This window comes from Phaseolus vulgaris, chromosome 4 (assembly GCF_000499845.2).
Source record: "Phaseolus vulgaris cultivar G19833 chromosome 4, P. vulgaris v2.0, whole genome shotgun sequence".
NCBI classification, from domain to species: Eukaryota; Viridiplantae; Streptophyta; class Magnoliopsida; order Fabales; family Fabaceae; genus Phaseolus; species Phaseolus vulgaris.
The window spans coordinates 6,374,776-6,496,671 of NC_023756.2; the positions used below are offsets into that span (position 1 = coordinate 6,374,776).

The 121,896-nt window shown below is 39.5% G+C and overlaps 6 protein-coding genes across 7 annotated transcripts; 3 read left to right on the forward strand and 3 right to left on the reverse strand.

The window, feature by feature from the left end:
• Positions 1-65,738: 65,738 nt before the first annotated feature.
• On the forward strand, positions 65,739-66,977 carry LOC137838220 (uncharacterized). Its single transcript, XM_068647475.1, has 2 exons — positions 65,739-65,859; positions 66,265-66,977. The coding sequence occupies exons 1-2, from the start codon at positions 65,739-65,741 to the stop codon at positions 66,975-66,977; spliced, it is 834 nt and encodes a 277-aa protein (XP_068503576.1).
• An 896-nt stretch (positions 66,978-67,873) lies between these two features.
• Positions 67,874-68,281, forward strand: LOC137838221 (uncharacterized). Its single transcript, XM_068647476.1, has one exon. The coding sequence runs from the start codon at positions 67,874-67,876 to the stop codon at positions 68,279-68,281; it is 408 nt and encodes a 135-aa protein (XP_068503577.1).
• An 11,234-nt stretch (positions 68,282-79,515) lies between these two features.
• Positions 79,516-81,834, reverse strand: LOC137836400 (uncharacterized). The gene is made up of 4 exons (XM_068645125.1): positions 81,701-81,834; positions 81,485-81,620; positions 81,205-81,404; positions 79,516-81,139 (listed from the first exon to the last, which is right to left on the reverse strand). Exons 1-4 carry the CDS (start codon positions 81,821-81,823, stop codon positions 79,811-79,813), a joined length of 1,788 nt encoding a protein of 595 aa, XP_068501226.1. The 5' UTR covers positions 81,824-81,834; the 3' UTR covers positions 79,516-79,810.
• A 12,920-nt stretch (positions 81,835-94,754) lies between these two features.
• LOC137836401 (uncharacterized) lies at positions 94,755-99,488 on the reverse strand. The gene is made up of 9 exons (XM_068645126.1): positions 99,254-99,488; positions 98,909-99,113; positions 96,747-96,837; positions 96,499-96,644; positions 96,062-96,305; positions 95,880-95,984; positions 95,622-95,804; positions 95,339-95,543; positions 94,755-95,262 (listed from the first exon to the last, which is right to left on the reverse strand). The coding sequence occupies exons 1-9, from the start codon at positions 99,471-99,473 to the stop codon at positions 94,775-94,777; spliced, it is 1,887 nt and encodes a 628-aa protein (XP_068501227.1). The 5' UTR covers positions 99,474-99,488; the 3' UTR covers positions 94,755-94,774.
• A 6,025-nt stretch (positions 99,489-105,513) lies between these two features.
• On the forward strand, positions 105,514-107,118 carry LOC137838222 (uncharacterized). Its single transcript, XM_068647477.1, has one exon. It carries the CDS (start codon positions 105,514-105,516, stop codon positions 107,116-107,118), a length of 1,605 nt encoding a protein of 534 aa, XP_068503578.1.
• A 4,235-nt stretch (positions 107,119-111,353) lies between these two features.
• Positions 111,354-118,688, reverse strand: LOC137837093 (uncharacterized). Of its 2 annotated transcripts, none has more exons than XM_068645948.1 (4): positions 118,478-118,688; positions 118,162-118,402; positions 113,244-113,293; positions 111,354-111,657 (listed from the first exon to the last, which is right to left on the reverse strand). In XM_068645948.1, the coding sequence occupies exons 1-4, from the start codon at positions 118,532-118,534 to the stop codon at positions 111,493-111,495; spliced, it is 513 nt and encodes a 170-aa protein (XP_068502049.1). In that variant the 5' UTR covers positions 118,535-118,688; the 3' UTR covers positions 111,354-111,492. The 2 variants fall into 2 exon arrangements, with proteins under 2 accessions (XP_068502049.1, XP_068502050.1); XM_068645949.1 differs by having other exon boundaries at positions 118,162-118,399; positions 118,478-118,677.
• Positions 118,689-121,896: the final 3,208 nt, after the last annotated feature.

Sequence of the window (121,896 nt, forward strand, 5' to 3'; positions counted from 1 at the left end):
CCATCCATTTGCAAATGAAAACAGCAAACACAAAAAACAGCAAACAAGTTAAGAAAAAAAGTTAGCAAAAATGAATTTGGAAACCAAATTGCCGAAGTGAAACTGGCCTGAAAATCACTCTCAAAGAAATAATGTCCCTGCACCAAGCTGATCTTGAGGCCTTAGGAATCCTCAAATGAAAGATGTCAAAGCAAGGCACACCAATCTCAAAGCCAACCACAACAAAACCAATGAAGCAATAAAGACAAACAAGAAAAGGTATAAGCAATAAAAGGCTATAACAAAAGGAATACTAGATGTATGACAAACTCAAAGAGTAATGAATAAAAGACAAGCAAGAAAATAAGGAACTCAATGAAAAAGTAGGCACACAAAAGAATACTTAAAGAAAAGCACTAGCGTGGATGAAGAAAACAAAAACAGAACTACTGGAAAATATTTTTATGCAAACTGTGCTTGATGTTCACTGATTTAACTGGAATGATATAAAGCGAACTGGATTATGAAATTTTAACCACAGAAACTTCAAGATCTTAGCTCAAAAATGGCACTGGAATCACGCAAAAACAGTTAGCCAATTAATTGAGATAAATTTTTCAAAATCGCTGCCAGATTACCGTATTTTTTTCGGCAGAATTGTACACTTTTTGTATTTTATTTATCATTTTTTTGTGTACTTTGAATTTTTGAGTACTTTTTTTTTTTACTCTTTTCTAACACTTTGAAGAACACAAATCCAGAATTTCAGAATTTTCCAGTGAGTAAATCAATTGCAATAAGGAAAAATAGTAAGCACGTTTTCAGAAACAGAGGAATCCTAACAGGAATGAAAAACAGAATTAAGAACTAGCAAAGACATAATGGAAAATGATGTATAGGAACTTGTATAGGTCTAAAATACAAGTATGAACTCAATCTAAAACAGAAAATGCATAAAGTATCAAATATCAAACTCAGAAAAATTATATAACACCAAAGCAAGAAACAAAAAAATTCAATAAAAGTACTACAAGAAGTGATGACAACTATGGAAAAACATGACTATGACAAAACTTGTATGGATTTAAAAAGGGAAATACACAAACATATGATAGGCACAATTAAGAAAACAGCAAGAAAACTCAAAAGTAAGCCTAAAACAGAAATGTAAACGGTAAGAATTAAAGAGCTCTTGAAATAAAGTGCAACACAACTCAAAAATTAAACAAGAACACACCTAAACTCTAGATACCACATGATATGATTCCAATAGCACAATATGAATGATTCTTGACATTCTTAGGAATCATCTTGAGTTGGATATGAGATAGGCACTTTATGATAGAATTGGATCAAGGTTCTATGATCAAGAACTCACCAAGACTAGTATCAAAACCCAAACTCATATGGAAGTTCCATGTATTGTCAAATTGAACCGAACAAATTGAATGAAAAGGAAAAAGCACCGAACAAAATGCATAAGAACAGAATTGCACCGAACAATTAAGCTAGAAAAGAAGAAGAAACAATGAGGAACAACAAATAGAAAAAGGAACCGAAGCAAAACAGCAAGAACACTAGAAAACCGAACTGAAAAAGCAAAGAACCAAGCTAAGACATGAACTAAAAAGAGAAGGAAGGAAGGAGAAGAGAGAGCTCATGAAGATGGAGGAATGGTTGGATGATCACGCCACTTAGAGGATGGAGACTCCAAGATGAGTGTGCAATGCCGCCACTTGAGGTAACCAAAGAACTCTCAAGATAAGACTAAGTGAGGAAGGCACAAAGCTCTCCAATTCTCTCTCAAATTGAGTAGAGTTTCTCTAATTCAAAATTCAAATCTGAAAAATACAAAGTCAACACCTTAATTTATAGCCTAGAGGTGCTGAAATGCAAAGCTAATTAAATTCAAAATTCCCCCCAATTACATTAAAGTGGCGCCAAGCATGAGGAAGGTGTGACTTCCTCTCTCACTTTGGCACCTCCCTATTACTTCTACACCTCTCTACTAAACGCACACCCCCCTAAGACTCCTAAACTACAGACCTAAAGATGCTTTGACAAAAGAGGTTTCTTATGTTTCCCTCTAAGCACCTTCAAACAAAGAAATTACAAAAAGAGAAAACAAACGTCCTTTAGCTCCTAAAGCCTTGAACATGCTCCTTGTAAGCCTTTGAGGTGGGCTTTGAACTCCATGAGCGTCCTCCATTTGAGCCTCAACCTCTTCTTCCTCTTAATGATTGGCCTCCATGTCCACTTGAGTTTGATCTCCATCACTTGCGATGGTAATCGAGCAAGTGTGGTTGGCGGCCAGCCATTACTTGCGATGGTAATCGAGCAAGTGTGGTTGGCGGCCGACCATTACTTGCGATGGTAATCGAGCAAGTGTGGGTGGTCGGTCTCGGCAGGATATGTCGAGCCGAGAAGTTGTAGAAGAATAGTGCTAACATTTTGATGAGAACGCCTTGTTAAAACCTCCCTGGTTGGGTGAGGAAAAAGTGCGTAATTTTATTGACTTTAGCTGTAATAGAGCTTGAGGTGCGTGGCATTCCACATCCTCGGTACAATTTTTCCTGAAAGCCATTCTAAATGGTAAGCTCCGCCTTGTGCGACTTCTCAGACTCGGAAAGGCCCCTCCCAATTCGACGAGAATTTCCCTTCATTCTTTCTCGCATCGCTGCGCATTCTCCAGACGAGGTCGCCCTTCTGGAAACTCCTCGGCCGGACTTTTGTGTTGTACCATCTGGACGCTCAGACTTTGCAGACGGCCTCCCAGATTCTGCTTTTGTCACGAAACTCACTTACCAAGTCGAGGTTGACCGCTAGGCTCTCCTCGTTTAGGTTGAGGTTGAACATCTGTCGTCATATGGTGGGCTCGGCCATCTCCACCGGGATCATGGCCTCAGTCCCGTATGTCAGGTTGTAGGGTGTCTCCTGCGTGGTAGTCTGGGGGGTGCATCTGTATGCCCAGAGTACCTCAATCAGCTCCTCGGTCCATTGGCCTTTTGCCTTACCCAACCGCTTTTTCAGCTCGTTGAGTATGACCTTGTTGGCGGCCTCGGCCTGTCCATTGGTTTGAGGGTGTTCTACCGAGGTCGTAATGGACTTGATGCCCAGGTCGTCGTAGAAGGACTGTAGGCCTCGGTCAATGAACTGTCGGCCGTTGTCTGTTATTATCGTGTGTGGGACGCCGAATCGGCAGACAATGCTCCTCCATACGAAGTTTTGCACGTTTTTTGTCGAGATGGAGGCAAGGGGTTCGGCCTCGATCCACTTGGTGAAGTAGTCAACTCCCACCAAGAGGAACTTGGTCTGCCCTTTCCCTGGGGAGAAGGGGCCAATGATGTCCATCCCCCAAATGGCTAACAGCCATGGGGAGATGATGTTGTGCAGCTCTTCCGGCCTTGTGTGGTGGAGGGGGTCGAACTCTTGGCACTTGGCGCATTTCTTCACGTATTCGGAACAGTCGCCTTGTATGGTCGGCCAGTAGTAGCCAGCCCTCAAGACCTTGGCGGCCATCGTCCTCGCCCCGGCGTGATTTTCGCAGATCCCCTCATGGATGTCGGCCAGAATGTACTTGGCCCGTTTGTTGGTGATGCATTTTAGCAGGGGGTCGAGTAACCTCTCCGGTACAAATCTTTGTTGATCATGGTGTACCGGGTGCATTGTTGCTTCATCGCCTTTTCTTGGTCGGCCTTGCACGTGCCGGCCGTTAGGTACTGGATGACGGGTGTCATCCAGTTGTCAGCCTCGACCTCGGCCTCTTCTATAGCCAGACACTCGGCCTCGACCTCAGTCACACTGGGGTGTCTCAACCATATTTGTATGACTGACCTCTGGTGGTTGTTCTTCTTGGTGACCGACAGCTTGGATAGGATGTTGGCCCTTTTGTTGTCCTCCCTCGGTATGTGTTCCAAGGGTGCTTTGCTGAAGCGGGCGATGCTGTTTTTGGCCGAGTGGTAGTACCGCTGCAGCAAAGGTTCTTTAACCTCAAACTCTCCATTGACCTGGCCGACCATCACCTGGGAGTCGCTTTTGCATGTGACCTCGCGCGCTCCCATGTCGTAGGCTAGGTTCAGCCCGGCGAGCAAGGCCTCGTACTCGGCCTGATTGTTGGTCGCCCGAAATCCGAATTGGCGGACTTGTTCTAGGAAGAGGTCACCCGACCCCTCTAGGACGACTCCCGCTCCACATGCTGTTTTATTTGAGGAGCCATCCACATAGAGAGTCCACCCGCCCGAGAGGGTCGGCAGTGGTGTCAGCTCGGCCGAGAAGTCGTCCAGGCATTGAGACTTGATGGCGCCCCTCGGTTCATAGCGTATGTCAAACTCGGAGAGTTCGACTGACCATCCTATCATCCTCTCTGCAAGGTCCGGCTTAGACAAAAATTTTAAAAATAGGGTAGTCGGTTCTTACAGCTATGAAGTGATTTTGGAAGTAGGGGCGCATGCGTCTTGCCGTGAGGACTAGGGCGAGGGCCACCTTCTCTATCATCTGGTACCTAGTCTCGACCGAGTGGAGGGTTCGGCTGACGAAGTACACCGGTCGCTCCTCGCCCTCGGTTTCTTGTATCAGGGCAACGCTGACTGCTTCCTCTGAGACTGCCAGATATAAAAGGATTGGGTGGTCAGGTCTCGGCTTTTGGATGATAGTGGGGGATGTGAGGTACTCCTTGAACTGTTTGAAGATTTCCTCGCATTGGTCGTCCCAGGCGAATTTTTTTCCCTTTCGGAGCAGTTGGACCATCGACCTCGTCCTCTCGGCCAAATGGGGGATGAATCGGGAGAGGGCGGTCAGCCGCCCTAGGAGCTGTTGTACCTCCTTCACACTGTTTGGACTTGTCATGTTGAGTATGGCCTGGCATTTGTCGGGGTTGAGCTTGAAGCCTGGGAACTTCCCTCCCTCAACCCCGAAGGTATATTTTTCGGGGTTGAGCTTCATGTTGACTCCCCTTAAGGCCCTGAAGACCCCAGGCATGTCGGCCGGCGTCCATGCGAACATGTCAATATTCTTTTTCAGCGCGGCGTGCATGATCTCGGCCTCGGCCGCCGCCAAGGCTGTTCCTACAACCGTGTTGTGCTCTTCGTCGAGGAAGGGGACTCTCCTCAGCTCCTCTCTCGCCTCTAGCCTGTCCTCGGTCGCCCGGGGATCGAGGTCTACCAACGCCACGGTTGGCTCGATCTTCCTCGGTCGGTCCTTCCTCAGGAGGACTTTCTCACCCTGAGGGGAGAGGTGTCAGCCCTTAAAGGCTCCACCCGTAGGCTCTCGGTGTAGCACTCTCGTGCTTCTTTCTGATCTACGTGGACCGTGAGAATGTCCCCTGTCCTCGAAGGGAATTTCATTGCAAGGTGGGGGGTTGATACTATGGCCATCAGCTAGTTGATGGATGGTCGGCCAAAGAGGATGTTGTAGGAGGTGTTGGCGTCGATGACCAGGTATCATATTTTGATGGTCCTAGTGTTCTTCCCCTCTCCGAAGGTGGTTTACAACTCGATGTAACCCTTGGTACCACGTGGTGGTCGTATGACATTATCTCGGCCTCGACTATCCTCATAGCCTTGAAAGTTTTCCAGTAGAGGATGTCTACCGAACTTCCTTGGTCCACAAGGGTCTTCCGTATGGTGAACCGGTCTATGTCGACCGCTATCACCATGGGTCGTCCTGCTGGCGGTAGTCTACACCCTTAAAGTCCTCGTCCATGAACGTGATGGGTGGCATCCTCGGTCGGAATGACACGGCGTTTACCTGGTGTACCGCTCGGAGGTGCTTCTTCCGGGCGTTGTTCGTGCTTCCTCCTCCGGCGAAGCCGCCGGCTATAGTATGGATAACCTCTCGGTTACCTCTCCTATCGGCCTCCCTGGGGGGGTTGTCCTTTGCGGGTTGTCGGTCGCCCCTGTTGTCTTGATTATTTCGACCGCGTTGGGGTGACCTCGTCCGCCTGGGTGGATCCGCCCGGCGGGGTGGGTCTCGACCATTCCTGATGAAACGGCGGAGATGCCCAGCCTGGATAAGTTCCTCGATCTTATCCTTTAGGGCCTGACACTCCTCGATCGAGTGTCAGGCGTTTTGGTGGTATCGACACTGCTTCTTTCGGTCGGCATTGTTTGGGCTTACCACCTTTTTTGGAGGAGGATCAACTCGGCGCTCAGAGCCTCGTCCAGAATCCTCCCTCTATCGGTCGTCAGGGGTGTGTATCTTGAGAACCGGATCGGTCGGTCTTGGTTGTCCCGGCGTTGGTCATTTCTTTGACTCGAGCGTTTCTTCCTTATTTTTCTCCCCACCGGCCTCGACACGGGCCTGGTTGCAGAATTCGCTTAGCTCTTCCAACTGCATGTACTTAGCATCTCTCTTTCTCAGTTGGTAAAGGGGTGTCGGCGGTTCGGGTCGGCCGTCAAGGTCGTCTGGGTGGATCTGATTAGGCACGACTCGTCGCCCATCTCGGTTTCTCAGGGAGGGGTCGACCTCTCGTCTCCTCGGCTACATCTGGGTCGGGGGGAGAGGTGTATGACTTGCCGACGACATTCGTCGGTATGACAGAGGGTCCTCCCTTCCCCAACTTCTTTTTCATCTCTTCGTTCTCCCTACGGAGAACTTGCAGCTCTTGCTCGTTTTTCTGAGCAGCCTCCTCGGTCCTTCTTCTCATCTCGGCCATCTCCCTCTGGAGAGACAGCAGCAGAATTGTTTTGTCGGCTTCAATACTTCTTTCCATGCTTCTTGTTGAGACCATCTACTTTTTTCCTTCAGCTAGTTTCCCTCGGCCCCACGGTGGGCGCCAATTGTTCCTGCTAGGGAGATGGGACCTAGAGAACTATTGCAGTCTTCTTCTCCTTTCTTCGGTCGGGCAGGTGAATGGGTGATGAGTTGGGATTCTTCTTGTCCTCCTGCTTCTCCTTCGGCACTCAGTCTCGGGTGGACACCGGATGGTGGGGGTACCTACGAAGGCACTCCGACGCTCAAGTCAGTAAAGCAGGTGGTCAGCTCTCAGGTAGGTGAACAGTAATAAATGACATACCTTACTCATTGGGATGCGTGCTATTTATATTATTCTAATGGGCCTACCTTATTGGACTCGTTTATCGAGGTGGATATCGCTTAGGGTCGCATTACCTAATTCTTAATGATGGATTAGCTTTACTGATCTTGGTTTGAGCGTTGATGGTGGCAGGGGTCGCCCATCGGCCAAGTTAACATGGTGTATGTTGGCCCTCGACCAAGTTCTTCATGGTCATGGCCGACTTCGGCTAGGCCTTCTAAGGTCTCGGCCAGGTAGGCAGTCGGCCTCGTCATCTCGGCCAAGTCTCTCAGGTCTCGGTCGGTTTTCCTTTGGTTTCGGTCGGGTTGACCTGGTCTCGACAGGAAGACCAGGGGTCAGCCACGCCCATACCGCTACAGAAGATACACATATCTAGAGTAGATGTTTGGTTTAAGCCTTAAAGACTTTGATCGATGACATTTCCATACTCTAATAGATTCTTTATGATAAATGTCTAGTGATTAAATCCTACCCATACTCGGAACAAGTTGAAGTAGTGTAGGAAAAATATTTAACCATAAAACAACCATTCATGATCTGGCAAGTCCGTTAGCTTACTAATATTAAGGAGTTAGTTGTAGACTTTTGTTTGTACAAAGACAATAATTCTTTAGTAGGTTTTCATAATAGATGGGAAGTAGACATAATAACAATGCAAAGGAAAGGAAGAGATAATTAATCACTAAAAAAACAAAAAAAAAATGGTTCAAACTATTTAAGTAAACTAACAAACCTGTATACATATACAGTATGTCCATACTGGAACTCTCCTCCATAGATAGATGTTTTAAGGCCAGTAATCTTATAAGTTATAGTCCTTTGGATAAACTTCTCAACAAACGTTTACAAGAAAATAAAATGAAATAAACTTATCCTCAAAAGTTAAAATTAACTTCTCCACAAACCTAACTTCTTAAAACTCTTTCATTTTAACATTTCCTATAACTAATATCCTCTTCTAAAATTCTTACAAAAATTTTTATCCAAGTAATTAAAAAATAATTAATTCCATAATCATTCAACAACTAAGAATTGTCTAGTGATAAGCAGTATCCGTGAAGTTCTTGAATTCAAACTGAAAAGTCAACCAAGTTTAACAACCAAAATTGAGGAACAAACGAAGTCATGCATAACATGTAAAAAGAAAAGCATAAAAAAAGAAAAGGGCAATTTTCCCACGTGACCATGCAAAATTCCCTGAGACATGACATACTCACAGACTCAAAAATTCCCTTAAAAAATGTTCAGTCTTATTACCAAAATATCTCACCAAACATTATGGTGAAAATCTAGTCTTAATACCCATTACTATAATAAAACACAATCTCTCCATATTAGTTGGAAATAATATATTTGATTAAATGTATTATATATCACATTATAATTTTATTTTTCATTAGAGTAAATTTAATAATGTGATCTATCTAAAGTTACTGATAAATACAAAGATCACATGTTGTGTGTATTTTTCTAAAGGCCTTAATGAGATTTTCTGAATTATATGAAGCAAGTAAAAAAAAAACATCTAATCCATGGATATTTGAACCCGAGTATCCGGAAAAAACAAAATATTTGATGGAAGAATAGATAATTCTTTTAAACAGCCTGCTATAATGAGAAAGATTTATATTTTGAAATTAAATCACCAAGTTGATGATAAAATCCATGGACGTTCCTGCTGGAAGCAATGCTCGTTCGCATATATTTGGAACAGTGTTCATGAGCCACCACAAAATAAATAAATAAATAAAAAGAATCTCTTCTCTTTGTTTTTTTCTCTGTTTTTGAAAAGAGGGCGAATATAACATGTTTAAATATATTAATAAAACATAACATGTTTAGATATATTAATAAAATTATTTCAAACACATTAGATATAATATTTTCTAACACACTCTAAAATAAATAAATAAAACTTTAGCTTTTTTAAAAATCCTAGCTTATAAATTGAGATTATTGAATTTTATTGTTATGCACAAATATTGATAATGAATTATTACTTTTTTTTTTTATCCTTGGATGGTTATGCTAATGCTTTTGACTATTGGATGATTTTACAATTTTGACATATTTATATTTCTTAAAATAGTATTTTGATATAATATTGGAATGTGATATTTTTTTTGTTTATTTTATTAGATAAGAGACTTAGATGCTCACCTTAAACAAGTTTGGCCAAGTTTGGGAGCACGAGTGGAAGCCTCATGGAACGTCTAACTCTATAGACTTTATTTAATAATATATAATATAATATAACTAATTAATGAATAATTCAAATATTAAATACACATATCTACAATTATATGTTATAGCTTGTTTTCTGTTGGGACTTGGTATGCTACCCTCCCTATGTTATGTTATCTTCTACGTCACTCATAAATAAAGACTTCACTTCTATTCTGTTGCATGTAATATATCTTTCTCTTCTTTAATTTATCTTTATTACTTCATACTCTATTTGAACTTTCTTCATACATTAACATTAACTATGATTCGTATAAGTATCATAACTATGATTACTTCCGACATTAACATTTCAAATTTGAGAATGCGGTTTCTGCAAATTGGTTCACTGAGTCCTCCCATTTGCAACTTCAAGTTGGTTCTAAATGACAAACAACAATTAATTTAAATGTGAAAGATACTTAATACTCACTGTATCTTACAAAGTTGATTTCATATGCAGAGATTTTTAATATTATCAAGAAGACAACTGACTTTTTTTCATTATAAAAATAGTTATGATGTCAATCAACATAAAATAAAGCATCCTTAGTTTGTTCCCGTTTCCATATTTCCAAGCCTGAATTTTATTTTAATACTAAATTCATTATATTTACTCAATAATATGAGAAAATATTATAATCTGTAAATGATTTTGTGAAATAAAATTTATATGGGAACCCTTTAAACTTTGTGTAAATTTTAGTTAAAGAAGCTATGTATAACTTACTGGTGGAACAGTTCAAGGGTTTTGAGAGACCTGAAACAACCTCTCTCGGACTTGCAAATCTCTCTATGATTCCCCTGCTTGTTTTGATCGAAAGGCATGTATATTTAAACATGTAAATTATTAAGCTAATAACTTGCGTTTGCATAATAAGAATACATATCTTGGAAATGATCTTCATAAAACCATTACTATTTCTCCTTCTTCGTAACTTAGGGCTTCGTTAACGTTCACAACGAACCTACGTTCGTTCGTTTTTCACCCTTCCTTCATGATCGAGTCAGCTTCTGCGAACCCTGATCATTCTTCCTTTTCTTCTTCCTTTGCAGCTTCAACAATGACTCGCTCAAAGATCACCCCAAATCCTCCTCCTTCATCACGAAACCCTTCCTCACAAGCACACGACCCACCGCGAGCACGCGGCGCTTCATCTTCTCAGGCTGAGAGGCCTGCACCTTCCCGCCCCAACCCGGCCCAGGCTACTCCACCTGTCACCGAAGGAGCCTCCATCCCCCACCAGACTTCAAAAAACTGTATCCCTGGGCCAACTCGACCCTGTTGAGGGAAACATCTTCTGTGAACACTGCTGGGGCAGTTCTGCGATTGACGAAGGGGGATGAGCCTCACCAAACATTCCACAAGGAGCACGACGAGAAGATGACAGTGCTACCTTGCCCCCCCGACCTGCCAGTTTGCGCCGACGACAAGGCGAACAACGATGGGCCCTTCTGCTTTGTTTACACAACTTTATTCAAGAAGCTGAAACTCAGGTTTCCCTTCACTCGCTTTGAGAGGGAGCTTCTCACCGAGCTCAACATCGCCGCCGCCCAGCTCCATCCCAACAGCTGGGCGTTTGTGCGGGCGTTCCAAGTCATGTGCGACCACTTGGGGCTGCCAGCGTCGGTGGATGTTTTCTTGTTTCTTTTTGAAGCCAAGCACCCAGGAGACCGCCTGTGGGTAAGCTTGAATGGGATTGCTGGGAGGTCGATCCTCTCCATCTTCCAACAATCCTATAAAGACTGGAAGGGCAAGTTCGTCCAGATACGCCCCAACGACAAGGACGCTTCCTTGCTCGACGGTTTCCCCTTGTACTGGGTAAACAAGGGGAACAAAGAGTCCAAGAGCAGCTTCAGGAGACCCAGAAGTCCTGATAGCATGGGCGCTTTGGACAAAGATCTCTGCTTCTTTTGGAAGAGTGTGGCGGATGCCAACATCACCTTCCTCACCACCACACTCATATGCTTCGAGTTCTTCGAGGACCAACTCGAAATTCGAATAGGTTAGAACATTTAAGTTCTTATTCTAATACTACTTCTGTTAACTGTTTCTGGGCGTCTTGTGCGTTGTGCGCAAGACTTTGGTTTTACTCTTCTGCACTATTTGTCTGCTTGGTTGCATACTGTCTTATGCATTTATTTCCTTCCTGAGCTAACCCATGCATTTTCGCTCTCTGCAGATAACATGTTGGGGCGGGGCAAGCTTGTTGAATTGAGGGCGCTCGCCCGAACACACGGGTTGGCAACGGGTTCCCAAACCGTGCCAAACTCTGTGGTGGAGATCGCCGCTGCTCAAGGTAGATCGCCACCCAGGGGCCCAGCTCCTTCCGATGTCCAACCCGCCGCCCAACGCAAGAAGCTTGTCCTCAGGAAACCCAAGAGGAAAGCCCCCCAGGTAGTCCATGAGGAGGAGGAGGAAGACGACGAGGCAACTGAAGATGGCCTTGTCACGAAGAGGAAGAGGGTGGCACCTCCTTCACCATCTGCACCACCCCCTCTTCTAACATCAACGCCGCCATCTACGCTAGCTCCTCCTCCATCATCGCCACCCCAACCAGCTCCTGCCTCACCAGTCCAAGCCATTCCACTGGCAACTGCGCCACCTGCGGTTGAGGCCCCCGAGCCAAACTTCATGGAGGACCCCCCAAGCGCCTCCACGCCTTTTGTATCAGCTGGAGGGGATCCTCCTTCAAATGCCTCAACTGCCAACGTGGCTCCAATCGGGGATGAGGTCGCCCACAACTCTCCGATTCTAATTACCGAATCCCCGACGTCGCCACCACGCCCAGAAGCGCCTGCTGAACAACCAACTAAAGAGGGTGGCGGCGAAAACCAACAGCAAACCCTCCCGGTGCCTCCAACAGCAAACCTCTCTCTTGAGGTCACAAGGATGTGGGAGCCTTTCTCTGCCAAGTTGAAGATGATGGCAGAAGACTTCCCCACCATTATCTCTAGAGCTGTGGAGAGCTCCACCAGGAAGCTCCAGGACGACCTCTACGCCCTTCGAACTGAAAACAGCACTATAAGAATCGAGGCGGAAAAGTTGTCCTGCAATCTGACACTCGCGGAGATTGAACACTCCCGAGTAGAAGACGCGATGAGCACCGAGCTCCGGGTGGCGCGCAAGGAAGCTACCGATCTCCGCCATAAGGTACAACTCTTGGCTCAAGAGAAAATCGAGCTGGAGAGCAAGATTGTGCCTTATCGCGTCAAGGTGGCTGACCTGGAGGCCCTCATAAAAACTGACGCCGCCAAGGTGAAGAAACTGGAGCAAAGGTCAGCCGACCGGGAGGTCTTCCTTGGGAAGGTGGAGAAAGCGAGGGATGACGCCATGGCTGAGCTTGCCGAAGCCAACAAGGAAAAAGGGGAGATTGCTGCTGAACTGGGCAAGGTGCAAGCAGAATCCAAGAAGGTTGCTGAAGACCTTCTCCAAGCTCAAGAAATCAACCAAAAACTCAAGAAGCAAGTCGAAGAGCTGGAGCAGCAGAACAAGGGGCTGAAGGAACAAACTGAAGAACTCAAGAAGCAGATCGAAGAACTTAATCTGAGTTCTGCCCAAATTCTGGCTGCTGGATTCGAGGCTGCACGGGAACAGTTCGCCTGCTTGTTCCTCGATCTGGACCTTAGCATGGTGTCCCTTGACAACGAGGTAGTGGATGGGAAAGTGGTTCCCGCTGAAGACTGATCAATTCCCTCCATCCGCTGCCTTTGTGCTTTTCTCTTTGTATATAATTTGTAATAAGCTTCATATTTTCTTGTACACGAGTTCTGAATTGACATTTACTTTAATGACAAAGTCTTGGTATTTCTTCTGATAACCTCTTTGGCTGCTTTAACCTTTCTTGCACAAACTTCTTCAAGAAATAACTTAGCGATTTCGTAAGCGCAGAAATTAACTTAGCGATTTCGTAAGCGCGATCATATACTTAACTGCTTCGAACCACTTCGATTTCGAATAACAATCACTTTAACAACTTGTAAACTTAAGGCAACGAACCTTAGCGTAAAATCACTCTTCAAACAACGAACTTTAACTCATCTAATGGCTTAAGACATAGCTCACCCGATCTGCTTCATAAAAACGGGTCTTTGACTTTCTCGCCATTGTTTGAGTTTCTCCTGGTCGCCAAAAACTCTTAGCGATATCGGCTTCTTCCTGCCTTCATAGCTTGGCCGTTGTTCCTTTATCTGGGGGTAGAGGCGCCTTTCGGATCCTTCTCTACCTCCTTGAGCTTCAGAACAAGAGACCGGGTGGCTAGGCGTTCTCTTCGAACCTACCTTAGCCACCTTCCAAACTTCTTCCACCCTTTACACCATACCTGAACTCGTTCGAGACGAGAAGGATTTTATCTTGCCTGAACTCGCTCATAGGCGAGAAGGTCTTTAACTCGCCTGAACTCGCTCATAGGCGAGAAGGTCTTTAACTCGCCTGAACTCGCTCATAGGCGAGAAGGTCTTTATCTCGTGCCTCTACATTGCCCCAGGGGTTACATCTTCTCGCCCCCAGAAACACTGAGGACTTTTGCTGGTGCTTCTACATTGCCCCAGGGGTTACATCTTCTCGCCCCCAGAAACACTGAGGACTTTTCACTGGTGCCTCTACATTGCCCCAGGGGTTACATCTTCTCGCCCCCAGAAACACTGAGGACTTTTCACTGGTGCCTCTACATTGCCCCAGGGGTTACATCTTCTCGCCCCCAGAAACACTGAGGACTTTTCACTGGTGCCTCTACATTGCCCCAGGGGTTACATCTTCTCGCCCCCAGAAACACTGAGGACTTTTGCTGGTGCCTCTACATTGCCCCAGGGATTACATCTTCTCGCCCCCAGAAACACTGAGGACTTTTCGCTCTTTCTCGCCTGCACTCGCTCGACGGCGAGGAGGTCTTTATCTCGCCTCAGAACGCGCGAGGGCGTTGAGGTCTTTTAACTGATGCCTCCGATCGCCGAAAGACGATGAGGACTTAAACTTTAACTGGTGCCTCCAATCGCCGAAAGACGATGAGGACTTAAAAACTTTTTAGAAAGCATGCAATATATCTTTACTTGCCTTAAATCACATATAAGTGACAAGGTCTTTCTTCAAAACTTTCTGAAAACAACAAGCACGCAATCTAAAACAACTTTGAACTTCGAAAACTCTTCTTTTATTGGGTGGCCTCATTAAAAACCCTCCTTAGGGAAAAAAGAGTGCCCCCTTCAAACTGTTTTAACAGAGACATCGTAACATAACTTTGTGTTTGTCTTTACTTACAAAGCTTCTTAACTGTAATACAACTTCAGGTGCGTGGCGTTCCAAGTGCGAGGAATCGCCCCTCCTTCCAATGTCTCTAAGCGGTAGGCGCCGTTCCCGAGCGCCTCGGTTATCCTGAACGGCCCCGTCCACTTGGGCGACAGTTTATTCTCCATCTCGTACTGGTGGGCTTTCCTCATCACCAGGTCGCCTTCTTTGAACTGTCTCAGCATCACCTTCGAGTTATATCTCCGTTCGATCCTTCTCTTCACCGCCTCAGCTTTCAATCTCGTCTCTTCCCTGACCTCATCCAGCAGATCCAGGTTCAACCTTCTTTCTTCATTCGAGTCTTCCTCCACAAAGTTCTGGAATCTCGGCGAGCTCTCCTGGATCTCTACTGGAATCATTGCGTCACACCCATAGACCAAACTGAACAGGGTCTCATGGGTTCCGGACTGCTCGGTGGTGTGGTACGCCCAGACTATACGGGGTACCTCCTCAGCCCAACTTCCTTTGGCTTTTTCTAACCTTCTCTTCAAACCTCTCAGCAACACCCGATTAGCTGACTCTACTTGACCATTTGTCTGAGGGTGCTCGACGGATGCAAACACTTGTTGAATTCCCACCCCTTCGCACAGCTTCTTCAACAGGTGACTTGCAAACTGAGTCCCATTGTCCGACACCAGGCGCTTGGGCACCCCAAACCGGCACACAATGTTCTTCCACACGAAACCTTCGATCTTGTGTGCGGTAATCTGGGCCACTGGTTCTGCTTCGATCCACTTGGTGAAATACTCAATCGCCACCACCAAGTACTTCATCTGCCTGATCGCCAGCGGGAATGGTCCCAGGATGTCGATTCCCCAAGTATGGAACGGCCAAGGGCTGTAAATCGACTTCAACTCCTCAGGAGGCGCCTTGTGCCAATCGGCGTGCTGATGGCATTGTTTGCAACACTGCGCATACTTCTTGCAATCTTCTCTCATCGTTGGCCAGTAGTATCCTGCACGGAGGGTCCTTGCGGCCAGAGCTCGACCCCCGATGTGGCTTCCGCATATACCTTCATGGAGCTCTGCCATAATCCTCGTGCATTTCTCACCATACACACATTCCAGGAGTGGGTGAGTGAACCCAAACCTGTACAACTCGCCATCGATCATTGTGTACTTGCTAGAATTTTTCTTTACCTTCCTAGCCTCTGTCGGATCCAGTGGGAGAAGGCCATCTGCCAGGCACCGCTTGTACTGTGTTATCCAGGTTTCTGGCTCATGCGTAGCGCAGACCTGCGTCATGTTCACCCTTTCTCCCCGACACGCTCTTATTCTTGGCGACCTCAAAGTCTCTTGAGTCAGGGATTTGTGACTTCTCGCTGCTTTCTCCGTCGACTTGCTTATCTAAAGAACCAGGTGATCTGCTACAAATGCTCTTGGCGTCTTCAGAGTTTCTTGAATCACCGTCCTCTGCCTACCCCCCTTGCCTGAACTGGCGAGCTTAGCTAACAAGTCAGCTCGGGCATTCTGCTCTCTGGGCACATGCACTACTTCAAAGGAGGCAAAGGAACTCTTCAATTCCTACACATACTCCAGGTAAGCTGCCATTTGTGGATCTTTAGCCTGGAACTCGCCTGTTACTTGCCCTGTGACTAGCAGCGAGTCACTCTTAGCCATCAACACCCTGGCTCCCATCTCTTTGGCCAGCAAAATCCCGGCGATCAGCGCCTCATATTCTGCTTGATTGTTACTGGCTTTGAAGGCAAACCTCAAAGATTGTTCGATCAGCACGCCGTTGGGTCCTTCCAAAATGACTCTAGCACCGCTACCCTGCTGGTTCGACGATCCATCCACCGAGAGTACCCAACGGAAGTCGTCCCCTTCCACTCGTGTCGCCTCAGATGAGAGCTCGACCACGAAATCTGCGAAGATTTGCCCCTTGATCGGGCCTCGGGGCTCATACTTGATATCAAACTCTGACAATTCTACTGCCCACTTCACCATCCTTCCCGCAACGTCAGGCTTCTTCAAGACCTTCTGGATGGGCAGGTCAGTCATCACCAATATGGTGAAGCTATGGAAATAGTGGCGCAACCTCCTCGCCGAAAATACCACAGCCAGCGCAGCCTTCTCCAGGGCCTGATATCTTGTTTCTGGGCCCTGCAGCACCTTACTAACAAAATAAATAGGCTTTTGAACCTGATCTTGGTCCTGGGCGAGCACCGCACTCACCGCCCTCTCAGTTACAACAAAATACAACCTGAGAGGGGTTCCCACCAGTGGTTTACACAAAACCGGCGGGCTCGCCAGATACTCCTTCAGCTTGACGAAGGCTTCCTCGCACTCCTTCGTCCAAGCAAACTTGTTATTGCGCCTTAAGCACTGGAAATAGGGATGGCCCTTCTCTCCGCTAGCTGACACGAAGCGGGACAGGGCTGTCATCCGACCTGTTAGCTGTTGAACTTCCTTCACCGTAGCTGGGCTTCTCATCGCCAAGATGGCGGCACACTTATCCGGGTTGGCTTCTATTCCTCATTCGGTCAGGAGGAAACCCAAAAACTTTCCAGCCTCCACGCCAAAGATGCATTTCTCTGGATTCAGCTTCAACTTGAACTTGGCGATCGTCGTGAATAATTCCTCCAAGTCTGCAACATGCTTGCTTTTTTCTAGCGAGGTCACGACCATGTCATCGACGTACGCTTGCACATTCCTTCCCAGCATCGATGCAAGTACTCGAACCATCAACCTCTGGTACGTGGCCCCCGCGTTCTTCAGCCCAAACGGCATCACCTTGTAGCAGTAGCACGATCTCTCCGTCATGAAGGCAGTCTTCTCTTCATCCATGGGATGCATCTTGATCTGGTTATACCCCGAGAAGGCATCCCGGAAGCTCAACAACTTACACCCTGCAGCACTATCCACTAGGACGTCTATGCTTGGTAAAGGATATGAATCCTTCGGGCAAGCCTTGTTCAGATCAGTGAAATCGACGCACATGCGCCATTTCCCATTACTCTTCTTCACCAGCACAACATTTGCCAGCCATTCAGGGTACTGGACTTCCCTGATGTGGCCTGCAGCGAGGAGTTTCTGTGTTTCGTCCCTGATCGCCTGCCTCCTCTCCTCGTTGAACTTTCTTCTTCTTTGTCGCACTGGTCTCACCAAGTTGTCCATCGCCAGATGATGGCACAAGAAGTCGGGATCGATCCTGGGCATGTCCGAAGCAGACCATGCAAAGGCATCCAGATGTTGTTCTATCACCTCAGCAATCCGGTCCTGGAGCTCGACCTCCAGAGATCTTCCCAGCTTGAAGATCTTTCCCCCGATTTCTCTCTCGAGCCACTGCTCGACGGGTTTTGGTCTGGTCTCTCTGGCGATCACCGCCCTGGCGATTCCCAGCTCTCTCGCTTCCTCAGGGCGATTCCTTGCCTCCTCCTCCTCCAGACCAGCGTTCCCCTCCCCCAGCTCAGCATCCACCATCTCCACGTCCCTTCCGGCGGTCTCTTCCGCTACCGTCGATCTAGGCTTCACACCAGGAGGCGGGGTGGTCGTTACGTAACTCACCGATCTCTTGTTTTTCAGGCTATTCTCATAGCACTTCTTCGCTTCTTTCTGATCGGATTTGATGGTGATCACCACCCCCTCCATAGACGGCAAATTCACCTTCATGTGCCGGGTCGACGGTATGGCACCTATCCTGTTGAGCGTGGGTCTTCCCAACAGGATGTTGTATGCTGAAGGAGCGTTCACAACAAGGTATTTGATTTTCTCCGTTCTTGAACCCGCCACATCTGTAAACGTTGTCCTCAATTCTATGTACCCCCTGACCTCCACCTGATCACCAGCGAAACCGTACAAACACCCTCCATAGGGCCTCAGCTGGTCAAGGGGTAGCTCCAACTGCGTGAAAGTCGGCCAAAACATCACATCTGCCGAGCTTCCTTGGTCCACCAGCACCCTGTGGACCTTTCTTCCTGCTGTGATCAGCGAAATCACTATGGGATCGTTGTCATGAGGCACAACATCCCGAAGATCTTGCTTGGTGAATGTAATATCCACTTCCGGCGAGTGGTCTTCAAACATATCCACCGTCATCACAGACCTCGCGTACCTCTTCCTCTGTGATGCGGTGCATCCACCTCCTGAGAAACCCCCTGCAATGGTGTAGATTTCCCCGTGCGTAGGCATCTCGTGCTGCTGAGCCTCAGCACCTGCTGGTTGGGAGCTCGACGCGCCCCCCGTCCTTCTATCCAGCAAATAGTCATTTAGGAACCCGCTCTTAACCAGATCGTCGAGCTGGTATCCTAAAGACAAACACGAATCCAAAGTGTGGCCAAAGCCCTGGTGAAACTCACACCAGGCGTCTGGCTTTGGTCCCAGCACCTTGTCGCCCACATTTTCTGGCGCCTTCAACCTAGCCAATCCCATGACAAACTTGTGCTTAGGCGGGCGATTGTACTCCCGGCGTGCTGGTTGCGGGCGTCCCTGGCCCCTGCCCTTGTTCTTCCTTGGATCATAAGGATGGCGAGTCCTCTGGTCCCTCCTGGCCGCCGCTGTCTCCAGCACCCTCTGTGGCTGGATCCTGGTCTGGGCGCGTGGCCTAGTGGGAGCCACGCTTCCTCTCTTCTCGACGACTTCACTCTCGTCGGCGATGTGGGCCACCGCAAGTCGCCTAACCTCAGCAAACGTGGCGGGGTGGGCCCTGATCAATGCCTCGCAGAATGGTCCCGGCAGCACGCCCTTCTTAAATGCGTAGACCAGCATTTCCTCATCCTTGGCCGGCGATCTGACCATCTGCGCTCCAAAACGATTCAGGTAGTCCCTGAGGGACTCTCTCTGATACTGCCTTATATCAAACAAATCGTAAGACACCCTGGGCGGTGCCTTATTCACGATGTACTGCTCGACGAAAATCTTTGAGAACAGTTGGAAGTTGGTAATGTGACCGTTAGGCAGGCTCACAAACCATTCCAACGTCATTTCCTGGAGTGTGCTCACGAACATCTTGCAGTATACGGCGTCTGACCCTCCTGACAGCATCATCTGCGTATGGAACGTGGTGAGATGAGCCTCAGGATCCTCCACACCGGTAAAAACAGCCTTAACAGGTACCACACTCGTAGGAATAGGCGTGTCAGTAATCGCCTGAACAAAAGGCATGGGAAAAACACGAGGCGGCGTTTACGGCGCGACCTCTTCAGCAATAGGACGCCCTTGCTGCTCCTGAAGAGCTTGGCGGAGCTCCTCAGTCACCTTGCTAAGCTCATCATTCCTGGCCCGAGAGGCGGCCAGGTCCTCATGCATTCTCGCCTGTTCTATGCGTGAGGCTTCCACAGTTGCCTGCAACGAGCGCATGATCTCTACCATCTGCGCCATGGTCATGGCGGCGGCGCCTTCAGCAGCAACGGGCGCAACTGGACTTGAACGGTTGCTTCTCATTTTTCTCATGAAAACTCAACAAATCACAGAGAGTAATGAATCAGTACTTCCTTCAGCGACGATCAACTCAGCGATCAATCGGTCAGACCTGCGCGAAACTCCTCAAGAAACTTCAAGAACACAGAAAACCTCCACAGAAACCTGCACCTCCACCAGAAACCACCGCTTCTTCCACGGAAACCCAAACGAGCCAAAGAACTCAAAGCTTCACCGAACAAAACTCGCGCAGTCCGCAGAGAACTTCACCTCACCGAACAAAACCTCAAACGAACGGTGGAAAACGTGAAAACACCGAACAAAACTAGATGAACCGCGAACTACGGTTGCACCAGCACTCAACCACACAGAAAATTACGAAAACCTCCAAGAACTCACGCTGCGGATGGGAACAAGTTTTACACGGCCCCACGGTGGGCGCCTGATGATCCTGCCTGTTGACCAGAACGTTGGAACTTGCCTCGTCAAACTTGGATCGACGTGTGCACCACTTCAACCTCCGTCCTTCTTCAAGATCCACCTCAAGAACCTGCAAAAGAACAGAGCGGCGCCGCTGCGGCCGATCGCACTCCAACGCCCAAGTCAGTGACCGAACCACCAAATACTAAGAGCAAAAACACTCAAGAACTCTCAAGGAGCCGTGCAATGTTCTCTCTCACAGTATGCTCAAGAACTCGCAAGCGTAGGGAATCTATCTGAACGTGCGTACCTTAAAAGTTCGTTGAGGAACCCTTAAATACCTGGTCACTTTCTCTCTCCTGGCAGTTACAGACCTGGACACGTGGCTCGCATCCAGTCGTACACGTGCCACCATCTGGAGGCTCCTGGACTTGGGCGCTGCTTCTGACTCTCCTTTGGCTAAGTTACTTATGCATGGTACTGCCCAGTGCATAGCTAACTTGGAGTGCGATCTCTACTGGAATTGGCGAGTTAGGATGCCTTCGTACACCTTCCCTGTGGTCTCGCCGGCCGCCTTCATAATCTGCACCACCTTCATCTCCGGCGATGTGCTTGCTTTGGCGATCTCTACTCACTTGGTCGCCTGAGTTTACATCTGGCGACTTCATCTTCAACTGGGTGACCGCCGGTTCTGGTATGCTGGAGATCGGAGCACGCCAACTCAACAACTGAGGAAGGCACAAAGCTCTCCAATTCTCTCTCAAATTGAGTAGAGTTTCTCTAATTCAAAATTCAAATCTGAAAAATACAAAGTCAACACCTTAATTTATAGCCTAGAGGTGCTGAAATGCAAAGCTAATTAAATTCAAAATTCCCCCCAATTACATTAAAGTGGCGCCAAGCATGAGGAAGGTGTGACTTCCTCTCTCACTTTGGCACCTCCCTATTACTTCTACACCTCTCTACTAAACGCACACCCCCCTAAGACTCCTAAACTACAGACCTAAAGATGCTTTGACAAAAGAGGTTTCTTATGTTTCCCTCTAAGCACCTTCAAACAAAGAAATTACAAAAAGAGAAAACAAACGTCCTTTAGCTCCTAAAGCCTTGAACATGCTCCTTGTAAGCCTTTGAGGTGGACTTTGAACTCCATGAGCGTCCTCCATTTGAGCCTCAACCTCTTCTTCCTCTTAATGATTGGCCTCCATGTCCACTTGAGTTTGATCTCCATCACTTACGATGGTAATCGAGCAAGTGTGGTTGGCGGCCAGCCATTACTTGCGATGGTAATCGAGCAAGTGTGGTTGGCGGCCGACCATTACTTGCGATGGTAATCGAGCAAGTGTGGGTGGTCGGTCTCGGCAGGATATGTCGAGCCGAGAAGTTGTAGAAGAATAGTGCTAACATTTTGATGAGAACGCCTTGTTAAAACCTCCCTGGTTGGGTGAGGAAAAAGTGCGTAATTTTATTGACTTTAGCTGTAATAGAGCTTGAGGTGCGTGGCATTCCACATCCTCGGTACAATTTTTCCTGAAAGCCATTCTAAATGGTAAGCTCCGCCTTGTGCGACTTCTCAGACTCGGAAAGGCCCCTCCCAATTCGACGAGAATTTCCCTTCATTCTTTCTCGCATCGCTGCGCATTCTCCAGACGAGGTCGCCCTTCTGGAAACTCCTCGGCCGGACTTTTGTGTTGTACCATCTGGACGCTCAGACTTTGCAGACGGCCTCCCGGATTCTGCTTTTGTCACGAAACTCACTTACCAAGTCGAGGTTGACCGCTAGGCTCTCCTCGTTTAGGTTGAGGTTGAACATCTGTCGTCATATGGTGGGCTCGGCCATCTCCACCGGGATCATGGCCTCAGTCCCGTATGTCAGGTTGTAGGGCGTCTCCTGCGTGGTAGTCTGGGGGTGCATCTGTATGCCCAGAGTACCTCAATCAGCTCCTCGGTCCATTGGCCTTTTGCCTTACCCAACCGCTTTTTCAGCTCGTTGAGTATGACCTTGTTGGCGGCCTCGGCCTGTCCATTGGTTTGAGGGTGTTCTACCGAGGTCGTAATGGACTTGATGCCCAGGTCGTCGTAGAAGGACTGTAGGCCTCGGTCAATGAACTGTCGGCCGTTGTCTGTTATTATCGTGTGTGGGACGCCGAATCGGCAGACAATGCTCCTCCATACGAAGTTTTGCACGTTTTTTGTCGAGATGGAGGCAAGGGGTTCGGCCTCGATCCACTTGGTGAAGTAGTCAACTCCCACCAAGAGGAACTTGGTCTGCCCTTTCCCTGGGGAGAAGGGGCCAATGATGTCCATCCCCCAAATGGCTAACAGCCATGGGGAGATGATGTTGTGCAGCTCTTCCGGCCTTGTGTGGTGGAGGGGGTCGAACTCTTGGCACTTGGCGCATTTCTTCACGTATTCGGAACAGTCGCCTTGTATGGTCGGCCAGTAGTAGCCAGCCCTCAAAACCTTGGCGGCCATCGTCCTCGCCCCGGCGTGATTTTCGCAGATCCCCTCATGGATGTCGGCCAGAATGTACTTGGCCCGTTTGTTGGTGATGCATTTTAGCAGGGGGTCGAGTAACCTCTCCGGTACAAATCTTCGTTGATCATGGTGTACCGGGTGCATTGTTGCTTCATCGCCTTTTCTTGGTCGGCCTTGCACGTGCCAGCCGTTAGGTACTGGATGACGGGTGTCATCCAGTTGTCAGCCTCGACCTCGGCCTCTTCTATAGCCAGACACTCGGCCTCGACCTCAGTCACACTGGGGTGTCTCAACCATATTTGTATGACTGACCTCTGGTGGTTGTTCTTCTTGGTGACCGACAGCTTGGATAGGATGTTGGCCCTTTTGTTGTCCTCCCTCGGTATGTGTTCCAAGGGTGCTTTGCTGAAGCGGGCGATGCTGTTTTTGGCCGAGTGGTAGTACCGCTGCAGCAAAGATTCTTTAACCTCAAACTCTCCATTGACCTGGCCGACCATCACCTGGGAGTCGCTTTTGCATGTGACCTCGCGCGCTCCCATGTCGTAGGCTAGGTTCAGCCCGGCGAGCAAGGCCTCGTACTCGGCCTGATTGTTGGTCGCCCGAAATCCGAATTGGCGGACTTGTTCTAGGAAGAGGTCGCCCGACCCCTCTAGGACGACTCCCGCTCCACAGGCTGTTTTATTTGAGGAGCCATCCACATAGAGAGTCCACCCGCCCGAGAGGGTCGGCAGTGGTGTCAGCTCGGCCGAGAAGTCGTCCAGGCATTGAGACTTGATGGCGCCCCTCGGTTCATAGCGTATGTCAAACTCGGAGAGTTCGACTGACCATCCTATCATCCTCTCTGCAAGGTCCGGCTTAGACAAAAATTTTAAAAATAGGGTAGTCGGTTCTTACAGCTATGAAGTGATTTTGGAAGTAGGGGCGCACGCGTCTTGCCGTGAGGACTAGGGCGAGGGCCACCTTCTCTATCATCTGGTACCTGGTCTCGGCCGAGTGGAGGGTTCGGCTGACGAAGTACACCGGTCGCTCCTCGCCCTCGGTTTCTTGTATTAGGGCAACGCTGACTGCTTCCTCTGAGACTGCCAGATATACAAGGATTGGGTGGTCAGGTCTCGGCTTTTGGATGATAGTGGGGGATGTGAGGTACTCCTTGAACTGTTTGAAGATTTCCTCGCATTGGTCGTCCCAGGCGAATTTTTTGCCCTTTCGGAGCAGTTGGACCATCGACCTCGTCCTCTCGGCCAAATGGGGGATGAATCGGGAGAGGGCGGTCAGCCGCCCTAGGAGCTGTTGTACCTCCTTCACACTGTTTGGACTTCTCATGTTGAGTATGGCCTGGCATTTGTCGGGGTTGAGCTTGAAGCCTGGGAACTTCCCTCCCTCAACCCCGAAGGTATATTTTTCGGGGTTGAGCTTCATGTTGACTCCCCTTAAGGCCCTGAAGACCCCAGGCATGTCGGCCGGCGTCCATGCGAACATGTCGATATTCTTTTTCAGCGCGGCGTGCATGATCTCGGCCTCGGCCGCCGCCAAGGCTATTCCTACAACCGTGTTGTGCTCTTCGTCGAGGAAGGGGACTCTCCTCAGCTCCTCTCTCGCCTCTAGCCTGTCCTCGGTCGCCCGGGGATCGAGGTCTACCAACGCCACGGTTGGCTCGATCTTCCTCGGTCGGTCCTTCCTCAGGAGGACTTTCTCACCCTGAGGGGAGAGGTGTCAGCCCTTAAAGGCTCCACCCGTAGGCTCTCGGTGTAGCACTCTCGTGCTTCTTTCTGGTCTACGTGGACCGTGAGAATGTCCCCTATCCTCGAAGGGAATTTCATTGCAAGGTGGGGGGTTGATACTATGGCCATCAGCTAGTTGATGGATGGTCGGCCAAGGAGCATGTTGTAGGAGGTGTTGGCGTCGATGACCAGGTATCATATTTTGATGGTCCTAGTGTTCTTCCCCTCTCCGAAGGTGGTTTACAACTCGATGTAACCCTTGGTACCACGTGGTCGTCGTATGGCATCATCTCGGCCTCGGCTATCCTCATAGCCTTGAAAGTTTTCCAGTAGAGGATGTCTACCGAACTTCCTTGGTCCACAAGGGTCTTCCGTATGGTGAACCGGTCTATGTCGACCGCTATCACCATGGGTCGTCCTGCTGGCGGTAGTCTACGCCCTTAAAGTCCTCGTCCATGAACGTGATGGGTGGCATCCTCGGTCGGAATGACACGGCGTTTACCTGGTGTACCGCTCGGAGGTGCTTCTTCCGGGCGTTGTTCGTGCTTCCTCCTCCGGCGAAGCCGCCGGCTATAGTATGGATAACCTCTCGGTTACCTCTCCTATCGGCCTCCCTGGGGGGGTTGTCCTTTGCGGGTTGTCGGTCGCCCCTGTTGTCTTGATTATTTCGACCGCGTTGGGGTGACCTCGTCCGCCTGGGTGGATCCGCCCGGCGGGGTGGGTCTCGACCATTCCTGATGAAACGGCGGAGATGCCCAGCCTGGATAAGTTCCTCGATCTTATCCTTTAGGGCCTGACACTCCTCGATCGAGTGTCAAGCGTTTTGGTGGTATCGACACTGCTTCTTTCGGTCGGCATTGTTTGGGCTTACCACCTTTTTTGGAGGAGGATCAACTCGGCGCTCAGAGCCTCGTCCAGAATCCTCCCTCTATCGGTCGTCAGGGGTGTGTATCTTGAGAACCGGATCGGTCGGTCTCGGTTGTCCCGGCGTTGGTCATTTCTTTGACTCGACCGTTTCTTCCTTATTTTTCTCCCCACCGGCCTCGACACGGGCCTGGTTGCAGAATTCGCTTAGCTCTTCCAACTGCATGTACTTAGCATCTCTCTTTCTCAGTTGGTAAAGGGGTGTCGGCGGTTCGGGTCGGCCGTCAAGGTCGTCCGGGTGGATCTGATTAGGCACGACTCGTCGCCCATCTCGGTTTCTCAGGGAGGGGGTCGGCCTCTCGTCTCCTCGGCTACATCTGGGTCGGGGGGAGAGGTGTATGACTTGCCGACGACATTCGTCGGTATGACAGAGGGTCCTCCCTTCCCCAACTTCTTTTTCATCTCTTCGTTCTCCCTACGGAGAACTTGCAGCTCTTGCTCGTTTTTCTGAGCAGCCTCCTCGGTCCTTCTTCTCATCTCGGCCATCTCCCTCTGGAGAAACAGCAGCAGCATTGTTTCGTCGGCTTCAATACTTCTTTCCATGCTTCTTGTTGAGACCATCTACTTTTTTCCTTCAACTAGTTTCCCTCGGCCCCACGGTGGGCGCCAATTGTTCCTGCTAGGGAGATGGGACCTAGAGAACTATTGCAGTCTTCTTCTCCTTTCTTCGGTCGGGCAGGTGAATGGGTGATGAGTTGGGATTCTTCTTGTCCTCCTGCTTCTCCTTCGGCACTCAGTCTCGGGTGGACACCGGATGGTGGGGGTACCTACGAAGGCACTCCGACGCTCAAGTCAGTAAAGCAGGTGGTCAGCTCTCAGGTAGGTGAACAGTAATAAATGACATACCTTACTCATTGGGATGCGTGCTATTTATATTATTCTAATGGGCCTACCTTATTGGACCCGTTTATCGAGGTGGATATCGCTTAGGGTCGCATTACCTAATTCTTAATGATGGATTAGCTTTACTGATCTTGGTTTGAGCGTTAATGGTGGCAGGGGTCGCCCATCGGCCAAGTTAACATGGTGTATGTTGGCCCTCGACCAAGTTCTTCATGGTCATGGCCGACTTCGGCTAGGCCTTCTAAGGTCTCGGCCAGGTAGGCAGTCGGCCTCGTCATCTCGGCCAAGTCTCTCAGGTCTCGGTCGGCTTTCCTTTGGTTTCGGTAGGGTTGACCTGGTCTCGACAGGAAGACCAGGGGTCAGCCACGCCCATACCGCTACAGAAGATACACATATCTAGAGTAGATGTTTGGTTTAAGCCTTAAAGACTTTGATCGATGACATTTCCATACTCTAATAGATTCTTTATGATAAATGTCTAGTGATCAAATCCTACCCATACTCGAAACAAGTTGAAGTAGTGTAGGAAAAATATTTAACCATAAAACAACCATTCATGATCTGGCAAGTCCGTTAGCTTACTAATATTAAGGAGTTAGTTGTAGACTTTTGTTTGTACAAAGACAATAATTCTTTAGTAGGTTTTCATAATAGATGGGAAGTAGACATAATAACAATGCAAAGGAAAGGAAGAGATAATTAATCACTAAAAAAACAAAAAAAAATGGTTCAAACTATTTAAGTAAACTAACAAACCTGTATACATATACAGTATGTCCATACTGGAACTCTCCTCCATAGATAGATGTTTTAAGGCCAGTAATCTTATAAGTTATAGTCCTTTGGATAAACTTCTCCACAAACGTTTACAAGAAAATAAAATGAAATAAACTTATCCTCAAAAGTTAAAATTAACTTCTCCACAAACCTAACTTCTTAAAACTCTCTCATTTTAACATTTCCTATAACTAATATCCTCTTCTAAACTTCTTACAAAAAAATTTATCCAAGTAATTAAAAAATAATTAATTCCATAATCATTCAACAACTAAGAATTGTCTAGTGATAAGCAGTATCCGTGAAGTTCTTGAATTCAAACTGAAAAGTCAACCAAGTTTAACAACCAAAATTGAGGAACAAACGAAGTCATGCATAACATGTAAAAAGAAAAGCATAAAAAAAGAAAAGGGCAATTTTCCCACGTGACCATGCAAAATTCCCTGAGACATGACATACTCACAGACTCAAAAATTCCCTTAAAAAATGTTCAGTCTTATTACCAAAATATCTCACCAAACATTATGGTGAAAATCTAGTCTTAATACCCATTACTATAATAAAACACAATCTCTCCATATTAGTTGGAAATAATATATTTGATTAAATGTATTATATATCACATTATAATTTTATTTTTCATTAGAGTAAATTTAATAATGTGATCTATCTAAAGTTACTGATAAATGCAAAGATCATATGTTGTGTGTATTTTTCTAAAGGCCTTAATGAGATTTTCTGAATTATATGAAGCAAGTAAAAAAAAAAACATCTAATCCATGGATATTTGAACCCGAGTATCTGGAAAAAACAAAATATTTGATGGAAGAATAGATAATTCTTTTAAAGAGCCTGCTATAATGAGAAAGATTTATATTTTGAAATTAAATCACCAAGTTGATGATAAAATCCATGGACGTTCCTGCTAGAAGCAATGCTCGTTCGCATATATTTGGAACAGTGTTCATGAGCCACCACAAAATAAATAAATAAATAAAAAGAATCTCTTCTCTTTGTTTTTTTCTCTGTTTTTGAAAAGAGGGCGAATATAACATGTTTAAATATATTAATAAAACATAACATGTTTAGATATATTAATAAAATTATTTCAAACACATTAGATATAATATTTTCTAACACACTCTAAAATAAATAAATAAAACTTTAGCTTTTTTAAAAATCATAGCTTATAAATTGAGATTATTGAATTTTATTGTTATGCACAAATATTGATAATGAATTATTAATTTTTTTTTTATCCTTGGATGGTTATGCTAATGCTTTTGACTATTGGATGATTTTACAATTTTGACATATTTATATTTCTTAAAATAGTATTTTGATATAATATTGGAATGTGATATTTTTTTTGTTTATTTTATTAAATAAGAGACTTAGATGCTCACCTTAAACAAGTTTGGCCAAGTTTGGGAGCACGAGTGGAAGCCTCATGGAACGTCTAACTCTATAGACTTTATTTAATAATATATAATATAATATAACTAATTAATGAATAATTCAAATATTAAATACACATATCTACAATTATATGTTATAGCTTGTTTTCTGTTGGGACTTGGTATGCTACCCTCCCTATGTTATGTTATCTTCTACGTCACTCATAAATAAAGACTTCACTTCTATTCTGTTGCATATATTATATCTTTCTCTTCTTTAATTTATCTTTATTACTTCATACTCTATTTGAACTTTCTTCATACATTAACATTAACTATGATTCGTATAAGTATCATAACTATGATTACTTCCGACATTAACATTTCAAATTTGAGAATGCGGTTTCTGCAAATTGGTTCACTGAGTCCTCCCATTTGCAACTTCAAGTTGGTTCTAAATGACAAACAACAATTAATTTAAATGTGAAAGATACTTAATACTCACTATATCTTACAAAATTGATTTCATATGCAGAGATTTTTAATATTATCAAGAAGACAACTGACTTTTTTTCATTATAAAAATAGTTATGATGTCAATCAACATAAAATAAAGCATCCTTAGTTTGTTCCCGTTTCCATATTCCCAAGCCTGAATTTTATTTTAATACTAAATTCATTATATTTACTCAATAATATGAGAAAATATTATAATCTGTAAATGATTTTGTGAAATAAAATTTATATGGGAACCCTTTAAACTTTGTGTAAATTTTAGTTAAAGAAGCTATGTATAACTTACTGGTGGAACAGTTCAAGGGTTTTGAGAGACCTGAAACAACCTCTCTCGGACTTGCAAATCTCTCTATGATTCCCCCTGCTTGTTTTGATCGAAAGGCATGTATATTTAAACATGTAAATTATTAAGCTAATAACTTGCGTTTGCATAATAAGAATACATATCTTGGAAATGATCTTCATAAAACCATTACTATTTCTCCTTCTTCGTAACTTAGGGCTTCGTTAACGTTCACAACGAACCTACGTTCGTTCGTTTTTCACCCTTCCTTCATGATCGAGTCAGCTTCTGCGAACCCTGATCATTCTTCCTTTTCTTCTTCCTTTGCAGCTTCAACAATGACTCGCTCAAAGATCACCCCAAATCCTCCTCCTTCATCACGAAACCCTTCCTCACAAGCACACGACCCACCGCGAGCACGCGGCGCTTCATCTTCTCAGGCTGAGAGGCCTGCACCTTCCCGCCCCAACCCGGCCCAGGCTACTCCACCTGTCACCGAAGGAGCCTCCATCCCCCACCAGACTTCAAAAAACTGTATCCCTGGGCCAACTCGACCCTGTTGAGGGAAACATCTTCTGTGAACACTGCTGGGGCAGTTCTGCGATTGACGAAGGGGGATGAGCCTCACCAAACATTCCACAAGGAGCACGACGAGAAGATGACAGTGCTACCTTGCCCCCCCGACCTGCCAGTTTGCGCCGACGACAAGGCGAACAACGATGGGCCCTTCTGCTTTGTTTACACAACTTTATTCAAGAAGGTGAAACTCAGGTTTCCCTTCACTCGCTTTGAGAGGGAGCTTCTCACCGAGCTCAACATCGCCGCCGCCCAGCTCCATCCCAACAGCTGGGCGTTTGTGCGGGCGTTCCAAGTCATGTGCGACCACTTGGGGCTGCCAGCGTCGGTGGATGTTTTCTTGTTTCTTTTTGAAGCCAAGCACCCAGGAGACCGCCTGTGGGTAAGCTTGAATGGGATTGCTGGGAGGTCGATCCTCTCCATCTTCCAACAATCCTATAAAGACTGGAAGGGCAAGTTCGTCCAGATACGCCCCAACGACAAGGACGCTTCCTTGCTCGACGGTTTCCCCTTGTACTGGGTAAACAAGGGGAACAAAGAGTCCAAGAGCAGCTTCAGGAGACCCAGAAGTCCTGATAGCATGGGCGCTTTGGACAAAGATCTCTACTTCTTTTGGAAGAGTGTGGCGGATGCCAACATCACCTTCCTCACCACCACACTCATATGCTTCGAGTTCTTCGAGGACCAACTCGAAATTCGAATAGGTTAGAACATTTAAGTTCTTATTCTAATACTACTTCTGTTAACTGTTTCTGGGCGTCTTGTGCGTTGTGCGCAAGACTTTGGTTTTACTCTTCTGCACTATTTGTCTGCTTGGTTGCATACTGTCTTATGCATTTATTTCCTTCCTGAGCTAACCCATGCATTTTCGCTCTCTGCAGATAACATGTTGGGGCGGGGCAAGCTTGTTGAATTGAGGGCGCTCGCCCGAACACACGGGTTGGCAACGGGTTCCCAAACCGTGCCAAACTCTGTGGTGGAGATCGCCGCTGCTCAAGGTAGATCGCCACCCAGGGGCCCAGCTCCTTCCGATGTCCAACCCGCCGCCCAACGCAAGAAGCTTGTCCTCAGGAAACCCAAGAGGAAAGCCCCCCAGGTAGTCCATGAGGAGGAGGAGGAAGACGACGAGGCAACTGAAGATGGCCTTGTCACGAAGAGGAAGAGGGTGGCACCTCCTTCACCATCTGCACCACCCCCTCTTCCAACATCAACGCCGCCATCTACGCTTGCTCCTCCTCCATCATCGCCACCCCAACCAGCTCCTGCCTCACCAGTCCAAGCCATTCCACTGGCAACTGCGCCACCTGCGGTTGAGGCCCCCGAGCCAAACTTCATGGAGGACCCCCCCAAGCGCCTCCACGCCTTTTGTATCAGCTGGAGGGGATCCTCCTTCAAATGCCTCAACTGCCAACGTGGCTCCAATCGGGGATGAGGTCGCCCACAACTCTCCGATTCTAATTACCGAATCCCCGACGTCGCCACCACGCCCAGAAGCGCCTGCTGAACAACCAACTAAAGAGGGTGGCGGCGAAAACCAACAGCAAACCCTCCCGGTGCCTCCAACAGCAAACCTCTCTCTTGAGGTCACAAGGATGTGGGAGCCTTTCTCTGCCAAGTTGAAGATGATGGCAGAAGACTTCCCCACCATTATCTCTAGAGCTGTGGAGAGCTCCACCAGGAAGCTCCAGGACGACCTCTACGCCCTTCGAACTGAAAACAGCACTATAAGAATCGAGGCGGAAAAGTTGTCCTGCAATCTGACACTCGCGGAGATTGAACACTCCCGAGTAGAAGACGCGATGAGCACCGAGCTCCGGGTGGCGCGCAAGGAAGCTACCGATCTCCGCCATAAGGTACAACTCTTGGCTCAAGAGAAAATCGAGCTGGAGAGCAAGATTGTGCCTTATCGCGTCAAGGTGGCTGACCTGGAGGCCCTCATAAAAACTGACGCCGCCAAGGTGAAGAAACTGGAGCAAAGGTCAGCCGACCGGGAGGTCTTCCTTGGGAAGGTGGAGAAAGCGAGGGATGACGCCATGGCTGAGCTTGCCGAAGCCAACAAGGAAAAAGGGGAGATTGCTGCTGAACTGGGCAAGGTGCAAGCAGAATCCAAGAAGGTTGCTGAAGACCTTCTCCAAGCTCAAGAAATCAACCAAAAACTCAAGAAGCAAGTCGAAGAGCTGGAGCAGCAGAACAAGGGGCTGAAGGAACAAACTGAAGAACTCAAGAAGCAGATCGAAGAACTTAATCTGAGTTCTGCCCAAATTCTGGCTGCTGGATTCGAGGCTGCACGGGAACAGTTCGCCTGCTTGTTCCTCGATCTGGACCTTAGCATGGTGTCCCTTGACAACGAGGTAGTGGATGGGAAAGTGGTTCCCGCTGAAGACTGATCAATTCCCTCCATCCGCTGCCTTTGTGCTTTTCTCTTTGTATATAATTTGTAATAAGCTTCATATTTTCTTGTACACGAGTTCTGAATTGACATTTACTTTAATGACAAAGTCTTGGTATTTCTTCTGATAACCTCTTTGGCTGCTTTAACCTTTCTTGCACAAACTTCTTCAAGAAATAACTTAGCGATTTCGTAAGCGCAGAAATTAACTTAGCGATTTCGTAAGCGCGATCATATACTTAACTGCTTCGAACCACTTCGATTTCGAATAACAATCACTTTAACAACTTGTAAACTTAAGGCAACGAACCTTAGCGTAAAATCACTCTTCAAACAACGAACTTTAACTCATCTAATGGCTTAAGACATAGCTCACCCGATCTGCTTCATAAAAACGGGTCTTTGACTTTCTCGCCATTGTTTGAGTTTCTCCTGGTCGCCAAAAACTCTTAGCGATATCGGCTTCTTCCTGCCTTCATAGCTTGGCCGTTGTTCCTTTATCTGGGGGTAGAGGCGCCTTTCGGATCCTTCTCTACCTCCTTGAGCTTCAGAACAAGAGAACAAATTTATAATTACTCTAGGCCAATGCAAAGTTGAGAATGCGGTTTCTGCAAATTGGTTCACTGAGTCCTCCCATTTGCAACATCAAGTTGGTTCTGAATGACAAACAACAATTAATTTAAATGTGAAAGATACTTAATACTCACTGTATCTTACAAAATTGATTTCATATGCAGAGATTTTTAATATTATCAAGAAGACAACTGACTTTTTTTCATTATAAAAATAGTTATGATGTCAATCAACATAAAATAAAGCATCCTTAGTTTGTTCCCGTTTCCATATTCCCAAGCCTGAATTTTATTTTAATACTAAATTCATTAAATTTACTCAATAATATGAGAAAATATTATAATCTGTAAATGATTTTGTGAAATAAAATTTATATGGGAACCCTTTAAACTTTGTGTAAATTTTAGTTAAAGAAGCTATGTATAACTTACTGGTGGAACAGTTCAAGGGTTTTGAGAGACCTGAAACAACCTCTCTCGGACTTGCAAATCTCTCTATGATTCCCCTGCTTGTTTTGATCGAAAGGCATGTATATTTAAACATGTAAATTATTAAGCTAATAACTTGCGTTTGCATAATAAGAATACATATCTTGGAAATGATCTTCATAAAACCATTACTATTGAAGTGAACAAATGGAATGACATTTCAAAGAGCAAATTAATGGTAATCACACCATAAGCTTTGGAGAAATTTGTGCCCTCAAGTTATCCCAGTCAATCCCTTGGACGAATTTGCAAAAGTGCCATGGAATTAATGAATGTGAATAAAAACTACGAAAATGTCCTAAGCCTTACAACCAATACAAAATCAATGGATAAAGGTTAGAGAAATGAAATACTTGCAAAATTCATCCCGTCAAAATCCATATAAGACAAAAACTCAATAAGAAAACAAAAAGCAAAGAACAAGAGAGATAAAAATATTATTCGCAATACCGTCTTAATGGCCAAATTCGCAATACCGTCGCGTTGCTGAAAGCAGATAGTAAATTTTTAGGGTTCAAAGAAAGAAATGAGAGGGTTTAGGGTTTCGAAAGAGAAGAAATAGACGGGGTTTCAAAGATATGCGAAATAGAATCTTTTGGGGATAATTTATTTTTCGGAAATGTTTCGGAGGGAATTGGGAAAATTATGTTTGGAGAAAAGAAAAATATTATGGAGGAACGAAAAATCAAAATAGTGATCTAGTTTATAAAATGGCGATTCTAAATGATATTTTTTGAAAAAGAAATCTAATGTATTATACAGATAATTATGATAATTTTTAATAATTGTCATATTAAAATGGTTAAGAAAGAAAAGAAAGACAAGAGAAAAAAAATGATTAGAAAGTGAAAAAATTGATTTCTTCAAATTGACATTAGATATCTGTGCAAGGAAGAATCTAAAAGAAATACTTAAAAATGCGGATATTACATGGTAACACATATGATAGAAGTATTATCACTCTCATTTTAGAGGTTTTGAGAGACTTTATCCTATAAATAAGAGTCTCTTGTACATGTTTTTCAACTTTGATTTGAGTAATTAAATGTTATCCAATTTGTGAAACACTTTTACTTGTTCAAAGTTCTCTCTAGAGTTGTCTTCTTGCTAGACAAATTTCTAGACTCTTGCTAGTGTTGGCCTAACCTCACTTATATTCACCGTCATAATTCTCATCTCTTTCAAAATTTCTACAATTCTTGATGTTTCCTCAATATTAATTCATCTTCCATAGAAGATATTAAAATCAAAACAACGAAGATGGAGATCTACAAATGAAGATGCAAGTTAGGACTACATCAAGTAGTTCAATGACATTTACAAAGTTGTCTTGTAGAGCTAGAACAATCACAAAGAGAGAACCTATTCCACATAAAGTATAAAGTTTTTTGAATTAAATTTGTTTCGTAATACTGATAGTGGCTTTTGATGTAACTATTGTAGCTACAAGTTAGTAAATGAATTGGCCTTGCAAGTTATTCCACATCCCCATCCCTACAAACTAGATTGAATTAGTCAAGAGGGTGGTGTGGTGATACTATCCAAGAAGACAAAAAGATGATCAAGGACTCAAGAGACCATTCACACTATGAGCAGTCATCTCAATAATCAAGTCAAGACTCCATCAAAGATCTAGCGAACCTCACCAAAAGAAGAAGTGGACATAGACCAGAACACCAAATGTTCTTTCTTCTGGTCTTCTTAAAAATAAAACATATTCTAAATAATTTGGGCTGACTTTAAGGGACCAAATAGCAAGATAGGCTAGAATAGGTGCCTTTAGCATAATATGAGGGGTGTAGTTATCATTTTAGCTTGTGCCTAGTCCTTTAGGAAGAAAAGTTGACCTAGCTTCTAGAAGAACAAGCATAGGGTACGGTTTTGACTTAGTCAAGCCCTAAAGGCAATCCCTCGCACATTTACCATCATACCGTTGCTCATCTTGTTTTCCAAGGCACCCATTCTTATAAATAGGGTGCCTTAGTCCATGTATTTTCATGTTGAATTTTGATATAGAAGGAAAACTCTACACAAATTGTGTGAGACTTGTGTTCTCTTAGCTTAGGTTTTATCTTGTGAGAGTTGAGAGCTCTTCAAGTGGTCGCCCTCCACACTTATCTTGGAGAATCCACACTCCAAGTGGCGTGTTCTTCTTTTGTCCATCACCATAAGCTTTCTTTCCTCCATCTCTTCTTCCATTTTCCATTACACCATTGTTCATTGTGTTTATGTTGTTGTTTTGTTCTTCCAATTTCCATTCGGTTTCCTTCGTCATATTTGTCTCTTTTAAGTCTTTCAATTTCGCAATATGCATTATCTTGACCATATAATGTGTTTTCCCCTTTGCCTTTGGAAGTGAACCTTCACACATACTTAACCACTTGGTTAAGTTCGTGTCCAGTGGGGATCTTCCCTAGGTCTCACCTTATATTTTCTAAAATCCAAATCATAAACAAAGTTTCACCCTTAAAATGGATAAATCTAAAATCAACCCACATCATGTGGTAGTTGAAACCAAGTGAGTGTACCTATAGCCATAGGAAAATATAAATAATTTTTTTTTTTGTGATATAGTTTCAATGAAAATAGGACGCATCATTCTTAGGAGACCCTAGCAATTTGATCATAATACTTTTCATGAAGGACATACTAATAAAACCACCTTTTCTTTTCAAGGTCATAAATTGGTTTTGTGTCCTCTTACACCTCAAAAGGTGAGAGAGGATGAAATAAAACTAAACACAACATTAGATGGTGAAAAAGAAAAAGAAAAAATTTAAAAAATTAAACAAAATGTTTCCATATCTTCAAAGCCTCTTTGCATACTCACATCACCATCCTTTGAGAAAGGTATTTCTTCTTCCATTTATATCACACAACCAATTATATTGGTTCACTCCTTACCAGAGCTACATCCAGTCCCCAGAAAACCATTGGGTATATTTCATTAAGCAATCAACAACAAATTACAATCACACAACACCACAAAGAGGTGATCTTGACCACACAAGAACACACACCCTCTTTTCCTTTACACACACACAGTCAGAACAATCCTCTGACTTTACAGGTTTACTGTTTTACAAGTATACAAAATGGAAAACAATAACAAGAATAGAAGGAACAAATTACACCTGGTGTACAGGAAATCACAGAGCTCCTAATTCACTTCTTAAACCAATTGCACAGTCTTAGGAAATCTTGCAAAGCTTGAATCAAATCTCTCTCAAAACAATTTCTTAATCTCTCTTTCTGTGTTTTCAAATATGAAGGGTAACCCAGTTTTATAGCTCTTCAAACTAGTCGTTTTAGGCAGTTAAACGCGAGCCAAAACAGTTTCCAATAAACTAAAAACAGATTTAACAGGTTTTTGAAAAGCTGTTAAGAAATTCAAAATTCAACACGTTAAAATGTCGTTTTAACTGGTTGAACTGGTTTTGAAAGTTAGTCAACCAAGTCAAAAATAGTTTGAAAGCCCTCTAAACAAGCTGGGTGTAAAACAACCGACTAAACCGAGAAATCAATCGATTGTTTTTCACTTAGCTTAGAAAAACACTTTTCATTTTCAACCTAAAACGAATTTTACAAATTCTAAACAACCTAGAACTAAACCCCAAAATCAGCAGCACAGGCATCAAGCTCTCTTAATAGATTTGGAGAAGTTAAAGCTTCATTTCCAACATTCTCCCCCTATTTGATGAAGACAAATCCCTGGGTTGCTTTAGGAAGTTCTGTTTAGAATTTGGCTCAACCTGCAATCACAAACAGATGCAGAAACATAGGATAATCTATTCCAAATATATCAAGCACCACAAACCCAGTTTCCACTAGGTGATTTCTAAAGAGGAACATCAACCAAATATGTGTGAAAACCTTAACAGAATTATGTTAAGTAGTTTTTCTGTTTTTAAATGATTCCATCAAGTTTTGGACTTTTCTTGTAACCGTTTTAACCATTTGATTGAAAGATAAAAAGATGGATTTACGCTCCTATGCATTAACTAAGTGAAAGAGATCAATCAAAAATAGTTTTCAAGTTTTCAAAGAGTTGTTTGGATCATCTCAAGTGTGGAATAAGATTGGGTCTCGTATTCTGATCTTTGATCTTGTGATTTACCCAAGTGTATTCTATTCTCTTCTTCCTTGATAATTGTATTTATGTACTAGTGTTTCAAAGAAGTGTTGTGTGTTCTTGAAGGGATCAAGATCAACATTCTTGGTGTGGTGTTTGCCAAGGAGTGGTGTGTGTTCTTGAGGGGTTCAAGATCGTCACTTTTGGTGTGTGTAGCTTGTAATCTAGGGTTGATTACATAGTGAATTCTCAATGGTTTCTGAGGACTGGATGTAGCTCAGGTGTTGAGTGAACCAGTATAAACATTCTATATGAATCTCTCTATCCTTACACTCTTTAAATTTCTTTAAATCTATTTTTGTAACCTGCTGATAAAAAAAAACTGACTGTTTCGTAAAAACAACCGGTTGATTTTCTGCTTCAAGCTTAAAAACAGTTTTGTATTTGGCTGGACAAATTTTCCATATATTAATTCTTCATAGCCTTTCACTCTACCTTCAATACTTGCAAAAATCTTTCAAATACAATTCACCCCCCTCTTGTTTTAGCCCTATAATTCTAATAGATTTGACTTAGTCCAATCCTAAGGCTCCCCATTTTTTCCCTTTTCCCATCCTACCCCTCTTGCTTGTTTTCCAAGGCTCCTTCCCCTATAAATAGGAGGCCTACCCATTTTATTTTACAAGTTGAATTTGAATGAAGTAAAGAAACTCTACACAAGTAAGGCTTATGTCCTCTTAGGTTTGATGTCTTATCTTGAGTGATTTGGGAAGCTCTCAAGTGGCGGCCAACACACTTATCTTGGAGCACGTCACACTCTAAGTGGCATGACATTTCTCACTCATCATCATAAGTTTTCTCATTCCATTTTCCTTCCATTTCTCTATTCCATTTCATGTTTTTGTCTCTTAGTTCTCTTATTTGTTGCTCTTGGTTTTCACTCATAATTATGAGTATGGTGCATCATTTGGGAGGCCATGACCACCATTGATGTTTACCTTGTGCCCATTTCAATTCCGCAATTGCATCTCATCCTCACTATATCTTGTTTTTCATCTTTGCCTCTGTGAAGTGAACCTTCACACTTACTTAACCACTTGGTTAAGTTCGTGTCCAGTGGAAATCTTCCTTAGGTACTCACCATTAATTGCTAAAATCTCAACCTTAAGTAAAAGTGTCACCATAAATGAAAACATCTAAAAATCAACTCACATCATGTGGTTATCAGAGCTTTGGTTCTCTGAGCTTATCTTGTTTATAGTTGATTTGGCAGTTTACTTTTCTTGCACCTTTAATTTCTTGTCTTTATATTCAAGCACATTTAATTTCATCTCTTTACTTTATTGCTTTTAAATTCGGCATTTACCTTATTTAATAGCATTGTTTCGTTTTTTGAATGTTCCTTTATGTCTTTTATTGTTCTTTCCTTTTTGCTTTAAGTCATATGTTCTTTAGTGTTCTAGGAGTCCTTATATTTTTGCCTCTACTTACTTGCTTTTAATTGTGAAAGTTTATAAGTAATTAGAAACTTGTTTTATTAGAAGTAGATTTGAGTTCCAAACAAAAGATTATAAGTGATCAATTATTTTGAATCCCAAACTTTTTGTAAAAATTGGAGTCATATGAAAATATGCATGGTAAAAAATATGGACATTTCATTCCCATAATTGAAGAACAAGTATAAAAGAGAGAGAGAGAGAGAGAGAGAGAGAGAGAGAGAGAGAAGAGAAAAGGAATTTGCGCAAAAAATAAATAAATTTGTGTTCCAATCTTTCAAAGAGCAATATTTTCAAAATTTTGGGTTCATCTTAATTGACAAATTGATTTCAACATTGTGGAATTTTTATCCTTTTGCTTTGACAAATTTCTAATGAAAGTTTCATTGTTAAAAGTTTAGTAGGTATCTTAGAGTCTTTTTGTGTGCCTTCTTTCTTGCTTGTCTTCCTTTACAAGTTTTGTCATAATCTTTTTTCCCAAAATTGGGTTAGCTTTCTTGTTTTGAGCTTTTCTTGATTGTCTTTTCAAATTTCTTAAGTTTTGTTGTGGTTCTTTGAGATCAAGTGTGTTTGGCTTTGTCCTCTTTCACTTGAGAAATTTTTCAACACCAAGAAAGACCTTTTTGAGAGGATAAAATTCTTTTTGAGTGCTTTGAGTGTTCTCATCTTGATTTCTTTTCACCAAAAGTGACGCAAACTTGAGAGAGTGTTTTCTAACTTCTATTTCACTAATTGTTTGTTCAAAATGCGGCAACTAGTGGAAAGAATGCAAAGGCTAGAGGAAGCTCAAGAAAGGAGACGGGAGTCGCCAAGATCAACTGGACATTCAATGCACTACGAGAGTCAAGAACATGATTGGCGAGTGCACAATTTTGACAAACGACACCATCAACACCAATAACAACCACAACATTCTTTTGATTTTGTAAAGTTATCTAGTTTTAGTGGGTCCAATGACCCTATTTTGTATTTAGAATGGGAAGCTAAAGTTGAACTTCTCTTTAATGTGTATAAGGTCACCGAGGACCAAAAGGTTATGTTAGCTTCCCTAGTTTTTTTAGACTATGCCATCCAATGGTGGCAACAAACTGATGGACATTAGGCTAAACAAGAGGTCAGTCGTGGTCTCTTGGTACGATTTGAAAGCATGTATGCACGAACGGTTTGTTCCTCCTCCTTATATGAAGGAACTCTTGTTGAATCTCCAACGACTTCATCAAGGACGTAGGACGGTAGAAGAATATTTTAAAGATCTAGAAACAACTTTGACTAAGATAAATATGCATGAAAGTGAAGAGTCGAAGATCACTTGGTTTGTGAGTGGTTTAAGAAGAGAAATTAAAGATATTGTGGAATTATGAGTACTCTTCTTTAAAGAAGTTGGTTCACCTAGCCATCAAAGTGGAATCACATATTTTGACGAAAACAACTTTCAAAACTACTCATCATGATGACTTCTACAAATCTTCAGGGAAAGATAAAAATAACATTTCTACAAAAACTTCTCCTTCCAATTTTTCAAAAGAAATCACTTCTTCCTATAAATATTTTAAAGACAAACCTTCTAACTCTACCCCTAGCTCATAATCTAATGTATTATAGCTTAGGGAGAAACTTATAGATATTGCTTTTTTTTTACACTTGGAGATAATCAATGTCTTTGGAAATACAAGTTTACCATTAAGTTATAAGTATCTTTGATTATCTAAAGAAACATTTGCTAGAGTCACCAATGCAAGTCATTATTAGGCTAATCGTCAAGGTGTAATTCTAATTCTCAGAGCAAAAAACTAAAACTACATGAAGAATTACACCTGATTTTATGTTTTGACAAACAATTGCCTTTTAATTCTTTCAGTAATGATTGTTGTCAAAGTGATGTCATATAATGTGCGTATTTCCTCACATGCATACAATTACTAGGGTTTATATTTGGAATTTAACTTACCAAACCTCCTTTGAGGCCTAGCAGGTCACTTTCTTTTGCCAATAATTATTATTTAACTATTTTGATTCAATTTGAATACATTTATTATCTTTCACAAGATATGTTTCACATACCAATATTTGATGATTAAAATGTTGTTGATGAAAGTTCTATATATGTGTTCTCTTCCAGTGATGGGAAAACAGTGATGGTAAGTTTTTCTCACTCCAGTAAATGATATTGATTTTCCTACTGTTTTTGCATCAAATAATTATGTTGTAACAATGATTACTCATAGGTTTGTAATCCTTGGGAGGGTACATAAGAAACCTAGGTAATTATGTATAAACTTATGTAAATGGTTTATTTGGATAACCTTATTTTTCAATCTAAATATTTCATATATTGAAAATATATTTCTATAACATGACATGATTTCTAGACTTAGGCATGATCTTTTAAAGAATTGTCTTTTAATGCTTGTTGAGAATTCAATTATTTTCTTTAATTGAAGTTCTTTGTTAATTTGCTTAATTCTAATTAATATTTTGTTCGCTTAGTTCAAGAGATATAAGACACACATATCTAAAGTAGATGTCTGGTTTAAGCCTTAAAGACTTTTATTGATGAAATTTTCATACTCAAAATCTTTTTTCGTTTTCACAATTTATATAGGTCTTAGTTTCTGATTTTTTTCAAAAAAAATTTTGCTTAGTTTTCTTTTCTTATTTTTGTTCAATAGTGCGAAAAGTCTAAGTGGGGAGTGTGATATCTCTCGATTTTGTCATATTTTTTCTATATTAATTGCATCTACTTGAGGTTTATTTGGTTCTTATTTTCAATTTTTTTGGTTAGAATTATATTTTCTACAAGAAATTAGAATTTTTACAAAAAAGTACTGAAAAATTGTCTTTTACAACTTAAATATTGCATAGACCGTTTAACAGTTAGTTGTGGTCTTTTGTAGGACATTTTTTAATGGTCTTTGACATGAGGAGCTTCAATGAAGACACTTATACTGTAGGGATTGGAAAAAGTTGAGTTTAAAGAGTTCAAATCTGCAAAATGAAACATTAAATGGTCAAAGGTCAACGAGATCGTCAACGAAAAATTCAAGAAGATGCTAGGACAATTAACGTTGCAAGTTTAGATTAGTTATGTGGCAATTTTAGTTGGAACTAATGCCCACCCAATTATAAAGCTTTGAAACTATATAAATAGAGTGTAAATGTAGAAGTTGAACATCGTTAATCATCTTAGTTTTTACATTTTAGTTTTTAGAATTGTTAGTTTTTTTTTTTTTTGTGGTTTTAGTTCATTATAGAGTTTGACTAATCAAGTTCTTTTTCTCATGTTCTTCAATTTAACTTTTTTTCATTTTACTTTCCAATCATTTAAGCTTCTTGCGAATTCAATTTCATCCATTTACTTTTCTACCAATTTACATTGTAGTTGTTTTGTTTTTATAATTTACTTCTAGACGTTCTCACTCAAATTTCTCTACTTTTGATTGGCTCAAATACTGTGTTGTGTCAAGGAAAACGTCTTTGGGAGCAGAAATCACCTCAATGGCGTTGGGAAACGCCAATTTCAAATCTTTATTGGGCACGAACACGGACATGAGGCTATCTGCATCAACCCACATTAGATACTCCACGATCCTAGAGTTTCTGGAGCCACTAGCTAAACAGGTGAAGTTTCTCAAAACAACATGGTCGTTGAGCAAAGACATGAAATTGGGCTCGACCCAAATAGATATTGGTGGAGTTGAAAGGGTGGAAGTGGAAGCGCACGATGTGGGTTCCTTTGTTGGTGATGGGGAAAAAGTACCTGACGGGGCTTGTGAAACCCTAGCGGTGTGGTAGATTAGGGGTAAATTGGGTAGGGGGTTGTCGTTTCGGAGAAAAACGGCGCAGGGGAAAGGGGAGCGGTGGTCGATAATATCGTCGGTGAAGGAGCAATAGTAGACGAGGGTGGAGGGGGGCGGAGGAACTGCAGTTGATGAGGTAGATGTCAAGGGGAGAGAAGAAGTGGGAGAGTGGAGAAAAGGGCAATATTGTCACTGAGAGTGGAAAAAATCTTAAGGGAGTGGAGAATGAGATTAAGAGTGTAAGGAAAACCCGCGCTAGCTCTTGCCTCATAGGAAACACTATTTATAACAACGGTTAGTATTGGAACCGTCTTTATTAGTGCAAAGATTGATATATAGTGACAGTTCTCGTGTGAACCGTCGTTAAAAATGGTCGTTAATTTCATATTTTGTATTTGTGAACAGAGCAAGCACATAAATGGAACTTAAGTGTGAGAACTATGATTCTAAAGTATAAAAGTAATCAAAGAGAAAACCAATGAAATATATAGAGCATAATGAAAAATGTACAAATGTGCTTCCTCAAAGGTCAAAGCATCATTACTAGCTAACTTCCAAAGAGGTTGAAAAATATTCTCATTAGTATTTAAGATATACATTTTAGACCACAAAAATTGCTTAATCCATGAACTTGATAATTAATTTAATATATCTAATAACAATGGGATGTATTTATGCTAACTTAATCCAATTCTATAAAGAAGAGCTCTACTAATGATTTTGTAGTTATGATGATAAATTAGAATAAATTATACATTCTCAATTATCCTTGTGTCATTATCATTGATATTGAACCATTGGGCATCTAATATAAAGTTTATCATTGGCATAATTTATATTGGGATCCAATATACTATTATGTCTAACAAATTCTTTATGATAAATGCCTAGTGGTTAAATCCTATCCTTACTCAAAACTGAAAGGTTGAACTCACTAGTACAAAATACTTCATTAACGACACCCTTTAAAGACGATTTGGAAACAACCATCGTAATAAGCGAGGCGGTGGCAGTTCTGTATTTTATTTTATTTTTGGCATTTTTAACGACAGTTCATGCCTGAACCATTGTTAAAGGTGGGAGCGTGAGGATACAACGACGGTTCGCACCAAATTCGTCATTAAAAATAAGGCTTCCACGACAATTCTCATAAAACCATAGTTAAAGGTGGTGTTTTTTATTTTTTCAGCACCAACACTTTGTCTTCCCTTCATTTTCACATAGATCCCTCTTCTTTCTCACAGATCCATCTTCATTCTCACAGATCCTACTTCTTTCACTTCTCACCCACACCGTTCACAGGCCACCCATTCGCCTTCGTTATCGCGCTGATTGCCTAGCGACCGCGCCCCTGCGACTAAGATCACACCCCTGCGCCACCGCGACCGCGCCCTGCAACCCGCGTCGCGCGCCTCGCGCCCCTGCGAAGTCGCACCCCGCACCAGTGTCGCCTCCTTGTTGCTCTATTCGTTAACAAAGTTCCCGCTCGTACATGCGAGTTTTTTTTCAGCTTCGTTTCACTTTTTTAGGTTAGTATACTTTTATTTATTATTTAATTATATATTAAATATTATTAACTATATTTTGAAAGTGTTTGTTTTGAGTTAGATATTGATTTTATATATTGAACGCACTAAGTCTAAGTCTGAGGGTGTCCGACCTTCGCAATCTGAATTTAGTTTCTATATATTGAACAAACTGATTTTGAATCCGGAGGTGTCCGACCTTCGGCAGTTTTGATTTAGTTATTAATTATTATATATTGTTTTGACATATTGAACGCATTGGTTCTGAGTTCGGAGGTGTCCGACCTTCGACAATTTTGATTTATTTTTTAATGATTACCTATTGAACGCATTGGTTCTAAGTCCGCACTGGATCTTAGTTTAGCAGTTCTATGGGCGAAGTGGATTAATACACCACGAATAACTAATGCTTACGAAAAATGGGTGGAATAATTCATACAGTTCGCACAACACAATGCCGTTAGTTGTAATAATGGAGTAAGAATAAGGTGTCCTTGTGTCAATTGTTTGAATGGAAGGATATTGAGTGTTTCCGAAATTAGAGAATATCTTTTATGTGATGGATTTTTGAAAAATTATACAACATGAACGTGGCATGGTGAATTGTTAGACTTTCCAAGTGTGCGCGAAGCTTTGGAGGAAGTTCATTTCTCAATGAATGATAAATTAGAAGACATGATTTGTGATGTGGGAGTAGAATATTTTGCTAATGCAGTTTTCGAAAATATGTCTAATGATGCAAAGACTTCTTTGTATCATGGTTAAACTAACTTTACATGATTATCAATAGTGTTAAGGTTGATGAATTTGAAGGAAATGAATGGATGGACCGACAAAAGCTTTACGGAATTGCTCGGATTGGTTAAGGACATGCTTCTATAAGGAAATACATTACCCAAATCAAAATTATGAGGCAAAAAAAATACTTTCTCCGATGGGTATGGAATATAAAAAAATACATTCATGTCCTAACGATTGTATTTTATACAGAAATGAGTACAAAGATTTAAGAAGATGTCCCAAGTGTGGCTTGTCACGTTATAAGGTTAAAGTTGGTCAAAATGATGAAATTGATGAATTCACAGAGGAAGGTCCTTCTGCTAAGGTTGTTTGGTATCTTCCAATAATTCGAAGGCTTAAGCGTTTGTTTGCAAATGCAGATGACGCTAAAAACCTTAGGTGGCATGCAGAAAATAGAAAATGTGATGGACTACTTCGTCATCCTGCTGATTCTTTACCGTGGAAGAAAATTGATAAATAATTTCCTGAATTTGGAAAAGAATCAAGAAACTTAAGATTTGGATTGACAACTGATGAAATGAATCCCTTTGGAAATTTAAGTAGTAATCATAGTTCATGGCCCATTTTGTTAATGATTTACAACTTACCTCCTGCTTTGTGTATGAAGCGCAAATACATGATGTTATCTATGATGATCTCTGGTCCAAAACAACTTGGAAATGACATAAATGTTTATCTTAATTCATTGATTGAAGATTTGAAGTTATTGTGGAATGAAGGGGTTGATGTGTTTGACGCGTTTAAGAATGAACCTAGACATCTCATCAAACCTATAAACTCTACGGTATATCTTTGCACTAATACTAATAAGATTATATATCAGCTATATTACATTTTAATTAATTTAAGTATTTGTTTGTTTGTTGATGAGTAGCAGGAACCTAAGACAAAACTGCATATGCGAAAGAAGAAAATATTCTCCATTGATGATCCTATGGTGACATTGGTGGAAGTTGCTACAACTTCAGATACAACCGTCTTAGAGGTTCCATGGGATGCCAATTTTTTTGGAAGGCATAGTGATGTATCGTTGTATGTTCACAAGAAGTCAGAAACACAAACATACATCACCACTGCCTTAAAGAATGGAGAAAGTCAAATTTATTTTGCTCCGTACATCCATGAGTAAGTCCTTATTTATTAAATAAGTTATACTAAATTATTGACATAAGAGAAACTAATTGATTTGTTATATAGGTGTCATTGGCAACTATTGATCATATTTATTCAAGATCATATCGCTACATGGTTTTGCTCTTTGCATAAAAAAACCCCTACCTATTTTAAACACATTATAGATAGGTACGACAATTTCATTTAACATTTATTATTACTTATATATTATATAATGTTATGTATTCTAACATGAAATATTATTATTTTAGTGTTTACTCTGGATATAACATGTTGAGTGAGAGGAGAAGTGCAAATGCACAAAGACTCACTTGGATATACCTTAAGGTATTTAAAGTATATTTGTTCAATCAATTTAATGTGTCTCACTCATTCATTTAATATATTTATTTTCATATGTAGTCCAACAAGCAATCCAAAAGTTATGAGTGCATTTATTATGTTATACAGTGGATGTTAACTATTGTGCAAGCTGCAATTAATAAAGGTTGGGTTAGGTAATACATCAATACAATAAACACTTTAAAATTTGGGATTTATTATTCATGTACTAATTCAAAAAAATTCAAATGTACAGTTTTTCAACGACCAACACCCGTTAGATACAAAAGCATTGGAGTATGTGAGAACAACATGGTCAAAGTATTTTGTAACCATGTATAACACCTTAGGATAGATAAATCATTAGAATGACATACTTTTTCATATATTAGGAAAACTTTTTGTAGATTGTTATAATTTGTTGTATGTATTTTTCATATTTAAAATATGATTTTAAATGTTTTGATTTTCTGGAATTGCATATTTTATGGAGGTTTGAGGTTTTTTAAAAAATAAAATACTTTTTTATTAAACCCACATATAACGACAACTCCACGTGGAACCGTTTTTAAAAGTCCAACATACAACGACGGTTCCACGTGAAACCGTCTTTAAAAGTCCAACATACAACGATGGGAATCGTCTTTAAAAGTTTTTTTAAATTTTTTATTACTATTTAGCATCCACTTATAAAGTAGGTTAATTTTATAACGACGGTTCAACAATCGTCGTTAAAAATGATTACTTTATAACGACATCCGCAATAACGACGGTTGGGAATCGTCTTTATATGTTCCCTTTAACCGTCGTTAATGTACCTTTTTGTACTGGTGACTGTAAAAAAAATATTTGACCATAAAACAAACATTCATGATATGGCAAGTAGTATTAGGGAGTTAGTTATAGAGTTTTGTTTGTGTAGAGAACACACCAAACACACAACCCAACGCACGGGAAGACAACCACCAAAAGCAGAGCGACCGACCGAACAAATGGATGCACACCATACGATCCTTGCACCACACACAACCGCAACAAAGAACAACAAGAGAAGAACAAGAGAAAAGTAAATAAGACTACCCTCCCTATGTTATGTTATCCTCTACGTCACTCATAAATAAAGACTTAACTTTTATACTTCTATTATGTTCCTTATATATCTTTCTCTTCTTTAATTTATGTTTATTACTTTATACTCTATTTCACTCATTATTAATAAATGGAACATTCTTTCATATTTATCATATTATTTTTATTTTATCAGATAATAATAATAACAATATTTTATAATTATAATTCATAGTGACACAATTATTATAATGAGGGTAAAATTTCTTGATAAAGCAATGTCCACTATGTAAAATTGATAACTAAGTGTAAGTGGTAGCAAGCTTCCTATGATCAATGCAATTAATAGAACTTTCCTGCATGTTAAATTTAACAAGATTGCAAATATATCGTTAAGAAATAACTAACAAAGGAAGAAATATAACTTGTTAGAGAATTTAAAAATTCAATTGAAAAGAGATTAAAAATTGAGCATCACAATAAATCAGAAAGAGACAACAATTAAAAAAAAGACTTACTTTATATTGATATTTGTAAGTCAATTACATCCACAACTTCATATTTACCAACAAATTGAACATTAGAAAACGGGGTGAAGATCCAAAATGTTATTTTTCATCTAGTCAATGTGAGAAGTTTACAGTTAATGAAAGTACTATTTAACCATAAATATAATAATATTCACTCACAAAATATAACAAATCACATTCCCCCTCCCTGTTTGCTCTTTGAGAAACTAAATAAGACAACGTGATGGAATTTCTCAGTACACATGATGCAAACAAATTGTTTTAACTCAACTCAAAAAAAAAAAAAACTAACATCGACTTAAGGAAACATGTGATTAATTAGTATGAAATTATCTCTATTTAACTATGTAAATTTTGAACAGATTGAGGAGCATGGTTGAAGTAAGGGGTTAGGCATAGCCCAAAACCGCAACTCCTGACATAAATCTAGGCTTCTCTTGAATCAGGAAAATAATTTTTTAAAGCATTTTCTATGCCTTTAAACAGTGAGAGAGCAGTCAACACCCCCTGATCTAAGAAGGATTCTTCCTACTCAAACATCCCCTCCCAAACTCAAAGATCTACTTCCATTAAAAGTCATTCATTCCGATTAAACATTAAATAAACGCACCACAGTTCAAAAAATGGAGATCTAGAAAATGAGAAATGGAAAAAATGAAAAGCAATTTTGAAAAACCAAATCAAGCAAAATGAAACTTAATACCAAATACAAGTTTTGGTTGAGATCACTATAAGAAATTTGCTAGTTACATACCGATTATCACATACGGATTCAAATCCGTAGGTAAATTGAGAATTTTACATACAGATTTGAATCCGTATGTAAAGTGACGTTAGATACAAATTTTAAAATACAAATCTAAATTCATATGCAAAATCAGCGTTACATACGATTTTTACATACGGATTTAAATATGTATGTAAAGTAAGCGTTACATACAGATTTTAAAATACAGATCCAGATCCGTATGTAAAGAAAGCATTACATATGAATTTTTACATAGGAATTTCTATACATATTTTTACATATAGATTTAATTAAAAAAAATTATAATATTAAAATTATAAAAAAAAATTACATACAGATTATATTCGTATATAAATTATTACATACAAAATATTTTTAATAAATGTAATAATAATAATATTGATATTAGTATTATTATTAATATTAATTATATTATTAATATTTATAATACTAAAAATATTAATAATATTTATAATATTTATAATATTTATAATATTTATAATGTTTACAATATTTATAATATTTACAATATTTATAATATTTATAAGATTTACAATATTTAGAATATTTATAATATTTACAATATTTGTAATATTTACAATATTTGTAATATTTACAATATTTGTAATATTTACAATATTTGTAATATTTGTAATATTCGTAATATTTGTAATATTTACCATATTTATAATACTTGTAATATTTACAATATTTTAATATTTATAATATTTATAATATTTATAATATTTACAAAACTTAAAATATTTATAATATCTAAAAAATTTATAATATTTATAATATTTATTCACAATACTTATAATATTTATAATATTTATAATATTTATAATATTTATAATATTTATAATATTTATAATATTTATAATATTTATAATATTTATAATATTTATAATATTTATAATATTTATAATATTTATAATATTTATAATATTTATAATATTTATAATATTTATAATATTTATAATATTTATAATATTTATAATATTTATAATATTTATAATATTTATAATATTTATAATATTTATAATATTTATAATATTTATAATATTTATAATATTTATAATATTTATAATATTTATAATATTTATAATATTTATAATATTTATAATATTTCTAATATTTTTAATATTTATAATAATTATAATATTTTTAATATTTATAATATTTTTAATATTTTTATATTTTTAATATTTATAATATTTTTAATATTTTTAATATTTTTAATATTTTTAATATTTTTAATATTTTAATATTTATAATATTTATAATATTTATAATATTTATAATATTTATAATATTTATAATATTTATAATATTTATAATATTTATAATATTTATAATATTTATAATATTTATAATATTTACAATATTTATAATATTTCTAATATTTACAATATTTATAATATTTATAATATTTACAATATTTATAATATTTACATTATTTATAATATTCATAATATTTACATTATTTATAATATTCATAATATTTATAATATTTACATTATTTATAATATTCATAATATTTATAATATTTATAATATTATTTATAATATTTATAATATTTATTATATTTATAATATTTATAATATTTATAATTTTTATAATTTTTATAATATTATAAATATTATAATATTTACAATATTTATAATATTTCTAATATTTACAATATTTATAATCTTTACAATATTTATAATATTTACAATATTTATCATATTTACATTATTTATAATATTTATAATATTTACAATATTTATAATATTTATATTATTTCTTTACAATATTTATAATATTTATGATATTTATAATATTCATAATATTTATCATATGTATGATATTTATAATATTTATAATATTCATAATATTTATTATATGTATGATATTTATAATATTTATAATATTTATAATATTTATAATATTTATTATATTTATAATATTTACAATATTTATAATATTTATAATATTTACAATATTTATAATATTTGAAATATTTATAATATTTAGAATATTTATAATATTTACAATATTTGTAATATTTGTAATATTTATAATATTTGAAATATTTGAAATATTTATAATATTTATAATATTTGAAATATTTGAAATATTTATAATATTTGAAATATTTGAAATATTTATAATATTTATAATATTTATAATATTTGTAATATTTATAATATTTGTAATATTTATAATATTTGTAATATTTATAATATTTGTAATATTTATAATATTTATAATATTTGTAATATTTGTAATATTTGTAATGTAATATTTGTAATATTTATAATATTTATAATATTTTAATATTTTATAATATTTGTAATATTTATAATATTTATAATATTTGTAATATTTGTAATATTTATAATATTTATAATATTTGTAATATTTGTAATATTTATAATATTTATAATATTTGTAATATTTGTATTATTTATAATATTTATAATATTACTAATATTTGTAATATTTATAATATTTCTAATATTTGTAATATTTGTAATATTTATAATATTTCTAATATTTGTAATATTTGTAATATTTATAATATTTCTAATATTTGTAATATTTGTAATATTTATAATATTTCTAATATTTGTAATATTTATAATATTTCTAATATTTGTAATATTTGTAATATTTACAATATTTCTAATATTTGTAATATTTGTAATATTTACAAATTTTACAATATTTATAATATTTGTAATATTTACAAATTTTACAATATTTATAATATTTGTAATATTTACAAATTTTACAATATTTATAATATTTGTAATATTTACAATCTTTACAGTATTTATAATATTTGTAATATTTACAATCTTTACAGTATTTATAATATTTGTAATATTTACAATCTTTACAGTATTTATAATATTTGTAATATTTACAATCTTTACAGTATTTAAATCTTTATAGTATTTATAATATTTAGAATCTTTACAGTATTTACAGTATTTATAATCTTTATAGTATTTATAATATTTATAGTATTTATAATATTTATAATATTTATAATATTTATAATATTTATAATATTTATAATATTTATAATATTTATAATATTTATAATATTTATAATATTTATAATATTTATAATATTTATAATATTTACAATATTTATAATATTTATAATATTTATAATATTTACAATATTTATAATATTTATAATATTTATAATATTTACAATATTTATAATATTTATAATATTTATAATATTTACAATATTTATAATATTTATAATATTTTCAATATTTAGAATATTTTCAATATTTATAATATTTATAATATTTACAATATTTATAATATTTACAATATTTATAATATTTACAATATTTACAATATTTATAATATTTACAATATTTATAATATTTATAATATTTACAATATGTATAATATTTATAATATTTACAATATTTATAATATTTATAATATTTACAATATTTATAATATTTACGATATTTATAATATTTACAATATTTATAATATTTATAGTATTTCTTTACAATATTTATAATATTTTTGATATTTATAATATTCATAATATTTATCATATTTATGATATTTATAATATAAATGATATTAATAATATTAATAATAATAATAAGTATAATAAAAATCATAATATGACAAAAGAACTTGTCTAGTGTAGTGGTTAAAGCTTCTTTGGTCAATGAAGGGACTTGGGTTTGAGTCCTGTCTTATTTTGCTTGGAGGATTCTGGAAGACAAAATAGCATCTAAAGCAAATCCAAAAATAATGTGGGGTTCCATCCACTCATCTCACGGCTTGGAGGATTCGGGAAGACAAAATAACATCTAAAGCAAATCTGGTAAGGAGGGGGATAGGATTGACCACCAATATCTGCAGCCTGTGCAGGGAGGAGGAGGAAACTACGTCTCACCTCTTTTCTCTGTGTAGAGTAGTGCCAGACTTGTGTGGACTAACTGCTATGAGTGGATGGGATGGTTTTAATGGGTCATAATGATGTGAGTTGATTTTAGGATTGTTCATTTGATTAGTGACACTTTACTTATATTTAGATTTTAGAACAATTATAGGTGAGAAGCCTAAGAAAAATTCCCACTGGACATTAACTTAACAAGTGTTAAGTAGATGTGAAGGTTCATTTCCATAAGGCCAAAGGAAAAACACAATTAATGGTGAGAATGAATGACAAATATGGGTGCGGAATTTAAGCAAACATATGGTGAGCAATACAGGGACCGAATTGAATTAAAGGAAGCAAAAACAAGAACAAGACATATTTTGGAATTGAAAATAGGAATGGAAATGGAATGGAAAAATATTGGTGAAAGGAAACTTAGAAGATATGGAATTGTGAATGAGCACGCCACTTGGATGGTGAATTGAATCCAAGATAAGTGTAGATGCCGCCACTTGAGAGCTCACAACACTCACAAGATAAGACCAATATAGGACGAAAAACTCTCACTCACAATTTGTGTATAATAACTTTACTCTTCATTCAACATATCAATAGATGAGGTAGGCCTACCTATTTATAGATTTAGGAGCCTTGGAAAAGAAGAAAAGAGGGTAGAATGGGAAAAGGGAAAAAAGTAGGCAGCCATAGGGTTTGACTAAGTCAATCCCGTATTCTAGGCTTATCCTTCTAGAAACTAGGTCAAAATGCCTTCAAATGGGCAAGGAATAAGCTAGAATGCTACCCACAACCCCTATTATGCTTGTACCGACCAATCCTCGTGCGTCGTTAACCACTGGTAATATTGGTGCCACGTAATGAGGGTCCCACGAGGGGTGTGGGCCAGTATCTCGCGAAGCACGTGCGCCAAGGAACCAAAGAGTGGTCAGTCATCGGGACGTACCGACGTGCCACTAGACAGTGTGCAGAAGAAGGACGTCAGGACCCGAACAGCAGAGCTGGGCCACGAGAGGTGGATCCCAGACCACACACCAATTATCAGTAAGGGAGAAGCCTAGATCATGAGAGTCCATGCGTGTAGAGTGGATGACGCGTTTTAGGCGTAACACAAGTATAAAGCCACTGGAAAGATATGACCTGAGAGGGTCGCGTTCCAAGGATGAGTTGCATGCATGGCACGTGAACAACTAGGGCACTCCCAAAGGCGGGTGACCCTAGAGATCAAGTGCACGAGGAGGCACCCAGGTGGTCACCCCGTTAGAGGTTGCACTCCAGTTAGGGAACCCACGCACTAGGTTATCTTAAGAGTAAGGTAACAACAGTGTTGGGCCCACCCCCTCAGAAAGCCCATTTTGGGTAAAAGGGAAACCCTAGTTTCAATCTATATAAAGGAAAGCAACAAACTTGGCAAGGTACGCTATTCATTTGCACCGCTTAACACACACAGTGACATATATACAGTTTTGGTATTTCCTAGCCCTAAGACTGACTTGAGCGTCGGAGTGCAAACGACCTCTAGGGCGCCCTTTGTCTTTTTGTTTTCAGGCATTCATCACAGGAAAGGCACGTGCAAATGCAAGGATTTTGGACGTGAGAGTGACGTAGGCGCACGAAGGCGTTTCAGGTCAACCGACAAGAACATTTGGCGCCCACCGTGGGGCACGATACAAAATATTGTCCCACCAGTAAGAATCAGACAGATCCAGGAGATGAGAAGTACGACGCAGGGACTTGTTGCACCAAACGGGGGTGAAGGCCTCACCCTGCAACAGGTTATGGAGACAATGTGAGCCCTTCAGGAAGAGATGGCCGCGTCGAGAGCAAACCAAGAATGCATTCAGGCTGACTTGGTTGCGTCGCGAGCAACGAGCGAAGAACTGCGTCGTTCGAATGAGGAACTGCGCAGGGATTTGCAAAATTGTGCAGGCGAACGTGAGGAGGAAGATCAAGAACCTGCGACGCCGCCCAGGGAGTTCCCGATGCTGTTTTCGCAAGAAATCATGGATGCCGTAATAAAAACCATGCTTGTAGGGCCCAAGGTGACCTTCACTGGTACAGGGGACCCGGAGACCCATCTCACGGCTTTACACACGCTGATGATGCTGGTTGGGAGCTTCAATGCGATGAGATGCAAGCTATTCATGAGCACCCTGGCGGGAACAACGATGGACTGGTTCATCAGCCTCCCTGATGGCCATGTAACGTCGTTCCCACAACTTACAAAGTTGTTCAGAGCACAATACATCGCGAATCGGGCTCCCCCGTCTATCTCTTATGATCTCTTTGACGTAAGACAATATCGAGAGTCTTTGAAGGAGTTCCTTCACCGCTTTGGAGCACAGGTAGTGAGGTTGAACCTCAAGGAGGAAAGGATGATGGTGCACGCATTCAGGAAGGGCACTTTTCCAGGCCCCTTCAGCGAGTCACTTATCCGAAACCACCCTAAGACCTTCGCCGAGATAAGGCGCCGCGCGATGGCTCATATTGCGGCGGAAGAAGAAGTTAACGAGAAACGCACGTGCGTGGTTCCCACGCGCCCGCGTGCGACAGATCGCCCCCAAACCCTAAGGGTGCATGAGGCAACGATAGAGAAGAAGACCCCCATGAAGCAGCAACCCTATCAACCGAGGAAGCCTCAAACCAAGGGACGTGAGAGGGAGAACGTGCCACCAAGGCACGACTTCGTGGTAGAATTAAAGGACCTCATCGCTATCCCAAACGTAGTCGAGAGGCTGAAGGTACCCCCCAAGACCGACAAGAGGCTCGGGCTCAACAAGAACGTCTGGTGTGAGTTCCACCAAGCATTCGACCATCCCATACGCAACTGCTTAGCACTGGGACACCAGCTAGATGAGTTGGTGAAGAACGGTCTCCTAAGGGATTACTTGCAAGAAAAGCAGGGGACCGAGGACGTGGCGGTGACAGGGGGTGGCCCGGGGCACGAAGTCCCCGTGCATGGTGAGATTCACACCATCGCGGGAGGTTTCTCGGGAGGAGGTTGTACTGCTTCTCAGCGGAGGAGATGCGCACAGGCGGTGATGTCGGTAGAAGCACAAAGGACCGACGATGCCTTCGATGTCGACCCTGTCTTCACCAAGGCCTACCTTCAGGATGTTGTTCCCCATGACAACGACCTGGTGGTGATCTCAGTGGTAACTACAGGAAAGAATGTGCACCGTGTGCTAGTGGATCAGGGAAGCTCGGCAGACGTAATGTTCTGGACGACTTTCAACAAACTGCAACTATCCCCTGACATGTTGAGGCCCTATGGTGGCTGTCTGTACGGTTTCACAGAAGACCAGGTAGAGGTGCGCGGACACTTAGAGCTGAGGACCACTTTCACGGATGGTACCGCGTCCCATACGGAGAGCATTAGGTACCTTGTCTTCAATGCCTCCTCTGCTTATAACATGTTGTTGAGTAGACCTACGCTGAATAGGTTAGGGGCGGTGCCGTCGACGGGGCACATGAAGATGAAGCTTCCTAACCTGGCAGGAAAGGTGATTACCATCAAGTCAGATCAGAAGAAGGTCAAGAGATGTTACGAGAACGACCTCAAAACAAAGAGAGGGGTATTCGTGGTCACTACTAGACCACCGTACACAGAGGACGTCCCCCAGCCCGAGGTCAGTCGCACCGAAATCGCCTGGACCAAAGCAGAAATTGCGCGCGGAAAGATAGCCCAGGAGAGCAGACATGATCCGTTTGGCAACCCTGGGGAAAGAGACATTGGAGGGAAGGTCTCCAAGCTTAGCGACACCCCCGATCAAACCGCGCAGAATCTGAATGCCAAGGTCCGACCTGTCCACCAGAGGGCGAAGGAACGTCACCTAATTAACTTAGAAGGTCTGTTCGAAAAGATAGTTGAGTACAAGCTGAAACCGAAACCCGAGAAGTGTGTGTTCAGTATAGAACCAGGGAAGTTTCTAGGTTCCTTGCTCACTGAGCGTGGTATGGAGACAAACCTAGAAAGGCGCATGTCTGTCTTGTCTGGATTTGCACCAGTTGGAGGAGGGGGTGGCCTCCCTTACCAAGAGTGTAAAGAGGCGTTCATCAGGTTGAAGGAGTACTTAGCCATCCCTTCAGTCCTGTGCAAACCACAGCCAAACACGTCATTTAGTTTATATCTAGTGGTGATCGATCAGGCGATCAGTTTAGTCCTTGCGCAGAAACAGGACCTGTTTCAAAAACTCATGCGCATACTGGGCAGAGTACGCCAAGGTCCTGAGGAAAGACACCAGGTACCGGAGAAGACAGCCCCATTGGTTTCACGTTAGGTCTCTCCCGTATGGACTGGTTCTTTCAGAGTAATGGAGGTCCTCGAGAACAAAGCATGCAGAGTTGAGATCCTGAAACGAGGCCCGATTCCTTGCACATGGAGTGCAACCGGCTTCAAGTTTTATTTCGGTTAATCAGTAATGTTGTACATGGTACAGGGGACACTATTTTTCCCTTATAAGGGTTTTTTAACAAGGTCACCAAATAAATTTCGATTGAAATATTTTCTCGAGTTATGTACGATTCAGTTAAGAACTTCTTTTCCTTGTGTTAGAAGTCTAGTGAGCGGAGAGGTAGGTTCGTGAGAGAACACCTCCCCTCTCGAGTGAAAGCGACAAGGTTGAACGAAATAGTTCGAGAGATAAATCCTCCTCACCCTTGAGCGAAGCCGAGGTCAGTTAAGAACTTGTTTTCCTTGCGTTAGAAGTCTTGTGAGCGGAGAGGTAGGGTTCGTGAGAGAACACCTCCCCTCTCGAGTGAAAGCGCCAAGGTTGAACGAAATAGTTCACGAGATAAATCCTCCTCACCCTTGAGCGAAGCTGAGCTCAATTAAGAATTTGTTTTCCTCATGTTAAAAGTCTAGTGAAGCGGAGAGGTAGGTTCGTGAGAGAACACCTCCCATCTCGAGTGAAAGCGCCAAGGTAGAACGAAATAATTCACCAGATAAATCCTCCTCGCCCTTGAGCGAAGCCGAGGTTAGTTGAGGGTTTGTTTCCCTAGCATTAGAGGCCTCGTGAGTGGAGAGGTAGGTTCGTAGAAGAACGCCTCCCCTTTCGAGTAAGAGCGCCAAGGAGGAACGACCTAGTTCACAGTTAAACCCCCTCCTTTCTAGATTTATACAGTGAGGGTAGGGTATCAAAGAACGCTAGAAGAAACATCACGGTGCCAAGCACCACGAGTTAGCAATTGAGCGAGTTAAAGAGCAGTTTTCGGTTTAAGGAAATAAAAGCAGCTATATGTCCGAGAAAGTAAAGTTACAAGTGGATAATAAACTGTTTGTCTGACAACCAAATACAAGTTAAGGAAGAATCCTTGGAACGATTTGCCCGTTTACGACACGGTTTGATACCGCGAAAGGTGAAACGTCCATCTTGGGGTGCACACAGGCAACTTGAGCGAGGGCGTCCTCGAACCTCGCGTCATAGGCATCAGCAACATCTCCGGTCAGCTCAGCCTCGGCTTCTTCGAACCTCTTAGCTTGTTGAAGATTGGCCTCCATTCGACCCAGTTGTACTTCTCGATTGATCGACCTTTTTTCAAGCCCCGCCATCTTGGCTTTGGATGCCTCAGCAACCTCTTCCAGTTCAAAGACCCGGATTCGCAGAGGCATGATTCTTGCCTCCAGCTCGACAACCTCTCGACACTTGGTGTGAAGTTGTTTAGAGAGATCATTTTCAGAACGGCGAAGGCAAGCCAACTCCTGCTTCAGTGCGGTCTCGCGGGCAGCAAACAAACGAGCCAGCAGGGTTGTTTCTTCCTTAGTTTTGGCCTCTACCAACGCCAGCCTCGCTTCAGGCCTAGTTATGAGGGCATTGGACTGAGCAAGAAGAACCCCAAAATTGAAGCCCAGTCTTTCCCTCGCAGCGACCTCATCCGAGTCCACCGTCACCTCTAGTTGGAAGCCTTTGAGGGCATGTTGTAGGACAGTGGGCAGCTCGAGGGCAGGAGGAGTCACAGAAACACTCATCCCACCAAGGTCATGGAACAAGGGAACGCTTGTCGTTCGATCACGGGGCGAAGCCGAGCGAGTGGTAGAAGAGGAATGGGAGGGCATTGTCGGCGTAGGCCTAAGCCTTTTAGAGATTGGCCCCTCGACGGAGTTCTCATCTGATTTGATCTCCACCACCTTACTCTCGTAAGGAAATGGAGCGGGAGATGATTGGGCGGCGACAAGAGGGACCGCGACTGCAAGAATGGAAGGAGTAGGCGAGGGCGCGACAGTGGCAGAAGCAAGGGCGTGGGGGCTAGAGGTGCCTGCACCCCCCAGACGTCCCTCGACGTCTAGTCAGGATACCAGCCAGCTTGGCCCGTTTCTCCTCATTTAGAACCATCCCTGCGTGCAAATTTCAGAATACAAGAGGTTGGGAAACACAGGAATTAAACATGCGAATGCACAGGGGCAGAATGCGCAAACATAACAGTACGATAACATGGATCAACTCCTCGAGTGTCCTAGGTTTCTTGAACCCTATCGAAGGAAACCCAGAAAAAAGGAACAGAGGATGATCGAAATGCAAAAGGTTAAACAACCCCAGGCAGTTATCAGGCATCAGAATTAATAGATAAGTGCGATTAGCAATCAAAGTTCGTACCTTTTGATAAGACAGGATGAAGGTGCTGGAGTTTGTAGGAAAAACGCAAGAGTGCTCGAGGAAGAAGATGAAGCAATCAAGAGTGTTTCAGAGAATGATGGAACAATGATTGGAAGTGCGCGTTTTCAAACATTTAAAGTAAACAAAGAAGCGTAAGCGACGATAAGCCCTAGCCGTTGATCAAAACACGTGTGCGCAGATAAGACAGGTTCAGAAAGACGTCACTTTGGCGCAGTATTCACGTCCTGTCAGACAGAGCCACGTAGGTTACCAAAGGCAAGGACTTAGTCTCTTCGTTGAACGAGTTACAGCTTGAGACTGGGGGGCTTCTGTACTGACCAGTCCTCGGGCGTCAATAACCACTAATAATATTGGTGACACGTAATGAGGGTCCCACAAGCAGTGTGGGCCAGTATCGCGCGAAGCACGTGCGCCAATGAACCAAAGAGTGGTCAGTCATCGGTCACCGGGACATACCGACGTGCCACTAGACAGTGTGGAGAGGTCGGACGTCAAGACCCGAACAACAGAGCTGGGCCACGAGAGGTGGATCCCAGACCACACACCAGTTATCAGTAAGGGAGAAGCCTATATCACGAGAGTTCATGCATGTAGAGTGGATGGCGCGTTTTAGGCGTAACACAAGTATAGAGCCACTGGAAAGATATAACCTAAGAGGGTCGCGTTCCAGGGATGAGCTGCATGCATGGCACGTGAACAACTAGGGCACTCCCAAAGGCGGGTGACCCCAGAGATTAGGTGCACGAGGAGGCACCCAGGTGATCACCCAGTCAGAGGTTGCACTCCAGTTAGGGAACCCACGCGCTAGGTTATCCTGAGAGTAGGGTAACAACAGTGTTGAGTCCACCCCCTCAGAAAGCCCATTTTGGGTAAAAGGGAAACCCTAGTTTCAGTCTATATAAAGGAAAGCAACAAACTTGGCAAGGTACGCTATTCATTTGTGCCTCTTAACACACACATAGTGAAAGATATACAGTTTTGGTGTTTCCTAGCCCTAAGACTGACTTAAGCGTCGGAGTGCAAACAGCCTCTAGGGCGTTTTCAAGCATTCATCACAGGAAAGGCACGTGCAAACGCAAGGATTTTGGACGTAAGAGTGACGTAGGCGCACGAAGGCGTTTCAGGTCAATCGGCAGGAACAAAGCTAAAGGAACTTTATTCTAGCTTATTTATACTATTTGGACCCCTACAAATGAACCCAACTTATTTATAATATTTTTCTAAATATTTAAGACTAGTAGGAAGAACTTCAAGTGCTCTGGACCTTGTCCATTCCTCCTACTGATGAGGTCTTCCTTTGATTGTTGAGATGACCCTTCATAGTTTGCATCCTTGCTCATCTTCTTGTGGACTTGGTTTTGGGGTCTTTGTGGGTTTGTATCACATAGGGAGCTAAAAAGTCATTTCTTAAGCTTTAGGATGAGAAGGGTCACAGAAAGTGTAAATGAGGTATTGGGGAGGGGGGAGGGAGAGGGGATAGAGTGGTAGGGGAAACTGTGGAAACACAGGAACAAGAAGGCTTTCAGAATTTGTAGGATTGATCCTATCGAAATATTTGCTATGTCATAATTGAAGTCTTGGTCATGGGTAATGTCCAAAGAGCGAGACGTTTGCTTTTCTTTCTCTAATTAGTGTCTTGAGCCAATGGTTTGTATGAGGACTGCTAATTTTCCTAGAAACTCTTTTTCTTTAGAGTAGACGCTTGTACTTTGAGCGGAAGGCATGTCTTATGTATACGGGTTGAGGTATCCCTGAAATACCTCATATTTATTCATTCATTTTTTGCTGATAAAAAAAAATATGTTACCAAAATAAGATGAACAACCTTTCATCTTTCATTCTCAGATTTGAGCTTGAGTGTTTTCTAGTAACAAAGAACCTCTCCAAACCTTTATGAAAAACCCTCTACCCAATTGCAATTCTCATAAATATAGGGGTACACAAGCTTGACGGTATATACAAGCGTCTATGTATGCACAAACTTAGTTGGTAAAAAGGACTTCCATCTCTAATCACTCTTAACCATAACAAAAGAAACTAATATGTTAACAACTAACATTTATCAGTAAAAAAGCCAAATTAATTACTTTCATTAATCTTAATAAATGATTTTTTGGTATCTTAGAGTAAGAAAATTAAATAAATATAATAATACCTTTATAAAATAATTTCACACCATGAAACCAAAAAAATTGTTTTTAAAAACATCAAACTTTCTTTAACAATTAATATGTAGTGACTACAAATATTATCACGATATTTGTGATTTTTAGTTCTTTATAAAATAAAAAATAATCCGTTAAGCAACAAACTCAAATGGCCATTTAGATTTGGTTTTTCTTATTACTCTATAATGGGAACGTCTTATTTGTTTTATAGATATAAGTTGTTCCTCAACAAATAAGACAAATGAAGGTTGGATTAAAAAAGAAGAAGAAGAGGAAACTAGAAAAAAGTAAGAGTCTCTTATGACATCCCCTGCAAGCAGAGCTGAGAAAGAATTCTTAAAGGGGGATTGCAATACTTTGAACTCTTGTTTTTCAATTATATAATACTAATTCTTCTTCACAAAAATATCAAAAACATCACTTTATAATGTTGTTGCCTATCTTAGGCAATAAACAACACAAAGTGAACAAACATAATTTTGCAAAAGGCCCCACTTATTCCTTCCAAACCTTTTATAAAAATAAAACGGCCTTTATTTCTTTTTTGTTTTCTTTTGTTGCAATTTTCTTTTTCTTTTTTCATAAAAGCTTTTATGCAACTTGACATCTCGACTCAGTAGACACCTCAAGTAACAACAATCATATGCCATCACATGAAAAAAGTATTATTAAAAAAATAAAAATAAATAAAGAACATACAATAAAGTATATGGGGGGACTAGACCAAAACCTATATGTTAACAGAACAAATACTGTACCAACAAGTCCTCGAGCGTCGTTGACCACTAGTAAGGATGGGGCCACGTAACCTGGGTCCCACGAGCGGCGTGGGCCAGTGCCTCGCAAAGCATGCGAGCCAAGGTGTCGAAGAGTGGTCAGAAATCGATCACCAGGATGTGTTGATGTGTCCTCGGCAACATAGTGACATCGAACATCAGTGACTCAAACAACAAAGTTGGGCCACGAGAGGTGGGTCCCATACAACACACCAATTATCAGTTATGGAGAAGCCTAGATCACGAGGGGTCCATGCGTGTGGTGTGGATGACGTGTTCAGGCATAACACGAGTAAAGAGCCACTAGAAGAGATACAACCTGTGAGGGTCACGTTCCAGGGGTGAAACTGCATGCATGACACATGAACAACAAGGGAATTCCCAGGACGGATGGCCCCAGAGATTAGGTGCACAAGTTGGTACCCAGGTGGTCACCCTGTCAGAGGTTGCACTCCAGTAAGGGAGCCTTACGCGCTAGATTGCCCTAAGAGTGGGAGATAGCGGCGCTAAGGCACACCTTCAATAACCCTAATGGCGGTTAGCAGAAACAGCAGAAACCCTAGAGTATATAAAGGGTAGTATTAAACCTAATAAGGTACGCAAGTTTTACGCTAATACACACATAGAGATTACAGAGAGCTTTTTACAGCTTACCTTTGGTGTTTCCTAGCCCTATACTGACTTGAGTGTCAGAGTGCAAACGACCTCTAGGGCACCCTTTGTCTTTGCATTTTCAGGTGTTTTATCGAAGAAAGGCATGAACGAAAGTAGGGATAATTGGGCGTGTGATCGTCGTAGACGTACGAAGACAATCGAGGTAACCGGCAGGAACATTTGCCGCCCACCGTGGGGCACGATTTAAAACACTGTCCCATTTGCAAGAATAAGGAAAAGATCAACCAAGATGAGAAACACGAGGCAAGGATCCGTTGCACCGAATGGAGGCGAAAGCCTCACCCTGCAACAGATCGTGGAAATGATGTAGGCTCTCCAAGAAACGGTGGCTGCATCAAGAGTGGATCAAGAACGCATCCAGATTGATCTGGCTGCGTTGCTAGCAAGAAATGAGGAATTACAAAGAACCAAAGAGGAATCGCGTAGGGATTTGCGCAATCAGGCAGGGGAACGTGAGGTGGAAGATCAAGAACCTGCGACACCACCCAGGGAATTCCCAATGCCATTCTCGCAAGCGATCATGGACGTTGTGATACCAGCCACGTTTGTGGGGCCCAAAACCACCTTTACAAGTGTAGAGGACCCAGAGGCTCATCTCACGGCCTTCCATATGCAGATGATGCTGGTTGGGGGCTCTGACGGGGTGCGTTGCAAGCTTTTCATGAGCATGTTGGTGGGCACGACGATGGATTGGTTCATCAGCCTCCTTGATGGCCACGTAACGTCGTTCGTGCAACTTTCTAAGTTGTTCAAAGAGCATTACATTGCAAATCGGGCTCCCCCACCCATTTCTTACAATCTTTTCAACGTAAGACAGTATCAGGGAGAGTCCCTAAAGAAGTTTCTCAATCGCTTTGGGGCACAGGTGGTGAAGTTGAACACCAAGGATGAAACCATGATGGTACACGCGTTCAGGAAGGGCATTGTGTCGGGACCCTTCAGTGAATCGCTCATCAGAAACCGCCCCAAGACTTTCGGCGAAATTAGGTGTCGAGCAGTGGCCCACATCGTTGCAGAAGGTGACATCAACGAGAAGCGCACATGCGTTGTCCCCTCGCGCCCGCGAGCACCAGGTCGACATCAACCCCTGAGGGTGCATGAGGCAACGACAGAGAAGAGGGCTCCGGCGAAGCAGTAGCCTTACGAGCCCAGGAAGCCCAGACTAGGGGGCGCGCGAGGGAGAATGTGCCTCCAAGAGTTGAAGGACTTGATTGTTGTCCCCAACATAGCAACAAGATTGAAGATACTCGCTAAGAATGATAAGAAGTTAGGGCCTAACAAAAACGCCTGGTACGAGTTCCACCAAGCGTTTGACCACCCCATACGCAACTGCTTGGCGTTGGGGCACCAGTTAGATGAGCTGGTGAAAAATGGTTTCCTGGAGGACTACTTGGTGGAGTCGCAATGAGCCCAAAACTTGGCAGCGTCAGGAGAAGATCAGGGGCACGAGATACCCATACATGGTGAAATTCACACCATTGTTGGGGGTTTCTCAAGAGGAGGGTGCACTGCTTCTCAGCGAAAGAAGTCTGCACGAGCATTGATGTCAGTAGAAACGCAAGGGGCAGATGTGGCCCTTGACGTCGATCTTGTCTTCACCAAGGCCGACCTCTGAGATGTCGTCCCCCACGACAATGACCCAGTGGTGATCTCAGTAGTGACTGTGGGGAGAAAGGTGCACCGTGTACTAGTGGACCAAGGAAGCTCGACAGACGTGATGTTCTGGACGACCTTCAACAAGCTGCAGTTGTCCCCTGATCATCTGAGGCCTTATACTGGTTGTTTGTACGGCTTCGCGGGAGACCAAGTGGAGGTGCGTGGGCACTTAGAGCTGAGGACCACCTTCATAGATGGTGTCGCTTCCCGCACGAAGAACATCAGGTACCTCATCGTCAATGCCCCATCCGCTTATAACATACTGTTGGGTAGACCTACGCTGAACAGGCTGAGGGCAGTGGAGTTGATGAGGCACATGAAGATGAAGCTGCCTGACTTGGGAGGAAAGGTGATAACCATAAAGTCGAATCAGAAGGAGGCTAAGAGGTTCTACGAGAATAGCCTCAAGACCAAGATAGGGGTGTTCATGGTCACCACCAGGGCACCAAGTGAAGAAGGGGTCGCCCCTGCAAAGATAGCCCGTGTAGAGATCGCCTGAGAGAGGCGACCCAAACCAACAGGAGAGGTCCTGGAGGGGGAGATCGGAGGCAGGACGTTCAAGCTTGGGAAATCGCTAGGCCAAGCAGCACAGGACCAAATCACCGAGGTCATAACACGACATCTAGATGCCTTCGCATGATCCGCTTCGGACCTGCCAGGCATAGATCCAGACTTCCCGTGTCACCGCCTCACCATGGACCCCAAGGTCAGGCCTGTCCGCCAGAGAAGAAGGAAGTTCAACAAAGAGAGGCGACAGGTAATAAAAGAAGAGACGAAGAAGTTGTTGAGCGCCGGCCACATAAGGGAGATCCAGTACCCTGAGTGGTTGGCAAACGTGGTCTTGGTAAAGAAGGCCAACGGGAAGTGGAGGATGTGTGTTGACTTCGCCGACCTCAACAAAGCATTCCCAAAGGACTCCTATCCTCTACCAAGCATTGACGCCTTGATGGACAGCGCCTCGGGCTGCAAGATGCTCAGCTTCCTAGATGCCTTTTCTGGGTATAACCAGATTAAGATGCATCTTAGGGACAAATGCAAGACAGCGTTCATGACAGAGCTGTCTTGCTACTGTTACACGATGATGCCCTTTGGGACACCTACTAGAGGCTAATGGACATAGTGCTCGCACCCATGATAGGGTGAAACGTGCAAGCCTATGTGGATGACATGGTGGTGACCTCACAGGTGAAAGACCAGCATGTGGCTGATTTGGAAGAGCTATTTACGACAATAGCTAAGTACAGACTCAAGTTGAACCCCAAGAAGTGCGTGTTCAGGGTGGAAGCAGGTAAATTCTTGGGCTTCTTACTCACCAAGCGTGGGATAGAGGCGAACCCCGAGAAGTGCGCTGCAATCCTTGCGATGAGAAGCCCAGTCTCAGTAAAGGAAGTGCAGTAGTTGACAGGGCGGATGACTGCTCTGTCCATATTTGTATCAGTTGGAGGAGATAAGGGTCACCCTTACTTACAGTGTCTGAGGAGGAACAACAGGTTCATCTAGACCAGGGAGTGCGAAGAGGTGTTCCTTAAGTTGAAAGAGTACCTAGCCAGTCCCCCAGTGTTGTGTAAACCATAGCTGGGTACTCCCCTTTGCCTATACTTCGCTGTGACGGAGCGGGCGATCAGTTCGGTCCTCGTGCAGGAGCAGGACCAAGTGTAGAAGCCTATATACTTTGTGAGCAAAATATTGCAAGGGCCCGATGTAAGATACCAGGCCCTAGAGAAGGCAGCCTTGGCAGTGGTGTTCTCAACTAGGAGACTTCGCCATTATTTCCAAAGCTTTACAGTGGTGGTGATGACAAATCTGCCTATCCGCAAGGTCCTACAGAAGCGGGACGTGGCGGGAAGGATGTTACGATGGGCAGTGGAACTTTCGGAGTTCGGTGTCCAGTACGAGCCCCGAGGTCCTATAAACGGCCAAATCTATGCAGATTTTGTGGTAGAGCTATCCTCGGCAGATGCACACCAAGAGGAAGCCAACTTCCAGTGGGTGCTCTCTATAGATGGGTCCTCTAACCAACAAGGCAGCGGGGCAGGCGTCATCTTGGAGGGACCGAATGGGCTATTGATCGAGCAGGCCCTACGGTTCGCCTTCAAGGCCAACAACAATCAGGTGGAGTACGAAACCCTCATCGTTGGCATGCTATTGGTGAAGGAGATGGGAGCGCAGAGTCTGTTGGCGAAGAGTGACTCCCTATTAGTCACTATTCAGGTGACTGGAGAATACCAGGCCAAGGACCCTCAGATGGTCGTGTACCTAGGGTACATCCAGATTTTGAAGGGGTCGTTTGCGGTGTTCGAGCTAGTGCATGTCCCTAGAGAGCAAAATGTCCGAGCTGACTTGGTAGCTAAGCTCGCCAGTTCAGGCAAGGGGGCAGACAGAGGACGGTCATACAGGAAACCCTAAAGACACCTCGAACTTTCACCGCAGATAATTTGGTGGGCGTGCACCAGGTCAGCACGACGAGAGGAGGGGCGAGGAGTCATCGGTCACTAACCCAGGAGACACTGCAGACTCCCAGGGTAAGCATATATCCAATCCTGGGGGGGAATCAATGCAGGTCTGCCTGGTCGAAGGAGGAGAAACCTGGATGACGCCTTACAAGCGCTACCTGGCTGATGGGATACTCCCATTGGAACCTGCAGAGGCCAGGAAAATCAAGAAAAATTCTGCCAAGTACACTCTCATTGTCGGAGAGCAGTTCATTCACGGGTTCACCCACCCAATCTTGGTATGTGTAAGCAGAGACCAATGCGTACGGATAATGGCAGAGCTCCACGAAGGGATATGTGGGAGTCACATCGGTGGATGATCTCTAACGTCAAAGGCCATTTGTGCGAGATACTATTGGCCAACCGTGAGCGAAGACGGCATAAGGTACGCACAGCAGTGCAAGCAGTGTCAGCAGCACGCCGACTGGCACAAGGCGCCGCCAGAGGAGCTCAGGTCGATTTACAGCCCTTGGCCTTTCTATACATGGGGAATCGATATCTTGGGACCCTTTCCTTTGGCGATAAGGTAGATGAAGTACCTCGTGGTCGCCATAAGTACTTCACGAAGTGGATAGAGGCTGAGCCAGTGGCGCAGATCACGACCCACAAGATCCAACACTTCGTGTGGAAGAATATAGTGTGCCGCTTCGGGGTACTGAAGCGCTTGGTGTCTGACAATGGCACACAATTTGCAAGTCAACAACTGGGCAAGCTATGCTCAGAAGTTGGAATAAAGCAGGTATTCGCATCAGTCGAACACCCCAGACGAATGGGCAGGTTGAGTCTTCCAACAGAGTCCTTCTCAGAGGTATGAAGAGAAGGCTCGAGAAGGCCAAAGCAACCTGGGCAGAGGAGGTTCCTAGAATTGTGTGGGCTTACCACACCACTCCCCAATCCACCACCAAAGAGACACCCTTCAGCTTGGTGTACGGGTCGAATGTGATGATTCCAGTGGAGATCCAAGAGAGCTTGCCACGCTTCCAGAACTTCGTGGCTGAAGAGTTTAACAAAGAAAGAAAGGTGAACCTGGACCTACTGGATGAAGTCAGGGAGGAAGGAAGAATTAAAGCTAAAGCATTAAAGAGAAGGGTGGAGTATAAACACAGCTCGAAGCTGAAGCCTCGTCAGTTCCAAGTGAGAACGCCTTCGCCCTCGAGTGAGAATGCCAAGGTCGAACGAAATGGTTCACCAGAGAAATCCTCCTTTGCCTTTGAGTGAAGATGAGGTCAAATACGAACTTTTCCCTTGCGTTAGAGGTCTCGGGAGTAGGAAAGGTATGTTCGCAGAGAACACCTCCCCCTGGAGTGAGAGCGCCAAGGTTGAATGAAACAGTTCACCAGAGAAATCCTCCTTCGCCTTTGAGCGAAGACGAGGTCAAATACGAACCGTTCGCTTGAGTTAGAAGTCTCGAGGGTGGGAAAGGTAGGTTCACAGAGAACACCTCCCCTTCGAGTGAGAACATCAAGAATTAACAAGTATGGTTCACCAGCGAAATCCTCTTCCGCCTTTGAGCGGAGATGAGGTCAGTTATAGGCTGTCCCTTGGGTTAGAAGTCTCGAGGGTGGGAAAGGTAGGTTCATAAAGAACACCTCCCCCCTCGAGTGAGAACGCTAAGGTAGAACAACCCAGTTCACAGTTAAATCCTCCCCTGACTTTAAGCAAGGGTGAGGTCAGTTCAAAATCTTCCCCATAGGTTAGAAGTCTCAAGGGTGAGCGGGATGATTCGTAGAGAACGCCTCCCCTCCCCTTCGAGTGAGAACACCAGGGGAAAGAAGTAAGATTTGCCATTTAAATCCTCCCTTGACTTTGTACAGCAAGGACGAGGTCAATTATGAGTTCCTCCTTAGGCTAGAAGTCTCGAGACTGGGCAGGATGGTTCGTGGAGAACACCCCCTCTCTTGAGTGAGAGCACCGTAATGGAGACAGTGTGGTCCAAAAGAGGGAGCATTCACAAATATTTCCTTGGGCCAAGAAGCTCGAAGCGGGATAGCGCGAAGTGCGCCTCCCTCTTGAGCGAGAATGCCAGGGCGAGGACAGCGCGACTCGCCGACGACATCAGTGAAGCGCCTCCTTGCTCAGTAAGAAAGGAACAAGGTCAGTTAGAAGGTCTCTCTCTCCATGTCTTATGAGGCAGGTTCGGAGAGCGACTCTCAGAAGTTCCCTCACCTTGGTGCACGAAGGTGAGGTCAGTTACAGGTTAGTATGCATACCCTCGCTGCCTATGGAAGAGCCTACGGTAGGACCAAGGTAAGTAAGCGTGCTACGTAAGGTTCAAGTGTTCTTCAAAGGCGTTGTTAAAAGTGTTAGCGCGAGCTACGACAGTGAACAATAGAACACGAAGACTGAAAGTTAAGACGAGATAAAATAGCAGCGTTTAACGAGTTAAGACCAAGAAAACAGCTCAAGCAGTTAAGATTCCAAAGCAAGTAATAGATCAGATGGGTGAAATCAGAGACAATTTATAAATATGATTGTCCATACAAGTTAAGCAATAAATCCCCTATGTGTTTAAGAGGGACGGGCAATGGGCACAAGCTGCCCATCAACAACCCGCTTCAGCGTGGATAAGGGAGTAAGGTCCCACTCAGGGTGCACACAGGCAATTTGAGCTAGGGCGTCCTCGAACCCTCCTCCGTAGCCATCTGCGGCATCTTCAAGGAGCTTTGCCTCATCCTTCTGGAAGTGCTCCGTTTTCTCAGCATGCTCTTTCTCCAATCTACCCAGTTGGACTTCTCGGGAGACGGTCCTTTCCTCCAGCTTGGCCATTTTGGCCTTGGTTGCTTCGGCCTGCTCTTCAAGCTCCACCACCCTGGTGTGCAAGGGCAGGACCTTCGATTCCAAGTCGGTATACGCTTGGCTCTTGTCAAAAATCTATTTCTTGAGGTCCTTCTCCGTTTGACGAAGGCAGCTCAACTCCCGGGTTAGCGCAGTTTCACGATGGGCAAAGGCTTGGGCTTGGGGAGCAAGTTCTTCTTTTGCTTTGACCTCCATCTCTTCTCACACTTTGGCCTCTAGCTACTCTTGGGCCCTCAACCCCGCCTAGCTCGTGAAGGCGAAGGAGTCGGCGAGGAAGTCCCCAAGGCTTAGCCCCGTGTGCTCTTCCAGGGCACCCTCACCCAAGACATCCGCGGACCTCCTCTCTTGAAATCTCTTGAGGGCATGTTGGAGAGCGAAAGGAAGCTCGGGAGCAGGCGGTACCGGAACACTCTCAGGGGCGCTCTTCCCACCACCTTCAATAGCAAGTGGCTCGTAGGGAGAGGAAGCGCTATGAGGATGCTCCCGGTAAGATGAAGGAGGGGGCTTCGTTGGAGGAGTGCGAGGTCGCCACTGTGACCACCCTTCGTCTTTTGAAGGTTATGCCCTCCCCGGTGACCTCGTCGTCAAACTCGATGGCCACCACAACAGCAAGTGGGTTGGGGGAAGCTTGGGCAGGGGGAGCAACAACTAAGGGGCTGGCATCGGTGGGAGCAGTTGTAGAGGGGCCAGCATCCGTAGGGGTGCCCTGACGGCGAGCAAGAGCCTCGGCTAGCCTGAGTTTCTTCTTCTCGGTGAGCACCATACCTACACTAAGAGAATGAGCGTGATTTTTTACACAGTACGAGAGAAACAAGAATGCAAGTAAAGACTAAGAAAGGACAGAAATTGATACCAATGTAGCCCTTAAGGTCTTTGGGGCTGAACTCGTGCTTGATTAGTTGAGCGTTGTTGAACACCACCCCCAAGCTCGAGAGAAGTTGGCTGAGTTCTCGATCGGGGGGACTAAGATCCTCAAGACCCCTTGGTCTCTTGAACTTCAGTTTCCCCACCCAGTAAAGGGGAAACCCATCTAGTAGGGTGGGGTCATGAGCAGTGCAACAAACCCTGAAGAACTTCCCCTTAAAGCCTTTGTAGGATTGTTGGAAAAGGGTTAGGAGAGCTCTCCCCACCACACCATTGAAGATTACCCAAAGCTTCTTCCCTGGATTCTTACCCTAAAAAAAGTAAAGGAAGACGTCCATAGAAGGGGTGAACCCCAGGTGATTGCACAAGATTGTGAACGCTCTTACAAACGCCCAGCCGTTGGGGTGCAGTTGAGCAAGGGCCATGTTTATTTCCGTTAAGAGCGCCCGCTCGAACCCTGTAAGAGGCAAACGAAGTTTAATCCGCTTGAAGATGGTGGCATAGAGGAAGAAGAAGGATTCCCCATAGTTGACGCAGTCGTCAACGCACACAGGCTCGCCCTCTGCGCAGGGGCGAACGGAGACGTAAGCGTCACATTCCCTCCCAAACACACGGGTCATATGAGCGGCTTCGTCTTCCCGGTGCTTGGCCACATCCTCACTAGAGGTAAGCTTAGAGGTCTCAGCAAGGAGGTCCTCAGAGGCACAAAGGTAGAGGGCCTTGTAATCGATTTGAGGGGGGAATTTAAGGTTGCTTTGGTTCTAGCCATCTTCAAGGAATTCGAAGAGGAAGAGGAAAAAGAAGGAAGAAACGAAGGTTTAGTGGAAGACGAAGGAAAAACCCAGGAAAACCCAAAACAGGGACGCAACGCAAACAGAGGAAGCGTAAAGCGCGAAAAACCTAAATGTAGGAATTTAAATAGTCCCAAGCAGTTATTCAACAGTGAGATAACAGAGCAAGGGTGATCAATGTACAAAGCTCATACCTTTTGATCGAGAGGATGAAAAGTCTCGAGCTTTGAAGAAGGAAGGTTGAGAGCTTTTGTAGAAAGGGAGAAATGATCGCAAGAGTTTTCAGAGAAAGTGATGGAACAGTGGCGAAGCGCGCGTTTTTGAAATAGTTAACGTAAACTAAGAAGAGCAAGCGACGTTAAGTCCTGGCCGTTGATCAACACACATGTGCGCAGATTAAAACGGGCACAGAGAAGCGTCACTTCGATGCACTATTCACGTCCCGTCACACACAGCCACGTAGGTCGCCAGAGACGAAGACTAAGTCTCTTTGTTGAACAAGTTACAGCCCGAGACTAGGGGGCTTGTGTACCGACCAGTCCTCGAGCGTCGTTGACCGCTAGTAATGATGGGGCCACGTAACCTAGGTCCCACGAGGGGCGTGGGCCAGTGCCTCGCAAAACATGCGAGCCAAGGTGCCGAAAAGTGGTCAGAGATCGATCACCAAGATGTGCTTATGTGTCCTCGGCAACATAGTGAGGGCGATGAGACATCGGACATCGGTGATTCAAACAGCAGAGCTAGACCATGAGATGTGGGTCCCAGATCACACACCAGTTATCAATTAGGGAGAAGCCTAGATCACGAGGGGTCCATGTGTGTGGTGTGGATGACGCGTTCAGGCATAACACAAGTAAAGAGCCACTGGAAGAGATACGTCCTGTGAGGGTCACGTTCTAGGGGTGAACAACAAGGGCACTCCCAGGACGAATGGCCCTAGAGATTAGGTGCACAAGTTGGTACCCAGGTGGTCACCCCGTCAGAGGTTGCACTCCAGTAAGGGAGCCTTACGCGCTAAATTGCCCTAAGAGTGGATGATAGCGGTGCTAAGGCACACCCTCAATAACCCTAATGGCGGTTAGCAAAAATAGCAGAAACCCTAGAGTATATAAAGGGTATTATTAAACCTAATAAGGTATGCAAGTTTTACGCTAATACACACACAAAGATTACAGAGAGCTTTTTACAACTTACCTTTGGTGTTTCCTAGCCCTATACTGACTTGAGCGTCGGAGTGCAAACGGCCTCTAGGGCACCCTTTGTCTTTGCATTTTCAGGTGTTTTATCGAAGAAAGGCACGAACGAAAGCAGGGATAATTGGGCATGTGATCGTCGTAGACGTACGAAGGCAATCTAGTCAACCGTCAGGAACAATTACATAGGTAGATTATACCTATTCATAAAGAATTCTAAGAACATACTAGATGGAAGTCAGTTATACCGATGAAATTATTCTCTATGTATAAATCCTAAATTAGCCAACTTATCAGGACATGCATTCTCTTCAAGAAAAATAATATGGGGTTCTGGAGGTTAAAGGAGCAACCATCCAGTAATATCACGGCTTGGAGGATTCTGGAAGACAAAAAAGCATCTAAAGCAAATCTGGTAAGGAGGGGGATAGGATTGACCACCAATATCTGCAGCCTGTGCGGGGAGGAGGAGGAAACTACGTCTCACCTCTTTTCTACACGTATAGTAGTGCCTGGCTTGTGTGGGCTAAGTGATATGAGTGGATGGGGATGGTTTCAATGGATCATAATGATGTGAGTTGATTTTAGGATTGTTCATTTGATTAGTGAAACTTTACTTAGATTTAGATTTTAGAACAATTATAGGTGAGAAGCCTAAGGAAAATTCCCATTGGACATTAACTTAACAAGTGTTAAGTAGATGTGAAGGTTCATTTCCATAAGGCCAAAGGAAAAACACAATTAATGGTGAGAATGAATGACAAATATGAGTGCGGAATTTAAGCAAACATATGGTGAGCAATACATGGACCAAATTGAATTAAAGGAAGCAAAAACAAGAACAAGACATATTTTGGAATTGAAAATAGGAATGGAAATGGAATGGAAAAAGATGAGTGAAAGGAAACATAGAAGATATGGAATTGTGAATGAGCACGCCACATGGATGGTGAATTGAATCCAAGATAAGTGTAGATGCCGCCACTTGAGAGCTCACAACACTCACATGATAAGACCAATATAGGAGGAGAAACTCTCACTCACAATTCTAACACAATTTGTGTATAATAACTTTACTCTTCATTCAACATATCAATACATGATGTAGGCCTCCATATTTATAGATTTAGGAGCCTTGGAAAAGAAGAAAAAAGGGTAGAATGGGAAAAGGGAAAACAGTAGGCAGCCATAGGGTTTGACTAAGTCAATCCCGTATTCTAGGCTTATCCTTCTTGAAACTATGTCAAAATGCCTTCAAATGGGCTAGGAACAAGCTAGAATGCTACCCACACCCCCTACTATGCTAAAGGAACTTTATTGTAGCTTATTTCTACTATTTGGACCCCTACAAATGAGCCCAACTTATTTACAATATTTTTCTAAATATTTAAGAAGACTAGTAGGAAGAACTTCAAGTGCTCTGGACCTTGTCCATTCCTCCTACTGATGAGGTCTTCCTTTGATTGTTGAGATGACCCTTCATAGTTGGCATCCTTGGTCATCTTCTTGTGCACTTGGTTTTGGTGTCTTTGTGGGTTTGTATCAAATAGGGAGCCAAAAAGTCATTTCTTAAGCTTTAGGATGAGCAGGGTCACAAAAAGTGTAAATGAGGTATGAGGGGGTGAGGATAGCAGTGGTAGGGGGAATTGTGGAAACACAGGAACAGGAAGGCTTTCAGAAGTTACAGGATTGATCGCATCGAAATTTTTTCTATGTCACAATTGAAGGCCTGGTCATGGGTAGTTTCCAAAGCGCGAGGCGTTTGCTTTTCTTTCTATAACTAGTGTCTTGAGCCAATGGTTTGTATGAGGACTGCTAATTTTCCTAGGAACTCTTTTTCTTTAGAGTAAACGTTTGTACTTTGAGCGGAAGGCAGGTCTTATGTATACAGGTTGAGGTATCCCTAAAATACCTCATATTTATTGATTCGTTTTTCGGTGATAAAAAAAAACTATTACCAAAATAAGATGAACAACATTTCATTTTTCAAACATCCCCTCCCAAGCTCAAAGATCTAATTCCATTAAAACTCATTCATTCCGATTAAACATCAAATAAACGCACCACAGTTCAGAAAATGGAGATCTAGGGAGTGAGAAATGGGGAAAATGAAAAGCAATTTTGAGAAACCAAATCAAGCAAAATGAAACCTAATACCATGAGCTTCGGTTGGGATGATGGAGCTTCAATATTGGTATTTGTAATGGTATGGACCGACCGGTCACTACCATGACACGGTCTCCCTTACCGAGCTGACCGATACCCCTACTGACGGACATGCCGACCGACACACTTAACCATTAACACTCAAACCAAGGTCAGTAAAGTTAAACTAGCATTAAGAATTAGGTAATGAAACCATATGTGTGATCCATTCTACTAATCAGGCACAATAAGGTAAGCCCATAAAAATAATATAAATAGTGCATATTCCAAGAAGAGAGGTATGTCATTATTACTGTACACACACGAGTGCCGAATACCCTCTTTATAGACTTGAGCGTGGGAGTGCCTTTTGTCGATACCTCCCTCATTTTGCATTCATCCGAGACTGAGAGCTGAAGGAGTAGCGTGAAGACCATAAGGATCACGGTAAAACTTTAGCAACCTGCCCGAAGGAAGGAAGTAGACGAAGCCTTCAATAGTTCTCTAGGTCCCATCTCCCTAGCAGGAACAATTGGCGCCCACCGTGGGCAGAGAGAAACTAGCTAAAGAAATAAAGTAGATGGTCTGAACCAGAAGCATGAAGAGGATGACTAAAGCCGATCAGGCAATGCTGTCGCTATCTCTACAGAGAGAGATGCCAGAGATGAGGAGGAAAACAGAAGAAGTTGCCCAGAAGAACGAACAAGAGATGCAGGCTCTCCGAAGGGAGAACGAGGAGATGAAAAAGAAGTTGATGGAGGGAGGACCGTCAACTGGACCGACCAATGTTGTTGGCAGGTCCTTCACCTTCCCTCCCAACTCGAGACCGGTGGAAGAGACAAGGGACCACCCATGAGATGGATGACGAATCCTATCTCAACAAGTCTGTCAGGACGACCGCCACCATGGACTTGGTCCGCCAACACCCTTTCACCAATGTCATTATCGAAGCTCTATTGTCGGATAAGTGGAAAGGTTTCAACAAAGACCGATACGATGGGTCTACTGACCTGGACGAGCATATGGATGCCTACACCACCCATATGAGTCTCTACACCTCGGATGAAGCAGTGTTGTCCCGAGTGTTTCCTACATCGCTAAAGGGAGCAACCCTTAGCTGGTTTACCAAGCTCCCACCTAATTCCATTGATAGTTTCACCACACTTGTGGTGAAGTTTGAGACCCAGTTTGCCACCAGCAGGCCACATCACCTGACCCCCATCACCCCGGTGGGCATCCGCTAGGAGAAGGGAGAGTCACTAAGAACCTTTGTTGACAGGTTCAGCAAAGTGGCAATGAGCTTTCGAAATCTCAGCCCGGATGTTGCCATGCATCATATGTTGACAGCTCTGCGCCCAGGACCGTTTGTTGATAACTTGTGTATGCAGCCACCCACCAACCTGGACGAGCTCTGAAAGAAAGCTGCGAAGTTCATGCAGCTAGAGGAACTTAGGAAGTTCTACAATCAGGCTTCTGCCGAAGCCAACAGAGAGAAAATCAAGGAAGAGAAGGATCGTCAAGGTCGATCAAGTCAGCGGGGTGACAGAGGTAGATAATAGGGTTCGAGGAATTCGATTCTCAAGATACCCCCCTAACAGTCCAGAGGGGAAGAATCCTGGACAAGGCACTCAACGCCGAGTTGATCCCTCCTTCCAGGAAGATAGCCAGCCCAAACAACACCGACAGGAGGAAGCGGTGTCGGTATCATCAAAACAACGGACACTCCACTGAGGAATGCCAGACTTTGAAAGAAAAAATTGAGGACCTCATTCAGGCCGGGCACCTACGCCGGTTCGTCAGAAACGGCCGAGACGCTAGGCGCTCACCCCGCGGAGAAGAGCCCTCTAAGAGAAAAAGATCGCCTCCACGGGCCCAAGATGACCGAGACCGCAGGGAAGACCGCCGGTCTCGGAGACACGACCCTCCCCGCAAGGATGATCCTCCTCGGAAGGCTGAAAGAAGAGGAAACCGAGAGGTTATTAACACCATAGTCGGCGGCTTCGTTGGTGGAGGGAGTACAAATTGCACACGAAAGAAGCACCTTCGGGCAGTACACCAGGTAAACGTGGTAGCATTTCGACCAAGGATGCCGCCCATCACCTTCACAGATGATGACTTCAAAGGCATAGACTATTGGTAGGACGATCCCATGGTGATATCGGTTGATATAGACCGATTTACCATAAGAAAGACCCTTGTGGACCAAGGAAGCTCAGTAGACATCCTTTACTGGAAAACTTTTAAAGCTATGAGGATACCTGAGGTCGAGATGGTGCCTTACGATGACCACGTGGTCGGTTTCTCAAGCGAGAGGGTGAGAACCAAGGGCTACATCGAGCTCTACACCACCTTCGGTCAAGATAAAAAATGCAAGACGATAAGGATTCGGTATCTAGTCATTGATGTCAATACCTCTTACAACATTCTCCTCAGACAACCGTCCATCAACCAGCTGATGGCAATCGTATCGACACCTCACCTAACAATGAAGTTCCCTTCGCCAACGGGGGATATTCTTACGGTTCATGTCGATCAGAAAGAGGCAAGAGAGTGCTACGCTGAAAGCCTCAGATTGGAACCTTTGAGCAACGATGTCTCTACCAAGAGAAAATCCTCTCGGAAGGACCGCGCATCCCGGGAAGCCCGACCAATGTCAGTAGAGCCAATCGTTGCATTGGTAGACCTGGACCTATGGGCGAGTACTGCTTCTAGACGAGGAACGCAGTACAACTATTGGAATGGTCATGGCAACAACCGAGGTAATGCATGTCGGGCTAAAGAAGAACGCAGATCTATTTGCGTGGACACCTTCCGACATGCCAAGCGTAAGCCCAGACATTATTACTCACAGGCTGTTAGTGTTTAAGGAAGCACGACCGATCACCCAGAAGAAGAGGGATTACAGTGATGACAAGTGCCTAGCAACAAAAGCAGAAACCGAGAAGCTTCTATCGGCTGGGTTCAAATGTGAAGCCCGGTACACAACTTGGCTGGCCAATGTCGTCATGGTCACCAAGTCGAACGCTAACTAGAGGTGTGTGTTGACTACAGAAACCTCAACAGCACCTGCTCGAAAGACTCCTACCCCTTACCGAACATCGACCACCTGGTAGATGGGGCGGCCGACCACAAAATCCTGAGCTTCCTGGACGCTTATTTTGGCTATAACTAGATAAGTATGCACCCCAAGGACAAAGAGAAGACAACCTTCACGATGGCCGATGCCAATTATTATTATGAGGTTATGTCATTCGGTCTCAAGAACACAGGGGCGACCTACCAACGCCTCATGGACAAAATATTCTAAGGGTTGATCGGTAGGTTGTAGAGGTATATGTGGACGACATTGTGGCGAAGTCCGACTTTTTCAACCAGCATGTGGAAGACCTCGAGGAGTAGGGTCACAGAAAGTGTAAATGAGGTACGAGGGGGTGTGAGGATAGCAGTGGTAGGGGGAATTGTGGAAACAGAGGAATAGGAAGCTTTTCAGAAGTTGCAGGATTGATCCCATCGAAATTTTTGCTATGTCACAGTTGAAGGCCTAGTCATGGGTAGTGTCCAAAGTGCGAGGTGTTTGTTTTTTTTTCTCTGATTAGTGTCTTGAACCAATGGTTTGTATGAGGATTGTTAATTTTTCTAGGAACTCTTTTTCTTTAGAGTAGATGTTTGTACTTTAAGCGGAAGGCATGTCTTATGTATACGGGTTGAGGTATCCCTGAAATACCTCATATTTATTCATTCGTTTTTTTATGATAAAAAAAATTGTTACCAAAATAAGATGAACAACATTTCATCTTTCATTCTCAAATTTGCGCTTAAGTGTTTTCTAGTAACAAAGAACCTCTCCAAACCTTTATGAAAAACCCTCTACCCAATTGCAATTCTCATATAAATATAGGGGGACTCAAGCTTGAAGGTATATACAAGCATCTATGTATGCACAAACTTAGTTGGTAAAAAGGATTTCCATCTCCAATCACTCTTAATAAGAACAAAAGAAACTAATATGTTAATAACTAACATTTATTAGTAAAAAAAGTCAAATTAATTACTTTCATTAATCTTAATAAATGATTTTTTGGTATCTTAGAGTAAGAAACTAAATAAATATAAAATAATACCTTTATAAAATAATTTCACACCTTGAAACCAAAAAAATTGTTTTTAAAAACATCAAACTTTCTTTAACAATTAATATGTAGTGACTACAAATATTATCATGATATTTGTGATTTTTAGTTCTTTATAAAATAAAAAATAATTCGTTAAGCAACATCGATGTATGTAAACTCAAATGGCCATTTAGATTGGGTTTTTCTTATTACTAACGTCTTATTTGTTTTATTTTCTCACAAAAATGACTTGTTTGTATATTTATTTTTTCAATTATTATAAAAGGAAAGAAAACCCAAATGATCGTTAAAACTGATACTATAAAATTCAAATGTTAAGTTTAAAAATAAGAAGTAAATTCAAATAAAAAGATTATATATTTATATATTATAGAGAAGTCACTCACTTAATTAACGCATTTCAAATAACTCAAATTTTAAACCGTAATTAAAAAATAAACATGAGATCTAAATAATAATTCTAGTCAATGTTCACACTTTGAAGAATGTAGACTTTTTCTAAGATTTAACAAAGGAACACTAGTACATACTTTTGTAGGTAAATTTCATTAAACAAATGTAAATACAAAACAAGTTGCAACATTGATGACAGTTTTATACTTTCATCAAATAGTTGGCTATACTCCCAAAGGACATTAAGTCATTGTGATATAAAATTTGATTACAATGTCTTACAAATATAGCAAGTTTTTTAGTGTTCTCGGGTTCAACATAGCTAAGAAAGAAAGAAGTACAACATGAAATTGAAAAATCACATATTTAATATTTGTAGGGGAAAATTCTAATAACTATTCATAAACCACTTAGGGGAAAACAAGAAAAAAATTAACTATTTATTCCTTTAGTTGGAAAAAGATTTTCCTTATAAACTATTAACTGACATATTATACCATGTGCATTGACATCAAGCTTCTCAATCAAGTGGGTCCTTAAGTAAAGCCAAGCTAGTTTACCGTCAGTTGTTCTAAAGAGTATATTGCTCATATTCCCTATTCCAATAGGACGTGAAAGGTAAGGTAAGGGTCCAAGAGTGACGAGTTTAGTCCATGTTTCCTTCTTACCAATTTCAACCAAAATTGATATGGAAAAGGTAGTTGTTTTGTAATAGTTTGATATCAAAGCAATTGAACCATTTAAGAGAAATAAATGACTCTCCACCAAAGTAATATCAAAATTACCATATATTTCTAAGGGTATATCGAAGTGGGGTAAGGGAGTTATAAACCATACCTCATTGCTTAAGTCAAATGATACCAAATATGCTTTTCTAGGTTCAACATAACTTTCCCGCCAGTCACCCAACCAATGACACATCCCATCTAAATAGAATTTATCAAGTTCTCCACACCTTGGATAAATATATATATCAGATTTAGGTTTCCTCCAAGAATTACTTCTTAGGCTATAAATCTCCCACGATCCACTAATATCCCATTCTTCATAATCGTGGGTATCCTCCGTATCCAAACTTGGAAAAAGACATAATTGTCTAATTACCTTATAATCATCTCTAGCACAATTATAGCCAAATCCATGATAACTAAAATAAGGGCTCATAGAATCTGGTATATACTCAATTGGACTGGGAGGGATGATCTTAAATGCACTGCTAGATGGATTCCATAAACACATAGTGCCTGATTCGTGTGGGTGGAGGCAAAGAATTCCATTAATGCTAGAAGAACCCAAAGTAAAATATCCAGAACAATGACCCTTTGGCCAATTTACTTTTTCCATATTTTGAAACGACCTACCAGAAAGTGAAAATAAGGAGGACTTATCAGGTTGATCGAGGCATAGAAGGAGAGATGTATTGTCATAGTAATAATGTTGGTTAGATATGAAATTAATACGAAAGAGCTCCATGAAATTAGAATTTTCAAGGAAGAGAGCCCATGATTTGTGTAGACATCCATATCTCTTAAGAGATTTCAAAGGTAGTTTGGAAAGAATGGAGAATGCAAGATCATCTGGTAAGTGATTCTCAAGCTTTTGAGCCACAAATTTATCGTACATCTCTTGGTTACGCAGCCAAATGTTAATGAGTGACCAATGGTCTTTGTTGTTCTCACTCCAAAGGTAAATGGGATGGGTAATAAGTTTGCAATGTTTGCTAATAAGATTCTTTATGGTGGTCTCTTGCAAGTACTCCAACTGTTGACAGCAATAAATGAGCAAAAGAAATAACATAAAATATGGGAATGAATTAGTTTATGTACCTGGTTGTCCTTAAGGAAGAGGGTGATTTTGGTTCCCCTTCGGAGTTGTTGGACATTAATATCCTTGGTAACAATGAAAGAGGCGCTAGGTTGAGATTCCAAAGTATATTGGTCATGGTCATTATGCTTAGAGGTGAGGATAATCTTCTCAGCAACAAGATAAGCAGAGTAGAAGCCAATACCCAAATGATCAACCAAATCTAAAACAAACACATATGTCACACACTAGAATTAATGAGCATGGAATGCAAATGAAAGGTGAACATCACCACCTACCTACCCATTTTGGTCATGCCAATACCATTGTCAATGATAGAAAGTGTTTTGTTAACCTTGTGAGGGATCAATGTAATAATTAATTCATCATTTAAAACACTATTGTTCATGAGCACTTCAAATTGAATTTTATCCAAAGCCTGTGCATGCATACATTAATCAATAACGAATAAAAAAAAGAAATGTAAAAATAACATATCAAATTTGATCGACAACTTGCGTTGGAAGCATTGTTGATGAGTTCGCGAAGGAAAATTTCTTCGTTAGAATAGAAAGTTTTCTTCATCAAGCGCAACATCTCACTCATCTCACCCTTCAATAGCAACGTCTCATCTTTCATCATTGCAATTGCTTTAGAATAATAGCAAACTAGATCGGATAAATTTAATGAAACAAAAAACAACCCACAACCATACAATTATATTGATTAACCACGACCATTGAATATAACCACTTAATACAAAACCAGCATCCACATTTACTTTTAATTAATTAATAATTAATTAGTTTTTAAATTTGATTAGTAAATTAAATTTTAAACTTATTAATTAATTGTTATCTTTATCCACTTTATTAGTCATTAATTTTTCTTAAATTTTTTAAACAAATAATTAATTTTTGGCTTATTGACCTTTTTGGTCCCTATATATATTAATGGGCAAAAGTCACTTTAGTGTATTGGTATTTAAAAAATTCAATTTGGTTCCAAGGATTGTTTAAAAGTATGCAATTTTATATTTTCTGTCAAATTGACTTAAATGATGTTAAGTGGTGATTGTGTGACCCACAATGTGACATATTTATGAACAAATAGACTCCATGTGTAATGTGGATTATATTTCAACACCCTTCTCTACCCCTCCCCAATCCAATCTCCCCCATCAGAGCTTCATTTTCACCCTCACCCTTCTTTTTCCTCCATCTCACAAAGGGTTTCACCTTCCTCTACACTGTTTATGATTACCACCTTCATGTTGTCTACACCAAGATCACGATGTCCTTTCCTCCCATTACTCTAAGTATAACAAGGACCAGTGAAAGGCATACTAGTAAGATTATTATTATTAATCCAATCAAGTAATTCATTACAAGAAACCTGATTAGGAGCAACCCCACCTTTGCAATCATCAGCCGAAAGAACAACATTGAAATCTCCCAAAATGCACCAAGGGCCAATGAAGAAGCTAAGATCCACAAAAGTCTTCTAACCGAGTATGTGTTAGCGCCATAAAACATTACAAAGCTAAAGAATTTATCATGCAAAAGGTAATTTACGGAAATAAACTAAGAATTAACCAAGGAATTTTGGGCAAGATTTAGGAAAGCCAAACACCAAAGCTTAGTAGCTTTATTAATGATAGGAGAATTAGCAACCAAATGTAGATTAACTATTTTGAAAAGAATATCCAAAGCATCATTGTAAGGCATCATGGGTTCAGCAATGAAAACAAGAAGTGTTTTATGTTGATTTAGTAAATTAAACAACATTTCCACTTTTTTTTGGTTTGCCAAGCCTCTGGCATTCCAAAAATAAAAAACAAGAAACCTTCATTGCAACCTTTTAGATGGAACTGCCTTAGCAATTTTTTGGATTTACCAGCCCCTTTAGATGATCTTCGTGGTTTTCTAGTAGTATGTACAATATCCTCCCCATTATCACTAGCATTCTCTTCAACCTCACTATGATCGCCCTAAATTTAGTTGTCATCTGATTTTCTGCAGTTATCTGGTCATTATGATGTAAATCAACAATTTGAGTCGCGATAGCTGGTTTACTATTATCAGGGACACCTCACATCTTCATTTCCTAAACCATCAAGGGATGAAAAAGGATTTTCAATAGCCAACATATTGTTATCAAGAAGTAGACAGCAGCAAATGATTGTTCCTTCATAGGAGAACTCCTCCTTAGCGAAGATGGAACAATAGAAGTATTAGAACACTACAACACATGGTTGGAATCAATAAATTTGGAAGTAGTAACCTTATCAATAACATTCGTAGCAACATGTGAATGCGGATTAGCTTATGCACAAGGTGATTCTAAAACCTTGTCATGGTCAGAAAGGATGTTTGACAAATTTTGTTTAGGTGAGGACCTATCATGATCTAATGCATCCTCCAGGGGAGGCATGTCAACAAATATATCATCACCTCCATATATTTTATCTAAATCAAGTTGCCCTAGTTGTGTCCCAACTTTACTACCACCAGAAACTGTGGTTGTCAGATTCCCAGCAGAGCTATCAAAGATCTTATTCTGAGAATCAATCACTTCAGTAGAAGTTTTCTTCCTATACTCTTTATGTTGTTTAAGAACCACTAGAGCCTCCATAGATTTCCCTTGCTCTCTGTTATTGATAATAATTTTCTTGTTCTAAGAAGACTTGTGTTGAGTACCAACAACAACAAGATTATGAGCATTAAACACATGACACTAAGCAAGATCATGCCCAATCAACTTATAATGAGAGCAAAATAGAGGTATACACTCATATTCCACATCAACTTAAAATAAAACCCTAAACATTCGACCAAGAGCTAATTAGGAAGAGAGGATAAAAGATCAATATTTACAAGCACTTTGGCAAAAAAATACCCAATTTTTCATAGTATGATCATCCAAAGATAAAGGGGTACTAATTCCTCTAGTAATTCAAGGCTAAGGTAACTCAAGAGCTTAGAGAAAGCTTAATGGAGGAGTTTAATGTGCGACTGGAAAGGGAGTTCGAAAAGCGGCGGGAGGGTTTAGGACTCTCACAGCAACCACCTACTATGGTAGAAGATGAACCACCTTTGCCTCCTATTAAGAGAGTCAGCACTAAAGGGAGTTGTTTGGCGGTTGTTCTATCGGGAGATGACTTTGGCTCAACTAGCCAATACGAGTTATATGTTGAGTGTAATTCTTTGACCCGATTAGTTTTCCCTCGGTAAGTGTTATGAAGGGGTCACAATGTTACACAATGTGCCTCTTCCTTCTAATTTCATGAAGGTCACGGTGGAGAAGGTCCTTTATGGTGATGTTGCAGTTCTTGTGACAACATCAGAGATCGCAATTGTAGCAGAGGCATTACATGCTTTCGTTGTCTGGCCTAGGCATCTCGTCAGACCTATAAACTCTACGGTATATCTTTGCACTAATACTAATAGGATTATATATCAGATATATTACATTTTAACTAATTTAAGTATTTGTTTGTTTGTTGATGAGTAGCAGGAACCTGAGACAAACCTGCCTTTGCGAAAGAAGAAAATATTCTCCATTGATGATCCTGTGGCGGCATTGGTGGAAGTTGCTACAACTTTAGATACAACCGTCTTAGAGGTTCCATGGGATGCCAATGTTTTTGGAAGGCATAGTGATGTACCATTGTACATTCACATGTCTGATTTGTTGGACCTTGGATTCGGAGATCAAGAGATTAACATAACAGTTATGCAATTATGGATGATGTAAGTTCAAATATTAAAATCTTTATAATTTTGATTTATTAAATATATTAGTACTAACTTATTAAAATTTAGGTATCTTTGTGGATTATGCTTCAATGAGGGAAAACACGATATATATGGGTTTTTAGACCCTCAACTCATTCAATTAATTGGAAACAAGAAGTCAGAAACACAAACATACATCACCTCTGCCTTAAAGAATGGAGGAAAACAAATTTATTTTGCTCGGTACATCCATGAGTAAGTCCTTATTTATTAAATAAGTTAAACTAAACTATTGGCATAAGAGAAACTAATTGATTTGTTATATAGGTGTCATTGGCAACTATTGATCATATCTACTCAAGATCATACCACTACATTGTTTTGCTCTTTGCTTAAAAAAACCCCTACCTATTTTAAACACATTATAGATAGGTACGACAGTTTCATTTAACATTTATTATTACTTATACATTATATAATGTTATGTATTCTAACATGAAATTTTACTATTTTAGTGTTTACTCTGGATATAACATGTTGTGTGGGAGGAGAAAGGAAAACGCACAAAGACTCACTTGGATGCACCTTAAGGTATTTAAAGTATATTTTTTCACTCAATTTTATGTATCTCACTCATTCATTTAATACATTTATTTTCACATGCAGTCCGACAAGCAATCTGAAAGTTATAAGTGCGGTTATTATGTTATGCAGTGGATGTTGACTATTGTGCAAGCTGCAATTAATAAAGATTGGGATAAGGTAATACCTCAATACAATAAACACTTTAAAATTCGGGGTTTATTATTCATGTACTAATTCAAAAAAATTCAAATGTATAGTTTTTCAACAATCAACACCTATAACACCTTAGGATAGATAAATCATTAGAATGGCATACTCTTTTATATATTAGGAAAAAAATTTGTAGAATGATATAATTTATTGTATGTATTTTTTATATTTAAAATATGATTTTAAATGTTTTGATTTTCTGAAATTGGATATTTTATGCAGGTTTGAGGTTTTTTAAAAAACAATTTTTTTTAAAAACTCACATATAACGACGGCTTCATGTGGAACCGTCTTTAAAAGTCCACAATGGTTCCACGTGGAACCGTCTTTAAAAGTCAACATACAACGATGGTTCCACGTGGAACCATCTTTAAAAGTCGACATATAACGAGAACCGTCTTCAAAAGTTTGTTCAAATTTATTCAGCATCCACTTATAAAGTCGGTTAGATGAACTATCGTTATACACTTGTTTATAACGACGGTTTAGCAACCGTCGTTGAAAATGATTACTTATAACGACACCCGCAATAACAACGGTTTGGAAACCGTCTTTATATGTCCTTTTTAACCGTCGTTAATGTACCTTTTTGCACTAGTGCCTTTTTCCCTTCATTGCACCTCCAATTCCACCGAAACCTCACCTTTTCTTATCTTTGGTGCACCTTCCGATCTCATCATCATCCGAATGATTTTCCCATTCACCAATATAATCATTTTTAATATTAATAATAGGTTTTTCTTCAGTAGCTATTTGACATATAGTTTCATTAATCTTCATACAATTTGTCCACCGAACCTCCCTTGCTACAGGCAGTTTAATTAATCTAGCATATTCTAGCTCTTCCATCTCCAAAGTATATTTGTCAATTTCTTCAAGCGTTCCGACCATGGGCATTATACTTTCCAAGTTTTTCCTACTCCACAAATTTAGGGCAACCCTCTAATATGGGCCAAAACATATTTTTCTGACGCCATAAAGTCCTTCTCCCAAGGGTTAATAGATTCAAAGATTGATTCAAACCACTCTTTATTTTCATATATAGTCTTTTTAATCAAACTCGCATCTTCTCCATACAGTAGAGCACAGTTACCTCCCAGGAAATGCACACGAATGAAATTAAATCCACCCAATATAAAACTTTACTTCATATCCTTAGCCTTACTTGGTTCCTTAGTTCTACCAATGAAGCAGTTATCTAACCACTCCAAATGTTGCACCTTTGCCTTGAACTCTATTGGATATACATTCTCTTTTTCCTCTTACATCCTTTCCCCACAACATAAGCATATGACAACTTTTCATTCCAAATTGTATGGCTCTGATTTACGTTGGATTTGGTGTTCCACTCCTTCCTTGGCTCTCTAAATCTGTTAAAAATTGGTTTGGGTTCTACATTCCTCCCGTGTCTTGGTTCTCTGTCTCTATTTTATTTCGGTATGTTTACCCTTACTTTCCAGTAACCGATTTAGACATAATCCAATTTCCTTTCCAGCTCTACCACATCTATCACATCTTGAAACTGAACAAAGACAAATATTTGATTTTTGTTATTCATTCTTCTAGAAATAAACACATCAACAATATATATAATACCTAGCACCATTAAAAGCACACATTGTTGAATCAAGTGTGATCAAAAGCTTTGAAGAATCCAAATCCTAGTGTTTGATGGAAGGTTGAACTTGCTTGAAGTTGTTGTTGTGTTTTAGAATAAGATCTGGGTAGTTTATCTGTGTAATCCACTCTTTGTTGAATCTAAAGCTAAAGTGTTTTCAAATCTTTTAAGTTTAAAGTGTTTTTCAAACTAAGTGAAAAACAACCTGTTGTTTTGTCAAAACAACCAATTGTTTTACTCTTAGGTGTTTTTGAAAAGGTTGAAAACTGTTTTGGTTGGTTGAATTGCTGTCAAACCAAAACAATCGATTGTTTCATGCAATCAATCGATTGTTTGTTTGAAAATCCTAACAGAATCTGTTTGGTTAGTTGAGTGTGCTTTAAATGATTTTCAAATTGAATACGCTCCTGTTTTAAATGCTTTGACCAATCTTTGAAAGCTATTAATAGTTTTGTTTATGTTTTATAACAAACAAGAAAGGAAAAAAACATATTTGAGTTTTTCAGAGATTGCTTTCAAGATTTGATATTTCACTATTCAGCTTTGGTTTTCTCAGGAGAAAGTGGAATAGGATTACATCTGTATTGATTTCAGTTCATTCTGTAACAAGTGTAATTCGTTCTGAATACTTTGTAAATTCTGGTGTTGTAAGCCAAGAAGGGTTGTGTGCTCTTGAGGTTGTCAAGATCAACATTCTTGGTGTGTGTTGAGCCAAAGGAAGTGTGTTTCTTGAGGGGATCAAGGTCACTTCTTTAGTGGTTTTGTGTGTAATCTGTAATTGATTGCTTAGTGGATTGCCCAGTGGATTCTGGGGACTGGATGTAGCTCTTGGTTTAAGAGTGAACCAGTATAAACTGTTTGTGTATCTCTTTCTTCCCTTAAACTCATTTAAATTCAGTTGTTGTTGTTTTGCTGGTATAAACAACCGATTGTTTCGAAGAAACAACCGATTGTTTTTTTGGTGCTTTGCTGTTTTGTGCTTTGTTTCTTGGCTAACTGAATTCCTAATCTGGTTTCGACAACCCCCTTTAAATAATTCACCCCCCCCCCCCTCTCGTTTAAGGCCATACATTCTAACAATTGGTATCAGAGCTTGGTACTTGAAAAATACTCAAGTTTGATCCTAAAATCTTTTTCAATGGCTGGAAAACTATCTTTTGAGGAAGGTGCTTCAATTAGCAAACCACCTTTGTTCTGTGGTTTGAATTATAAGTATTGGGAGGCTAGAATGAAAATCTTTGTTGAATCCATTGATCAAGGGATTCGGGATGCAATTGAAAATGGCCCTTTCATTCCAAAGATTAAAAAGAATGGATCTTTCATTAAAAAACCTTGGTCCCAATGGACTAATGAAGAAAGTGAAAAGGCCAAGTTTGATTGTTGTGCCAAAAATATAATAACATCTGCTTTGGATTCTAAAGAATTTTTCAGGATATCGAAGTGTGAATCTGCTAAGGAAATGTGGGATACACTCAAAGAAACTCATGAGAGAACCACTGAAATAAAGAAATCAAAGACAAGAAGAAATAGGAGACAGAATCAAAAAGGTCTCAATCTATGCTTCATGGCCAAAAAGGAAGATGATTCAAGCAGCGTAAGTTCCTCTAATTCTTCAAATGCTGAAAATTACAGTCAATTGCTTCAAGCTTTTCAAGAAACACATGAAGAAGCTAACTGATTGGCTCTCTTGAACAACCGGTTGAAAGGAATGAACAATTGGCTTGAAAACAAAGTCAAATCACTGGAAGAAGAATTTGAAAAATTCAAAAATAGATTTTGAAAACCTTGAAATCCTTTACAAAAACTCTTCTTGCAAGTGTGACACTCTTATTTGTGAAAAATGTGAAAATCTTGAAAAGAAAGTTCATTATCTTGCAAAGACTGTGGATAAGCTTTTAAAGGGTAAATCCAACTTTGAGAATGTCTTGGCATCTCAAAATTGTGTTTTTGGAAAAGCTGGATTAGGTTTTAATCCACAGAACAAGCAAGACAAGTTTTCAAAGTCATTTTCGAAACTGCCAGAAAAACAACCGATTGTTCTGTCGAAACAACTAGTTGTTACATGTTTCTACTGCATGAAAAGAGGTCATTCTGTCAGATTCTGTAAAATTAGGAAATATTATGTTCCTAAAGGCATTATGAAATGGATTCCTAAAGCTTCTAGAGTTTCCAGTGATGAATGTAAATCAAAAGGACACGCATTTAAAAGGGGACCAAATCTTTGTACTTGAAATTTCACTTTGTAGGGAAATTTGATGGAAAGCATGCAGCAGTGGTATCTGGACAGTGGTTGCTCAAAACACATGACAAGAGATAAATCAATGTTTGTGAGCATCACCTTCAAACAAGAAGTCATGTAACATATGGAGATAATAACAAAGGAAGAATTCTTGGAAGAGGCTCTATAGGAGATAAGAGTATCTTGATCATTCATGATGTCTTGTATGTAGAGGGACTAAAGCACAACTTGTTCAGCATTAGCCAACTATGTGACAAAGGCTATCGAGTAATCTTCAAAAAAACTCTTGTGAAATCTGCCTTCCTAACTCAAAAGAGGTAATGTTGATTGGTAAGAGAATCAACTATGTTTATCTCTTGGATATTTCTTCTCCTTGTTCTATAGGTTGTCTTCTTTCTAAGCATGATGAATCTTGGTTTAAGAGTGAACCAGTATAAACTGTTTGTGTATCTCTTTCTTCCCTTATACTCATTTAAATTCAGTTGTTGTTGTTTTGCTGGTATAAACAACCGATTGTTTTTCTGGTGCTTTGCTGTTTTGTGCTTTGTTTCTTGGCTAACGGAATTCCTAATCTGGTTTCTTGCAAAGAATTTCATTCTAACTTAAAAAATTTTCGAAAATCCCCTTTAAACAATTCACCCCCATGATATGATTCCAATAGCATATAAGAGAAAGATTCTTGACCTTCTTAGGAATCAACTTGAGTTGGACAATAGTTAGGCACTTTTCTTAGAATTGGATCAATGTTCTAAGTCAAGAACTCACCAAAACTAGCACCAAATCCAAAACTCATATGGAAGTTCCAATTATGATCAAATTGAACCGAAAAGAATGGAACAAAAGATAAGCAAACTGAATTAGAAGTGCTGGAAATTAAACACACCGAACCAAATCAAACAAAGGAAGAATAGCTTGCTGGAAAATGGAAATAGTCGAACCAAAAAAGGCAAGAACAATTACGCTAGACATGAAAATGAAGAAGACACAAAGCTAGAGAAAAGAACACTTATGGAGATGGAAGAGTAGGTGATTGATCACGCCACTTGGAGGATGGCTGCTCCAAGATTGGTGTGCTGCCGCCACTTGAGGACACCATGGATCCATCAAGATAAGACTAGAGAAGAAGGCTCAAAAGCTCTCCAATGCTCACTCAAAAATTGAGTATAGTTTCTTTACTCTTAATTCCAATCTTATTTGTACAAGGGCAGCACCTTTATTTATAGCCTATAAGGTGCTGAAATGCAAAGTCAAATGTGCCCCAAATGACACTCAAATTCGGCGCCAACTAGTGCATGAAGGAAGTGTGACTTTCCTTCCTAGTTTGGCACCTCCTAACTCCTATCTACACTCACCCTAGCATCCCTTACTACTTACACACTTATTTATTACATCCGCACCCCTACTCCATAAAAGAAATAAGAAGAGCCATCTTTTGATACTCTTGTCCCAAAGCTCTTGCCATGCTCCTAGTGATTCGTTGGGCTTGGGCCCCTTGTTGAGCTTGGGCTTCATGGGCTTGAGCATCCTCTACTTGGTTTCCATCATACTCCCCGGGTTGGAGAGAATTCGTCCACGAATTTGGGAAACCTGCAGCAAAAGGAGTGAGATCAGTAACATTGAAAGAATTACTACCAAGATAAGTAGTAGGCATATCTAACTCATAGGCATTATCATTAATCCTCTTGATGACTTGGAAAGGGCCATCACCACGAGGCATAAGTTTGGACTTCCTTAGAGAAGGAAATCTATCCTTTCTCAAATGAAGCCAAACCCAATCGCCGGGCTCAAAGAGGACCCCCTCTCGTTTAAGGCCATACATTCTAACACACATGATTGGAACATGGCCCCAGAAATCAATGTGAACCAATTGCAGAGTTTGTGTGTGCACAGTGAGAGAATTTTGAAAAGGCAGTTGATGGGATTTACCACGAACACAAGCTTCACAAAAATGAATATTGTTTGTGCAAGAAATATTGCATGTTCGAAAATTTTGTTTAAGAATATGAGAGTTACAATGACGAAAACAAGCATGCCAAGTTTGAGTAATAGGTTTTACATAAACAAAAAGAAGTGTTATTTGCAGTAAAATTACTAAGGGAATCAAGAGAAGAAAAAACATATAATCCTTCTTTAAGAATTTCGTGAAGAAGAACTTGTATTTTTTTCCTTATTTTTGACAAAACAAGAGTTAACAATAAACTTAAAATATACACCATTATCTTTAGCAAAATGAGATACACTTAGCAAATTTTTTTAATGGTTGGAACATGTAAGAGAGCATTCAAAACAAAGTTAGAGTGGATAATAAACGCAAGGAAGCATAACCAATGTGAGAAATAGAGATCTGAGCCTTTAGTTATTTTCACTGTTTCAGTGCCTTCATATTCATCTTGGACAAAAAACATAGATGGATCATTTGTGATATGGTGAGTAGCATCGCTGTCTAGATACCACAAGGGATCGTCAAGAGTTTAAGGAACTTCCAGAATGGTGGACTCACAAGTGTCATTTTTTTGTGAAGAAAATTGAGAAACGTTAACTTGAAAAGATGGAGCATAATGTTGATAAAACCTTCTCCAACACTGGAAAGCAATGTGTCCAGGTTTTGTGCAGATTTGGCACACAAGTTTGTTATATTGTGAAGCAGAAGATGAGGCAGAGTTCCGAGAATCACGAGAATTGAAACGAGAGTGGGAAGAACGCAGAAATCTTGATGGTCCAATGAGAGCTCTAGAAAACAATCTTGGACCACGTCTATATTGATTTTTAAACCTTGAGCAAACAAAAGACAGTGGCAAAGGAACCCATAAACCTACAATAGTGTTTGCTTGCAAAAGATGATGACCGAATTTGGTTTGTCGTTCAAGACGATCTTCTTGGACACGAAGAAATGCTTCGATGTCTTCCACAATGTAGGGGTCTAACCTGGTCATGACAGCAGTAACAAAGGGATTGTAGTTCTCTGATAGAACGTCGAGCATAACTTCAATATGTTCATCAGCATAAGTGAGTGCTCCTATAGCGGTAAGCGAATCAACGGTCTTCTTGATAGCAAGAAGATATGCGCGAATGTTGCGATTTTTCTTTGGGATCTTGAGTTGAACCTTGAGTTTCTTGATTTGAGCCTGAGGGTGGAACCAAAATAGTTTTTGAGAATGTTCCAAATTTGGAAAGAGGTAATGAGACCAACCATTTTTGTTAAACTCGACAATGACATGGAAGAAAACATCCACACAACTATGAGATCATCTTGTTGAAGATAAAACTTATTGGTTGGATTTACAGTAGCAGAAGAAGCATCGGACGTTGTAAGAAGGCGAGGAGGAACATTCGTGCCTTCAATAAAATGAAAGCAATATAGTGCATGGATCATTGCAAGAAATTGTTATTTTCGTAACAGAAAATTATCGCCATTGAGTTTAAGAGTAATAGAAGTAGTGAAATGATGAGGAAAAAATGAAGATTTGAGCAGACATGAGCCTGTATCAGTCATGATTGACTCAGAGGATGTGGGCATGAGAAAAAAAATTGGCTCATGATAGCATGTAAGCTAGAAGAAAAGGGAACCAGAAACAGGTAACAATGCAATGCAAGAGAGAATAATGTTATTTCTTTTAATGTAGCAAAGAGTGATGAATTTAAGAGGATGTGGTTGAATTAATTGGTAGACATGTTATACTATCATCCTGACTTTAAAGTTGATTATGAAGTGAAACGTGGATTTTATGACTGTTTGGAGAGGTTGGTGAGAGACATTCATGTGATGAGTAAAATTGATGTTCAACTTGAGAGTTTCAAGAGAAAGTCTAGATTGTATGGTACTGACATAGCTAAAAGTGCTCTCAAGACCAAAACTCCATCACAATGGTGGGAATCATATGGTGATGAACATCCAAAACTACAAAGATTTGCAATTAGAGTACTAATTTGTAGTTCATCTGGCTATGAGAGTAATTGGAGTGCTTTTGAAAGAGTAAGAATTTAAATTATTGAAAGTGATTTTATAATTACTTTTTAGATTATCATATGTGTTAACTAGTTGAAAGAGTAAGAATTTAAATTATTGAAAGTGATTTTATAATTACTTTTTAGATGATCATATGTGTTAACTAGTTTTATAATTATTTAGATCCACACTAAGAAAAGAAATCGGTTACACCAAATGACCATGAATGATGTGGTGTTTATGATGACTAATTCAAGATTGATGAAGAAGAAAGATGTTAGAAAAACAAAAGATTATACTATTGATGATCTTTCTTTTAATGATGAATGGACTCTGGAGGAAAATGAAACATTAGATGGTTTAGATGAAGACATATTACCTGAAGTTGGACAAGATGATGCTAGTAGAGGAGCAACAACTCCATCCATTAATGATTTGGAGGTTTCTCCAATTGATGATGATAATGACTTGGAGGTTCCTTCCCTTAATGATAATGAAAATGAAGATCTTTTGGAGGAGGGAGATGATTATCCCATGATTAATATGAATGATTTTGTGGGATAGTTATATGTATTAAACATTATCTTGAACCTACTTTTAATTATGTTATGTATTTGGATCATTTAGTTATCTTATGTATTTAGACCATTTTATGAATTATGAATTTATGTTAAATTATGTTATGTACCGTAGTAACTCGAATAGTAACTCTTCTGAATCGAGTTACAATTCTCGAGTTACGAGTGAGTTTTTGGACCACCTCCGATCCGCCTCCTAGTTACGAGTTTGACAACATATAAGCCAACCTGCATCGTGCCAAGCAAAGACATACATAAACACGTAATCATCCGTGTCAAACAACATCTATCGTCTTAATGTCTCTAAGGCTAACAAAAACTAACATTTTATTTTCTATTTATCTAATTAAAGTTTAGTTTTGATACAAGATTTTGGAAAAGAGCTACCAGATATAAGAAAACCGATTAATATTAAGAAGTTTCAATATTCATCTCTCTCTTTCAAAGAGATATAGTTACCAAATTCCAACCAAGAGAAACAAAACAAAAGATGATATTATATTTAATTGAATATGGAAGCATTTAACTAGTTAAAAAATGTGTAAGCATCCAAGCACATAATTTCTCCTCAAATAGAACAACAGCAATGTATTATACTAAATTAAATAGCAAACGAAACAAGGAACTTGATGCAAAAATGGTAAATGGACTAAACTGATAGGGCGCATAATTTTCAATTCCTAATTGGCTTTGTGGGGTTTAGTTTTAAGGCCAAATCCAAAGGGGAAAAGGGGGTCATAATGACTATCTCCTACATTCATTGGCAACTGATCAACAGTCTTGAACCATGTCCTTGGAAGCTTGCCTCTAAAGCCATAGTCACCAAACAAAACATCAGTCACACCTTTTCCCTCGGTACCAGGAAGCCAAGCAGCAACCAATGCTTCAATTTTGTCAACATATGGTTGTATAACCACAGGACGACCAGAGATTATTACAGTAACACATTTGACTCCTCCACATACATTCTTTATGGTTTCTGGCCCAGGTGCAGATATTGTCAAATTCAAGCTATCACCATTTGTTTCAGCATATGGTTTCTCTCCGACTACCACAATCCCATATGAAAAATTATTAGACTTAATGAAGTCCAAATCAGGATTCTCCTTGTAAACTACCTCGGTATCTTTATGGACTGTATTTTTTATAGCACTAAGGATTGTTGTACCTGTAGATCACATAGGCCTTATCAATATTCTACTTATACAAAAGGTTAACAAGTTATTAAGAAATTTATAAAATACCTTTGGTGACATTGTTTCCAGTAACTCCTTGCCATTCAATTGTCCAACCACCACATTGATATCCTAGATTATCAGCATGGCTTCCAGCCACCAATATCTTTGAAGCTCTTTTAGGAAGAGGGAGAAGTGGTTGGTTAGGATTTTCACCATTCTTCAATAGAACCAAGGATTTCCTCACAGCTTCCCGAGCCAATTTTCGATGTTTCTGCCAAAACAATTTTATCAGCATGCATAAAATTAATGGCTAGGTAAACAATATACACATGTTTCATGACTAACAAACCTTCCTCCCGAGCTCGTGAACTAGGCTATGATCAGCCAATGGGTTCTCAAAAAGGCCCATAATGAACTTTACCCTCAAAATTCTCCTTACTGCATCATTAATTCTGCTCATTGGTATGGCATTAACTTTCACCAATGAGGTTAGGCCATCTATGAATTCTGTGTAGTTAAGGGGAACCATTACCTGAACCATTAATAGAGGAAATATTAGAAGATGATACATGGTCAATGGAAAAACGACTTTCAATCCATAGTTTACCATGTCAATTCCAGCAGTGATTGCAGCATAAATGGAATACGTGTAGTTAGCATGAGGAGGTGTGGTGATTCTATCAATTCCCTCCCAATCAGATATGACAAAACCCTAGAAAAAACCAACCAATTTTAGGACTCACGTCACAAATTTTAAACTAAATGAAACCCTCATAAATTGAGTGTTACCCTAAAGCGTAGAGAGTTCTTGAGAAAGTCTGTGATTAGATTATGATTGGCATGCATTTTTTCTCCGTTCCAGCTTGAATAAGAGACCATGACAGTCGAAACACCCTTGATGATTGCGTCATAATAGGCTGGCATGTGAATGCTAAGCAATCCATGTCTGCTTATCACTGTGTTGTTCTCATTGATTCCATTTTTGGTTCCTCCATCCCCAACATAGTGCTTTGCAGAGGCTATAACTTTTCGCCTAATGACACCGTGTTAACACCAACGTCAAGACAAATTTGTTTTTGAATAATATAAAAGGAAAAGAAAAGAGAAATGGGTTTGAGTAAGGAATATCCAAAATAAAGAATAAAAACCAAAGAGTTTTGAAAGTCGATAATTTATATAATCAACTCTTGCAAGTAACAGAAGATAAGGAACAGTGAAGTTCTTACTTTCCAGCAACAAATGGAACACCTTTTGTTGAGTTTGTTGGAATTTCACCTTGCAGACCTGGAATAATCTCAGTCATAGCCTGAACTACTTTGTGGTCTTCACTATAACTTTCATAACATCTTCCCCACCTAGGATCTCTACAAACCTATACCACATATTATATATAATAAGACTATATATGAGGCCAAATAGATATGAGATAATTAGATGCTGATAAAAAATTATTGAGTAGGATGTTCATAGTTACTGCTATGCAAGGTGCAAAGGCATATTGAATTCCAGTAGCTCTAACTTCAAGAGCAGTTGCTGCTCCAATTCTCCTCACAAGTCCAGGGTCCCTGCTTGATCAAAGATAAACTTCTTCAAGACGCAAAATTTTGAAAAACATCAGTAATTTTCTCTAACACACTTTTAGTAAGGTAATTTTCTATAACACACTCTAAGAAAAGTTGTGAGAATTTGTAAAGACAATTGCGATTGAAAGTTTTGCTTTAAACGAGAGTAAGTAGGTATCAATATTTATACAAACAACTTTGAATAAAAAAATATGCTTTGGATAAGAGAAATTATTATAAAAATATTTTAAATATTAACATGTGAATTAATTATAATATAAGATTGACAAAAATTATAAATTTACAATATTAAATTATGTTGTCATTAATATCTTAATATTGAAGTCAATTTGAATGTTATAATACATGTTCATAATTAGTAGATGAAAAAAATATACACTTTGAAACTCCTAAAAAATACTCTCACCTAATAATCAACTCTACGATAACACATGCCTTATCCCTTTTTTTATTTTTATCATTTATATATAATTATGTTTAATATTAAAAAAATTAAATAAAAGATGTCAATTGAATTAAATAATAAAAAGAGATAAAAGTTATAATTTTTAAAAAAAATGAAGATATGAAAATAAAATTGCTTCAAGTCCTAAGAATGCACGTCTAACAAACTGTTTCACGTTTAATCAACTGTTTCGTTCACTCCACATTTAAAATTTAAAATTAACTGCGAAATGACAGTATATTAATTTTAAAAATAAATAATTTTCAATTAATTATAAAAATAATTAGTTATTTAGTAAATATTAAAAAAAATAAAAAATACTGAAATATGAAAAAAAATCACTCATCCACCTTTCATTCAATACAAAACCACCCTACTTATATTAAATGTTTTAGAAAAAATAAAAAATATGCAATATCGATGATAATGAAATACAATCAAATATTGATATAAAGAATAATAGTATATATTAAAATTTTAAATTAAAAAATAAATAAATATTATTATTATTTTTAGTAGTGTTAAATGAATGTATTTTGTCTTTTAAAATGTGAAAGTATCACGCATCCTGAATTCATGAAAAACTATAAAATTGGAAAATAGTCATAAAAAGAGGTCCACAAAATTTTATGACTTCTAAAAAAGCCGTGTGATTTTATCTGATATACAGTTTTATTTATAATTCGAACTGCTTTACCAATTAATAAGAATATTAAAAATATATTCATTTATTATATTTTGAAAATTGTATTGTTTAATAGAAAAGTGGACACATACATCAAATTGCATACGCTAGTTATTAATAAATTAGATATTCAATTATGGCAATGTATTATAACGTTTTGGAGTCCCATTCTTAATATGTTTTAACCAATTGTTACTTTTGTTAAGCATTGTTTATTTTGTTTGAGCTCCATCCATATTACGCATAATCTTTGATTCCAATATCTAATAACGAATTTTAAAAAAAATATATTAAAACTCAACCTCATAAAACCGGCTCTCCAACACACCCCTCACGCTGAGAGTGATAGATAGAAGCTCGTGCGTGGGACTATATATTATGGGTGATCCGATAACGGCCCGATAGCGGGTGGCACGATAGGCCCAACACAAATACTCGTTAGGATAGGCTCGAAATGGCTCTGATACCATATTACGAAAGTGGACTTTAAGCCTAACTCAACCCCATAAAACCGGCTCATAGGGTTGAGGTTTGCACCCACTTATATACAATGAAAGGCTCTAATCTCTAGTCGACGTAGGATCTCCAACAATAGAGGCTAGTTTGTTAAAAACTAAAATGAGTGTTTTAAATAAATATTTTTTCAAATAATTTATTTAGGAAGCTGAAATTTGTTCCTTGAAAGCATAGAAAAGATTTACTTTTTTGAAAATAAGTAGAACAAACAAAAATCTCTTTTTTTATTTTTTTTTTACTTTTTTTTTACTTTTTTTTAAATAAGTAGATTAAAATACTCGGAACAAACAGAAATCTCTTTATTTTTTATTGAGAAAGTTGTTTTTTTTTTCTGTCTTAAACTGAAAGAAACTGTGAATGTGATAAAAACTATGAAATAATGCATATAATGATAGAGAGAAATTTACCTGGTAGCACCTAGCCCAACATTGTGAGGAAAAATTGTTGCATTATATACATTATTATTGCCATGAACAGCATCGATCCCATATATCATAGGAATTCCCAATCTAGTTGATAAAGAACCCTTTTGAAAATCATTCACCATGTTAATCCAATCCTCTGCAGAAGCTTGAGCCTTTGGAACACTGCCACCCCCACTTAGCACACTCCCTACCAAAAACACAAACCATACAAGACAAAACAACAGTAAAACAATGAATAAATATACCAAAATATGTGCATATATATTCCCATCCACCATTATCTGTTTGTTTTTCATTCAAAAAGGACACACAAGAAATTGACCTTACCAATATAATAGTTCTTCATGATTTCTGCAGAAGCAACTTTACGTTCAATCTGTGTCATTTGACCGATTTTCTCCTCTAAAGTCATTCTCTTCATGAGATCCTTGATTCGAACATTCAGAGGCTGCTTTGGATCTTTATATTTCAAGTACTTTGCCTCGTTTATGGCTACCCAACAATGCAGGAGCATAATCCCCACCACAGAGATGCTGAGTTTCGCCATTTTTTTCTTCTCCTCAGTGCAGCTTCACATCCAGAGAGATCAGAACAAGGTTCGGGTTATTGTTGCAATCGTGAAAACACCAACAGAAAAGAAATCAATCCCAGTGAAAAGTTGCATACAAAACATGAAGAACACAAACAACACAAAAGCAATAAACAAAAAACAATCTACCTGCAACAGAAAATCAATAGAAGAAGATGCACAGACAAGAAGGAGGTTCAAGTCTCCAACACAATGGCACACTGACAGAGAAGAGAAAGAGAGAAAACATACTTCTTAATGTGCTACGTATGAATATATATATATATATATATAGAGAGAGAGAGAGAGAGAGAGAGAGAGGATATTACTGTTACGTTTATCAAGATAAGATAATGATATTACAGATTTTTTTTTCTATTTTAAACTTAAATTTTGGTTAACAAATAAGATATTATTACAGTGTTTTTTTTATTTTTTAAATTTCAATTTTCTTTTATTAATTATTTTTATAACTATTATGTTAATATGCTTTTGACTGATACGGGATTTGGCTAGGGCAGAAAGAGAAAAAGTTTAAGCAAAAGAATATTTCTTATAAGGAATTCAAAATGATGCATCTTTTTGGCTTATATTATAGAATGTATTAATAACACATTAAACTTTCTATTTCTAAACTTTTTTAATAATGACACTGATTAATATTATTCAATGATTTAATTCATTGAAAGTAACCATTGTTGGTTGAGTTTTAATTTTTAAAATACTTGAAACTGTAAACATTTATTTTAATTTAAATATTATAATGAAATATTTGAGTAAATTATACTCTCTGTCTTGAGATATGTGCATATTATTGTTGTTAGCTTTAGAAATTGAATTCCCTATCTCCCATTTAGTCTTTCAAAAGAAAACTTCAAGTGCATCCAGCATTAATTTTTTTACTTCCCCATTAAAATTGTCGCTTAAATTAATTAATTTTTTTATATCAGTCAAATACTACATTTATTAAAAAGGTAAAATTATGTTTGTTTTTGTGAGGAGAGAAACCTTCTATCTCACTCAAACATATGATACTAATTACTTATTATTTTAAAAAAAATTATAAACCATTATTTTCAAAACATCATCTTTCTCTTATATATAAATGTTATATTATTCTTTTTTTTCTCGTGCTAAAATTTACATATTCTCGTATTACTCAATTCACGAAATTCGAGACTGTTAATATCCATTAACATCCATCCACCTCCTATAGTTATTTATAAATTATGTTGATAATTACTTTTAACTAGTTATAACCATTATGTGATCATGAAACTCATGTATGTGAAATTCGATATCATATTGAAACAATTATTACTATAGGTTATGGTTTCTTAAGCCAATAAATACAATCAGAGAGTATTTCTCACTCACATATATTTTGATATTTACTTACTACTTAATATTATTATATTCTTATTAACTTGAACGTCAGACTTTCACTTTGATTTTTTCAGTAAAGTTTGAAAATCTTTCAAACTGAAGGTCATCATTGATAACTCGGATTCACCACCGCAAACGACTCAACGCTAAACCCAGTAAGAACATTTGGCGCCCACCGTTGGACCCTAGTAAAAATTTCCCATAACCACCACAATGAACTCTCAACCAACTCGATGTCGTAGTGCCTACACCACATACGACCATAAAGTTTCCAATAGAAAATGGCTCAATAATTACTATAAAAGTTGACCCCAAGACAACTCGATAGTGTTACAAACAGAGTTTAAGAGTGACAAAGTACTTAATGAAGGCTCAACTTCAAACAGCACAACGCAAACAAGGCCCATTATTTAACCTCCTGAATAACAAGACGTACCTCGAAAAATCCACAATGTTGAGGAGATCCTCCTTCTTATAAGCAAGTTAAAGAAGAGGTCAATCTAGATTCTAGAGCTGAATTTGAAGAAAATCATCCTAACTTTGATGAATCGATGCCACTCAATTCCTTTCCCCCTCAAATCACCTGAGTTGGGAAGACAATTCGTCGAGCATTGAGGAAAAAAATTGAGCTAAGTACTTGATGACTCTTTTTACGACAAGTGTATCAGGTTGGAAGTAATAATTTGTTCCTAAGGACGGATATCGAACCCACGAGGAACAACTATTTAAATCCTAATAGTAGCATTCACTAGGTATAAGAATATGTACAATAATTTGATTTGAAAGATATTGACATAAGTTTGCATGAAAATTAAATAAAATAAATAAATGAGTAAAAGATTCTAGTTAAGAAAATTGGGAATGGTGTTAATCCTTCTCACTCGTCTATAAACATATAAAATTTCATCTTGATTGAGATTGATGCACATATAAAAATCATTCATATTGATTCCTCGCATACAAAATTATTAAGAGAGTCTCGTTAATATTGATTTCTCGCATATTTATAAAAACTCATTATCATTATGAACAGATGTTATAAAAAAATAATATTTCAAATCTATTTCTAGCATTCAAATATGTTAAGCATTAAATTTAGGTCAGATGCTTAGAAGTACTTTCCTGTCAAATCTAAAGATCAAAACCACGAATAGTTTCAAGCTTTGAGATAAAATGATAATACCAATCATCAATCAAGAACTGAATATTATAGATAAGTATCACATCAATACATAAGAGTTTGAATAGATTCTTTCAATCCAAAGAAAAGAATTAGTCACTCGTGATGGTTATTACAAGCATGGACAAGAAGAAAAGAAGATCAAATGCATTTCTCCTTGATGACTACCTCCTTTAGGGTTTCCTTCCTTCGATATAGATCTCTTTAGATCTAATGGAAGTGGACAATGTTCTCCACATAAAAGTTTTTCCTGTTGCACCGTATCTGTATAAGAAAAAAGTTCGCCAACTTCATAAAGTACTGTTGTCATGATATTCTCGTAGAAATTCACTTGCTCAATAGTAAGACACTGAAATAAAGATTCATGCATTTCAAACATGCTTATGTTATCATAATTTATTTACCAATACTTCTTTCCTTTCTTACTTTCTGTGGGGAAAGTTAACTAATAAAATTCTCTATCTCCTCTAGAGCGCAATAGAATTCATTTAGTCTTTCTCTTCCGCATTGCTACTTGTGGCTAGCACAGGAAATTGAACTCAATGTATTACCTAACTGATGCACACTAGTCAAGGTATTTATCCTGCCTTCATGCCTTTGCTTTAAAAGTCTTTTTGTTCCTTATTGAACTCCTTCATCAATAATAAATCTATTCTAAAGATTAAAAGAATCTAAATGAATGGGTTATGGTAGACAATTGAAGTCTTTTAAAGACTTACCATTTGAAAGTAATAATTGTTCTTCTTGTAGAAGACAAAGATTTTGTAATTCAAGATCTTCAATTTGATGACCTACCAAAATAGGCACAAGTCACATAACAGATTTATTATTAATTAACTTTGAAATAAATAAATAAGTTTATACCTGGTAGCTTCAACTCATTTCTTCCTTTTGTATACAACATCATCTGATAGCAACTTCCAAGTATTGTTCCACACTTCATCAGGCTTGGACATAGTATTCATGAGTAAGAGGGTAACAAACAATATTCTCAATTGATTTCCATAAGCAAGGTAGTTGGACTATATAATGACATCAATAAATTATGTAAGCCTTCCGATACTCAAAACACATTTTCCTCAGCTTCCATTTCCTTGTTGTTCCATCCAAACAAACTTGCTAGGAAATTCAACATAGGTTAAATGTTGGCCCTCTTAATAAGTTTTATTTTCCTCAAACCAAGCTAAAGACATTGTTCTTTTATGTTCATTTTTATTAAAAATTTCATCAATTTCATCATTTTCTTTAAACAGAAAAGGTTGTTCATATAATAGATGAAATGTCAACATTTGAACTGAAGGCCATTTGTGATGAATATCAAAAGGCACATATTCTCCAAACTGCTTCACATGAAGATGTATATATACAATCATAGTAATGTTTAACTTCATCTATAGTTGGGGTCTCGTTGGAGTCTTTAGCAGTATTAGTAATTTTTAAATTTGCTCTATCTAGAATTTTGTTGACATATTTAAACAAATACTTGATTGAATTGGATTTATTGCAATATTTAATGATAACATGGGCCTAGTACCTCAACTGAAGCAGTGGGTTGTACGAAACAACATTTCTATTGTCTAACTTAATTCCATTTTTTTCAATGAATAAGTCATTGTGTCTACGTCTGTAACATGGATATCCATTCTCATCAATAGTATGTTGACAATTGGCGTTTTGGAATTGATAGAAATCTTCTCCGTTGAGGGGATGGCATGTGGACCTTCGTGTCTTTCTTGTCACTCATGCTTTCTATTTGCACTCTAGACTTTTATTTGTGCACACTAGATGGTCTAGAGTTGTTTTGGGTCCAAAGAAGCCCAGTTGTAACTCTAGCTAGACTCTTTTTTTTATTTATATCCTACACTAATTGGCCCAATACATAGTCCATGAAAAATTAGCCCAAATAAAACATACACTACCTTGTACAATTTTTACTAAACTAGACAAATTGGAGGAACAATCAACAATTAATTCTTTATAAATATATAGTCTTCTAAGTCTCTTCTTCTTTCTCCTTCTTCCAGTTATAATCCTTGTCAAAGGTCCAATATGAGTATTTTCATATAGTTTTCCATCAGAGGGCGAGGAAGTGAGGAAGATAAGGTTGTCGGCCTGGTTGGGGAAGGTGTCGACGAATGAGAAGGAGAAAGAGGATCGTGTTTGGATCATAACGTTCATAAAAGTGATTCGAGCTTGAAAGGTTCTAAAAAGGGTTGGAAAAAGCGTTATGTAAGGGCGTGTGATGAAGGACCATCCAAGCCACCATACACAAGAATAAAGACAGAAGAACTGTCTATATAAATAGTATAATACTCATGTCATTTACTTTCAAGAGTATTTTGTAGATGAATCAAATACACTCTAGAAACCCTCACTTGTCACACAAACAAGGATCTCTAGAGCATCTTAAGAGGACATATACGTCCCTCCATAGTTAAACTTGCTTAACTGAGATTTTGGTAGCCTAAGGAGCAAGCTACCTTCACCCTTTTCATCTATAAATACGTTAAATAAACCTCATGTACTCAAATTTCTCACTGAATGAAGTATTTTGAATTAAAAGTTCAATCTCTCCCATCTCTTTTTGCCAGTAAGCCTCTTTTGCCTATTGAACCTAACATCTTCATTATCATTCGCTGCTCCTCTCTCCAATTCCTTTTGTTGCCTTGCTCTATTCAACTCCACAATCAAGAACTTGGATTGCATCAAATGGATCAGAGCACCCAAAGGTCCTCCAGCCAAGCTTTGTTCATTTTCACACAAAAAAAAAATTGTCACCTTGTTCTTCACAGTTTCTCTCATTGTTCTTGATTGTTTGTCTTTCATTCTTCTTTTTCCATCTTCTGTTTCCACCGATAAAAAACATTTTTTCACCGTCTAAATTCATTGAACCATTCATCAAACGGTTCCCTTGCATTTCCACTGCACAACCTCTTTTGTTGTTCGGTGTTCTTCATTTTCTTGCTATTTTGATTGCTTTAATCGGTTCTTGTTGTTATATCTTTGAGTTTTCACCATTTATTTTGGTCTTGTGTGCCTTTAATTTGGTTTAGTTGTTTGTTTGGTGTATTTTGTGCCACATCCTCCACACGCCGTCCGCACCTCAACCTGTCCAAAGCACGGGTATTCTTGTTGTTTTCTGTTACGATGCTAACTAATGAGTGGTTGATTTCTTTCTTTGAAATAGTCTTAGAATTAGTTGTGCTGAAGTACAGGAGATAATGGGATGCCCACGTTTCCATTTACAGTTATTAGGCCACGTTTTCATTTACAGTTATTAGAAGTAGTTTACGTTTTCCCTTTAAATTGTAATGTTTGCTTTCAGAAAGATATATGAGAAAATTGCCTCAATCTCTCTTGTTTCTTCTCCTTCATTTTTTTTTTCTTAATTTCCTTTGGCCAGTGGTTCAGCCGTAGACCACCTAACAGTGGTATCAGAGCGGTGTTGATCCAATGGAAACACGTAAACAATCTCTCGAACAATTCCAGCAAAACACTAATGAGACTCTCGAAAAGCTCACTGCCATGTTCCACAAGTTAGTGACAGACGTTCAGGACATTAAGGAGAAGGATTCTGACAAACCTTCTGGTTCTGGCAAGGGAATCACAATCAGTAATGAAGGGAAACCCTACCTGAAACTCCATTTTCCTCGGTTTAGTGGTGATGATCCTACGGGGTGGATATTTCAAGCTGAACAATATTTTGAATTTCAGAACGTCGCTGATACAGATCGTGTCAATCTTGCCTCTTTTTATCTTGACGGTATTGCCTTACAGTGGCACCGGTGGTTTACCACGGCTTTGCTGAGCCGTTTTGGCCCGACTGATTATGATGACCCTTCAGAATCCCTTCATCGACTCAAACATATCACCACAGTTGCAGCTTATATTGAAGCCTTCGAACGATTGTCACACCGTATTGATAACCTACCGGAGTCTTTCTTACTTGGCTGTTTTGTAGGTGGGCTGAAGGAAGAGATACGGTTGGAGGTGAAACTCAAGAAGCCACGCACCATGACAGATGCAATGGGGTTGTCCAGGTTGGTTAAGGAGAAATTGAACTTGCAACGACGGGTTACTTTGTCTACTCGGGTTACCAGTTTTAATTCCCTGTCTAAAGGCCCACACTCTGCTGGAATTTTAGGCCCAGCACCATCTCAACACCTAGCTTTACCTACCTCAAGCCCAGTTCGCCGTTTATTAGGAGTAGAGGCTAAAGAACGTCAGGAAAAGGGGTTGTGTTACTACTGCGATGATCGCTACATTCCGGGTCATAAGTGCACCAAGCCCCAACTATTCATGATCAGTGAAGTCGATGATGTTGAAGAGAGCAGCAGCCATGAGGATGAAGCCAATGAGAACCCTCCTGATGAGGTTTCCGCTGAGATTTCTTTCCACGCAATTTCCGGCACCATCCTTCCCCAAACCTTAAGGTTGCCGGGAAAAATTCATAACAAAGATGTGGTGGTCTTAATTGATGGTGGTAGTACCCACAATTTCATGGAGCAATCATTAGTGGAGCGGTTCGGATTAACGGTGGATAATGGGGTCAAATTGGAAGTGGTCGTCGCAAACCGTGACAAGTTAGCTTGTGTGGGACGAGTGAGAGGACTTACAATCATTATTCAAGGTTTCACTATAACCACTGATTTTTTTGTTCTGCCAATCGCAGCTTGTCCGATTGTCTTAGGCGTTCAGTGGTTGAAGACTTTGGGGCCTATTGAAATCGATTTCCAGAATCTCACTCTCGGATTCCATCATGCTGGTTCAGCACATAAGTTACAAGGGTTGCAGGGGTCGGATTTGACTGCTTTAAAGGCTAACGAGTTGATGGGAATACAGGGTATTGCCTTACTTCTCCAGGTTAATCAGGTCGAAGTTGAGCTTTCTTCTATCTCAAGTCCTTGTCCAGCCGTCCAACATGTTTTAACTGAATATGAGCAGGTCTTTCAAGAGCCAAAAGAATTGCCCCCAAGGCGTTTCCATGACCATGGCATACCTTTAATTCCAGGAGCCAAACCAGTGAGCTCTCGGCCATATCGCCAACCTTATTTGTAGAAGACGGAAATTGAAAAACAAGTTATAGAGTTACTGCGTGATGGGTTAATTCGCCCCAGCCATAGCCCGTTCTCATCGCCGGTCTTGTTAGTGAAGAAATCTGACCGCACTTGGCGTTTTTGCGTGGACTATAGGGCTCTCAATGACATCACTATGAAGGACAAGTACCCAATTCCAGTAATAGACGAGCTACTAGATGAACTATATGGTGCTACGATATTTTCTAAGCTTGACCTTTGTGCTGGATATCACCAAATACGGGTTAGGGAAACTGACATTCCAAAGACAGCGTTCCGAACGCATGACGGACATTATGAGTTCGTTGTTATGCCTTTTGGCCTCACCAATGCTCCAGCCACTTTTCAATGCTTAATGAATGACATTTTCAGGCCATACCTACGTAAGTTTATATTGGTATTCTTTGACGATATTCTTATTTATTCAAAGACCTTGAATGATCATCTTGAACACTTACATATTGTTTTGGGATTATTAAATACTAATCAACTTTTTGCCAAGCTCTCCAAATGTTGTTTTGGAGTTTCTCAAGTTAACTATTTGGGGCATGTTATTTCATCGGGAGGTGTGGCGGTTGAAGCAAATAAAGTTAAGGCTGTACTTTCATGGCCTACTCCAACTAACGCAAAAGGGGTACGCGGTTTCTTGGGGTTGGCGGGTTATTATCGAAAGTTTGTCAAGGGATTTGGAAGTATTGTTGCCCCCTTGCATAAACTAGTTGGCAAAGGCCCTTTTATTTGGGATGAAAAGATAGAAGTGGCTTTCCAGGAGTTGAAAATTACCCTGACAACCCCTCCTACTTTGGCTTTGCCCGATTGGTCTCACCCATTTACGGTGGAGTGTGATGCGAGTGGGGTGGGTATAGGAGCTATTCTCACTCAACGTGGAAGACCCTTGGCTTATTTCAGTGCTCCCTTAAAGGGGACCATGTTATCTTGGTCTACATATGAGAAGGAGATGTTAGCTATTGTAAAGGCAGTTCGGAAATGGCGGCACTATTTACTGGGTCGACCTTTTGTGGTGAAAACAGACCATGTCAGTCTTAAGTATCTAATGGAGCAGCGAATCACTACCCCAGCTCAGTCCAGATGGCTACCCAAGCTTTTGGGATTCGACTACAAAATTGAATATAAGAAGGGAAGTTTGAACCAAGGCGCAGATGCACTCTCTCGTACGCCCGAGTTTCATTATTTAAATGTTTCACATCCTTGTTCCACCATTTGGACTACCATTCAAAAGGAGGTACACACAGACCCGTTTTATTTGAATTTACCTTCATCCTTGCCTATTAAAGTTAAGGGTAACCTTGTGAAACATGATGGAGTTTGGTTTAGAAATGATGTTATATTGTTGAGCTCCAATTCTCCTCTTTTATCCACTGTGCTGGTTATGTGTCACTCCTCTCCCGAAGGAGGGCATTTTGGTTTTCATAAAACTCTTGCTAAGGTGAAGCACAATTTTTGGTGGTTGGGCATGAAAGATTTTGTGAAAAGATATATCCGGGAATGTCATGAGTGTCAACGAGCCAAGACGGACACCATGCAACCTGCTGGTTTGTTACAGCCACTTCCGGTTCCAGACAGAATTTGGGAAGACATTAGCATGGATTTCGTGGAAGGATTACCTGCGTCTAACGGGTTTACAGTGGTAATGGTGATTGTAGATCGACTCTCAAAATATGCTCACTTTGTACCTATGCGGCATCCATTTACTGCTTCAAGTGTAGCTCGGGATTTTGTAGCCAACGTTGTCCGCTTGCATGGTATCCCTTCAACCATTGTAAGTGATCGTGATAAAATTTTCATAAGTTCCTTTTGGCAAGCTCTATTCAAGCTGCAAGGTTCGGTTTTATGCATGAGTTCTAGCTATCATCCGCAGACGGATGGACAAACAGAAGTTGTTAATCGAATTCTGGAACAATACTTGCGTTGTTTTGTTAGTGACAAGCCTAAAAAATGGGTGGATTGGCTACCATGGGCGGAATATAGCTATAATACTTCAGTTCACACTTCCACCAAGCTGATTCCTTTTCAGGTTGTTTATGGACGGCTGCCTCCAAAAATCTTGTCGTATGTTCCAGGAACGACTAAGGTTCAAGCTGTCGAAGACTACCTTCAAGACCGTGATCTGATCCTGAAAACCTTACGAGCCAACCTCTTCAAAGCTCAAGGTCGTATGAAGCATTTTGCGGCCGTCGTGAATTGGAATTTGAGGTAGGGGATCATGTTTATGTTAAACTACAGCCATATAGACAGTCAAGTGTGGTCTCTCGAGCATCAGCTAAGTTAAGTCCGCGTTTTTTTGGCCCTTACAAAATTCTTGCTAAGGTAGGAAAGGTTGCATATCGGATTGAATTACCTCCTGGTTCCTTAATTCACGATGTGTTTCATGTGAGTTTGTTACGGAAAAGGGAAGGCCCTGTTCTGGAACCGATACCACCTCCTGTCAACGAACCTGTCCAGTTACAGGTGGCGCCTCAACCAGAGGGGATCTTGGAAGAACGAGTCGTGCAAAAAGGGAAATATCGGCCAAAAACAGAGATTTTGGTTAAATGGGTTGGTCAATCAAGGGAAGATGCGACATGGGAAGATAAATGGCGTTTTTTTCGTACTTACCCTCAGTTTCACCTTGAGGACAAGGTGATTTCAAGTGGGGTGGATTGTTACGATGCTAACTAATGAGTGGTGGATTAAATAGTCTTAGAATTAGTTGTGCTGAAGTAAAGGAGATAATGGGATGCCCACGTTTTCATTTAAGTTATTAGGCCACGTTTTCATTTACAGTTATTAAAAGTAGTTTACGTTTTCCCTTTAAATTGTAATGTTTGCTTTCAGAAAGATATATGAGAAAATTGCCTCAATCTCTCTTGTTTTTTCTCCTTCATTTTTTTCTTCTTAATTTCCTTTGTTTTTTTCTTAATTTCCTTTGGCCAGTGGTTCAGCCGTAGACCACCTAACATTTTCTTCAGTTCTGGTTGTGTTTAATTATTGTGTTTTAATCTGTTTTTGTGCCAACTTAGGTGTTTTCTTTTGCTTCTAATAGTTGCATGTCCATTGTCATGTCCCAATTTTGTTTAATCTTGTCAAATTTCATCATGTGTTGCTGGACTGAGACACGGCCCAGACTCGTACGGGAGACAAAAAAACTTAAACAAGTTTTGAATTTATTACATATAACTAATATTTGTTTTAAAATATACAATAACTTTTTTTAAAAAAAATTAGATATCTAATAATTTATAAACTTTGTTTTAAGTCAATAAAAAAAAGTTGTTACTTTGTATTTTATCGTACTATCCTTTTTATAATCGATATATTCTTTTTACGAATATTGACGTATCCTAACAGTACAAATAATAAAAAGGATTTATCACAAATTATTTAACGCTTCATACTGTATGACACATTTTAACTTAATAAATTCCTCAACATAAAATTTATGACAGAAGAAACATAAAATTTATTTTGTATCCAATTTTAAAAATATACGGAATACTTGTAATAAGTCATATTGAAACCTTAATCTTATTAAGTCAATATAAAATTACAAAATTCATAAAAACGGGAAAGGAGTAAAATTAACATTTTACAAATGTTCAAAAAGTAAAGAAACGTTTTTTAAATCTGGAGGAAAAAAATTAATCCAAATTTGAAGAATAATAAATTTGAACCAAGAATCAGAAATTCCCCACAACCAAGCTTTTAAGCTGATTAAGGAATCAAGTTTGTGGATTTGTAGGAAAAATCTTTTCAAAACATCTGCCTGAGACTACGGCTGAGGATATTCCACTTTTTCCAAAGTATGAAAACAGGACAGACGGTTTTGTCTGTACTAAACCCCCTCAAATTCAAAATAGCAAATTAGGAAGCCATTCCAATCTCAACAAAGAATTGTGAATTTCATGCAGATTGGTCATTCAAAGTTTTCTCCACCACCTGCAAGAAGTGTGAGATGACGAACAATATCATAAACTATGATCACACAGATATGCTGATTTAACAGTTGCCGTCCAAAATCCTCCAAAGATAGGATGTAAATCTTTTCTACCCGGTTTACAAAAATCCCATCAGGAAATAGTTCCACTTCTACCTTTGGAATGATAATGCCCAAGATTGCACGATGATGGAAAAGCCCTCAAGTTCTGGAATCCATGCATGAATGTTCCCACAAATAGACATATTTGCTATAATCAACACTAAAACAAGGCCCCTAGAAAATTAATATTTAAGTACTCTGCATTTCAAAATTATTAGCTCAACAAATATGAAATATTAAATAGTTTGAATTCAAGTACTCGACAAAAAGGCTGATTGAGCCCTTTATTTTAATTCATATATACATAATCATAAAAGGGCACTAGATTGACTTAAGAGACAATATGAATGCAGGAAGGTTATCGAGAAACAAAGTAAAAATTGCACCAAGTACAAATATCAAAATAAAAGCAAAAATTATTTTAACAATATACACAAAGGTGATTGGATTGGATACGCTCCTTGCAGTACCCGGGACACCTGAAACCTGGGATGAGTTAAATAAAAGGAAAACATGCTCAGCCGACAGCAGCACTTGAATGGTAACAAAAAGTTACTACATAAAACTAAAAGTTTGCTTAAGGGTTCAAATAATTTGATTCAGATAAAATTTTCATTAGATTTAGTTAAATGTTTAGTATTTTGTTCTTTTCCTATCAGTGTATACTGGTCTGCATGATTAGCAGAAGTTAGAATGGTAGCATTGGTATTGTAGCAGAATGGTTGTTCCTACATAGACCTCTCTGTACTGCCTTATCATTAATGAAATTGCTCATTCAGTCTTAAACACTAAGTTTCGTTATTTCCAAAATGCTCTATCAAGAGATTGATCTTGATACCTCATAATTTTCTACCCCTGGCGAATTGGTCCAGCTCCACTCTATCACTTTCTCTCATGTCAACTCTGGAAAACTCAGTGGTATTTCCTTCGCCGGATACAATAAATCCAACCTTGCCGGAATGAAAGCCAAGCTATAAAAGAGTAGTTTTAAGCTTGTCAAACTACTGTCTCACTATTCTCCAAATTCAATGTTACTGAGACATTGATTGGGCTTCCAATTTCGATGATCACAGGTCAACCTACAGTGTCATTTTTTCTTTGGCCTAATCTAATCACCGGGTGGTACAAAAAAAACGGTTGTGACCACCTACTTCAGTTGAATAGTTTACCTTACAATAGCCCCAACAAAAATCTCATCTATTGAAACACTACCTCCTATGCTTTAAGTTTCTGCCACACTATCTCCTACCAATTTTATGGAATTATAAGTCAACCTCGATTTCTAGAGCTAAAAATAAAAATTATCTCATCCTCCCTGAGCATGAGAGAGGATTATTAGTGTATAGTGGTCTGTATGGAACAGCCCAACTATTACAGCAAGCAATTGATTGTTAGTTGATATTAGTCTATTAGTATTAGTTTTACGTTATAGCAGTTGCTTCTTAGGTTTTTCTATTATAATAGGGTTGTGATGAATCACTCGTTTTCTCTTCATACATAAGCCTCTCTGTACTAATTTTATGATTAATGAAAATTCACATTTCCACTTTTAAACTCTTAGTTTTGTTTTCTCAACATTTTCTCAACTAAGGTTATCAAACTCTCAAATTAATTCTCAACTCTTATAAGTATACGATCATAGATAGAGAAAACGAGTTAACTCGCTATCAACTCTTTTCTAAGTAAACATAGGTAAACTCTTTAAACTCGTGCTGAATACACATACATTCTCAAGTAAAAAACAACTTATTAATGAGTTTAAAATCAAATGTAATAGTTGCCCAACTTTTAATAACATTAATTTATTACACTAAAATTATTTGAAGAAATAAGCTCCTTTTTGAATTGTATTCACATTAAGAACTTATGCTTTATGAATTTATAAATGATTTAGTTATTTATGTTGTTTAATCCCATTTAGTTATAATGTATTATAACACTTTATTATTCTGTTACTTCTACTTATTACAATATGGAAATATTGAATTGTTGTTGTATTAAGAGCATTGTGTAATATGTATATGGACAAAATTTACAAAATACTTCTTCCTTTAGTTTAAAAATAAACTTACTAGCCCTGGTGCCTGCATTCTCATCTGTTGAAATTGTTCGTTCCTCACTTCTGCAAACAATAAAACAGAAAGATTAAGTAATAGTACATTCTTTTTACTATCATACCAAGTAAAACATACTGATATGATAAATTGCATTCAACATGTTAAATTTTGTTTTACATGCAAAATCTTTTATCTCGTTTGTATGAAATTACACTAACATGTCTACTAATCAGAAATACTACTAACTGCTTTTAGACCCAAACAAGAATAGCTTCACTTAAACCAAAATCGATTTCATTCAAAATAACTCACTCAAATACTCGATTATAATTATGGAAATAAGAAAACAATCCAATATAATTAGAAATATTGTTATAATTATAAAAATCAAGAGTAGATATTATATAACCAAGAATATCTAGATTATATGACTCGTCATTCTAATAATGACATATGTAGTCACTTTCCCACCATCATCAATCTTCTTTCATCACTACCAGATGACTCTGCCATAACTTCGGATGCTTCTCTTGCATCACTTCAGGTATATCAATATCATTCATGACCTATTGATATTCTAGTACGGGATCCATCTTCAACATATAATTATATAACAGAGGTCATGCTAGAGCCTTCCCCGACATCATCTCTCGTCCTGAATCCGTTCTCATCAAAGAATGATTGGCCGATTGTTATTCATAAAGTACACGTTATACCCATAAGCCTTCTAACCACTATACGAACCTAAGTTATCATAGGTTTTCCCCTAACAAAATATACTTGTTTGTCCTTGTTATCTTTTATTCCTTTTCCTAAGTCTATAGTTGAAGCTTCATCTCACCTAGAGTGGCGACAATCAATGATTGATGACATGTGTGCCCTTCAAAGTAATGGTACTTAGGATTTGGTTCTGCTTCTAGCTGCCAAATCAATTGTTGACTGTCGATGGTTGTATATTTAAAACCGGACCTAATGGTAACACTGCCAAATCAATTGTTGACTGTCCATGGTTGTATATTTAAAACCGTACCTAATGGTAACATTGATGCTATAAAACTCAACTGGTTGCCAAAGGATATACACAAATCTATGGTTAAGATTATACTGACACTTTCTCTCCTATTGCAAAATATTTATTCGACTTCTCTTTTCTTTGCAGCTATTCACCACTAGACTCTATTTAAACTTCATATCAAAAATGAATTTCTACATGGTAACCTTGATGGGGAAGCCTACATGGAGCAACATCCTGGATTTCTTGTTCATGGGGAGTCATCTAATATAGTATGTTGCCTATGCAGGTCCCTATATGGACTGAAGCAATCATCCCGTGCATGGTTTGAGCATTTTCAGATTCTCATCTAGTTGTTTGGAATGATACGAAGTGAGGCTAATCATTCTCTGTTCTATTGTCATTCTTCCCAATGATCTATTTATCTCATTGTATATGTGGATGACATTGTCATCATAGGTAGCAATAAGGAGGGTATTGCATAACTAAAACAATATCTTGCTCAAAAGTTCCAAACAAAGATATTGGACACTTGAGGTATTTCCTTGGTCTAGAAGTAGCACAATCCAATAATGGTTTGGTGATATCTCAAAGAAAATATGCTTTAGACAATCTAGAAGAAATAAAAATGATAAATGTTATCCTTGTCCAGATCATTGGGATGCAATTGTATGGATCCTAAAGTGTATTAAGAAGTGATGGAAGACCTCAGGCCAAGGACCAACAACTAGGGCTATGGGTCGAAGGATCCAAGAAGATTGGGCCTCCTTTGATCTTAGTAGGCGCAAGCTACTCTCAACATGGGCCAACCCTAGTGTGTAATCAAATGTAACAAGTAGGAATAAACAAGCTTGTAATTTGGCCAAGTAGTCTAGAATATTTGGGCTTGTTCAAGCCTAAGAGAAACCTTAGATCGGTCATGGTATAGGAGAGGTGCATGTTTACCACATTGTCAGAACATGCTCAAATGTGGAAAGCATGGGTGGACAAGTGGCACTTGATCCACTTCATGCAGCACTCTTCTACAGGATTCAAATTTGGATTTCCCTCTTCTTACTCCCAATGACCAGCCCATGTAACTTATAAATAGGACCCTTGATGCATTGTAAAATTCTCTTTTGAATGAGTAGAGTTATGATGCACAAATAGCTCCTCAACTTGTTCTTGAGTCTCTCAAGAATAGTCTTCTCCAAATTTGACTTTCCTAATCCTCTTCCTTCAGAGTTGGAATAATCTCTCTCTTAAAAAACCTTTTCCTCCACTTCTCCTTGTTGAGAACTTGGACTATCTAGACGATATGTTTAGATGGTTTGTCCCTAAACAGTTTGATGAGACGCTAGACGATCCCTGATTTATACTTTTATGTTTTGATGATAACAAAAATCATTTGAATGATTTGCTTGAATATTGGAAGATCTAAGTAGTGTTTCTACTGTTGCATTATTCATTAGACGGTCTAATAGACGACCTGAGCGTCTACAGCATGATAGACAGTCTATTAGACAATTTGAGCATCTATAACATATATTCATCAAACGGTCTGAATGTGTTAATAGTGATCTAACAATATTTTATACAATTGTGATATGTAAAAGATCTCTTGAGCATTTACAATCTTTGTTCATGATAGACAGTCTAAGAAATTGTTCATGTTAGACGGTCTAATGAATAAATTGAATGTGTAATAGTTTTTTTATCAAACAGTTCAACAGAATCTTTTAAATATACATATCTCTTATACACGCATTCAATCAAAGAGATCTTGTACCCAAAAATGAAAAGATTTGAGATCACGCAATGTGCTATTCGCCCCTGTTTTTGGGCTATCTTTAAGGTATAACTTTTTTTAAACGAATTTGATCAAATTAACTTTTTCAATTATCTTTTATCATGTTTGCAAAATATCTTAATCTTTTCTAAACATAAATATTTTGAAAAACTGAAATCTTTAATGCTCTATTTTAATGTCATGAAAATATTATTGATTTGTTTTTACTAACCCATATTGTGATTACTTTTGAATCATATTTTTCAAACATATTCGAAGCTCAAACAAATTGGAAGATTGTAAATCCAAGCTTTTTGTTATTTTTTAGGGATCACAGTAGAAACATGAGGATAGAAGATACTACAAAATTCAACATTAATCAATTCAAGGAACAAAGGATAGATTCAAAAATATATACAAAGAGACTGAAGGTGCACAACGAAGTAAGGAAAGTCGAGCAACAAAAGACATATCAGTGATGTTGCTGAAAAGACAAAGAGTTGCGGTGAGTGTATAATCCTACTATTAACGCGTGTAGTCTTTTGAGTGCAGTGCAAAATCATTGTAATTCTTCACTTTGTGAAGTTATAGCCATGAGCTTTCTATGTACTCTTTTTTAGAATGTTTTCTTTGTTTCTTTTGATAGTTTTTCATCTAAAGGGGAGGTTAAAAAAGTGTTGTAACCTGGAGAGGTAAGGATACTCATTGTAACCAAAAAAAGTAAGAATACTTATTATATATGAGGCTCGGACACTCCTCTTAAATGGCGTGTCTATGTCGAACACACATATCGGACACCGACACTTGTACGACACTTGTATGACACATATCGGTGAAATGTCCAATTAAAAACATATTTGTTGGAATTTTGACAATTCTAGCACGGTTCTAACACAATTTTAAAAATAAAAAATACATTAATTTTCTAAAAACTCAATTATTGTATAAATTTTTATTATGACTGTAAAAATAAGGAACAAATCCTTTTGAACCAGTCATGAAAAACATCTTTCTATTCCAAAAAAAATTTGAAACATACTTGTGCACATAAATCTTTATTGTCAATTTATATAATTATAACTATATAATATATAGATTCGTGTCCCCGTGTCCTACATTTTAAAGATTATACATATCTTCGTGTCCATGTATGTGTCGTATCAGTGTCTATTTAGTATTGATATCTCTTTACTCTTGTTGTTTTGTGTTAATTCTTACTATTGGACGATCTAACTACATGTTTTTATTAGTTGATCCATTAGACGGTCTAACTAGACAGTCTAATTAATTTATCCACTGCGAGAAGAGAGTCTAAAGCTCCATTCAAACAAAATGTTGTGGCAAAGTAAATAGAAAACTAGGCAACGACATTAGTCACTTGTGAGCTCATATGGTTAAAACAACTTCTCAAACAACTTAGATTGGAAAAAAGTTCCCAAATACACCTTGTATGTGACGAGGTACCTTGTATGTGACAACGAAGAAACATTACATGTTGTCTGCAATTCTATTATTCATGAAAGATCAAACATATTCACCAACTAAGAGAACCAATTATTGTTATATTTGCAACAAGCTAGACACATACAACTTATATATACTTCAACTTAAAGGAGAGTATTATAACTATAGAAATAATGAAATGATCTTATATAATCTTGAGTATTATTATAATTATAGAAATAAGGAACACATCTTGTATAATCACGAATATCTAGATTATATATACTATTAGAAACATTCTTATTTATTCTCATGTGATATCTTTATTGCTAGAGATATCAAATCTTCGTTATTTATTATATTAATTCTTTTTTTCAGTATAAATAAAGCATTCATATTTGAGAAATACTCGATATTAGCTCAATATTTTTGTCTTCCCGAGAGTTTAAGCTACACACTAGCGATTTCAATAACATAAGATACTTGATATCTCCCTTTTTCATTTTCTGGAGTTTGGAGAAAAATAATGAATATGTTAATGAAAATCTACATAAAACATGGAGGAAAAACTATCCCAAAAATACTTTAGAAGAAAAAAATAAGAATAAAAATGATTTCTCATAAACTAAAATTAACATATTGATATTGCAATGTTTATAGACAAGTTGGGTAAGCGAGGTTCTAAAAAACAAAGAGCTTAATATACTTGCCTGAAGAAAGATCAGTGAGGGTTACCGTTTGGAGTTTCCAACCATCACCGAAGTCAGAAAGAAACGATGTGGGGCCAAATGCGATGGGTACTTCTCCATCCTTCACTGCTTCTATGTGCGACGCAGGCACCACCGTTCCCTTCAACTTCCGATTGATCAACGCCACCGCAAATCCCGCGTCGGTCCCCGCCGCGAACCGCCGTTTCTTTCCGGAACTTGCGCAATTAACCTCCACGTACTGCTGTTCGTTTCCACAAATCAGAATCAAATTGAATCACTAGCGACGTTAAGATAATTAGAGAGAACGAGATAGTACAGGCGTTGGACGAGGAGTTTGCTGTGGTGGAGGCGACGGTGACGACGGTTGAGCCATCTCTGTTTGGTGTTTCCCCACCCAACTTTGTTATTCAAATCGTAAGTAGTTTTAGGTCTTGAATGCGTCTGTTACACACGTACCTCCTCTTTTATTCTGTTTTTCCTTTTCCGGTTATTTCATCTGCAGCTTCTAGGAAATTTTTTTGTCGAATAGTCTCAATTCAATAAAATATTTCCCTGTGAGACTCGATTTTCAATTTATTTACGATAAAGTTCTCTTCTCATATCTCATCTATACCCAAGAATATATATTATTTTGTAATTTTTTATGTGATTTTTTTTATAAAAAAATTATCTTTTAGTAAATTAAAAAATATATATTTATTTAATTAATAAAACTAATAACTAAATAATTTTGTTTACAAAATAACGATTATATATTTTTAATATTATTTTTACAAAATTATATATATTTAAATTGTATTATTTTTAATTCATTATTCATAAAATTATAAAATTATATATATTTTAATTTCATATTATATTAACTATAATCTATAACAATATAAAGGGATTTCCTTTTTTTTTTACACATTTGATTTCTAATTTTATTCTAGAAAAAATAATAGTTAGTGATTAATAACTTCTCTTTTCCAATTTTAATAACTTCTCTTCCCTTAAAATTATAAGTTACATGCATTTTTTAAATAATTTATCTCAATCTTTACTTTCTTTTTTTATATTCTTTTGTCTTTTTGGAAGACACTGACTCTCATTCCCACTCTTTTACTTTTTCTTTTCTACAAACACACTCTTTCATTCTCATTTCTCTTTCTTTTCTTATGTTTTGATTAATCTCTCCAAAAACTATTCCTTAAGTTTGGTGATTTCAAATTCAATTTGTTTTTTGTTTTTGTTTCAATTCTTCCATCTTACATACATGCATTGTGTTTTTGTACATAGGTTGAAAATCAACTCATGACTACGACAACAATGTCAGAACCATCTACATTCAAACCCACGAAAACTACTTGCAGTGGTGCATTGATTCGTATCCTTCGCCCTCTTTCATAACAGTTTTGTCTTTGTATTTGTGGGTGACTTCATCGTTGCATCACCTATATATATATATATATATATATATATATATATATATATATATATCACACAATATAGTATGTTAATGTAGACACATTTCATTTTTCACCTAAAAGCCTTGTGTTAATAATTGGATTATTAATCATCTTCTTTTTGTATATACAAACATATATCAATTTTCATCAAATTATGGATGAATTTGTGTTAGGCGTCATAGAGGAAAAAGTGCTTTGAAAGAGTTCTTTATAATGAGGTTGAAGAGTTATAATGAAAACTTGTCAACGAGACTTCTATCATAGTGATAGGAATTAGATGTCCATACATCAAGTAAGATTGTACAAGGATTTTGGAGGATAGAATTGTGAAGGTTCCTTTTTACAAACATGGTTTCAAGCTTGACTGTTGCATTTGGATTTATCATGGTCAAAATGTTTCAAGTTGATTTATATATTGGTGAAATTGTGCGATCCCTACAAAAATTGTGTAAATTGTGCCAATGTGAACAATTTTCATAGAGGTAAGAGATGGTCTATAATGATCTTAGGCAACAACATGGGTAATTGAACCATCAACATGCACTATGTTGCCATAGATTGGTCCATTTTGGAAATGTTGTTCGGTCTAACTCTTAGTACATCATGATGAGGTTGGTGTATTGTGGAGGAGTGATTGTATGTGGAATAGTGCAGTGAAGATATCCATAGATATCATCAATAAGGAATGTGCATACTTTTATTGCAAAAAGAATAAAAAGTAATGAAAGATGTAGACTTTATCTACATAAATTTGGGTATTTCTTCCTACACCTTGATGGTTCTTTACTCTTTGTCTTTTTCTTCTACGTCATCATTGGTCCTTCTTCGTCTCCTTCCATTGTTGCCCCTTTCGGTTGTGTCTTCTTTTGGTCCTACATTTCCTACATCTCACACTTTTTCCACTTAGAAGAGGTCAACATTTTACACTACATTCCGATGGAAGCTCTTTCATTCCTCAACAATGACTTTTGGAGTGTACAATTTGGAAATGACTTTCGAACTCCACAATCTATAAGCTTTTTTTTGTGCAAAAAATAACTTTCGAATTGTGCAATCCGGAAAACACTCCAAATCAGAAGCTTTTTTAGGAAAAAAAAATGTGTTTCAGATTGTGCAAACTAGAATATTTTTTTCAAGAAAAAAATAACTTCTAGATTAAACAATCCGAAAGTAAAAGTAATTTTATTCAAAAAAAAATATGACTTTTAGATTGTACAATTTAAAAACATTTTTTAACCAAAAAATGACTTGTTGCACTCTAAAAGTTATTTTTCATAAACTACAAGGGCAAAGTAAAAAAAATATATATTTATGAAAGTACAAAAGAAAAAATATGGAAGTGCAAAAAGAAATAGAAATGGGTTCATCAATAATAGACAATTGAAAAATCTAGAGAAAAATTATAAAAAATTACAATGAAATTATATATATATATATTACAATTTAAAAAATTACCTTAAATTTTATATTCTTTTTAGGTTAAAAATATAAAACAAATAAAATAAAAGGAAAAATAGAAAGAGACTTGTATTAACTCTAAAGTTTCAGTGTCTCAATTAAAATATAAGAGAATTAGTTCCTAATATAATTCTACAATGAATTAAGCATAATACTTATATATAGATGTTAGATATTATTAGATATATTTCAATATTATTAGATACTATGAGATATTATAGATATTGTTAGATATTTCTATTTATATAATGGGCTTAGTCCATATGTTTCTTTTTCTATATAAACATAACCCTATGTGTTCAATATACACAGGGAATTTGCTTTATTCTTTCTTTTCCTTTAATATGGTCAGAGCATAGGTTTATGATTCAATTTTTATTGGTGAACCCACTGTTCACTAGAATTTTCCAGCCACCGCCTCGCACGGAGTCGCCGCCAGAATCTCGCCAGAGTCTTCGCTAGAATCGTTATTGGAGCCTTCATCATTGTTGTTGCCGTCAATTGACCGGTGACTGGATTTGTCCTTATCATCTATGGCTTCTTCCGTTCCCTCTTCCGCTTTCACTGCCATTGTGGCTTCTTCTGCTGCCATTATGTCGGATCCGCCTTTTTATACTAATTATGACAATGTTCATCTCTCCATTAACAAATTGAATGGAACCAATTATGATACTTGGACCTCATATATTAAATTATGGCTTAAGATTCAAGGTTATGTTGATCATCTTACTCGTCCCAATGTTGTTGAAAATGAGGTTTCCCATTGGTTGAAAATTGATGCTCAATTATGCATTGTTATCAAATTTACCATTCAATCATCTTTAAAACA

Excerpts from the sequence above, each read along its gene's own strand:
- LOC137838220 (XM_068647475.1), top strand. The coding sequence starts at position 65,739 with ATGGTGGTGACCTCACAGGTGAAAGACCAGCATGTGGCTGATTTGGAA. Across the intron at positions 65,860-66,264 it reads CGTGTTCAGGGTGGAAGCAG|GGCCCGATGTAAGATACCAG; the intron begins GTAAATTCTTGG and ends AAATATTGCAAG.
- LOC137838221 (XM_068647476.1), top strand. The coding sequence starts at position 67,874 with ATGAAGAGAAGGCTCGAGAAGGCCAAAGCAACCTGGGCAGAGGAGGTT.
- LOC137836400 (XM_068645125.1), bottom strand. The coding sequence starts at position 81,823 with ATGATGAAAGATGAGACGTTGCTATTGAAGGGTGAGATGAGTGAGATG. Across the intron at positions 81,405-81,484 it reads TATTGGCATGACCAAAATGG|ATTTGGTTGATCATTTGGGT; the intron begins GTAGGTAGGTGG and ends TGTTTGTTTTAG. Across the intron at positions 81,140-81,204 it reads TCTTCCTTAAGGACAACCAG|TTGGAGTACTTGCAAGAGAC; the intron begins GTACATAAACTA and ends TGCTGTCAACAG.
- LOC137836401 (XM_068645126.1), bottom strand. The coding sequence starts at position 99,473 with ATGGCGAAACTCAGCATCTCTGTGGTGGGGATTATGCTCCTGCATTGT. Across the intron at positions 95,805-95,879 it reads TCACTGCTGGAATTGACATG|GTAATGGTTCCCCTTAACTA; the intron begins GTAAACTATGGA and ends TTAATGGTTCAG. Across the intron at positions 95,544-95,621 it reads TTCACGAGCTCGGGAGGAAG|AAACATCGAAAATTGGCTCG; the intron begins GTTTGTTAGTCA and ends TTGTTTTGGCAG.
- LOC137838222 (XM_068647477.1), top strand. The coding sequence starts at position 105,514 with ATGGAAACACGTAAACAATCTCTCGAACAATTCCAGCAAAACACTAAT.
- LOC137837093 (XM_068645948.1), bottom strand. The coding sequence starts at position 118,534 with ATGGCTCAACCGTCGTCACCGTCGCCTCCACCACAGCAAACTCCTCGT. Across the intron at positions 118,403-118,477 it reads AAACTCCTCGTCCAACGCCT|CAGTACGTGGAGGTTAATTG; the intron begins GTACTATCTCGT and ends GGAAACGAACAG. Across the intron at positions 113,294-118,161 it reads CCTCACTGATCTTTCTTCAG|AAGTGAGGAACGAACAATTT; the intron begins GCAAGTATATTA and ends TATTGTTTGCAG.